Source organism: Macrotis lagotis, chromosome X (assembly GCF_037893015.1).
Source record: "Macrotis lagotis isolate mMagLag1 chromosome X, bilby.v1.9.chrom.fasta, whole genome shotgun sequence".
NCBI lineage: Eukaryota > Metazoa > Chordata > Mammalia > Peramelemorphia > Peramelidae > Macrotis > Macrotis lagotis.
The window spans coordinates 25,111,183-25,255,024 of NC_133666.1; the positions used below are offsets into that span (position 1 = coordinate 25,111,183).

General features: G+C 44.7%; 3 protein-coding genes across 3 annotated transcripts; 2 read left to right on the forward strand and 1 right to left on the reverse strand.

The window, feature by feature from the left end:
• Window positions 1–5,475: 5,475 nt before the first annotated feature.
• XPNPEP2 (X-prolyl aminopeptidase 2) lies at window positions 5,476–47,372 on the forward strand. The gene is made up of 21 exons (XM_074199422.1): window positions 5,476–5,717; window positions 7,689–7,762; window positions 9,324–9,434; window positions 10,961–11,024; window positions 12,272–12,376; window positions 12,903–12,989; window positions 18,112–18,258; window positions 21,549–21,650; window positions 23,586–23,667; window positions 25,180–25,375; window positions 26,538–26,627; window positions 27,264–27,373; window positions 29,287–29,364; window positions 33,811–33,882; window positions 38,440–38,500; window positions 41,552–41,621; window positions 42,464–42,568; window positions 43,217–43,276; window positions 44,312–44,388; window positions 45,002–45,091; window positions 46,181–47,372. The coding sequence occupies exons 1-21, from the start codon at window positions 5,678–5,680 to the stop codon at window positions 46,382–46,384; spliced, it is 2,025 nt and encodes a 674-aa protein (XP_074055523.1). The 5' UTR covers window positions 5,476–5,677; the 3' UTR covers window positions 46,385–47,372.
• Window positions 47,373–56,825: 9,453 nt separating this feature from the next.
• SASH3 (SAM and SH3 domain containing 3) lies at window positions 56,826–73,622 on the forward strand. The gene is made up of 8 exons (XM_074208624.1): window positions 56,826–57,062; window positions 66,796–66,891; window positions 68,943–69,092; window positions 70,735–70,879; window positions 71,312–71,478; window positions 71,979–72,191; window positions 72,993–73,143; window positions 73,435–73,622. The coding sequence occupies exons 1-8, from the start codon at window positions 57,006–57,008 to the stop codon at window positions 73,620–73,622; spliced, it is 1,167 nt and encodes a 388-aa protein (XP_074064725.1). The 5' UTR covers window positions 56,826–57,005.
• An 8,840-nt stretch (window positions 73,623–82,462) lies between these two features.
• On the reverse strand, window positions 82,463–120,003 carry ZDHHC9 (zDHHC palmitoyltransferase 9). The gene is made up of 10 exons (XM_074208616.1): window positions 119,771–120,003; window positions 117,500–117,811; window positions 95,376–95,536; window positions 93,188–93,346; window positions 90,900–91,037; window positions 89,988–90,036; window positions 89,024–89,126; window positions 87,675–87,778; window positions 86,102–86,198; window positions 82,463–85,384 (listed from the first exon to the last, which is right to left on the reverse strand). Exons 2-10 carry the CDS (start codon window positions 117,664–117,666, stop codon window positions 85,244–85,246), a joined length of 1,119 nt encoding a protein of 372 aa, XP_074064717.1. The 5' UTR covers window positions 117,667–117,811; window positions 119,771–120,003; the 3' UTR covers window positions 82,463–85,243.
• Window positions 120,004–143,842: the final 23,839 nt, after the last annotated feature.

Consider the following 143,842-nt stretch of genomic DNA (forward strand, 5'->3'; position numbering starts at 1 on the left):
GGACCTGGTTCAAATGGTGAGTCTGTCATTTCCTACCTGTGTGACCTTGGGCTAGTCACTCAACAGGCTCCAGATCTAGGGGCCTAATGCTTCTCTGGCCTCAGTTTCCTCCTCTGGAAAAGGAGAGGTTTGGATTATATGACTTCTGAGATCCCTTTAGGTCATTTTCAGTCATATCTGATTCTTCATGACCCTATTTGGGGTTTTCTTGGCAGAGGTACTGGAGTGGTTCGCCATTTCCTTCTCCAGCTCATTTTACAAATGAGAAAACTGAGGCAAACAAGGTGAAGTGACATGACTAATATCTGAGATCAGATTTAAACTCAGTAAGATGAGTCTCCTTGACTCCAGGCCTTGAGCTTTATCCACTGTGCCACCCAGCTGCCCTTGAGGTACCTTTGGGCTTCTTATGGACTTTTCTGAGACTCAGCATCCTTCTCTGTAAATAGAAGGGTAGAATTAAATGGTCTCAGTTTCCTCCTCTATAAAATGAGGAAGTTGAACTAGATGACCTTTGAGGTCTCTCTCAGGTCTGTGTTTATGACTCTCTGATCTACCATCTTGATTACAATTTCCTGATTGCTCTGGAATGGGTATTATTTCCTATAGTATCCTGCAGGACCCCGTGGGACCCTGGGGCCAACAAGGCAGGGCTTTGTGTACCTTTGCTGGGTACCTGACCTTACCTCAGACCCTGAAAGAAAGGAAAAGGGGGGGGGGATTGGGGGAGTGAACAGAGTTGTAGGAGTCATGACCCTTGCCCTCTAGGAGCTGACTGAGCAGGGCAGGGGCTATTGACCCCATCAGAGCAGAGAATTAGACAATCATGGAATGGCTGAGCCAGAAGGGAGAGGGCCCTTAACGAGGATCAACTCTGGTTCCCTCATTTTGCAGAAGGAAAAAAATGAGATTTAGAGAGGGGAAGGGCCTGAGTTGGTGTTAAGGGACAGAGTGCATCCTCCAGCCCAGATCCCCTAGCTCAAATGTGCCCACCCCGACCCTAGTCACTGAGGCAGAGCATGTTCCCTTGGCCCCAATCCCTTTCTCCTCTGATCCGTCACTACCTACCATGAGGGTTAGGACTTCAGGTGCTTTTGTGTCAGGGTTCTGCTCCTTGCTACCTTATCCCAGGTGTGCATTCCAACCCCACGACAGGCTCTTTGACATACCAGGATCTCTGGGCAGCCTGTGGATATCACCTTGATCTCCAGTTGCCTGATTATATCACCTGATAAATAGACCGACAGGGCGCTGCGGTATCTGTCCTCAGACTGACTGAGTGATCCTGGACAAGTCATTTTACCCTGTGTGCCTTAATTTTCTCATCTGTAAAATGAGTTGGAAAAGGAAATGGCAAACCCCTCCAGGCTCTTTGCCATGAAAACCCAAATGGGGTTATCAAGTCAGACATGTCTGAACAACAACTGAACAACCAAAAGACCATCACTAAGGGCAACAATTCCAACAGAGAGGAAGAATACAAGTAGTCCAAGGAGACCCGTGTGGCTTGTTAAGGAACGGTTACAGGGTATGGGCACACAAGGGTGCCATAGTACTGTAAGAATAGTGCCAGAAGTATGATGAACTCAGGATGAACTGAGTTTGGCAAGGACAGCAAAGGGCAACAAAAATGGGGAGGGATGGTCCAAAGCTCTAGGAAAAGGCACTGGGCCTGTCTTCCTGGCTTGGAGGCTAGTTAACTAAGACAGGGTCAAAAGGAGGGAAGGAGGGAATCTAGTGCAAGCTGCTCACTTTACAGAAGAGGAAACTGAGGCCCAAAGGGAGGAAGTGACTTGGTGAAGGCCACCCAGGTAGTAAGTAGCAGAAATAGGGGATGAATTCAGATTCCTTGCTGTCTCGCCAGTATACCTCCCAGAGGTAGCACACTACCTCTTTCAAAGCACCGCTAGAGGTAGATGGGTCATTGCTAATGGAGACCAGAGAGAAAACAGAAGGGCCCAGGCCTTATTTGGCTTGTTTTCACTGACCTTTGCACTGGAAAGGCCAGAGAAAAAGTGGTTGATGGAGGATTGATGCCCAAGATAAGGAAGGAGAAAAAAGATTAACTAGCTGCCTTTGATGAGGTCAAGTCACTGGCCCCAGATGACCTCCATCCTTGGATACTGAGAAAACCTGGGGCTCAGGGGCAGGCGTGGCAGTAGGAGGTGACACATGAATGCTACCTTCAAGGAGCAGAAGGACTTTCCTGTGGAGGAAGACCTCAGCCAGTTCTGTTTGGCCCCATGGGGCACAATCAGACCTAGTGAGGAAGCTGCAAAGAGGCCAAAGGCTCCGTGTCTCAACAATTTGAGCTGTTCACTAGAAAATGGGCCACCTCAGAGGTAATGGCTTTCCCAGGAGTGGAAGTCTTTAAGCAAAGACTCAAGGTGGGTACACTGTAGAAGGGACTAGAGCAGATGGCTCCTGAAATCCCTTTTCATTCTGAGCACTGGTGATGCTGTGAGTGAGACCTTCGTGACCTCTAACCTCTAACCCCTAACCCCTGGGACTTTTACAGAGACAGATGTCTGGCCCGTGGCACAGAGGACTGGCCTTAGGAAAGTGTGGGGGGAATCCCCTGAATCCTCATTTGACCAATGACACCTGGCAGAGAAGAACTGGGGGGGGTTACATTTGAAGGGGAGATGATTCACCCTCCTCCCCTGGCAAACAGTACAGGTTTGAAAATTCCGTCTATCATGTCTAGGTTGAGGATTAGGGTTCAGACATTGAGAGGAGGATGGAAACTGGGGACCAGGGCATCTAGAAAAAGCTCCACACGAGGGCCTACCCAGCTAGCCAGGGGTCCACTTTTAGACACAACTGTGGGGAGTCTGGAGGAGCAGGGAGAGCTGTTGAAAGATCTCACCTAACTTGGCCCCAGCCCAAAGGCTGAAGTCAGCAGACTGTAACCCTGGAGAAGTCCCAGCAAGCCATGGACCTTCGCCCTTAGCTGCATCCACTCCCCAGGTTATTTCCCTGACATAAACCAGGTCTCAGCCAGGGCTCCATTCCGGAAACCAATGAGCTAAAAAGGAGATGGAGGAGATAAGAAGGAGATAGGGAAGGGGAGGAGGAGAGGCAGGCCTCTCGGGCCTCATCGGCCTGGGGGCGTTGCCAGGATACCAGAGAGCCTTGGTTTGGATGGTGCCTTACAGAATGAATAGCAAATCCATAGTGCAGAGTCCAGATCCTAAAGGCCCGGTGGCGACAGAGAAGGCCTACTGCTTTGTCCAGGTCAGCCTGCTAGCATGTAAACTCTTTTAATCCCAGGGTTCTTTGCTAGGTCCCAGCCTGCCAGTTCAACAGTTCCAGGAAGATAAGGGTAATAAGATGGAAGCTAAGTGGCATGGGTCTCATAAGGGGGGAGAGCAGATCTGCCCCCCTTCCCAGTTCATCATCTCAGACTCCAGTTCAGGTTGCCTCCAGTCTGAGCCTTCCTTTCCAGCCCACCCTTCCCTGAAGACAACAGATTGTGCTCTGGCCCTTCCCCCAAGGCTTCTCCAAACTTAGCCCTCCCAGGCCCCTATATCCTCTGTGCCCCCCCCCCCATCTCAGGTGACCTGGGAAACTTCACCTTGGTAAGGCATTAATGAGTATGAACATGCTAATTTAGCTGGGCAGGGGTCATTACCCCTGAAATGTGGCTGATTGTATGCTGGGGAGGAGGAGGGGCCCACTTTCAAGGACCTTCATAGGATCATGAACGCAATGCCAGAAGGGACTTCAAGGGTCATTTGGGCCAACCCCTTCATTTTACAGAGAAGGAAACTGAGACCTATAGAGAGCAAGTGATTTACCCAAGGTCACACATGTTACCAAGGCAGAATGAAAATTGAACCCAGAACCTTCAGGCCAGCATTTTATTGTTATTTAGTCTTTTTTTTAAGTCATATCTGACTCTTCATGATCCCATCTTGGGGTTTTCTTAGCAGAGAGGCTAGAATGGTTGGTCATTTTCTTCTTCAGTTCATTTTACAGATGAGGAAACTGAGGCAAACAGAGTTAAGAGACTTGCTGAGAGTCACACAGCTAATGAACTAAGATCTTCCTGACTCCAAACCCAGTACTCCATTTACTGCAGTACCATCTAGCCACCCTTTCCCCCAAAAGACCATGGTGTCATGGAAAGAACACTGGATTTGGAGCCATAGGGCTTGTTCTGCTGCTTGTTACTCATGGAACTTGGAAAACTGCTTAAAAATTTTCTAGAGGGGCAGCTAGGTGGCACAGTAGATAAAGCACGGCCCTGGAGTCAGGAGTACCTGGGTTCAAATCCGATCTCAGACACTAATTACCTAGCTGTGTGGCCTTGGGCAAGCCACTGAACCCCATTTGCCTTGCAAAAAAAAAAAACCCTAAAAAAAAGAATTTTCTAGACCTCAGCTTCTTCACAAAGACAAAATGCAAACCAACCCCCTTACTGAGAAGAGTCTGCATTCTCTTTGGAGTATAGAACATGGAAAGACATGAATCACCAGGGGGATCAGGAAAGGCTTCCTACAGGAGGTACTACTTGATTGGAGCCTTGAACATTGCGAAGGATTTGAGGTGCATCCCAGAGGGGCAAAGGCTCAGCGGTAGGAGGTGAAGTGTCAAACAGCAGATGCCAAGGACATAGTGAAAAACATTCACTGCTCACAGAGCATAGCTTCTACTGTATGAACAGGTCCTCCTATGATAGCATTGACCTTCCTAGGTAGTTCAAAGGATCTCAAACTTTAATTAAGTTCTAATAGTGGAGGGGACAGTGAGGTGACACAGTGGATGGAGCACTGACCCTGGAGTCAGGAGAACCTGAGTTCAAATGTGGCCTTAGACACTTAATAATGGCCTAGCTGTGTGACCTTGGGCAAGTCACTTAACCCCATTGTCTTAAAAAAAATAAAAAGTTCAAATGATGGGGTCAACCACCTGAAAAGTAAGTGGCTTGGGGTGTGGTGTGGGAGAAGCCTGATCATAGAATTTAAAGTCTGAAGGGACCTTAATCACCATTTATTTCAAATCTCTCATTTTATAGAGGAAGAAACTGAGTCCCAGAAAGGGGAAAAACTGATCTAAGGCTTTAAAGGCAGGTCCTTTGATTCCAATGAAGTGTGTGTCGTGTTCCTAAACAGAAACTACCCACTTCCAAGTGATGGGGTCTAATGTGGTTTCCCAGGCCCCCAGGAAGGAGGGAGGCCAGACTTTGTTAGTCAGAAAGAAGCCAAGCGGGACAATGGGAAGAGAAAACAAGTCCATCCGGAGGTTAATGTGAAGCTACAGCCAGCTCTGGGGTGAGGGCTACATGATAGGAAACAGCTTGTTGAAGAGGGAAGGCCCTGCCTCATTGGAAGCTGGAACAGAAAGGGGTAGGAGTGGGGGGGGGGGCGGAGGGAGGGTGTGCTGATTCAAGACAGCTGTGTCTTCTCCACCCTGGGGGACCTTTGCACTTTGCCCCTGGACCCAGGATACCTTGTCCTGTTTTCCTGAAGCCAGCAAAGCCAGCTTTAGGCTCCTGGCAATCTACGAGGGCCCTTGGAGCCATTCAGAAGCTCCAGTGGGGGCCGGACGTCCATAGGCCCCACTGTCTTCGGGAGACCCAGCTCAGCCCTGCTGTCCTGGGGAGGCCCAGACGAAGTTCTCCAGGGAGGGAGAAGGGTCCTGCCCAGCTTAGACTGGCCACAGCCCCGGAGGCATGATGGTCCTGACCGGCCTCTGGGCCTTCCTTCTGTGGGGTATGTGGATAACTTCCTCTCTTCCATTCAGATTGTGGGGCAGGATCTTAGACTTGGGTGGCTGATGATTCTTTCCGGAGAAAACTGCTCTTCAGAGTAGGGACTCAGGGAAAAAATGAACAAAGTAGTCTTACAGTTGGAAGGATCCTTTTGAAGCATCTTGCCCAACACTTTCATTTAACAAATGGGGAGACTGAGGTCCAGAAAGTAGAATGATGAAGAAAACTTTTCTCCTTTCTGTGACAGCCATAATGATGGGCAGTTAGTACCCAAAATAGGAAACCTGGTATAAGAAAAAGAGTATTAGACTTGTAGTCAAGGGATCCGAATTCGAATTCTGATCCCGTTACTTATTTGTTGTGTGTGACCTTGGCTAAGCCCCTAAATCTCTCTGAGATTAATGAGAGAGTAGGGCTAAATGGTGTCAAAGGTCCTGTTCAGCTTGAAATCTCTGATGCTAGCATATTTGACTTCTCTATGCCTGAATTTCCTCATCTGTAAAATGAAAATAATAAAATAGTCATTTCTTTATGAGGTTTTGCAGAGAAAGGACTTTCTAAATGAAAGGTATTAGAGGAATGTGAGTTTTTATGACTGTTCCTTTTATTATTGCTGTTATCATGATCACCTTTGCCCTGACTGTTCCCCATGCCCAGAGGTCTTGTATTAAACACCAGCCCAGACAGCACCCCAGTACCTGGGGCCTATCTGGGAACTTCACTGACACTTGCCAAAGGGTGACTATCAACAAAACATTTGGGGGTGGCTAGGTGGCGCAGTGATAGAGCAGCGGCCCTGAAGTAACTGAGTTCAAATCCGGCCTCAGACAATTAATAATGACCTAGCTGTGTGGCCTTGGGTAAGCTGCTTAAACCCATCTGCCTTGCAAAAACCTAACAAAATACTTAACCTGTGGAGTACTTTAAATGACTTTGTAAATTCCCACCTGAGCTTTAGAATGGTCATTCACAGAAAAAGTCCCAGCATGATAGTTTCCATTGGAGAGCTCATCACCAGGAGAAGGGTCTTCCCACTGCCTACCACCCAGAGCAACTGTGAGCCTCAAAGCTCTAGAGAAAGTTATGGTGACCTCTGCTCCCCATTCAAACTTATACAGACTGGCCCCTATTCAGAAGGCCCCTCCTTTGTGCTGGGTGACAGGCCACACGTTCTCATATAAATGAATCTGTCTGCAAGTGTTCATGACTGAGACCCTTGTGGGGGGAGGTAGTTCAGGTTAACTGGGTAACTCTCACTAGTTGAGGGAAATCTGGGGCAGCTAGGGGAGTCAGGAAGACCTGAGTTCAAATTTGATCAGACACTTACTAGCTGTGTGATCCTGGGCAAGTCACTTCACCCTGTTTGCCTCGGTTTCCTCATCTAGAAAAGGGGCTGGAGAAGGAAATGACAGAGCACTCCAGGATCTCTGTCAAGAAAACTCCCAAAGGAGCCATGAAGACTCGGACACCACTAAACAGCAAAGAGAGAAATCCACTTTAACCTGCCCCACCCAGGCATTGTCTCAGTCTCATCTGGGTGACTTTTCCTTTGATCAAAGTGGGGACACTCTGTTCCTGCCCTCCCCCAAAGCAGCCAGCCAGGTTGTCCAGCCCCATCTCCAGAGTCCGGGAATTCTAGGTTCCCCCCATTACCTTTTGGGTAAACCGTACTAGGTGAGAGTGAAAGAGCCAAAGAGATCGGGGTGGGAGGAAGAGAATCCTAGGATGTTAGGGCTGGAAGAAATCAAATAATTGGAGATTCTCCGAAGCTGAGACCTTCTAAGCAGGCCCAGAGAGAGAAAGCACTTTGCCTAGGGTCACACAGCGAATGTGTCAGAAGCAGAATTTGAATTCTGGCCTTCTCACTAGAGTTCTACAATGCCCTCCATTGGACAGACAAGATTCCCAGATTAATGAGAATCAAAACCAGACTGAGGTGTTGCAAGTGACTTTTTCTCTTGCTGTTTTCTAGCCTGTGTCCTAGGCCACCCAAAGCAAACAACATCTGGAGGGGAGGATATGAGAAACTGTTCTGTGACCCCACCGGTGAGGCTGACCCCCTTCCCCAAGCAGGGCCCCTCTCACCACGTGGCTCCTGCTGGCCCCCGTCCTCAATGCCTCCCTTTCCAAGACAATTCTCTCAGTTCCCAGACTCTTTGCTTTCCACCAGACTTGCTCCTGGTTTCCTGGCTCAGAGGCTCTGTTTCTGATTAACTGCTTGGAGAATCAGTCCTCTATGACTTCATCAATATCCCACCTCCAAAGGCACCACTGGGGCTGGGGGATGCCACAGGGACCACTGACAAACCTCAAGTTGAGGCTAGGCCATTGGGGGGCCAAATAAAGAGAAACAAAGGCATTGGGGAGTGGATGGAGGTGGGGGAGTGAGTGGGAAGGAGAGATGGGGAAAGGGAGAGAAGAAGAGAGAAAAAGAGGGAAAGGAGAGGGAGAGACAGAGAAGGGAGAAGGAACAAATGGGGAAGAGGAAGGAGAAGGGAGAAATAAAGAAGAGAAGGGGGGAGAGAAGGGAGGAGAGATGGCAAAAAGCGAGGAAGAGACAAAGGCCAGGAGGAAAGGCCAAAAAGAGGGAAGGAGAGACAAAAGAAAGGCGGGAGATTGGGAGAGGAAAAGATGGAAGGAGAGAGAAAGATGGAGGCAAAAATGGGTGGAGGAAAAATAGGGAAGTCGTCAGTGCCAGAGTTCTGGGGGGGGGGGGTGCAGACCAGGTTGGACTTGTAGAAGGGATTGAGACTTGAGATGTCTGCCCTCTCCCCATCTTACTCCCCCATCGCCTCTCATATTTCTGAGGACCTGGCAGCAACCTGGATAGAGAAGGCCCTTGATAAACACTCATTTATTTGAATATCATCAGCTGCCTAGGGAATTTGGACTAGTAAGGGAGGAGAGGGGAGGGATGTCGAGCATTCTAGTTATGAAAATTGGAAAATTAATGGCATCTTTCCCAAGCTAACCCCAGGCATCCAGGCCATGGGGCAGCGTCCAGATGTTCAGACTGCTCTCTCCTCCTACCTCCTCCACCCCCAAAAGCATCTGTATGGGCTCTTTTCCCTCTTTGGATAACCAGACTAGAGTCTAACTATAATGAGGGAGCATAATATGGATGATAAACCAGTGAAGGAGACTGAGAGGGAGTGATCAGGCAGGTAGGTAGAGAGGCAAATATCACAAACCCGGTGAGGAGGGAGGATCCAGGAAGAGAGGGTACTCAACATCATTGAGGGCTACACAGAGGTCAGGGAGGATGAGGACATATTTACAGCTTCTCCAGGCCTTTTTCTGTAGCCAAGTCCATCAGAGCCTGAAGTCAGAGGCTCATAGATCCATCCTAGGGCAGGGAGGGCCAGGGGTCAGGGAACAGCTAGGTGGTGCAGTGGATAGAGCAGCAATCCTGAAGTCAGGAGGACCTGAGTTCAAATTCAGCCTCAGATACTTGATACTTACTAGCTGTGTGACCTTGGGCAAGTCACAACTCCATTACCCCAGGAAAAAAAAAAAAAGAAAGAAGGTCCAAGGGTTCAAACCCTACCTCATCCAAACCATTGTGTTTCTGTCTATGTCCCTGGAACCCTGGGGGGGGCCATGCCAGTATCTTCCAGTCACAGCTGTCAACACCACTGCCCGGCTCAAGGATCTTCGACAACAAATGGAGGTCCACAGTCTTGATGCCTACATCATTCCTGACACTGACGCCCACATGGTGAGTAGTCACTCCTTCCCCCCAGTCCAATATAAGAAATTGAGAAAAGACTCAAGCTGGAAATGAAATCTCACATCATGAAAGGCAGGTGGAGGAGATATAGCAGGACATGGAGACACAGATCTATTCTCCAAACCCCAAGGAGGAGTAATGAGCTGGAAATAAGAAGAATTTCATGAATGAATGAATGAGTAAATGAATAAATGAATGAATTCGGCATTCATTAAGTACTTACTAGGAACAAAGTACTGTGCTAAGTTCTAGAAGAATAATGGTTCAAATAGAAAAGTCAGAAGGTCTCTGTCCTCAAGGAGAGAGACAACTCTAATGAGAGAGACAATCAGTGTACTGTTGATAATGGGATTTGTGGTCACCAATTAAAGATAGAAATTGAGGGTTACTGAAAGGTGTAGGGATTCCTATGCTCCCTGGGATTTTAAAACTGCTCAGGATTTTATTACAAATTATTACAAAGTAAACAGGTTAAAACTTTTCCACCTCCCTTAGAGTCAACAAACATGTTAGGTCAAGGTGAGTAACAAAAGACTAGGCAAGGTTGCCTGGGAGACAGAGGGAGATAAAGAAAGACAAAGACAGTCCCGGAGAACTGACTGGGCCAGAGAGCTCACCAGCCCCAGAGGAGGTCCAGTCCAGGTTTTATAGCCTGGAAGCTGTGGGTTGGGGATGAGGAGACAGGATACAAATTTTACCTTTCACAATGAGACAATAGAGGTCAATTTACATCTCAAGAGCAAAGAGTCTTCCACCCTTTAACAAGATTTAACAGCATTAAAGGTTATTTTCTGCATTCATAATTCTCTGCATCAGAAGGTTTCAGTAGCAAGAGAGAAGGAAAGGCCCTCTGGTCTTTAGGGTGCAGCAACAGAGTAGATGGCAAAGCCTTTGCTTTAATGACATTTCCATCAACAAAATCTTAGCAATTTCTGACACTGAACCATTTGACATGGCCAAGACCTTTGGTCACAAAAAATATTCTTTTTTGGATCTTCAAGTTATCTTCCTAAAGCTCAGGTCTGAACCTATCACCTCCCTCATTACTAAGCTTCAGTGGAGCAAAAGAGGAGATTATCATGGATAACTAAAGCAATGTAAGAGCTAAGGAAAGAAGCACCTAATGAAGGCGACAAGAGTAACAACAGCTCTCATTTCTAGAGTCCTTTAAGTCTTACAAAGGGCTTATCTCCTGGCCACCCTTGAAAGAAGGTAGTGCAAGGATTATTAGACCAATTTTATGGTGTGGAAACTGAGACTCAGAAATGAACTATCCTCCCCCAGGACCACCTAACTAAAAAGTATCAGAGCCAAGACTTGAACCCAGATCTTCTGGTTCCTAGTCCAACAATCTTTGCACAGTACCACACCAAGGAAGTCTTCATGGAGGAGGCCAGACTGGAATTGGGCTATAATGGAAGACTAGATTTGGGGAGAGAACAAGGGAGGACATCACAGTGCAGGGATAAACCAGGAAGCATAAAGTTCATGAAGGTGTCTGGTTGATTTTTCAGAGTGAGTACATTGCCAAACACGATGAGAGACGCTGGTGGATGTCTGGCTTCAGCGGCTCTGCAGGTGATGACCTTCATCCTCGCCTCTCCCATCATCCTCCTGACCAGGGGGTCCACCTTCTCTTGGCCAGTGTCCAGGACCTCCCTTAAGCCCCTGATGCCCTGACTTGGTGTTGTCCAGGGTCATACAGATAGCTTCAGGGATGGGATTCAGATCCAGTTTTTCTGCTGTTAGAGCTCAGATGCTTACCGCTGTATACTCTGCCTCCCATAAATAATGCAACTTTGAATATTTTGTATTTTAAACATGCATTATAATTCCATATACTTCATTCACTCAACACATACCCAATTGAGGAAATCCTAGCTTCTTGAGGACTAACATAGACCACCAGATCCATAAGTACAACAGGATAACCAGAGAGTTTCCCATAACTTAGACATGGGAATGGGGGGGGGGGGAATTACAGTTCCTCCCTATAGCTCATGGTTTTCTTTGGGCTTGCTCTGTGTGACATGACCCCCAAGTCCCTTACCAGGCTCTGGGCTACCCATCCCTCTCCTAGGCCCTGCCTCTTCTGATCCATGACTAAACTATCACCTAGTCTGCCAAGTCCTCACTTCCCTCCCCAACTCTTTTGGTCCCTGGTGAAAGATTTCTAATATGATCTACGCTGATCACAGACCCTTATGCACAGTAAGCAATGAATTGATATGTTTAGTGGACTGAAATGTAATATATGTTGAGTGTTGTGTAGTCCATGGAGATGAGCAAGGTCTATCACCTGCCCTCATGGTCCTCACAGACCAGGAAGAGGGGAAAGACATAGAGAGGCCATTAAAACCAGGTAGGGCAATGTGTACTGAGAGAGAGACCACCATGGCCTGGGAAGAGGATTGGCATTCGCAGATGATTGTCCACAAAATGAAAAGAGGCCTTCCATCAAGACCCTAAGTTTTCATTTGGTGAAAACCTGGTACAGCGGAAAGAACACAAAATTTGGAGTCAGAGGTCCTGGCTCCGCTACTTACTGACTGTGTGACCTCAGACAAGTCACTCTATCACCTTGAGCCTTAGTTTCTTCATTCGAAAAATCAAGGGGTCAGAGCAGATGGTCTCTTAAGTCCCTTTTAGCTTTAGATCTAGGGTCCTATTTGTGTGACCTTAGATCACTTTCTTCTCAGTTTCTCCATCTGTAAAAGAAATGGATTGAAAATTTTTTTTAAAAAAGAAATAGATTAAAGTTGATGGTTTTTTAAAGAACTCTTTCAGTTCTAAAGCTCTGATTTTTTTCCTTCCCTCCCTTCCAGGAAATGCTGTGGTGACTAAGGTGAAGGCAGCTCTGTGGACTGATAGCCGCTACTGGATTCAGGCTGAGCGGCAAATGGACTGCAACTGGGAGCTACATAAGCAAGGTATGGAGAGGGGGCAGTAGGACTTAGGTTCCCTAATAAATGGGTACAGCAAAGCTCTGGGTCCCCCTGGGGTCCCAAAGGGAGGATATTTTCATAACAAACCCAGGCTGGCCTAGTATATCCAGGGAAATGCATCCATATGATCCTTCTTATAGGTGTCCCAGAATGGGTATATAGAGATTCGGGAGAACTTTAAACCTTTAGGTGCCAGCTATAGAGGGTTATTTACAAGAAGCTCAGGCTGTTTGGGATAGGCCTTAACCTTTAGGATCAACCTCAAGAAAACTGAAACTCCTCCCTCTCCCATAATGCCACTAAAGTCCTTTGAGGACATGCATAGAATGTCTCATTTTGTCTTTATAGAACCAACACCAGCTAAGAGTTTGAAACAGAGTAGGCATTTAAGGTATGCTTGTTGAATAACAGAATCTTGGGCTAGAAAGTGCTCAGGGCCTAGGAGAAATGGGGGTAGGTGACCTGCGGTGATCACACTTACCTAAGGTATGTTTCCTATTGGGTTTGGCAGTTGGTACTTCACCCATTGCAACATGGATCCTAGCAGAGGTTCCAGCTGGAGGTCAAATTGGCTTTGACCCCTTCCTGTTCTCCATTGGTATGTACTTAGCTTTGATCTGGGAAGTGATGGAGGCAGGGGGCATTCCAAGATAACAACACTGTGATAAGCAATGACAAGGAACACATAGAGTCATCTGGGCTACCACACAGAAAGTAAGTAGGTATGACGCTAAGGTTTCTAAGTTGTCAAATCCTTGCGTAATTCATTTACCATCACCCACTTGCCTGAAAAAATATGGAGAATGCTATGTCCTCCAGTGCTTGTGTGTTAACTTTTGGAAAAAACCCAAACAATAAAACCAAACCGACTTGTTCCAATAGGACAAAATGGTGCCTTACAGGCTTCTACTAAGCTATCCCCTCCACATATTCACATATTTCAAAGTCATACAAGGGAACCATCTTCTAATCCTTAGCAGCAAGTAAAGTAAAAAACGGGAAGACACATACTCCCCAGGGTTCTTTGGCACTGTTACAGGCCATCAAAATTACCATTCCCCAGATGTGAGTATGAACTAGCTCCCTCCTTCTGCATAACTATCTTGTCTATACTTCTTTATATAATTAGACTAGAAACTCCTTGAGGCCTTTTGTCTTTGCATTCCCACATAGTTGGTGCTTTATAAATGTGTACACTTGCTTGTTTGTACCGTGTTGCTTGCATCAAGTCCCAGGAAACCAAATAATTTCTATTATCTCGTTTGATCCTCATAACATCCCTGTGAGGTTAGTGCTATTATCATTATTTTTTAGGTTTTTGCAAGGCAATGGGGTTAAGTGACTTGTCCAAGGTCGCACAGTTAGGTACTTCTTAAGTGTCTGAGGCCAAATTTGAACTCAGGTCCTCCGGACTCTAGGACCTGTGCTCTATCCACTGTGCCACCTAGCTGCCTCGGTTGGTGCTATTATTATTTCTTTTACAGATGAATAGTCATTGTAAAGCACAGCACATCGTAAGCACTACATAAATGTAAGTGATGATGGTGATGATGGTGATGATGATAATGATGATAATGATGAAACTGAACCTCACAGAGGTTAACCAGCAGGCCCTTGGTTGCACAGTTAATAAGTGTCACAGGTGGAATTCAAACCTAGTCCTTTCACACAACTACTAAGTATTCAAAGAGAGATTGGAACTCAGTTCTTCCTGACTCCAGGCTCTGTCTCCTACATCACACTATCTTTCAAGTAGGTGACAGTCAGCAGCTGGAGCTAAAGAAGCTACTCAGAGACCTGGGGATGGGCTAGCCCAGAGTTCTGGACCAGCCAAGGGGAGGATCATCCCCTGGTTGAAGCACTGGACCCAGATCCCTGAAGTGGATCCCAATTCTGTGTTACCTTCCCAAGTTAGAATCCTCACCTTCCAGCATTGGTGGGTTTAGAGACTCTATCAGGTGCAGAGCTCGCTCAAATGGGAGAGTTTACCAGGTGATCTGTTCTTAGAAAGTCGTTTGAGGGCGGTTAGGTGGCGTAGTGGATAAAGCACCAGCCTTGGAGTCAGGAGTACCTGGGTTCAAATCCGGTCTCAGACACTTAATAATGACCTAGCTTTGTGGCCTTGGGCAAGCCACCTAACCCCATTGCCTTGCAAAAAAAAAGAAAGAAAGAAAGAAAGAAAGAAAGAAAGAAAGAAAGAAAGAAAGAAAGAAAGAAAGAAAGTCATTTGAATCAACTGGAGACCCAATGTAGGTATTACCCTTTATCTCTTTATAGGCAGATAAACTGGAAAGGACTACTTAATTAGCTCCATGAATCCACCTAAATTCTCCCCGCAGCTATTCTCAGATAGAGGACAGCAAAGGAGGGGGTGAAGTTTTCTTCCTATCTTTTTAAAAAGAGATGGGTTTGGTGGGTTGAACGTATGGCCCCTTTCCAAAACTCATCAGTCCTCTTGACCAATGTGCTTGGGATAAAGTTAGATCCTGTTTTGGGGACGGAATCTCACTTGAATAGCATCAAGTCTTCGCTACGAATACCACTGGATAGGGAGTATAGTTAGTTTTAGTTTGAGCAAGAAATGGGGGATAGCCCAAGCACGTCTAGACAAATAGGCGCTCTGTGGATGATGTGAGGAGGCACTATGGCCATTGCCATCTTGTAGGGGCAGAAAGTAATAAGACGTTCCTATAAGGAACTTTGGGTGTGACTTTTAAAGGCAGGATGGTAAAAGTAACTGATGGCCAGCCTCTGCTGACCATCAGTCTTTGTTGAAAAACCTAAAGTTTTAAGCTACAAAATACTAAGGGTATTTCCACGCTGCCAAATTGGAGAACGTCCTAAAATCTTCTGAATTCTTGAATCTGGTTGGTCCCTCACCCCATCTGGTAGTTCAGAGCCACCCAAGTCATTGGATCCAAATTTGAGGGACTGTTGGAATTACTGCCCCTATGAGGAGGGCTGAGATTCCTTCCTAATTCAGGTTGTTTTAACTGCAGGATCACAGAGGATTCTGGATGGCCATGAACTAGGGCTTCTTAACATTTTTGTGCCCTGGATCCCTTTATTTTTCTTTTTAAAATCTATTTTTTACATTAATTTTTTGTTATATTTTAAGTTTCAAGCTGTCCCCATCCCCCATACTGCTCTAGAAAAGGCCACAATTTGACACAGATGGAGATAAATGTATATATGAAAACCCATACTATGAATACCTCTATTTATCTGGGGTTTTGTTTCCCTCTGGAGGTAGAGAGCAGTTTCCTTCTTAGATCCTTTGCAGTTGGTTTTAGTATTTAATAAATTCAGTATAACTTGGCCATTCACAATTACTATTTGAACCATATTGCTGTTATTGTTTAGAAATTCTTTTGGTTCTGCTCATTTCATTTTCATTATTTCCATGTTTTTTCCTAAAACCAACCAGTTTATCATTTCTTACAGCACAGTATTCTATCACAACCATCTTTCACGACCTATTAAGCCATTCTCCAATTGATGGACACGCCTCAATTTCCAGTTCTTTTGAGATAAATGATTATTTCTCTCTTGGATTAAACACTAACTATTGAATCAAAAGTAAGGTTATTCCCCCTTTTCTACTTCCTCATCTAGAAATCACCCAGTGTTGGAAATAGTTTTCAAAGATTTACCCCAGACCAAGATCTAATCAGACAGTAAAACAAATTCTAAGTTTGCACTAATGGGTGCATTACTGCTCATTACTTAGACAAGTCTGGGAAAGTGTTGATTCTTCCTTCTGTCAGACAGGTGATGTGGAAATTGATAAATCCCTTTGACCAAGACTTGGTGACCCAACTCATGTACCACCAAGACCCTCACTGAAACATAGCCCAACCCCAATTTGTAAAATTCATTTTCGCAATGATTGCTAACCATTCAGATTTGATTGCCATCCTTAGAAACTTCTGCTCTTACAAGGGCATTAGAAACTATGAACCCATCTCTACGAGGAATTACTCAGAAACCCTGTCTCTCAAACTTTATAAGCATCACACTTTGCCATTACAAAGAGAGCTACTATAAATAGAGCTTTTCCCCTGATCTCCTTGAAAAACAGACCTAATAGTGGTATTGCTGGATCAAAGGTATACAGTTTTGTAACTCTTTGCTCATAATTCCAGATTGCTCTCAAACATGGTTGGATCGGGGCGGCTAGGTGGCACAGTGGATAGAGCACCGGTCCTGGAGTCAGGAGGACCTGAGTTCAACTCCAGCCTCAGATACTTAATAATTACCTAGCTGTGTGGCCTTGGGCAAGCCACTTAACCCCATTTGCCTTGCAAAAAAAAACAAAAACAAAAACATGGTTGGGTCCAACCATTCTGGAGAGCAATGTCCAAAGAACAATAAAACTGTGCATACCCTTTGATCCAGCAATACCACTACTAGGCCAGTATGCCAATGAGATCATAAAAAGGGGGAAAGACCCATGTACAAATATATATATATATATATATATATATATATATATATATATATGTATATATGCATATGTATATACAGATTTATAGTATAACAACTCCTTTTGTAATGGCAAAGAATTGGAAATTGAAGGGATGCCCATCAATTGGGGAATGACCGAACAAGTTGTGGTATATGAATATGATGGAATATTATTGCTCTATAAGAAATGATGAGTAGATAGATTTCAGAAAAACCTAGAAAGTTTTACACGAACTGGTGCAAAGTGAAGTGAGCAGAACCAGGAGAACATTGTACACAATAATAGCAACATTGTACGATGATCAGCGCTGATAGACTTAACTCTTCTCAGCAATATAGGAATCAAAGACAATTTTAAAAGACCTGTGATGGAAAATGCCATCCTAATCCAGAGGAAAAACTATGGAGTCTGAATGTAGATCAAAGCATACTGTTTTCATCTTTGTAAATTTGTGTTTTGCTTTTTCCTTCTCCTGCTTTAACCAAAAGACATCTGAGGCCCAGGGAGATTAATGGGTTTGACCAAAATCACAGGGTTGAGATTTGAACCCAGATTCTGACTTCAAATGCAGTATTCTTTCCACTGCAATACCCTGTATTCTCTAGGCAGGAAATGAACAGATCATAAGGTCTATGATTTAGAGCTGGAAAAGAACCATGGAAGTTGATACATTCTCCTCAGTATTAACAAAGAATACAAGGAAGCTCCAGAGAAAAATTACTTCTTCAAGGTCACAAAAGAGAATTAGTCAAAGATGGAATTTGGATCCTGGTCCCAACTCCAAATCTAGAATTCTTTCTATTATGCCCATCTCCTGGTCCCTCTTCTGTCATTCACCATGGGTAGTCTGTTTCTTCCCATTAGCCCCTTGTTTCCTATGGAGATTTACATGATAGATAAATTGGAGGGGAAAGGAGAAAGGTAAAATGTCATTCCTCTGAGAACCCCTAAATCTGAATGCTGGTACTGTCTTTGGTCTTTCACATTGGATCAGTTCTATTCCCTCTATACGCCTGTTTCCTCATTTGTAAAGTGGGCATACTATACTAATGATTCTTGGAATTACTAAAGGATCTCCCTGGATAGTGGATGTCAACATGTTTTCTACCCTATAAAAGGTGAGTTTCTATTATTCTTCACTAGCCTCGTGCCTTTCCTTGAGAATAGCCGTAGGTATAAGGGAGCCTGGGCAGGGAAAGGAGTAGAAGGAAGGACATTAGACAAGACATAACTTCCTCCTTTCTCTCCTTAGACACGTGGAAGAGTTTTGAACGTCTTCTTCAAGGTACCAACAGAAACCTAGTGCCCATCACAGACAACCTTGTGGATGAGGTTTGGGGGACAGAAAGGCCTTCCCTTCCCAGTCAGCCAATTTACTACCTCCAGGAGGAATTCATAGGTAACTTAGTCCCTCATACAATGCAGAATATATTTGCTTGGTCCTTTAGCTGGGAGTTTTCCTATCAAAGGAATTAAATCATGGTGAGATAGGAGAGGAAAAAATTCCAGACAGAGTGTGGCCATTGCAGTAAGGGCAACCCTGCTACCAAAATCATCCTTGTTAAGAGAGCAAAGGTTTGTAGCATAATTATCTCACATTATACACAGAGATATAAAGAGCAATGCTAGTGTTTGCCCAACATGAGCACTTACCTGGAGGTCTTTCCTAACCCCAGAGACAGACCTGCACTGAATCATTCAAATTCCCCTACTTTTTCAGTGACTGGACTTGGGGTGACCAGGGTCAGGGCTCCATTTAGAGTCTAGCCTCGTGGGAGTAATCTTAACAAGTCATACCTTTTAACTCCCCCAAGTGATGACACTAAGCAGGGAGAGGGTCAGGCTCCCAGTTATAAATGACTGTGTCCCAGCCTGCACTAGGGCTCGAACTGACTCACTCAGGGAGTATCATCCCAGCAGGCTCCTTGGCTAATCCAGGACCTGCTTGGATGTGAGGAATATCACAAGTCTCCTGAGTGGGTGAGAGTCAAAGAAGTGGGTGGGGGACAGATTTCAAAACACCAGGTGTGATATAACAAGTTCACACCTTCCAGCTTTTGATCTGTTATAAATTGGATTCTGCAACTTGAAAAATTCTTCTTTCTCTGTCTTAAAATAGTTTTCTACAAAAAACCTGCCAGGCAGGAGCTGATAAAATGGAAGTTAACCCCAATCTCGATAGAATCTGAAGCTAGCAGGGTAGGGGTTTCCTCCATCTCTCAGAGAGAATCAGGGCTTACGTGACCGCTGCAGGGAGAACGAAGCCTGGGCTAGGGAGGCCTGCTTAGAGCACCGTGGTGGAGCTAACTTTGGGATGAACTAAAGTTAGGAAGAGGAGAATCGCTGTCAGGGTCATCACATAGGGAAGATGATTACCTGAGATAGAGAATTGGATATAGAGTTAGCTAACTAGACAGACAGACAGACAGAACAGAACAGAAAGATAGATAAATAGACTGGCATAATAGGAAGATAGAACAGATAGAATAAAAAAACAGACCACAGATGGACTTGAAGGATAGATAGAACAGATGGACAGAATAGATAGAAAGACAGGCAGAATAATAAAATAGACAATAGAGTGGCTAGAAAGATAGAATAGAAAAATAATGAGACAGAATAGAAAACAGATGGAATAACTAAATAGAATAAGAAGCTAGAATAAATAGAAGAGAAAAATGGACAAAATGGAAAGAGAAAAAATAGAAAATAGATGGAATAAGTAGAACAAAAAATAGACTAAATAAATAGAAATAGAAACATAGACAAGAGAGAGGAAAAGAATAGAAAAGAGATGGAATAGGTAAATTGAATAAAAAGAGACATAATAAATAAATACAATAGAAAAATAGACAGAATAGAAAATAAATGGAATAAGTAGTTAGAATAAAAGGATAGAATATATAGAATAGAAAAATTGATAAATGACAAAAGTAGACAGACAAAATGAAAAGAGACAGATTGGAAAGTAGATGCAATAGGTAGATCGACAGAATAAAAAGATAGCATAAATAGAATAGATAAAATAGAAAATAGACAAAATGAAAGACGAGCAGAATAGAAAATATATGGAATAGGTAGACAGAATAAAAATATAGTTAGGATAGATAAATAATAATAGAATGAATAAATGGACAGACAGGAAAAATGAGTATTTATTAAACGTTTATAAGGTGCCAAGCTTTTGGTTAAATTCATTTTCTCTAGACATTTCTCTGTTTTCCCTTCAAATGTGTGTCTCACTGAATAGACTTGAATAGTTGAATAATATGGAATACACATCCCACAGGTAGAGGGGTGTTTGTGTGTGTGTGTGTGTGTGTGTCTGTGTGTCTGTGTGGTCTTAGAATTGTATATGTGTAATCTTAGAATTGACCTGGGACCCTGAGAGGGTGAGTGACTTACCCAAGATCCCGCAGCCAGGATCTGAACCCAGGCCAGCTCCCTCTCTCCTGCAAGGTACTGCTGTGCCTTGGGTAGAGCTCTCTCACTAGGGAGCCCCTTGCTTGCTGAGCTCCCAGGTGCAGACTAAATATAGACCCACACAGGAATCCATGAGTAGAACTGTGATTTATTTCACCAGTGAGGAGAATTCCCAGGATGAGAATTCCTTCCATCAACATAAACCCCAAGTACATGTATGTAAATAACTGGACCACAGCCCCAGGCTAGCCTGGGAGTCAGGGAGACCTGCCCCTGGATCCATCCTGGCTGTGTGATCCTGGGTAAGTCCTTCAACCTCTCTGGGCCCCCTGGCAAGTCTGATCCGCATAAGTGGAGGGAGATTCCCCACACTATTTAAAATTACAAATTATATTGGATGTATGAGTATGTGCTTATTCCTGCATATAGAAATCCCTGTTTATCTCGAACTCCCAGAGGCTGTGGACTTTTTTCTTTTTGAGACTATGCGACTCTCCACTACCACCCAGTGACACATGCATGTATAGCAGGGACAGTTACCCAAGGCGGAAAGTCTGGCCTCCAAATTGACAGCATAAAACTGCCCCAGACAACCCAATGAATATAGAGCTTTACAAAGCTGTTATTGGGTCATCCATTTATTCAGTAAATATTGGGGGGGGGTTAAGTCCTATAGTTGACACTAGCTAGAGGCTAGCTAGGCAGGGAGGGCTTCAAAGAGAATATGCTATTTGGATTGGGCTTTAAGAGATAGGTAAGTATTCACCAGATGAGGAAGGTAAGAGGGGAAGAGAGGAAATTCCAGGAATAGGGGATAATTTCACCAGAGTCAGGGAGTCAGGAAATCGCAGTATGTATTTTGAGAACAGAGAACAGTCCAGTTTGACTGGTAAGTAGATTGTATATTAGAAGCCAGAATCTGGAAAGGTAGGCTGATGTCAGATTCTGAAAGACCTTGGAGGCTGGGCAAAGGAATATGAACTTCGCTTAGAAGACAATAGTGAGCCACTGAAGATTGTGGAGTAGAGGAATGGCATTACCAGCTCCAGACTTTTACTTCAATATTTCAATGGATCAGTGATCTCATCAATGAGCGTCCTCCCTCCATTGGTACAGATCACCACTTATCTATGCCTCCTGCTCCTAGAGGACTCTCATCCACAATTCTTCCATAGAGGATCTCTCTAGGGTACTGACGACTTAATTAGGCGATCTGGGTGCAGGTCAGTGGGCCCTTAGACATTCTTTGATCTTCTCCGATTCCAGGGAGCACATGGCAGGATAAAGTCAAAGGAATCCGAAACCAGATGCAAAAGCATGCTAAAGCTCCCACAGCCGTCCTTCTATCTGCACTGGATGAGACAGCTTGTAAGTACAGTTGCTACCGTGGCCAGGGGTGGGGAGCTGGGGGGGGGGGCATTGTACCTAGGACAAATGGTTTGAAAAGGATCCTTAGTTGAAGAAAGGGCACAGGACACCATATTGTAGCAGAAAGAGATAAAAACACAGTCAAGAGGATTCTACTGGGGCAACTGCTTTTAGGGTGGTGAGTGGTGAGGCAGGGGCCAGAGGGGAAGTTCCAGGAAAGGAGAAATTCACCCTCAGCACACCAAAAGATTACAAGTGAAGTCAGTGCCCTCCAAAGCCCATACACAGGAACAAAGTCCCAGTTGCCCTGCCCTAGTTGAATCTGCCTCATCCCCTTCTCCAAAATCCAGTGGACTCCCAGGCCACTCCCACTTCTCGCTAAAATATCCTACCCTCCCATTCACACAGACCTACAGTTTCTTTCGAAATGCCCAAGGCTTCTAGCTATGTCATCTTCGATGGAATGAATAGGAAAGGGAAGAGAACTAGGGCACCACGAAGCCATTCTCTCAGGAAGTACCCCAGCACAGAAGAGCTAAAAAAACCTGAAAGGAAGGAAGCCAGGGAGGACTTCATAGGCCATGGCTATGACCACCCCCCAGATCTGCGGCCGAACACCTTTCCTGTCTTAGTCACAGGACAATTGGAGACAAAAATCTCTCCACTGGTTATGGGGATCAAACTCTGGCAGCTTGTAAAATGAAGCTCTTGTCTATAAAACTAGCTAGCATTCTTTAAAACACATTGGCCCCCCTCTCTGGCACCCTTCTTCGTCTCTGAGAGTCTAGTCCTTTCTCTGACTCCTCATCAAGGGGGTCTACATGAACAAACAGTTGAGTCTCACTGTAATATACCAAGTCAACCCCAATCCCCTCCCCATGACCAGTCACCCAGTCCTGGCACTTATCACACTGGAGTCATAGGATCATAGATTCTGAGATCGAAGAGTATTTTTAAGATGTTAATTCCTCTCATTTCACAGAGGATGAAACTGAGCCCACAAAGAATCCTGGGTCTAAAGCTATGAGAGAGACCCTTGGCCTCTAAGGTCCCCTTTCATTTTACATATGAGGAAACTGAGTTCCAAAATGGTTTAATGACTTGCTCAAGGTCAGAGGAGGAGACTGAACTGGAAGGGACTTTAGAGGTCATTAAGCCCAAGAAACGTATCTTACAGATAAAGAAACTGAGGCACAGAGAGGTTATCCATGCTATGACTTCTCGTCTATGCTCACTCTCTAAGATTCAGTCCAACAGCTCTGTGACATCCAATCCAAGCCCTCTCTCCATTACCCAAACTTTATAAGGCAAATACCACCCCCACCTATGATACTAGCTCCTCTACATCCTCTGATCCCATTCTTTGGCACCTAGTCAAGCCAATCTGGTCGGATTTGAACTCAGGTCTTTCTGACTCCAGACCCAGCATTCTATTCACTGAACCACCTTGAAGTGCTTTAACATACCAACTATCAAAAATATTCATCATCATCATCATCATCATGATTGTTGTTCGGTCATTTTTCAGTCATGTCAGACTCTTGGTGACACACTAGGGTTTTCTTGGCAAAGATTTGGCTTCTTTGGCCATTTCCTTCTCTGACTTATTTTATAGATGAAAAAACTGAGGCAAACAGAGTTAAGTGACTTCTCAGGGTCACACATCTAATAGATGTTTGAGACCAGATATGAATGTAGGAAGATGTCTTTCTGACTCCAGGCCTGGCATTCTATCCATTAATTTCACCATCATCATCATAAATATAATAATAATTTACTTTATTGATAAAGAGAAATAATATAGGCATTTGGGTAAGGAGGGATGGAGGAATTAGAGCTAAATCTTTAGGGAGCAAAGTCAGCAGTAAGGTTCAGAAATGGCCATTGCCAGCACCTTTACCTCGTAATAAGACCACTCTCGATTTTTCCTCCCAGGGCTCTTCAATCTTCGAAGCAATGATATTCCTTACAACCCCTTCTTCTATTCCTACACCCTGTTGACCAACTCCTCCATCAGGTATCATTTTCCTCCTGCTCGTTGTGAAGGTCTGCCCTGAATGATGACTACTGATTCTATACATGTTTTAACCTTTAGCATCGGTGTGCCTTGGAACAAGACACCTCTTTGTTTAACCTTGAACTGGTTCTGCTATCTCACTGGCCCACCCTCTCTCCATATTTCTCTATCACTTAGAGCCCACAATGTTCTGTTTCTTTCATTAGTCCAGGGTCATGTTCACAAGAACGTGTCTCCTCAAGTAATTCCTCCAAGGTAGAACTAAAAGGGTCCTTAGAGGTCATCTGGCCCAATACCCTTATTTATAGGGAAGAAACTAAGTTCTAAAGAAGGGAAATGTTTTGCCAAAGGTTGCATAGTATTGTGTCCAAGGAAGCATTCAAACTCAGATCTTCAAACTGGTCTCCAGAGTCAATGGTTTTTGTATTCAGTAGAACCACGGGACCATAAACTCACAGATCTAAAGACAGAAGGGACCTCCAGGGCCATCTAGCACAACCTCTTTATTGCTCAGAAAAGAAAACCAAGACTCAATTTGATCCCCAGTGGGCAGCTCCTACAATCCTCACAGAGGAAGGATCAGGAAGGTATATCATGGCTTGCAAGTGTATTGGATTTGAGTGAAAGGGTACAGTGCAAAGTCACCAGATTCACTTTCTCCTCCAGGGTCATCTGGGTCCCTCGGCTAGATATGGATCAGGACAACTAGAGATGGCCTTGGATGTGTCTAGGGTCTTTAATAGGTCTAGGTTTGACTGAGACAATGCCCTTTAAGCATCTGGTGCAGTTCCTCTGACTCCAAAGTCAGTGGACATTCCCCTGTACTACACCTCCAACCTAAGATAGTAGAAAAGCACTCTAGAGTCAAAGGTCAGACTCTTGGCTCTATCATTTACTCCCTATATAACCTTGGGTCCTCCCTAAGCCTGTTTCTTCTACTATAAAGTAAGAGGTTGCACTAGATGACCTCTGAAGTCCCTACCAGCTCTAGGTCAATGATCCTAAGTCCTTGTTCCCTTTTCCCTATGACCTTGTGTTTGCTGTTCCCTGACCCCATTTCATGCCTGATAGTGGAGGTTGATGGGGATGGTGGTGGGGATTTAGGTTTGATGTCAGGAAAATTTTCCTACCAAAGTGGAATGGTTGCTTCTAGAGGCAGAGGGTTGCCCCTCTCCTTGACAGTATGTTATGACATGGATATTTTCACATGGAATTCGATTCTGAGGCATTTCTGGAAGAACCACAGCCCCATCATCAGACTTTTCTTTCTGCCTCTACCTCCTCAGGAAGCCTGGCTTGGAAACCTAGTGCCATCTACCAGGGTATTCCATTCTTAGGGGTTGAGAATCTGGGTGAGGCTCAGATGCCACCAGTCAGAAGGCAGGACTAGATCTCCCTTTGCCAGAAGTAGTCACTTAGCCTGACCCTACAGGCATTTTTTCCTAGACTCAATTAGGGAAAAGCAGCTCTTTAGTTCTTGGGCCCTCCTGATTTTTCCTCCATCATTGGCAGGCTATTTGTGAATGCAAGTCGGCTGAGCAATAATGTCCGACAGTACCTGAGCTCAGACTGCACAAGTCTGATGTGTGTGCAAATTGAAGATTATGGCCAAATCCGAGACCGCGTCCAGGAGTATGTGAGAGGAGATGTACGGGTCTGGCTTGGAACTGAATATACCACCTATGGGCTTTATGGGGTCATTCCCAAGGTGAGAATGCCAAAGGTGTTTCAAATGCTTTCATACTATGATGAATCTCAGGGTTCCAGTCCTCCAAAGGCAGTTAGGAAGTACCGGCACCTGGTTGGGAAGAGGCCGGCTAGGCTCTCCCCTCACCCTCTTCATCTTCTCCACTCAGTTCATACCCAGATCTGCCTCCTCCCAAACACCATCTCCAAGAAATAGTCCCTAATTAACTCCACAAACTGGAATCACTTCTTTCCTTCCAAATTTGGAACTCAGCCTCCTTGGTAATCTGTTCACCTCTGTACTTTGCCTCTGTCCCTGGTACTGAAGTCATCCCACCTTGATCAGGTTCCTTGATTAAGAAAGCTACTGAAAAAAAAAAAATCACTGGGCTTGGAATTGGAGAAAGTGGAGTTGAGTTCTGTCTTTGCCACTTTCTAGCTATGTAACATGGATGAGCTCCTTCATAAGGCCATTCTACAGTTCCTATTTTATAAATGAATTGAGAAAAAGATTATGTGACTTGCCTAGGGTCACAAACCTGGAACCCGAGACAGGATTCAAACTCAGATCTTCCAAATTTAAGGCTCAGTGCTCTATCCATTGTGCTACCTTGATTCTATTAATTACGAGCAGGGGGGAGGAGAAGGCAAAAAAGGGGAAGAGAAAATCCCTACCATTGGGAGTTCACAGAGCTAGAGAGAAAATGCACACGTACATGAAACAGTTTGAGAATATTTACAGAAGTAGCAACTAGGTGTCACAGTGGATAAAGCAGCAGCCCTGAAGTCAGTAGGACCTGAGTTCAAATGTGACCTCAGACACTTAATAATTACCTAGCTGTGTGACCTTGGCCAAGTCACTTAACCCTATTTCCTTGCCAAAAAAAAGAGAACATATACAGAGATGAATGGGTACCAAGTAGACTGAGTTCCAAAGTTTAGAGGAAGGAAGTGGTCCCAGTTTTGTGGAGTTAATCAGGGGCCATCTTTTGGAGATGGTGCTTTTAATATGGGTTTGGGAGGAGGAGGACCTGGAATAAACATTGAACTGAGGAGAAGGTACAGAGGGTGAGGGGAGTACCTAGCCTACCCTCTCCTCAGTCATACTCTGGTACTTCCTACCTGCCTTTGGAGGTGCCAGCAGGACCATTTTTCCTCTGTTTACCACTCTGTTCCCTGGACAGGAGAAACTTGTGGAGGACTCGTACTCTCCAGTGATGGTGGCCAAATCAGTGAAGAATGAAAAGGAGCAAGAGATGCTCAGAGCTGCACATGTAAGTCATTAGTACCAAGGGGCAGTGTGCGATCTGCTCTGAAGGAAGGCCCTGGTCTGACACCTCAGAAAGATCCATAAGAATAGCCCCAAAGGAAAAGTCTTTGTTATCAGGGATGCATCTTGGGGAAGTGGAAGAAATATGGAAAGAAATACAGGAGACTGGGGTGGCTAGGTGGCGTAGTGGATAAAGCACCAGCCCTGGAGTCAGGAGTACCTGGGTTCAAATCCGGTCTCAGACACTCAATAATTAACTAGCTGTGTGGCCTTAAGCAAGCCACTTAACCCCATTTGCTTTGCAAAAACCTAAAAAAAAAAAAAGAAAGAAATACAGGAGATGTAACAAACCAAAGATCACTATGAATTTGGTTTTTGAAAAGAAAAGCACAAAAACTCCTTAGCCTCATGACCCTGACCCCAAACCTGAATCTGAACCTGCTAGGCCCTCTGGGTCACTCCATTGGCTCCTGGCCATTGATGATAGAGAGGTAACTTTCAGGTTTTAGTGATGCCACCCAGATGGTTTGGAACTCTGGTTTTCAGGGTCCACCTCTGGGTTTCCCAAGCCTTTCCTTCCTCAGGGGGTCCATGACCTGGGTTCCAGCCCTGCAGTGGGTTAGCCTCTTCTCTTTCCCAGGTTCGTGATGCTGTGGCTGTGATCAGGTACCTGGTGTGGTTGGAGAAGAATGTGCCCCAGGGTACCGTGAATGAATTCTCAGGAGCAGAAAAGGTAGACAACTTCCGGAGGTAATTCTGTGCCTTTTCCTCCTGCCCTACTCTTACCCACTCCCCCCCCCCCCACCATGCCTTACACCTGACCCCATGTGGTCAAGCCCTGACCTGACCCCTGATCCCTTGGATGTCCCCAGTGCCACAGTGCCACCTGGTGGTTGCTTGGGGAATGAGCATGAAGTGGGACTCAGGACAGAGTAGCTCGGGAAGCCTCACCCCCTACCTGGGGAGGGAGCCCCCTGCAGTAGAGATACATCTGCCTAAGGCTAAATGCAGGTGGGGGAGGGATAGGAAGGGAGGGAGAGAAACCCCTGCATTTGGAGTCAGGGGGCTGGCATCTGAGCTCTAGCTTGGCTAAAGAACAAACCTTGGGTGGCTCCCCTCTCTCTAGGGCTGTTTCCCCTTCTGTAAAATGAAGGAGGCGGGTCTAGAGCTCTAAAGATTCTTGGTTGATTTGGAAGAAGAGAGAAATTTGGAGTCAGACAACTTGAGATTGAATCCTAGTTCTGCCGCCTGCCACTTGTAGGACTTTAGACTAGTCCCTTTCCCTCTCTGGGCCTCAGTTTCCTCATCTAGAAAATGAGGAAATTAGATCTTCGGGTCTCTGAGGCCCCTCTAGGCCTAGATCTAGAAGTCTGTGACCTATTTGGTCTGAAATGGTAGGGATGGATTTCTTCTAAACTTTAAGCGGCTCAGTAAAAAAAAAAAAAAATATCCTTTTCCTCCCACCCAGAATACTCAGAAAGGAGGATTGGGGGACCAGGAACAGTTGGGGTCAAATGAACCAGTTTGGTTCAATTGAATGAGTATTCGTTCTAAAGCCACAGCTCTATGCAGAGCCTAGGAATGGGGGGGCCTACTCTAAGGCATAAACCAAGCCCCCTGATCTCCTAGCCCAGGAGGGGATGCCACATTTAGGGCACATCAATTCTACTAGCTGAGATACACTGCATAGTTGAGGTATTAGTGAGAAGCCAACTGAGTGTTTTATGAAGCCCCAGGGTAGGGAGGCTGGCCCAAAGCAGGGACCTGGGCTGGAACTGGACTGAGAGACATTATAAATAAGTAAGGAGACAGAGGTGCAAAGGCTCCAGGTGTGTTGGGAAAGAAGGTAGATGAAGGAGAGAGCTGAGAGTAATGCAGTTTGACTGAAGGGGCCAGTGTGAGAAAAGGTTCTGGAAAGACTGGGTACTGGGCAGTCAGATTATGAAGGTCCACAACTGAATTCAAAATTGAATCAGCAGACAATAGGGAGACCTTAAAGACTTTTGAGTAGAGTGCCAAGATCCCCATCTTTGTAAAAGACAAACCAAAATGGCAGCCATATGCAGGAAGGGTGGGAGTGCAGAGACAGTGGAGGCAGAAAGACCTCTTAGGAAGTTGTTTTGATCATTTGGGTGTTGGCAGTGTGGATAGTGATGAAAAGATTGGTTCAGCAGGGTGAAGAGGGAATGGAATGGAGGAAGGATGGTTGAATCATGGTCCATCTAAGCTAGAAAGATCCATAGAATCAACTAATCAATCCCCCTCAAGGAGAGAAAAAAAGCCTCCTGAGGGCAAGAATTGTTTTATTTTTGTCTCTGATATCCTCAGGGTCTGGCACGAGACCTGGAAAAAAGTAGGTACTTACTCAATGCTTGGTTTTGATTATTGCTTTTCTAAGTAGGAAAACTGAGTGCCAAGAGTGGTTCAATGCACAAAATCATGTAGGGGGGCAGCAGTCAGGTTGGGGTTTGGACCCTGGACTTTCTGATTTCAAATCCGAGGCTTTCCCCCATCAGGGTTAATACTGGTGAGGGTCTTTGAAATCCAGTTCTGCCCTAGAAAGCAATTCATTTGAGATCCGTGACCCTGGCCCTACACCCCCACACACACACCCTACCACTTCCAGTCAGGGCCCAGACCCACTCTCTTCTTATTCAATGCAGAGAAGAAGAATTCTCAGCAGGGCCCAGTTTTGAAACCATCTCAGCCAGCGGCCTGAATGCAGCCTTGGCCCACTACAGGTATGAGTGTGAAATGACCTCAGAGCCCAGCACCCTTGAGGCTGGGTTGTCCATTAGAATTCAGGGGCCCTTAGAATTGTGGGCCAGGCATACATTTAGGACCATCTCAGTGGGGAGAAGCCTTGATTCTGGGCAGCTTGGATTGAAGTTGTGTGAGAGTCCCAGTGCTGAGGGATTGGGGGAGTGGGGGATGGTGCAGAAGTGGGGAATGAATCTTTTCTTTCCTCTTGTTTATTTCTGTTGGATAACCTGTGGGAGAGTTGGTGTGGAAAGAGACCACAAAAGCTTCCCGTTAGTCCGCTCTGAGCTGAACAAGATTAGGCAAGCCAGATGTTTGGCACTTTTCTAGACCAAACATCTGGAGGCTTGGCTGAATTCTTTGGCCAGGCTGACCAGATGGCTCACAACATCACATAAACACATCCAGGGAATCCCAGCAACCAAGAATGTTAAAACTGGAAGAGACCTCACACACGATCCAGTCTGGTTCTTCCATTTCACAGATGGGGAAATTGTGACTCAAAGTGGGTCAGTACCTTGCCTAAGGTCACGTAGCCAGTCATCTGGAAGCAAAGAACCTAGTTCAGTTGCTCACTACCGGTGTGACCTTGGACTAGCCACCCCCCCATCTCCCTCACCCCTGTCTGGGTTTCCTGTAAAATGAGAGGTTGATGACATGATCTTTAAGGTCCCTTCTGGCCTCAACATTTTCTGTACTCTGATCTCTGTTCTATGCTCCAAGCTTAGAACAAGTTCTCTCTCAGCTCTAAAAATTCCTTCCAGTACTGGCATTGTATGTTTTACATTCTAGGAATCCTCCCCATTTCTGAGATTCCCTGTTCTAAAGGCCCTCTCAGTTTTGATTTTGTTCTAAGAGCCCTGCCAGTTGTGAATTTCAGTTCTAAGGGCCCCACCAGCTCTAAACCCTCTGACCCCAAGCTAAGTGGTTGAAGTGGTCCTGACTCCCAGTGCATTGCTGTCATCACTGCTCTTCTGTTCTCCATTGTACCCATGACCTATTTAGGGCAGGAGAAGGAGGAGGAAGAATTCTCCCTCTTTATAGAAACATTCTAGCTCATGCTTAGGGATAGACTATATGAAATATTAGGAAAGAAAAAAAGCACACACACACATACACACACACACACACACACACACACACACACACACACACACACACACACACACACACACACACACACACTGCTTCAGCCAATCAGGGGATAAGTCACTTTGCCCTTAGTAAGACTAATCCAGGGATACTGACACCCACAGTCTGCAACCAAGCCCCAGGATTCCAACTTGGAAGGACTTATGATGGGCCATAGGAAGATCCTAATTGGAGTCTCTCACTTACCCTCCAAGGCTTGACCTAGGGCAGAGTCAAAGAAGTCCCTCCTTTGCTACCAGATAAGCTTCCTCTACCCATGTTGCCATTCTGGAGGAGGTTTTTAGATGCTTCCTGACCTTGGACCCCAGGAAGGTCAGCCCTGAATCAAGTGATGACATGGATCAAATTTGTCTCTGGAGATCCCCAAGCAGCCACGGCCCCTCACTCCCCTTCAACTTTTGCTCTGGGGTGGGGGGTGGGGGGGCAGCAGTATTAGGATTCCTAAGTCCTGAGTTCTAGCCCCAGCTCTGCTACTGACTCTGCCTACCCATGGCTAAGTCACATTCCTGCTGGAAAAAATGAGGAGGTTGGACTAGATGACCTGTAAGTTCTCTTCTGGACCTCACATTTTATGTTCTCTGCTCTATCTGTGTGACTTTAGACAAGTTATTTCCTCCAAATCTCTCTTCTCAATCTGTAGACTGAGGAGATGGGGTTAGAGAAGTTCTAAGGCCCTTCCCCTTATCTCTTTCTATGGTTCTATCTCCATTCCTGTTCCTTTCCCTCGTCGAGACTGATGGTTATGTCTTCTGTCTTATCCTTTCAGGGCCCTGCTGTATTGATTGACGAGCTAATACATGCTAGCTTATTGATAAAAGATTAGCCCTTCCTCCTTACTTCCTCTCTTCAACTAATATACATGGATTTTAAAGGGACAATGCTTTTACCCCAAAGGCGGGGAATTGCTGGTACAATTGGAAGGTGGAGGAGGGCAGGGGAAAGAGAAGGGAGTCTTTTTTTTTTTAACATTTCAATTTATTATTTATTTATTTTGAACATTTTTTAATGTGATTTTTATTTTTTCAATTATATGTAAAAATAGTTTTCAGTACTCAATTTTTGAATTCCACATTTTGATTCTGAATTCCAATATGCTCTGATCACCTGATCCACATTTTTCTCTCTCCCACATTTCCCTCCCCTTCCCTTGACAGTGAGTAATCTGATATAGGTTATATATGTGCAACTATGTTTTAATTTTCTTTAAATTTTGAGTTGCTATTTCTCTTCCTCCCTCTATCCCCTCCCCCACCCACTGAAAAGGCAAGCAATGTGATATCAATTATACATATGAAATCATGCAAAACATTTCCATGTTAGCCATATTTTTTTTAAAAAGCAAAAAAAAATAAAGTGAGAAAATTATATTTCAATTTGCACTCAGAGTTCATCAGTTTGCTCTCTGTAGATGAATAGCATTTTTTCATAATGAGTCCTTTGGAATTGCCTTAGATCATTGTATTGATCAGAGTAGCCAAGTCTTTCACAATTAATCATCATTACAACATTGTTGTTCCCATGCACAATGATTTCCTGGTTTTCTTCTCATTTTACTTTGTGTCATTTCATATAGGGTCTTGCCATGTTTTCCTGAAACCACTCTCCTCATCATTTTTATAGCACAATATTATTCCATCACAATCATGTACTACAACTTGTTCAATCATCCCCCAATTGATGGGCATCCCCTTGATTTCCAATTCTTTGCCACTACAAAAAGAACTGCTGTAAAAATTTGAATACAAATAGGTCCTTTTCCTTTTTCTTTGAAAAATTTGGGATACAGACATAGTTGTTGTATTTCTAGGTCAAAGGATATGCAGTTTTCTAGCCCTTTAGGAATAATTCCAAATCCTTCTCCACAATGATGGGGCCAGTTCATTACTCCACCAACAGCTCATTAGTGTCCCTATTTTTTCTCATTTCCTCAGCATTTGTCATTTTTGATAGATATAAGGTGATATCTCAGAGTTGTTTTAATTTATATTTCTCTAATCATTAGTGATTTTAGACTATAGATATCTTTGATTTCTTCTTCTGAAAATTGCCCAAACCTCCTTTTCCATTTGGCTTATTCTGCTTTTTAAGGGGTTGTTTTCTTCAGTATTTTTGTGCCTTTCTTCATAATCTTCTTGCATCACTCTCATCCCCCCCCCCATTTTTTTCCTCTACCACCCTTATCTCTTTCTTTAACTCTTCCAGAAATTCTTGTTGGGTTTGGGTCCAATTCACATTTTTCTTTAAGCTGTTTTCACATTGTTGTCTTCTGAGTTGGCATCTTGTCTTCCCTGGTACTATAGTAGCTTTTTATGGTCGAGTTCTTTTTTGTGTGTGCTTTGCTCATTTTTCCAGCATATTTCTTGATTTTGAATTTGATGTTAAAGATATGCTCTGATCACCTGGATATGGGGAAGCATTATCCCAAGCTTCTGGCTTTTTCATCTGCTATTTTCAGAGTTAGTTCTGGAAGTCTGGAAGTTTTGGTGCTTCCAAAGTGATATGATCCTGGGAAAGACGTGGTCACTGCTCTCCTGGTGAGGTGCTAGTACTCCTCTTTGCTTTGCTTGCTTTTTTTTTTTTTTAGTTTTTGCAAGGCATTGGTGTTAAGTGGCTTGCCCAAGGCCACACAGCTAGGTAATTATTAAGGGTCTGAGGTCAGATTTGAACTCAGGTACTACTGACTCCAAGGCCAGTGCTCTATCCACTGTACCACCTAGCCACACCCACCTCTTTGCTTTGAAACTGCAATGAAGCCTCCTGTTCTCTTGTGACTGACCCCCCAGTGCTCATCTCTGCTCTGGAACTTCAATTCAGAATTGCAGAAGAGCAAAAGAGTTGCTAATTGGCAACTCTTTTTGACCAGTTGTCCAATCCCCTTATCATCTCTGGGCTCCCAAAGTTGCTGCTACTGCTGTTGTGGCACCACCACATGTATGGGACTCTGGAACCCCAGAGTCACAGACTTGTGTGAATTTCTTAAGTTTTCTTAGGCCCGAAAAATGACTCACCCTGACCTTTTGTTGGCGTTGGCACCCAAAATTTTATTTGAGGCTTTATTTTAAAGTTGTTTGGAGATGAATGTTAGGAGAGTTCAGCTCCATGGCTACCACTAATCTTGCATCTTGGCTCCAACCAAGGGATTAATTTCTGTAATTTCAATATAACATAAGTGACTATGTGGTATTTCTGTGCATAAGTCTGGCCCTAGATAGGTAGTGAAGTCCTGGGGCTACCTGAAGAACTGCCCTTTCACCAGGTCTCTTTTTCATTTTCAGTCCAACCAAAGAGATCCACCGCAATCTGTCCCGAGATGAGATGTACCTGTTGGATTCTGGAGGGCAATACTGGTAAGTCATTCCCCCCTCCTCAGGTCTATCCAGCTCATTTGGCCTCTCTCTTCCCTTTTCACCTGCCCCTCAGACCTATGAAGGTACTCCAGAGAATTCTATCACTCCACACCCTGCCCTCAGAGAGTATCCAGTACAAAAAGATATACCAAGATGCAACTAGGTATAATGCAGAACATCTGACTGCTTTTGTTGGCAGTCTGAGGGCACCCTGCTCAGATAAAATGATTCAATGATAAAATAAAATACACAGAAGCACGAAGGAAACAAATTATATTAAAATAAAGGTGTAGTCTTTTCTTTATCCAAGTCCCCTAGACCCCTGAAATCTATCCTTGAACAAGATTAAGAATGCCTCTAATAGCGAAAAGAACCCTGATCTAGGCTCTGGGTCCTGGATTCTAGTCCTGACTTTGTCACTGATTTTACTATACGATTTGGAGCAAATTTATGTAAGTTGCAGAGTACTTATCAATATGCAACAGTAGACAGAGTTTGCCCAATGAAATTTTCCTACAAAGTTCCCTACAATGAAATCTTGGATTTTGTCCAAAAGAAAGATGACCTGGAGCAAGTCACTTACCTTCTTTGGACCTCAGTGTAAAATGAGTGGGTTCAATTAAATGGTCTCTATTTTAAAGTTTAACATTCCCTGTTTTCAGACCCCTCTTAGCTCTAAGGTTCTGTGACTCTATGTTCTAATGTAGCACCTGAGACCTTTCAGGAGCTTGCCCCATCAATGATTTCCCCCTCTCTCCATCATCTCCCAATCTTGTCCTCTGTACTTGGTTTCCTCTCTGATGTCTACAAATGTAGTGATATCTCCCTCTGCCTTAAAAAAAATAAAAATAAAAACAAAAACCTTTCAACTGATCCAGTTACTCCCTCGAACCATTATCCTATAGCTCTTCTCTCTGTCACTGCCAAATACTTAGAAAGAATCATCTATCCTTACTTCCTCTACTTCTCAACCTGGTTCCCAGATAGTCTGTAAAGCCTTCTCTGGTCCCCTTTGTCGTCAGCGGTCTCTCCTTGTTCAAATTACCTGGTATTTATGGACAAGTGCATACTCTATGCCACCCCCCCCCCCGTAGATCTTAAGCTCCTTGAGGGTAGGGATTGTTTTGGTTTTGTATTTGTACCCTTCAAATGACTGCCATTTTGCCTGGCTCAAAGATAATAAATGCTGGTTGAAGTCAATTGAATCCTAGATGATAGCTTGAAAATTGGTAGATAGATAGATGATAGATAGATTAGTAGATAGAGAAGTTAGTAAGTACTTATCATGTGTTAAGCTTTAGGGAAACAAAAGCAAATCCCTGTGTTCAAGGAGCTTACATTTTAATGGGAAAAAGTCAACCCATAAAAGGGAGCTGGAAATCTAAAGCAGGATCCTGTATAAGAATGAGGCAGCATGAAGTAGAGATGATAGGGAAATGCAGGGAACTCTGGGTCCAGACAAAATAAGGCAAAAGCTCACCTTTCAGAGACCCAAGGTTTCAGCTCAGATGTTTTATGGTTCTCTGACTATAGCTAAAAAACCATTCAAGCAATCACATTTCCTTGGTTAATTGTGAGGAATGATTCTGATGAGAGATGAGTTCTTGCTTCCCTTTGTACTGCTCTTAGAAATAGATTTACTGGGGGCATGTTATGAACCCTCCTCTCCCTGGGGAACAACCAGCTAACTTCCCAGCATCTTAATAGTGCCCATTCCCATGTAAACAATGACTGATCTCATACAGGAGACTCTTCATCTGGGAATTCATTTGCTGGGCCAACTCTTCTGCTAAGGTCCACTTTGTTGACTTTTAAATAATTGAAAGTAATCATCATAATCAAAAATAGATTCTACTTGCCATTTAATTATTTTATAAACTACCTTTCAACAGAAATGGGTTTTCTTTCTCAATCTTATTTTGTGCTTTTAAAAACATGAAATTGAGAAGGGGGTCCAAAGGCTTCCCCAGGCTGCTGAAGGGGTTCAGAACCCTAAAAGGATTAGCCCTGCCTAGCTCCTTAAGGTGCCTTTTCTCACATCAGTTCAATAAGGGGGGTAATTATTACCTTCACTCTAATTTCTAAATGAAGAAGTGGGAGTCTGCAAAGATTCAATTACTTGCCTCAAAGTCACAGTAAGTAGTAAGGAGCCAAGTAAGGATCTGAACCCAGGTTACCTATCTCCAAGTCTAGAATGCTTTTCAACCTGGATTCTTTGAGAGTCTTCAAAAGCAAGCTTGGCTCAGATTTGTTCCAAATCCAAATCATCTACTTCAGCTTATGGTTGGCCAACATGGACAAATTCAACACTTAAAAAGCACCTGCTAGTGCTCAGGGAAACAGTACAAAGAACAAAATAATCCCTGTCCTCGAGGAGAAATTGTACAAAGAACAAAATAGCCCCTGTCCTCAAGGAGCTTAAATTCTATGGGGAGCAGGGTGGTGAGACAACATAGATCAATTTGGAAGCACCATGATAATTACAGTGGAAAAGACCTAGCTGTAGAGTCAAAGGTTGTTATTCAGTTGCTTTTCATTTGTATCTGACTTTTTCTTGGCAGAAATACTGAAGTGGCTTGCCACTTCCTTTACCTGCTCATTTTACAGATGAGGAAACTGAGGCAAATAGGGTTACACAGCTAGTATGTATCTAAAGTCAGATTTAAATTCAAGTCCTCCTGATTTCGGAGTCAGCACTGCGACTTACTACTTGTGTGACCTTGGGCAAGTCTCTTCTCCTCCCTGGGCCTCAGTTTCCTGATATGTAAAAGGAGGTCAGACTACATGGCCTCTGAACTCCATTATACCTCTAGGTGTAGGCACCTACAAACTTTATGGTCATGGCAGAGAATTGTAGTGATGCCAAAGAAAGAAAAGATTGTCAGTGAAACATTCTTAGAACATGCAGAAGAGAGCAGAAGGAAGTCAGAGGGGGACACAGACAAGTAGAACAGTGTTGGCCCTGTTGTGTTAAAGTGAATATAGATTTTTAAAAACCCAAAGTGTGTGCAACAAATTCCTGGTGTCACACATTAATCCTTTTTTCTCTTCTTCCTATGTGGAAATGTTCACCTCTGCTGATGTTTGTTAAGCACATAATGAAAAAGAATAAAAATAAAGATTGAGACTAGAGATAAATACATAGCAATAGCTAGCCATTTAGTAGGAGGGATTACAGCAATTACCCAAATAAGTATGAAGCAAAGAGGGCAGAGGGGAGATAGCATGACCAAAGCCAGGTCACTGGGTTGCCTGGACGTGAGCTCTTGATGGCCCCTAAGCAGAGCCTACAAACAGCATAATTTGACTCCAGAGAGCTGAATCGACCACGTCCATCCATTAATGAGTGTTGTAATCTTGCAAGGTATCCTAGTCAAAGGGAAGAGAAGCTGTGGGAGTAATGAGTGAGCCAGGCTGGTTGGAGTTTCAGGCTTACTCAATTCAGGGAGAGGACGGATTGGTTCATAGTTATCTTTCTTCCTCGTCTTGCCTTCGTCAGAATGAGAGTCCCCCACAGTGACCTAATTCCTGGGAAACCAGGGATCCTAAACTCCTCCAAGGGAGGAATGGGGCAGGGAGAGCTTCCAGAACTGAAAAAATTTGTCTTGATGACCTTTGTACATAAGGATAAATCAAGTCAGAGTTAGTACAGCCCAGTGGATTGGAGATCAAGAAACCTAGCTCTTCTAACTTAACAGCTGTGTGACTTAGGACAAGTCACTTGACTTCCAGACCTCAGTTTGTTCCTCTAAAAATAACAAAGGTATCAGATTAAATGATCTCTAAGGTCCCTTCCAACTCAGAAATTCAATGACTTGATTGAGTTTCAAACAAGACTCAACTTACAATTCATCTTACACCCAGTTATTCTGAAGAATGTCCTGGCTATCTGACCCTGAATGAGTCACTGCACTTCTCAGTACAATTCTTTAAGAGTATAAATTACAGAGGTGCTGACCTGCTTTGAGAGGGAATTTTCCCTGTTTTTGTAAAATCACAAGGCTAGTCCTTGTACCCTCTTTCTATCAATTTCGATCACTCCTCTGCTCCTATGATGGTGATGGTGATGTTTGTCCTTCATTCTTGAAAAAGACCATGACTTCAGGGAGGTGATCCCATGACATGAAAGTGAATTGGATTTGAGTGAGGGGATGCTGTGCTAAGTCACCAGCCTCACTTTCTCCTATGGAGTCCTCTGGGTCCAGTGTCTAGATATGCCTCAAGGCAGTTGGAGATGGCCCTGAGTCAGGGCTAAATGACTTGCCCAAGATCACATAGCTAGTGTCAAATGTCTGAGGTAAAATTTGAAGTCAGGTCCTTCTCACTTCAGGGCTGGTGTTCTATCCACTGGACTACCTAGCTGCCCCATGTACCAATGCAAGGTCATATATTATACTTTCTCCTCACCTGGTTCCCCATTTTCAGCCAAGGGAGGTGGGCTGAGCCCCTCCAGGCAATGGAAGTCTGTGACTAGATCATGTTCTTTCACCTGCATGGGCTCCCATTGCCACCAACCTTAGGTTGGAATGTGACCAAAGGGTTTTCCTTTTTCTGCAGGGATGGAACAACAGACATCACCAGGACTGTCCACTGGGGGATCCCTTCTTCTTTCCAAAAGGTACAAAGCAGATTGGAGTATTTCAACTCCTTCTCCCCAAGATATACTTTCTGCTCTCAGCTTTGGAACCTGATATTACTTAAGTGGGGAAACATGAAAACCCCATTTGTATCTTTTATCTCATTTCTTCCCAGCTCTTCTGGGACCTTATCCTTTTTATCTTAGTCTCATTCTCTCTCTCTTCTCTCTCCCACCTTCCCTCTCCTTTTCTTTGTTTTTTTTAATATTTTTCAACTTAACATTAATTTTCTCTCCTTCCTACTTTCCCTCCACTGGGGAAAAAGAGGGGGAAAACCTTGTGACAAATATATATAATGTAAACAAACTTTTGGCCAGAACCAAAAATGTTAGTTGTTGTACGTAATGAAGCCATCACTTTGTCTCTCAGGAAGTGTGTAGCATTCTTCATCTCTTCTTCCTTGCTCACACTTCTGTCGCTGTTCCTTCAGTCATTCTATTATCCATCTCCTATCTATTAAGGACTTCTCAAAAGCTATTCTTTGGGTCCCCTTTGACCCTTCTATTTCCATATCACCAACTGCCTACTGAACATCTCTGCTTGTGCAATGTGTCCAAAGGAAATCTCTTCATTACCTTCTTCCCTAATCCTATCTTTCCTCCAAACTTCTCATTTTCTAGCAAAAGAACCACCATCCCCTCCAATCACCAAAAACCAAAGTCATGCTTTTCCATCCCTTTCCAACCATTTTCTAGGTCTGATTCTCCCTCCACGTGTCTCTTTCATCTATCCCCTTCTCAATGTTCACACAGTCAGCCACTCTGGCCCAATCCCTCATCACCACACCTGTGGACTAAAATAATGTGCAAACTCAGGTTTGCTGCTCTCTATCCCATCCTCCACACAGCTGCCAAAGTAATCTCCCTAGATCACCGTCAGTAGGTGCCCATTACCCCTAGGTAAAATGGCAGTTCCTCAGCGTCCCATTTAAAACCCTCCACAGTCTGGCTATAGTCAATGTAGCTACTTAAATGGTTATTATTTACTCTTTTTTGAAAATGATAGGGTGGTCATCACCCACGTTCCTCCTGTCTGGCACTCCTCTTTATGGAATGTACGAGCTTGAGGAAACCCTATCAATCACATGATCCAACATAGTCAAGCTTTTAATCTCCAGTCACTCAACCTTAGCCCCCCACGCCCTATGGCCTGAGCTCTTCCTCCTCCTAGTCAAGTGTGGCCATATGGCAGGAGTTCATTGGCTGGTCAAAGATCAGAGGTTGAGTAAAGCTTCAAGTCATCTACACACACATGTATGCACACTGATCATCATGTATGTAGACACATGTGCATATGAACACATCAAACATGTGCATGTGTGTGCATATAGTGCATGTGTGTAGGCACATTGACCCCATTACTTGCCATATTTTGGGTATTAATTCCACCTCATCCTCCACAAGAAGGAATCACTGTGGTAGAGGAGAGGGAACACTGGTTCTAGAATCAGAGGAGCTGGGTTCCAATCATACATCTGAGTTTGCCTAGCTGTACAACCTTGAGTGAGTCACTTCCCCTCTCTGGGCTCCAGTTTCCTCCTTTGTAAAATGAGGAGGTTATACTAAATGTCTCTAAGGTCCCTTCCAACTCTAAGATCCTATGTGTGATCCCGGGTAAGTCCTTTCCCATCCCTGGGTCTGTTTCCTTCTCTTGTCAAAGGAAGAGATTGTCTCTAACGCTTCTTACATCTACCTCTAAATGAAGAAGGCTATGATAATCACTCACTGAACCAAGACAAACTGAGTTCAGCCACATGGCTATAAGGTCCAGATTCTTAGTTTCTATAAGAATACAGAGAAAGGTGACAGTAGTACACTAGTAATCCTGAAAAGCTTCCTGAAGGCAGGGGAATTTTATCAGGACTTTGGAGACTAGGTAAGTTTTGAATGGAAGGTTGAGAGGACTGAGAGATCTAGGGGCTAGCAATGATACACGTCAAACATGCAGAAGAGTAAGGAGATCACCTGGAGAGAGGAGAGAGATCATATAGGCGAACCAAGGGAAGTCATATTGGATCAGTGTGGTGAAGTCAGATCTTGAATGACAGAGTGAGGGGCTGGGATTTGGTCTGTTGAGCTCTACAGAACCTTAGAAGATAAGAAATGTAAGGTGATAGAAGAGGCACCTGCTATGAATGCCACAAGAATGAACAATACTGACCATCTGGTCTACATCAAGGTCTGACTGAGGACAGCAGCAGCTCAGTGGCAGAGGCAAGTCCCAGCCATTACCACCATCATCATCTAAAATCATCTCTCACAAAGCACTTTCTGGTACATGGTCCTCTTCTCTGAGGAGGTGACCTCTGAGTCACCACCCTACAAACTTACAGACATATAGAAATCACGACCTGTCAGATTACATCCCAACTTCTCCATCTGGCATTCAAGGCCCCTTTCTATTCAGAGAAGTGATGACTTGGAATATAGGTATGGATCTGGAGCTAGAAGAGACCTTAGGGCCATTTAGACCAACCTCCTAATTTTACAGATGAGGAAAATTATCTAATTCAACTTCCACCTTTTACAGTTAAGGAAACTGAGACTCGGCGAGGGAAAAGGTTACAGAACAAGTTACCAGGCTCCCAGGGCAGAGTTCTTACTGCAGTCATGAGCAAATGCTGTCTTCCATCTAAGTTAATTAGAATGTTAATAGATAAGGAAACTGGGTAAGAGAGCCTAAGTCACCCATCCACCTTCTTATGGTTAACTAATGGCAGATCTGGGAGGCTCCGTCCAGTACTGTGGAGAAAGCATTTGTCTGGGATTCATGACACTTGGATTCAAATGCTACTTAGTAGCCATATGACCTTTTGTAAGTGCTTTTCCCTCTCTGGGACTCAGTTTCCTCTTCTGTTAAATGAGGAAGTTGGGCTCAATGATGCCAAAGGGCCCCTCCACTTCTGGTAGTCTCCTCTGTCCCAGTGAGGGTGTGCTAACAGGTTGTTGCTGTCATGGGCCCCAACTCCAAGATCCCACTGCCCTGCTTCTGCCACTGATCTCCTGTATGCTGACCTGCCCTATCCCTTCTAGGAAGCCTACACCAGGGTGCTGATGGGAAACATCGACCTGTCTAGACTTGTTTTCCCCTCGTCCACATCAGGTGGGTCTCAGACACAGCTTCGGGATTCCATCTCAGGACAGTTGAGAGGTTGGCCAGATGGGTCCATGGTCTCCCTTTCCCCCCAGCCTTGGGCCTATGCTTCCTGCTGGCCTATCACTCAGTCTTGAAAGATATCACAGCACAAAACTGCGACCTCATATTCAAGGAGCAACAATTTCAGCCAGGTTCAAACCTGACTTGTCCCCTGTCACTTGTCCCCTGTATGACCTTCCTCTCCCTGGGCCTCCCTCTCTGTGAAATGAGGGCAATGGCCTAGTTGGCCTCAGCAGCCCTGATCTAGGAGCCTAAAAATAATGAGAGAATGATAGAAAATAACACTTTCCAATAGGTGCTAGATTGTGTCAAAGGTCTGAGAAAGGAAAGATGTTCTTGGAGTAATAACAATCAGAAAAGACTTCCTAGAGGGAGCTGGGATGTCAGGTTAGTTCTGGAAGGCCAGGAAGAAGGCCTGAGAGAGAAAGAAGGACCTGAGCCAAGCCTTGGGTAACAGAAGGGTAGTGGCAGGTGGAGAGGCAAGTGAGGAGGCCAGGCTGGCTGGAGCAAGGCAAAGAAAGGGGAAGAGGCCCAGAAAGATCTAAATGGGACAGATCTCGCATGCCCTGCAATTAGCTTAGGTTCTACGGCTCACCCTCCCCATGCTCATCTCCCATGGTATCGCCATCCTAGGTGCTTAGCTTGCTTAGTTGCTTCTCCAGTAAGTACAAACTAGTTTGAAGGTTGACCTTGGAATAAGGAAGCAAATTGGGGGGGGGGGGGGGCAGAGGGCACCTTGCCAGTAACCACTTCCGGGCATTCCTAACTGAGTATCATGTCTCTTCCAGGGCGAGTAGTAGAGGCCTTTGCTCGAAGAGCTTTGTGGGAAACTGGTCTCAACTATGGACATGGTACAGGACATGGTGTTGGCAACTTTCTCTCTGTACATGAATGTAGGTAACCTAGCAGGGTGGGAAGCTCCCTGAGCTGGGAGGATGAAACTCTGAGTGCTAGACCTGTCATTCCCTAACTGTGTGACCTTGGACAGGTCACTTACCTTCAGTGTCCTCATCTGCAAAATGAAGAGGTCCAACTAGATGGTTTGGAAGCCTCTTACCTGCTCTAGAACTAAGAATATAGGGTTTACTGTTCCTGATTAATCCCCCAGCAACCGGGCTTTACTCCAGTGCCCTCTACAATCACTCCTAGTCCCATTTGTCCTAGGAATCCTTGGGTCTGGGGCAGCATGGGAGAGAATGCCCTCCCAGCTCCAAAAGGCTAAGACTTCCCGAGAAAGCATCCCAGGCTCCAAGTCACCAGACGTTCTCCTCTTCTCACTAGAACCCTAATCCTTTCACTGAGACTCCATTCCTGACCCTGACGCCTCGGCCTAGGCAAGCATGTCACGTTGAACCGCCACCCCCTTCAACTAGCCTGGTGTTTCTGGAGCTCCTCTCCTTCCTTCCCTGAGCCTGTCATCTCTTTCCTAGACACCTCCTCCTCTACCTTCCATCACTGAACAGCCATTCCCAGCACAGTCCCCCAAGCTGTTCGGGACCCACAAGGATACCCCAATGACCGTCTCTCTCTTCCTCTTGCAGGGCCAGTGGGATTCCAGTCCAATAACATTGCTATGACCAAAGGCATGTTCACATCCATAGGTATGTCCCCCAGTTCCCCTAACTATGGCCTAGGGGACAACTCTCCTGAGCTGAGTAGAGAGTGTAGAGGATTGTCCTTCCCCAAGTGTGGTAGGCAGAATTCTAATGAGCAATGTGGGCCCTGGAGCCAGTAGCAAGAAACATCCTTCTAATCAAGTTGGTAATTCATTATGCGACACTAATACCAGTAATTAAGACAAAATCAGTTGAGTAGGAGGGGAATTGGTTCCTGTAAGGCCTTCATACTGCTTGAAGTGGTGGTGGGTGTAGTTCAGTCATGTCCGCACACCAGGCTGCAGCTTCAAAATTTGACCTTCCAATGAACAGTCTTGAATTCATTTCTTTAAGTACTGACTGATTTCACCTCCTTGTTGTCCAAGGAATGCTGGGAAGTCTTCCCTGGCACCATAGTTCCCAAGTGTTGACGCTGTGGGGCTCAGCTTTCTTTATAATTCAGCTCTCAGGCATACATTGCTACTGAAAATAAATCAAAGCTTGGACTCTACAGACCCACAACACCAACAGGGTAATTGGTTACCAGGACTTCTAGCTGCTGAGGAGGTGCTTGGCCCCTTCTACATTCTGTGGCCTTGGGACAAAATTCAAGTGGTAATTCAAGAGTCCTGGACTTTGAAAGAGAACAGTCATGCTCTGGGCCTTGGTTTCATTCTCTTTAAAATAATGGAAGCCAGGGTGGCTAGGTGGTGTAGTGGATAGAGCACTGGCCCTGGAGTCAGGAGGACCTGAGTTCAAATGTGACCTCAGACACTTTGTAATTGCCTACTTGTGTGGCCTTGGGCAAGCTACTTAACCCCATTGCCTTGCAAAAACCCTAAAAAAATAAATAAAAATAAAAATAAAATAATGGAGGCCAGAGCAGGAAAATCTGTAATGATACGATCCTGTCATGATCTAGTGTTCATTCCTAGGGCCTGAGGGCCAGTCTAAGCCTGATAGGACCTCAGGCCTCTCCCTCCCTCTCTCTCCTAAACCCTACCACCCTACACCACCCCACTGGCTCATCTCTGCCCCCAGAACCTGGTTACTACCAAGATGGAGAATTTGGGATCCGTCTTGAGGATGTTGCTCTGGTGGTAGAAGCTCAGACCAAGGTAATGTACCATTGGGGCTATATCAAGGATACAACCAAGTGTGGGATGGCCATGGGCCAAGTGGGTGGAGAGGGAGAGACAGTGGACAAGCACTTCTTATGAATCTTCCTTGGCTAACTAGAAAAAATGGAATTCCTCAGCTTTTGGGGAGATGGGGGGAGGGGTAGGCATTAAAATATGGAGAACTATGAATGATAGCTTTCCTGAAAATATATTAGAGTTCTAAAATATATGTATATATATTAGAGTGAGAGTCAGGGGATCCTCCTCTGATACTTAATTGATTTGGATCCTGGGTAAGTCACTTCCCTTCTCTAAGACCATTTTTTCTTCTGTGAAATAAACATGAGTGTTTGTACTTATAACCTTATAGAGGAAACCTGTTATACTGTACTATAGAAATAGGAGCTGTTGTTTTCATTTTTGCCATGACTATAAGCTGGTGGCAGGGAATTAAATGCCCAGAAGACCCTACTCACACACACACACACACACACACACACACACACACACACACACACACGTCCTGGGGTTGATTTCAACAGAGGCCTTGTTTACCCTCACCTAACTTCAACTTTCACCTCCTTACTCTCCTCTCCCTTCTGCCCTCAAGTATGGTGGATCCTATGTGACCTTCGAGGTGGTGTCCCTGGTACCCTACAGCCGTAACCTCATCGATACTACTCTGATGCTTCCAGAGCAGGTAAAAGCCCCATCCCAGGAGGTCTCAAACCCCTTGTCCAGGACCAGGTCTCCTCATAGGCAGTGAGGGCCTAATGAAGTGGTCTGGACCTGGGTTTGAGGACTTCTGCTATTTCCCTACCTAGGTGAGCTTAGTAGGGCCTCATCCCCTCTTTAGGCCTCTGTTTCCTCCTCTGGATTATGACTAGATTGAAATAGATGATCTATAAATATGGTTCTAGGTCTGACATTTAACATTCTCTGGCCCAGGGTCCCTCCTAGTTCTGACAGTATAGGAATCATTAAGTAGCTGCATGGACATAACCACCTTGCCAGCCTGTCTCAACATTGTTCTCCTTTCTGGCATCAGAAAGACCACTAGTTTGGGAGTAAGGAATAGCTTCAAATCCCACTTCTGAGATATACATACATATATGTGTGTGTGTGTGTGTGTGTGTGTGTGCGCACGCGCGCACGCACGCACACACACACACACACACACACACACAATCTGTGCAACATTGGACAAGTCCCTTAACCTCCTCAGGCCTTAGTTTCCTGTTTTGCAAAAAAAGGAGGTTGGATTAGATGGCCTCCAAGATCCCCTTTAATTCAAAATCTAGGATCCTGTGATACCATGGTCAAAGAAAGTTACTCATGGGGGCAGCTAGGTGGCACAGTGAATAGAGCACTGGCTCTGGAGTCAGGAGTACCTGAGTTCAAATCCAGTCTCAGACACTTAATAATTACCTAGCTGTGTGGTCTTGGGCAAGCCACTTAACCCCATTGCCTTGCAAAAAAAAAACTAAAAAAGAGAAAGTCACTCATGGTTTACATATTTGTCAGGAGGGAAATGTTATCTCAAAGAGGCCTTTGTTAAAATGCCCATGTTGATTGTAAATGAGTGGGAAAATGGTTCTGGTCCTTATTCAGTAACTCAGATAGCCTGGCCTGAGTGGGATGACGCATGAGCCGTGAGGACAGCAGAAGGGATTATAGGGGAGGCTCTGGGGAAGAGGACCCACGGGGTCCTCCCTTCCTCCCTTGAACAATATTTGACTTTGAACCCATTTGACTCTCATCACTCTGTCTTTTTCTTGGCAATCTCTAGCTGGAGTACTTGAACCAATACTATCAGACAATCCAAAAGAAAATTGGTCCCGAGCTGCAGCGGCGGAAGATGGAGGAAGAGTATGAGTGGCTCCTGAAGAATACAGAGCCCCTAGCCTACAACAGCACTTGGGTCCATCTTCCTGCCTCACTGACCATCCTGGTAGCAGCTGCTCTTGCCTCTGCCCTGGGCCAGAGCTTATAGTGAGATAACCTTAGAGTCCATGACTTGAGACCAGCACTGAAAGTTCGAGTCCCCTGCTTCAAAACCTTAAATTTGTAACCTTCAGTGAAGAAACTTCCAGACTGAAACTGGTTTCCCTCTCCTTCCCCCACTAAGTCTGAGGCCTTTCCATCCTGAACTTCCTGACCCTGGCCCCAGGTCAGGATGTTCTGCCCAAAAGAGTCCAGGCAGTTCCCAGGATTCTCAGCCTCTGGGTTAGGAGGCTAAAGGCAAAAAATGAATTTTCAAAATATTTGATCTCACTTTTCGATGAAAGAGTCAGATCTCCCCTCCATAGAACCCTCCCTCAAAACAAGCTAAGCAAAGCAAATCAACATGTTAACTGTGTGTGACAAAGTATACCCCATTCATTTCACACTAGTAGTCTGCCAGTTAGCTGCCAAGAGATGGGGAGTATATGGTATAGTCCTCAGAGGTTCTGGTCCCTGAGTGGGCAGAATTCCAAAGTTGACCATTGTTATTTTCCTTTACATTATTGCAGGCAGCATGACGATTGTTTTCTGAATTCTGCCCACTTGCTTCCTCAACATCAGTTCATAAAAGTCTTCCCAAGCTTCTCAGGATTCTGGATCCTTGTCATTTCTTACAATGCAATCACTTTTCCTTACGTTTGTATACCACAGTTTCCTCAGCCAGTCCCCAGTCGATGGTACCTACTTCCCTTCCAGTTCCTTGCTGTTATAAATACTGGAGTACAATGGAATGCCCACTGGTTCTGGAGTCAGATGACCCGTGTCCAAATTCTACCACTGAGACTTACTAACCTGTGTGACTTTGGATAAGTCAGTTCCCCTCCTTGGGTCTTAGTTTTATCATCTCTACAATGAGAGTATTGTAGACAATGCTTTCTGGACACCCAAGTCTAGATTTAAGTTCTAAATAGAAGATGCTAGAATTCTAATCTTGGGCACTGAAGTGATCCTCAGGCTGGGGCAGAAGAGAGTTGACCTAGAGGCCAGCCTAAGAGTCTAATATAGTCCTGAGGCTCTAGATCTCTGGCCTAAGGACCTAGAGTAGGACTAGACCAGGGCTCCAGAATTCCTACTTCTAGAACTCCAGGATCCTTCCCCAGGCCAAGCCATGGAAAGGAGTGTACAGAGTTCAGATCACTGTTTTCTCTTGGGGCCAAGGTCAACTAAGCAGGTCTCTGTCAGGTTTCTTCCGGGTACCTTTTCTGCTACCTGTTCTCTTTGACCTGAGTTGGTTTTTCCTTAGCTCATTTCTAAGCCTTTCGGCTTCCCAGCAAAGGTTTCCTCAGCTTCAGGGACTTCTTGATGTCGCTTGTCTTTGGTCTCTGGAGGGCTCCTCCCCATTTCCAGCCATGCTGGGGGAGGAGAGGGGAGAATTCCTTTTGTCCAGCTCAGAGTGAAGCTCATCCCCCCGATGGGGTTTCCCTGGTCCTGAGCTCCCAGGCCCTCTTCAGCTAGCTCTGTCTTCAGCTGGTGCCAAGTGTTACCCCCACCTTCCTGTCTCCCCACTAGCACCCTCTCCAACCTTAGGCCTTTATCTCTGCTTGGAATTACTTGCAATAAAGGAAAATTTTAAGGGGAAAGGAGACTGGGAGGAGGAGGTTGGAGGGGAAATGAGTCTGGGATGGGGGAAGGAAACTGAGGAGGAGGAAGAGAAAGAAGGTGATGGAACAGAGAGGAGTCTGGGGAGTTCTGAAATGTGTGGAAGGATATGAACACAGAACAGCCAGAGAATAACAGAGATGGGAAAGACCTTAGAACTGGGAATGGTGGAACATGGAAGGAATTTAGAAAGGAGGATGTTAGAGCTGGGAGGGACCTCAGGACGTGGAATGTCTAAGCTAAAGCTTAGAACACTGAATGTCAGAACAAGACGGAACCTGAGAAATGGTCCAGCCCCACCTAAGGAAGACAGAATTGCCCAAAGTCCTATGGCAAGTTAGTAGCAGGGCTAAGATTCAAACACAGGTCATGTCCAGTCTCCTAGTCCAGTGATCTCTCCACTAGATAAAGCTCCTCCATGGAAACCAAGTCAAAGATATCCAGTTAGGACCATATGCCATTCTGCTTCTTAGAAGTTAATGACAGGCCTAACATCCTCCCTTCCCCAGCACCCCTTATGACAAAGATGTAAAAAAAAAACATTTCAGTGAAACTAACCAACATTCTTGCAACTTTTTTTCCTGTTTCAAACATGCATAATCAAGCAAAACAAATTCCCACATGGGCCATACCCCCACCCCCCTGCCCAATTATATTCCAATCTGAAGTCTGAGTTGTTCTCCTCTCTCTCTCTGGAGGTAGGTAGAATATTTGACCCTAAGACCTCTGGAACTGTGGATGGTCATTACATTGATCAGAGCTCTTTAATTCTGTCAAAGTTGCCTTTGCCAAACTTGCTATTGTATCATTTGTTCTCCTAACTCTGCTCACTTCACTTTGCATCAGTTCATGTAAGTTTTCAGTTTTTTCTGAAACCATCCTGCTCATCATTGCTTATAACACAATAGTATTCCAACACAATCATTAGCCATTCCCCAGTGGATGGGCATCCCCTCAGTTTCCAATTCTTTGCCACCACAAAAGAGCTGCTAAAAATATCGAAACTTTTCAAAGGATGTTCATAGCCATCCTCTCCTTTGGTTCATTGGTTGGGAACAGTGGGAATCATTGGCCTCATGAGTAGAAGGAACCCTCAGGTTCAAAGAAGTGATCAGGACCTCTCTAGACACCCACTAAACTGAAGTGGAATGGAAACTCCTTGCCCACAAAGTCTTGTGCAGTACTCCTTCCCTCTTCCATTCTCCCAGTCTCCAGCCTTCCTTCTCCCCCCCCTCAAATCCTCCCTTCTCAGAGGGTTTACTCTCCCCCATTTTACACCTGTGCTCATATCCTGTACTGCTCAGTGATGAAAACTGACAAGAAGAGGGCTGAGCCCTTAATACTCTGCTTATTTGGACCTGTGGTTTTTGTGGTAGGCACCCAAGTAAGGGTATCAGCACCCATGGGTGCTGAGCCAGAATTAGGAGCTCATTCTGGTTCTGAGGGTCAAAACTGAGCTCACTAGACTGGATAAAACTTGTGGCCCTGATCTTATAAGCATTGAACCCCTCCCCCAATCCTAGAGCTAGTGCTTCTACTACCCTTCTCTGAAGGGCACCAACAGGCCAGAAGGCATCCCGAGGAAGAGTCAGGATATGGAAGTGCCTTGAAATCATGCCATGTGAGGATCTGGAAGACACTGTAAGAGGGGTATTTAGCCTGGTGAAGGAAGAGAAGACCTGAGGAAAATGCGATAGGTGTCTTCAAGTAACTGAGAGGCTGTCATGTGGAAGAGGGTCAGAGACCTAGAGCTGAAAGGCACCTCAGAGGTCATCAAATCCACGTCTCATTTTACAGATGAAAGACTGAATTGTCCAATTACCTGGTGAGTGAGAGGTGAGAACTAGTCTAAAACCAGTGTTCTTCCCATAGTATCATACTTGCTCTGCTGGACCCCAGGAGACAGAACTTCCTAGAATTTACCCTACAAGGGGCAGGTTTCATTTTGAGATTTGGAAAAGCCTTCTACCAATGAGAACCCAAAGTGGTATGCCTCTTGGGGAAAGTGGGTTCCCCTGAACTGGAGGTCTCTAAGTGAAGGCTGGATAGGCCAAGCAGAAGTATGGGACTATGAGATTTAGATGAGGGGGAGCTGAGTTCAGATCTCACCTCTGTCACTTCCCAGCTGGGTGACCTTGGTTGGATCTGGGATGTGACAGAAGAATCCTAAAAGGTTTAATCTTTGTCCACTGTGCACCTGGTTCCCTATTCTGTACTGCTTACTGACATGAGCCCCAAGAACAAGAACTGAGAAGACTAGTTGGCCTCAGGGATAGCTTCCAACACTGACATTCTGGAATCCATCAACAATGCCACATGGGGGAAAGCCAGAGAAACCATCAAAGTTGTCCAATGTCACGCGGCAATGAAGGTTGCTGGTTCAGGGCCTCAGAATGAGCTCAGAAAACCCAGCCCAGAGAGGCCGAAAGAGGGGAAGCGGGCCTCTACAAAAGGTCTAGGCAAAGGACCTCTGGGGTTTCAGAAGTTTGTAAGCTCTCTCTATGAGTCAATAGTGTGAGCCAGCAGCCCCAAACCAAAAAAAAAAAAAAAAAAAAGCTGAGATCTCAGGCTACATTTAGAGAAGTGGAATGATCACAAGGAGGGTTGTAATTGTCCCACCATCCTCTGCCCAGGTCTGGAGGCCACATTTCAGGAAAGACAACCACAAGTTGGCACATACTCAGAAGAGAAGCTTCAAGCTTCTGACTGAGCTTGAAGAAGACAATTGAAAATGGATGGGTGAGCTATGATGTGAAAACTGCCTTTACCTATACAAAGGCCTATGTTTTCACTTATTCATTCATTTGAGAGGCAATTATTAAGCACCTACTATGTATCAGGCTCTATGATAGGCACCAGTAACACAGACAAGTCCAAGCAATCCCTGACCTCAGAAAACTGTGAGGGCAATGGCAGATACAACACAGATGAGTAAATGCAAACTGGAGAACAGAGGAGCCCTTCTCTCCTTGCTTCTGCCTCTTCGATGAGGAAGGAGTCCTGCCCCAGCCTTGTCATTACCAAGTAGTAGTGGCAGGGATCTGGAGAAGTCAGATGGCCCTGAGGCGGTACAGAAGGCATCTTTGCCAGATTTTCAAATATAGCATCTGCACAGATCCTGAATGTGTTTTTGCTGGGATGTCTCCTTTTGGCATCCAGTAGGCCCAAGGAGGAGCCTAGACATGGTGTCATGAAGACTGAACTAGGTTGACATCCCTTCTCCATGTTTCTCAGTTCTGTCCCCATGGGCTTGAGCATCTCTAGGGCTGGAAGTTATCATTGGATCATCTCCTGCCTTAGTAGAGGGAAGTCTCAAACCAATGAAATCACAGGTTCTAGCCTCAATATTGATGTGGGAGGGAGGATTGAGATTTGTCCTGCTTGGCCCCAGAGGACAAAATGAGGAGCAATGGATGGAAGGAGCAGAGAGGCAGGGTTAGATTTTATCTGAGAAATAATTCCCCTATAGTATGGAAACAACGTAAAGACCATCAAACTGCCTTCTGTTGGGGGGGTGGAAGTGAGATTGGGGGGAAAATTGTAAAATTCAAAAAACAGTAAAAAAAAAAAAAGGAAATAATTCCCTGAAAAATGGCATAGACTACCTCTAAAGCTTGTCAGTGCCCCCTCATAACAATCTTCAATTCGATTCCAGGTCTGAAGCTGGAAGGGACCTTGGAGGCCGTCTCCTTCATTTGACAGAAAGGGCACAGAAGTGAAATGACCTAAGTCACATAGTAACAAGTGGCAGAGGCAGACTGTGAACCCAAATCCAGTGCCTCTTTCCATGATGCCAAGACTCCAAATAACTGTAGATGCAAGATGGACCAGATGACCTGAGCTATCCCTTCCAACTCCAAGCTCCTGGGATTCTGGACTTTAATTCCCACAATTGTAAAATTAAGGAGTTTGGATTCTAACTGACTTGGAAGGTACCTCCCAGTTCTGTCATTATTGGGTGCCAGGACTGAGACGGAGGGCAGAGAGGGGGCATAAGGAGGGACTGAGCAAATCCCAAAGTTGTGGGCTGCTCCTCCCCCAATAACCAGGGCCCCAGGAATTTCATCAACTCATCAGGCACTTCCTCAAATCACAAGCTGGGCACTCAGTGCCAAAAACCAAGTTAGAACTGGAGACGATGTAACGGCAACCGTTTCCTCCGCTAGTACGGGCTGACCTAGTGCAGCTGGGAGAGGGAGGGGTTCCTCTGGTGCTGGGGCCAGGTCTCCTCACTTCCCTGTTTCTCTGTGAAACAGGAACCCTGAGTTGGCTGGGGTGGGGTGACTGAGACCCAAGGAAGTACCAGCCACGAGGGTAGACTCAGCTGCTGCCCTTCACTTGGGGCAGGGGAAGCAAACCCAGGTGAAAAGAAGCAGAAAAAAAGGGGTGATGCCTCCATGAAAGTGGCCCAGAATCACTTAAGGACTGGAAGAAAGACCAGGAAGACAACATAGCCCCGTGTGGTTAGGCCTCCAGCCTCTGCTGCAGAACCTGCAGAGGATGAGGAAGCTGCTACCTCACCAGGCCACCAGCCCTTCTCCTCCAGGCCAGCTTCCATCATGAACATTTGTTATAGTGCCAACCATGGGCCGGGAAGCATGCTAAGCATTAGGAAGGTTTTCCTCAAATCAGGCCTACCTCTGCCTTTTGGCAAGCCTCATTCACCTTGCCTCGCTCCACCCTCTGGGCCCAAGTAGAAAGGAGTGGAAGCTTTCCCATCTCTCCTGGGTCTTCTCTCCTTTAAGCTAACCGTCCCTGCTTCCTTCAAACGATCTCTCAGCATGAACTCAGGCCCCTTCAGCACCCTGTTTTCCCTTCTCTGGACACCCTACACTGGATAGAAAGCCTTCCTAAACCATGGGACACAGAAAAGAGGACACGAGTCCAGATGGGTTGTGATAGAGCAGAGGGCTCCTGCTTACTCCCAGAAGCTATGACCCTCTTTCTGAAGTCAACTGTTATATTCGTTCTCTTGAAGGCCATAATGGACTATTGACTCCCACTGTGACCCCCTTTCTCCCCTCCCCCCAAACTTCTTCAGAGAAACTACTATCTTGCTAATACTCTCTGTATCTGGGATGAAAGGACCTGAGTTCAAATCCTGCCTGATGCCTCTACTTCCCATGGGACCCTGGAAAAGTCTGTCATTCTCAAGGGGCCTCGGTTTCCTCATCTGTCAAATGGGGAATGATGATCACAAATTAGAATTTATATTCCATTAGATTCCATTAGATTCCATTAGATTCCAAAGCCCTTGAAGGCAGGGACTATTTTTGCTGTATCTTTATATCTTTAGTATATGTACCAAGAAGGTGCTTAGCCCACACAGTAAGCATTTAATATGTGCTTATGTGTGACTCAGAGCTGGAAAGAACCTGAGAAGTCATTTAGTTGAAGTCTCTCATTTTACAGAAGAAGAAACTGAGACCCTCAGGAGGGCAATGAGATGCCTGAGGTTCCACAGCTGGCAAGGAGCAGAGGCAAGATTCAAATCCAGTTTGTCTGATTCCAGTCTTTCCACTGGGGTGCCCAGTCTCTAAGTATCTCAAAGAGGTGTGGAGGGCCAAATAAGGCCACATCTTGGTAAACACTATACCCCTCTCTGATGTCCACAGCCCTTATACTGTTGCTCCCCTGACGTGAAATTGGTAAGAACATCTGTAGTCAGAGGAGCTTGGGTTTCCTAAGGTAGCCTCACCAGATTTTTATCTGTGGCCTAGACTCCATCCTTTCTCTTCTGAGTTACTTTCCGTAACTGCTTCACCTTTGCATTTATTTTTCCTTTGCAGAGGAGGGACTGGGATAGGGCGGGGAAGGAATCATCAGAGATCATTTTGTTTCCATCAGCACCTGTACCCACTGTCCCAGTCATTTTTTTCCCTAAGACTCCTCTACCTGGAACAGAGTCCTAAGTCATAATGTTAGTGCAGCATAAAACAGGCCCCTAAAATTAACTTTGTAATTCCTGAAGAGGGGGCATCTAGGTGCCACTGTAGTGGATAAAGCACCAGGCTTGGATCCAGGAAAACTCATCTAACTCCCTGAGTTCAAATCTGACCTCAGGTAATTATTAGTTGTATGACGCTGGGCAAGTCACTGTTGCCCTCAGTTTCCTCATCTGTAAAATGAACTGGAGAAGGAAATGGTAAACCACGCCAGTATCTTTTACCAGAAAACCCCAAATGGGGTCACAAAAAGTCAGACACAATTGAAATAGCTCGACAACAACAATTCATGATGTGAAAAATAAGAGGAAAAAAATTAACCAGATGGCTGATTTAATCTGTGTGGGGATCTCTAGATGAGAAACTCCCTCATTAATGCAGTTGAGCAACCACTTTGCAATGGATAATCTTAGAAAATTGGCTGGAGGTATGATGATTTGCCAATGTCACAGGGCCACCTAAGTCTTCCTGACTCTGAGGCTGGCTCTCGATCCATTACGCCATGCCATCTCTCAGTGAAGAATACAGGAAGTATATACAGTAACACAAGAAATAATTAAGACTAGAGTATTTTGTATGGGTCTGAAAGAGGGCATATGGTAAACTATATGATCTCTAAAGGGAAGTATCCTGGGGCCAAATTACACTCACCCTGCCTGGTGGGGTAAGTGGATCAAAGCCTGGGTTCTGTCTAAAGCATTGGTAGTTCTTGGGCAGCAAAGCTATGGAGGGTGTCTATAGATGTACCAGTGGTGCCCAGCTTATGGTTTAAGGAACAAGGGAACTCCATAAGCCAAAGATCCCTTCCCCCGAGAATCCCCTGGTGAAACCACTAAGGGTTTGAATAGCAAAGGTGGGGATGCTGTCCAGAAGACCTCTGTGACAATGACTGGTGAGGCTCCTGACCAAGAGAGAGCTGATGAATTCAAGATACAGAATACAATATACATTTCTGGACATGGCCAATGCAGATATTTGTTTTGTCTGACTATACTTATTTGTTATGAAGGGGGTTTGCCCTATCTGTTTTTAATGGGAGGAGAAGAGTTGGAGGGAGAGGGAGGTAAGGATCTCTACCCCACCTCCCTCAAAAAAATTAGAAGAGAACAGAAGGAAAGTCAGAAGAAATCACAGACCAGCAGGACAGCTTTGTAACTTACATATTGAATTTTTTATATACCTAAAAAGAAAAGCCAGTTTAACACAAATAAAGATTTGCAGTTTCACGTAGTCATAACTGCTCAGTTTATTTGGTGTTTGCTTTATTCAAAATAAAGAGTAAAGAAGACAGAAAAGAAGTAAAGAAAATGACTAGAAAGGGAGAAGACGTGGCAGGGGAGAGGACCTTGGTTGGGGGAATAAGAGGGAAGGAGATAGCAAAAGAGCCCAGAAAGTCCAGGAAGGTCCAGAAAGGGTTGGAGTTGGGGGGCCAAATAAGACCAGTATCCCACCAGGGAGGGAGGCCTGGATTTCCACCAATGGGGGATGGATGACAAGCATGGGCCAAGCTTCTCTGTAAGCTCCTCTTTGGGGGCCTGGCCTGTACTTTGTTTCCCAGAGTGGTTTGGGCCTCAGCCCTGTAACCTCCCTCTCTGGCCCCTTTGAAGCTGCTGTGGTTTCCCTGCGAGCTTTGCTGCTGCTGCCTGGGCTGAGCAAACAGGAAGCCATACAATTTGCAGTGTACCAAACTGGGGCCAAGCAAGATGGCAGAGTCAGGGTGCCATTCTTTGGGTCAGGACCCTCACCCCCCCTTAAGCTCCCCACATTTTCATCCCCTCCAACAACACCTATTCCTTTCTGCCCCAGTCAACCAAATGTACAAGTCTCCATGAGTCCCAAAGAAAGTCATTCTGAAAAAAAAAGAAAGTCATTCTGGTGGAGAGGAGGTAGGCCAGCAGATTTCTGGGAACATCTTTCTGCAAATTGACCTTTATTCCCCTTCCCCTAACACCAAGTGATCACCCATTCTCTGTATATCCAGAGCTAACTCTAAAACATCTACTATGTACAGAGCCTTATGCTGGGCAATGGGGGAGAACCAATGAAGTGAAGACATAGTCCTTGCCTTCAAGGAGTTTATGGTCTAACAGACAATAAGAGGTCTCATCTTGGTAGATCCTTAAGGTTTATAAGGTCCTTACCACACCACAAGCCTGTGGGGTAGACAATACAAGTATTATTCTTATTTCACAAGTGAGGTATGGTTCAGAGAGGGGAAATATTTGGCCCAAGGTCACACAGCAAGAAAGTGGCAGAACCAAAAGCCAGGTCCTGTTCTCCAGGGCTCTTTGCCCCATGCCTCTCTGCTTGTGCTAGCATTAATGCTGCTTCCTTTTCCCTGCGCCTGCATGCCCATGTTGAAGGAACCTGTCATCATGGTGGGTAAAGAGAATCTTAGAATTTTATAGATGGAAAGGACCTTAGAGATCATCTATTTCAATCCTTCTTTTATTCAAGATGCCCAGGGAAGGGAAAGGACTTGCACAATATCTCATAACTAGGAAATGGCAGGTTTGGGATTCAGACAATCTAGGATTTAGTACAAAGAACATCACCCAGACTTGCAAATAACTAAGAGTTGACAATGTTTTGTAAGTGAGGCAAGAGAACTAATGATGGTAACCAAGAGCACTGACACCTTCCTAGTTTTTGGCCCTTGGATGGTAAGCCATGAAGGATGGTGGGCCATGCAGGATGGTAGGCCATGAAAGAAGGTCCCAGGATGCTGAAGGAGTTGCCCACTTCCTAGGAGGCAAAGGGAAAAGGCTTGGGGGGTGGAGTCTGGAGGCCCAAGCAGGACTGGGACTTTGCTCTGCTCATTCAACCCCAAAACTAACTTCAGTCGGGTCTCTGGAGACTGAAGCGGGACTTCCTTCCTCCCCAGGGGCTGCGATTGCTGTAAGAGCGGGTCACGTGATTGAGTTTCCTGCCCGCCTGCCACCCGCCCGCTGGGTGTCTGAGACTCAGAGCCCATAGTAGCCGGAGGGCTTACTCCATGCTGTGCCCACTGGGCAGAACTGTGGAGGTTGAGCACCTGGACAAGACTTCGGGTCAGGGAAAGGAATCATGCTGCGTCGTAAACCCTCCAATGCCAGTGAGAAGGAGCCCACTCAGAAGAAGAAGGTGAGGAACACTATTGCTGATTATTCCCTGGGCTCCCAATGGCCCAGAAGAGTAGAAAGGGTCAGAGGGCATTTAGTGCTTGGGGTCAAGAATCCTACTAGAATCCTAACAGAAAATCTTACAATTCTGATATGGTCACTCAGAACCCTAGAAGAAAGGTCTAGAATTCTGGAACCAATTCTTAAAACCCTAGAAGAGAACCTTTAAATCTTCAGATGGACTCCTAGAACATAGAAAAGAAACTTGGAATTCTGGGTTTTATTCATAGAATCCTTGATGAAAATGCTGGCATTCTAGGCTAAATACGAAGAACCCTAGAAAAGAATCCAGAATTCTGAAATTGATGATTGGAACCTTAGAATAGAACTCCAGAGTTCTAGACTTCTGAACCCTTAAAGAAAAATATTTGAATTCCAGAATGGATTTGGAGAGCTCTAAAGGAAACACCTTGCCTTCTAGTCATGAAGGCTGGGACTTTGTCTAGAACATGGTCTTTACCACTTGGGTACTTCCAAAGCCCCTTCTTCAGCTGGGCCTCTCCTAGACTAGATTCCTTTCCTAACAATGCCCACTCCCCTTCATCTACTTGGAGCCCATTCTGTTGAGAGATGCCATGATGCTCCAAGGGCACCCACTCACCAGCCCCTGCCTCCAGTACACACACACACACACACACACACACACACACACACACACACACACACAAACAAGCTTCCAGTAAATTTAGTTCAGTTCTATCTCAACTCCCAGGTTCCTTCAAGATAGGACAAGCCTTCTGGGAGTAAAGAGATATAGAAATTGGGTATCAAAGGTGTTAGAACATTCCATGGGAGACTGAGTGCCAGGAAGCTTAAGCTCTACATCAAAAGAGGAGAGCTTTGAAGGCAGGTACTGGGTTTGGGGAAGGGTCCCCTTTCTTTGTATCCCCAAACCTTAGCATAGTGTCTGGAAAACAGTTGGTATATAATAAATGCTTTTTGATTGGTTGCTGATATGAATTTGAGAGCAATGGAAAATAAGATTTGGAGGGATTTGGGAGAGATGTTTGGGAGTGTGTGTGTGTGTGTGTGTGTGTGTGTGTGTGTGTGTGTGAGTGTGTGTATACGTGTGTGCGTGTATGCGTGTACATGCACACATGTAGGCATATGCTATACAGTGAGAGGAGGAGGGGGAATTTTGAAGGTCAGGAAAATGAGCTTCAGTCTTAACTTAGACATTCATGTTCCTCAAGACAGAAGCCTAGACCAGATGATCTATTTGTGGAACCACAGAAGTTTCAGAGTAAAAAGAGTCTGCAGAGATCATTTAACCCAATCCCCGCCTTTTACAGAGAAGGAATCCGAGATCCAAAGGGTGGAAGAGACTTTAGGTCACAAAATGGGCAGAGCAGGAAAGGATCATCACTCTCATTTTCCAAAAAGAAACTGAGGCCTGGAGAGGGGAAGGAGCTTCACATCATAGAAGGTCAACATTAGAAGTCCAATTTAATAGAGTCTAAAACTAAGGTCCAGAGAGGAAATGGATTGGCCTGAAGTCATCCAGCTCCAGAATTGAAGGTTTAGGATCTGGCTATAGGAATCTGGGATTCCCTGACCTTATTCTCTGATCTTCTCTTAGAAGTCTAGGCTTCCATGCTTGGATTCTTTGCCAGTCTTCTAAGTCCCAGGCTTTCACAGCTAATTCTGACTAAACCAATTCTAGGAGAGAATATAGTCTTCAATTAAAGCTTGTAAGGATTGTGGGGCAGTAAAGAGGTGGTGCTGGTGCCAGGGCCACCTGCTCCTGGTCACCGGTGTGTGAATCCTGTTTGGGTTGTGTGTGTGTGTGTGTGTGTGTGTGTGGGTGGGTGTGTGTCTAGGTAAGTATAAGTGTGAGAGTGTGTTGGGGGTGCCTTCAGGAAGACGGGATGGGGTGGCTGACATTTTCAGGCTTGTACACTTGTTATCGAACAGTTTCTTTCTCTGAGGTTCTACCACACCGGATGGCAAGGGGGTGAGGGGACTACATTCTCATCCCAGGTGCTAGAGCCAGCAGAGTTGCCATTGGCTGCCTCTTTCTCTGAAGCCACCACTTCCCCTAGCTCACTCCCTTGGGGTGAAGAGAAGCTGAGACTGCTTTAGTCGCACCTGGGTCTGGCCCCCAACCAGAAGACAAAGGGTGGGAAAGAGCTAACTGGAGGCAGTCAAGGCCCACCCTGGCACTTGAATGACAGCTCCTACAGTTTGCTTTATACACATTAGAGCTTTGCAAACTCATTCCAGCCCTCTTAGGCAGGCAAGGTAGGGTGTAGTAGTCCTATTTTAAAGATGACAAAACTGAGGGTCAGAGAAATAGAGGGATCATAGAAAGGGAAAAAAATCAAAGAAATAAAATTTCTAAGTTCTTAGAATGTCCACATTACAGGGGGTTGTAGAGATCATCTAGTACAATTCTCTCATTATAAAGATGATGAAAACGAGGCAAGAGAAGGGAAGTGACATGGCCATGGTGACGCAGCTAGGAAGTAGCAGTGCTGAGACCTGAACTCTTTCTGTTGTAGCATCCTACCAGATCGAGGAGTACACTGGCTCCATTCCCTAGCCTCCAGGATTCTGATCCCACATCAGCTAGTCAATCAGAGACTGGGACATGGCTGCTGGGGTCCTCTGCCAGAGGTCCCTTTGCTGCCACCATCCCTCCTCCTTCCTCTACTCCTACCCAGAAAACTCTCCCAAGAAAAAAATGTCATCATAGGCCCAGGAGGCCAGAGGCCCTGCTCCCAGGCCCACTTCTGTCCCAGCTTGCTCTGGGACTTTAGGTGAGTCACTTCCTTTTTTCTGGGCCTCTGTTCCCCTATAAAGACAAGGGGTAGAATGAATGATAGATGAGCATGTGCTTGTTAAAGGGCATGCTGATGTGAAACCATGCAGGGGAAACCTGAACATTCCTGGGACCCTTCAGAAGCTGAGAATGACTCCTGATTCCTACCCTACCCAGCCCACCTCTGGTCCTCTGGGACCCTAGGCTTCCAAAGCTGGTGTTGATCTGAGGCACCATCCTCCCTTCAAGGGTAATGGAAGGTGAGAAGTCACTTGGGAGGATGAGCCTGGTCTGTTCTAGAAAGTTTCGTTTGTGGTGGTTTGTTCTCTCTATCCTCTTTAAATCCAATAAAGATCTGAAGAGATTTCTGTGGATGCATAGAGAACTTAGCAACCAATTTGAAGATGGCATCAGGGGCAGGTAGCATAGGCTTAACAAAAACCACTAGTCAGAGTGGATGGCACAAGGAATACTCTCTCTCCTCACTCCCCATAACCAACCAGGTTCCAAGGCTTGTCATTTCTATGTCCACAGCATCTCTCAGACATTCATCCCCTCTATCAGGATGATCCTAATTACCTCTCACCTCAACTCCCTGGTTCCAACACATCCTCCATAACTGCTAAGGTGATCTTCCTAAAGCGCTGATCTGATCATGACACATCCCTACTCAATACTCTCAAATGGCTGCCTATTACCTCTAGGATCAAATATTAACTCTCTTGATTATCATTTAAAACTCCTTACATCTCATCCCCTTCCTTTCTAGTCTTCTTACACCTTCCTCCTCACTGTATACTCCAACCATACCACGTTCTATCTCCCATAGTTACTCTGGCTGTCCCCATATCTAGAATGCTCTCCCTCCTCATTTCCATCTTCCAGAATTCCTGGTTTCCTTAAGGATGAAGCTCAAAAACTACCTTCTTCAGAAGCCCCATGCTGGTCCCCTCTAGCTTCCCTTTGAGGTTACCCTTCATCTACTCTCCATGTATCTTAGATGGCCCTAGTTTATGAATGTATGTATATATGGTATGTGGATGTGTTTGTATATGTATTATAGGTGCATATATGCATGTACAATATATACTTATATTTATTCACACATGTGTATATATCTATAGCTCTCTATCTCCATGCTGTCTCCTCCATCAGAATGCTAAGTGTGTTGGGAAAGGAAAATATTCCCTCTTCCTTCATATTATCAGAGCTCTGCAAAATTGGAGGTGGGTAGCAAGTTTTTAAGAAAAGCTCATTGAACGATCAATTGAGCCTTTGACCCCATGAGAGCTGGAAATGTTTAAAAGGCAGCAAAAGCACATGGTTCAAAGTGAGTGTGACTGAGCTAAGAAACCAGACAGAAATGGTAGTTAGAGGCAGAGAAATAAAGCCAAGACTTCCTATAGGAGGAGGATTTCAGACCATTTAAAGAAGATGGTATTGAAGAAGTAATAAGACATGGATTGGAAGAGAGGATAGGTGGGTTGAAAATCTATCCAGAGTCAGGACCAAGAGAGGCATGAACTCCCAGAAATCCTTCCCAGGTCTGCTACTTACTAACATTGTGACCTTGGAGAAGTCCCTTCCTCTCCTCAGTTACCAAATAAGGAGGTTGAACTTTGGATTCTTTTCTGACACTGACCATGCTTTAGTGTAAGAGAGGGCTGGAGACAGACACATTTATCCTGTCTCTCCACTCACACCACAACCACCCTAGTTCAGGTCTTCATCACCTTTTGCCTGGACTATTCCCAGGGGTGGGGGGGTGAAGAAGACTGGTTGGCAGGCTTAGCCCATAGATAATGCTCATAGGCTCAAACTGGCAACAGGGAAGAGAAGGAAAGCCCCTTTCATTCTTCATTCCCATCTCACCAATTGACTAATACTATTATCAATGGTTTTTTAATAGCTAGATCTAGAGTTAAGAAGACCTGAGTTCAAATTCTGACATAGGTACTTAATGAGTTGTATGATGCCTAGACAAATCACTTAAACCTCTTTCTGCCTCAGTATCTTCATCCAAAAAATGGGAACAATAATAAGAGACCAGAGTTGTTGTGAGGCTGAAACAAGATCATATTTGCAAAGTATTTTACAGAACTAAAAGTACCACATAAATTCTGGCTATTTTTAAATTATTTGTTTTATGATTTTATGTTATTATGTTTATATATTAAATATATTATATGTTTATATATTATATATATATATTATGTTTTATTATTATTCTATATTTGCTTTATTGTTAACCTTATGGAGGGTTTCCCTGGCTTCATCCAAATTGGCTGAGCTAAAGTCGTAGGTCAGACAAACCACAGGCCCAAGGGCATACTAGTGCCTTTGTCTCCCTGACTTGAAAAGAGTTAAGGGCAAGACACTAAGCCCTTTATTTGAAGATGCCCAATCTTGGAGAATAAAATCTCCTATAGAAGCAGGGTGGGGTGCCCATCTGCTGCCCTCACCCTGGTGTCTGGTGTATCTCATGGGTGCCTCAGTCTGGGAAGCAGTCTCTTTCTGTTCCCCCCCTCCCCTGAATCCTGCCATGGACCCCAAAGTCCCAAGAGAGAACAGATTAATGACAGGAAGAGGTGGAGGGAAAAGGAAAATGGTTAGAGGCCTAAGTTGGAAGGTAAGGTTACCAGTCACCCAACAAAGGCCACGCCTGGCTCCCTGCCATCTCTCTAGCCTGCTTGGCCTGTTCTCAGCACTGTTATTGGATGGGACTCACAGAGGAGAGAGTGAGCCTGGTGAGACCACAATAGGCCCCATCTATCTATAAATAGCAACTCTTCCATTCAGGCAGCTCAAGCCCTCCTCATGGAGCTCCCCTCCCTGGACTCCAGCCATCCAGACCCCCTCCCTTCTTTCCCTGGCCTATTTTCAGTCTCCCTCCTTCTTGACCTTTCTGCGATCTTTGCCATTGTTGGTCATTCCTTAGGCCTCAATGCTCTCTCCTCTTGGTTCTCACCTGGTTTCTGTCCTACTTATCTGACTGCTCCATCTCTAACCCCAATGCCAGATCATCATCCACACCAGATATTTCAAACTCAACATAGCCCCCAAATAGAAGTCATTATTCTTCCCTTTAAACTCTCCCCTCACTCCCCTATTTCTAGTAGCAGCACTAGCCTTCCAGTCAGCTTGGTTTGAAACCTAAACCTCATTCCCAACTCCTTAGTCTCTGTACCCTACCCCCATGTACTCAATTGCCAAGTCTTAATTGCACCTCCACATTTATCCTGTCTCTGCACTCACACCACAACCACCCTAATTTAGGTCTTCATCACTTTTTGCCTGGACTCTTACAACTTACCAATTGGTCACTCTGAATCCCGTCCTCCCTTCTGTAATCCTGCTATTGGCAAAGTGCTATTCCCAAGCAAAGATCTGATCATATCCTGATGGAGGAGCTTCAGTGGCTTCCTTTGGTCCTAGGACAGAATACAAACTCCTCCTCTCAGGTTTTAAGCCTTTCAGGAACTGGCTGAGAAGGTTGATCTCACACACACACACACACACACACACACACATCATCATCATCATCATCATCATCATCATCATCATCACCATCCCCCTCTCTACACACCTGTCTCTCTGTCCAGGTTGTCCCCTACGCTTTAAATATTCTCCCTCTTCACCACTCCCTTGTAAATGCCTTAAGACATTAATGCTCCCTCCTGAAGACTTTGGGGTTTTTTTTCTACATACTTTGTATTGATTTCTCAGTGTCTATGTTGTTTCCCACCAGAAAAACAGAAGCTCCTTCAGGGCAGAACTGGTTTCATTTTGGTCTTTGTCTCCCCAGCACCTAGGACAGCAGCATCCACATTGTTGTCATTCAGTCATGTCCAATTCCTGAGACCCCGTGGACCACAGCACACCAATACTAGCATGGGGGGGGGTGTCTTGGCAAAGATATAAGAGTGGTTTGCCATTTCCTTCTCCAGTGGATTAAGACAAACATAGTTAGTGTCTGAGGATGGATTTGAACTCAGGTCTTCCTGATTCCAGGACTAGCATTGTATCCACTGCACCACCTAGTTACCTGCGCTGAGTCTTTCATTTGAACTGATTTGAACTGAAAAGAGCAGAGAAGAAAGACTTGGCTTCAATTTCTAACATTGTTACCAACTAGCTGTGTAACCTTAGGCAAGTCCCTTCCTCTGCTCTGAGGAATGAGTTCCTTCCATTGCTGATATTCTGGGATTCTAAAATCTGATGAAGCCATCGACCATCAAAGCAGCTAATGAATCCTAATAATTCATAGATGCCCTACTAATAAGAGAAGGGCATCAAAGTGGAAGGGAGCTAGGGAAAAGAAAAGGAATAGAGTAAGTTGTTTCATTTGTTTGCAGTAATAATTATCATTGTTGTTCCACAACTCTTTAAGGTTTGCAATGTACGGCCCCCCATCAACCCACAGGGTCAGAGGGCAGGCAAGCAGCTTGCCAGTTTCCTTGGCAATAGAACCTTGGCTTTGCTAGTTCAAGCTACTGGTTGTTGAGTTTTTTTACCCTGACCTCTAACATGTCTAAAGGAATCCTCTGCTTCTTGACTGTCCAAAAGACCTTCTTGTGGAATGCTCAGTCAGAAGTTGCAAAAGCTCTGATTGTAGGGCCCATTAGGCCAAGATGAGTGATCTTCATCCTCAGCCCTGCTGGTTGCAGCTGAATGAGGATATGAAGCTACCTGCCCTGCTTAGAGGCAGGAACCTCAGCCTTTCACTGTCCCCCTCTGGAATCAAGACCACTTTAGTGATCTTGGCATCCCCAGATCCTGGTTTCACATCTTAACTATTTGTGATAAACATGCAACCCAGTATAGTACAAAGAGAGCTAAATCTGGATTTGAATCCTGGCTCTTAACAGTTTGTGACTTTGGATGAGTTCTGATCTGAGTACAGATTGGCACCTCAGTTTCCCCATTTATCAAATGGAAACAATAATATTTTTCCTTCCTGCCTCCCAAGGTTATTGAGTAGGAAGGGCTTTGGCCATCCTAAATCGTCAAAGAAATGAGAGCTTCCACTATAGGAAGAGGCCTCTTTGCATCAAGTGTCTATTCCTGATTTGCCTTCCCTTAAACTTTCCCTCGTTCTGGGATGTTCTCCCCAACTTAGTTCAGTTTTTTGTTACCCTACCATTGATTAGGGGCAGCTAGGTGGTACAACAGATGGAGCACCAGGACTTGAGATAAGAGACATTTACTAGCTATGTGATCCTAAGCAATCACTCAACCCCTAAAATGGGAACACACTGGAAAAGGAAGTGGAAAACCACTCTAGGACCTTTGCCAAGGAAACCCCATGAAAAAAGTCCATGGGATCACAGAGAGTCATGACTGAACGACAACAACAAAGCATTGACTCCATCTATCCTGATGGGTCCTGAGACTCCATCAACTTCCAGTTGATGAAAGTAGCCCTGCTGAGGACCAGAGAGGAAATAGGAGGCAATGGAAAAAATAATGGCCTTAAACTTAAGAGAACATCCCAGCACTGCTGCTTAGTGTCCTTGGGCAAGTCTCCTTTCTTTGGGTCTCTTACCCTCTGCTCCTGATGGTCTAGGATTCTATGACTGGCATTTCAAACCTGTGATAAACAATTTCAAATCTATGAATCTTCAGTTCTTTCAGAAATAAAACATGAACAAATTTTCCTGAATTGACTTAGCTGGCCAAAGCTAATACTGATGTTAGCCAGAGTTACCATTTTAATGGTAACAAAATTGATGTTCTTTGGTTAATTCAATTCAGTCCAAAAAACATTTTTTAAAAATCAGTTTATGAGCTGCGGATGTAAATTCAAAAATGAAACAAGTCCTGCTTTCTCTTGGGAGGAAAGAATAGGTAAGCAGCTGTTTAAGTATAAAATGTGTAAAAATACAAAGTACATGGGAAGGAGGAGAGGTTCCATAGAGGCTTCTTGTAGGGGTCAGCACTTGAGTTGAGTCTTAAAATATAAGGATCCCAAGAAGCAGAGGTTAGGAGGAAGAACATTCTAGGCCTGAGCAACAATTGGGAAAAGGGAAATGGAAGGAGTAACATATATAGGGAACAGAAAATGGGCCATTTTGATTGGACATATAGGGGCAGGGGGGAGAGAAGCGTATTCAGTCAACAAATATTAAGTACTCCTGCATGCTGGGTCCTGTGCTAGGAAAGGCAAAACAACAGTCCCTGCCTGCAAGAAGCTTACATTCTTTTTCTTTTTATTAGGTTTTTGCAAGGCAAATGGGGTTAAGTGGCTTGCCCAAGGCCACACAGCTAGGTCATTATTAAGTGTCTGAGACAACCCAGGTACTCCTGACTCCAAGGCTGGTGCTTTATCCACTACACCACCTAGCCGCCCCAAGAAGCTTACATTCTAATGAGGAAAACCAATTAGGAAAGAATTTAAGGAATTAGAAAAAATCTTTCAGTAAAATCCCTGGGATTTTACTGATATAGGGGGAGGAAACTCCTTCCACCAATGTTCCTTTCTCTGTTAGTGGAAGAGTTGCTTAGCCCTCTGAAAGGTTAAGTGATTTGCCCAAGGACACACAGCCAACAGGTAGCAGAGGCAAGACCCTATCTTCCAGGGGATCCAATGGGATCATATATGTCAAACATTTCACAACCTTTTAAAATTGATCCATATTCATGGCTTCCCAAGTGTTGAGATCAGCTAAGTTTCCACCTTAAGCTATGGCCAAGACAGTGCTCAGTCTGTGCCTGGGTGAGGGGTCTCAAGTCTGAGCCTAAGTGACACATTGAAGCCCTCTAGCCTGCAGGAGAATTAGGCCCAGGACTTCATTAGGACTTAGCTCTTCATCTTGAACTGCCTAGTTCCAAAGATGCCCTGGTGACCTTCTTACTGCCCCGTGGAAGCTTGCGTGGGCCGATCACCTATGGAAGCTCACGTGGACTCATCACCAATCTCTCTTGTTTCTTCCAGCTCTCCCTCCAACGGTCCAGCAGCTTTAAGGACTTTGCCAAATCAAAGCCCAGCTCACCCGTAGTGAGCGAGAAGGAATTTAATCTAGAAGACAATGTAAGTACGGAGCTGAGGGGAGAAGGGAACAAGAGCCCAGGATTGCTCTCCACATCCAACATGTGCAAGCTGTCTTCTACTAACATTTTTATGGCATTTATTAAACATGTGTCCTGTGTCTAGAGAACTGACCTGACAACCAAGAGGACACGGGTTCAAATTCTGCCTTAGACACTTGACTAGGTGACTGAGCAAGCCACTTAACTTCTAAGTGCTTTCTGCAATTCTCCAAGACTAGAAATGGCAAAGAAAGTGCCAACCTATACTGGAAGAGGGAATTTTGTCATCTGGAAATTCCCCATCACAGGGCAATCCCCCCTTATGTGCCAGTCACCAGAATACAAAGACACAAATGAAACAATCCCTGCCTTACATTCTATTTTTTAATAACCTTTGCCTTACTCCTCACACTACTCCTAAACAAGCCACAGAAGTTTTAATCCGGGAAGCCTACCACTCTTTTGTGTCTACAAAATCAACCAAATGCCTTCCAGAGAGAGGACATGGACCTAGCATGTCGTCATGTCTAGATGGTCTCTGAGATTCTACCCAGCTCTATATCTCTGCTCCCATAATCCTATGTGCTACTTCCTACCAAGCTTGCTCATCTGACTCTTTTTTGATATTTCCCCAAGTCCTTCCCATCAGGCTCTTCTCTTCTTCCTTCCTGTCCAGACTTGTGAATATTTCAACATTTACCAGGCACCTGATGTATGCCAAACCTAGTAGCACTGGTTCTAGAAGAGACATGAAGCTTAGATAAGACAGGGTTCCAGCCTTCATGGAACCCACAGTCCAATAAGGGATGAGACACCGAGGTAGCCAGCTGTCAAACACATCATTGAAGAGTAAGACCATTACAGGAGATCAACCAAATGCTGTAGGAACCTGGGGAGTTTGTCATTGACAAGGGGTCCTGGAAGATATGACATTGGAGCTAGACTTTAAAAGGTTAGCTAGGAATTCACCAGAAGAAAAGGGAAAGGAAGAACATTACAGGTGTAAGGAGCAGTTGGACCAAACAAGACCATCTCAGAGCACAGGATGATGGAGGTTGGGGGTAGGAAGGGATGGGAGTGGGGAAAAGCAAGTCATCTAGTCTGGCCAGATTGTAGAGTACAAAGGAACATAATATTATAGGTCTGGAAGATCTTGGGTAATAATAGGAGGTCACTAAAGATTTCTGAACAGAAGACTGCAGGATTAATATGACAAAGGAGGTTGTCTGGCAGGGATATGAAGTACTGACCTGAGGGGGAGAAAGGAAAGTTATGAAGGCTTGTTAGAAAACTGGCTCAGGGGGCGGCTAGGTGGTACAGTGGATAGAGCAGCGGCCCTGGAGTCAGGAGGACCTGAGTTCAAATCCGACCTCAGACACTTAATAATTACCTAGCTTTGTGGCCTTGGGCAAGCCACTTAACCCCATTGCCTTGCAAAAAAAAAAAAAAAAAAACCAAAAACCTAAAAAAAGAAAAGAAAACTGGCTCAGGTGGATGAGCCTGTGTGACAGAAGTAGTCTTGGAATAGTCAAGGGGGAGTAGATTGGAAAGACATTGGAGACAGTATATGGTACTGATGGGAAATTCTGAGAGAGGGATGGAAGGCTCTGAGACAGCTCCAAGGTTGGGAATATGAGAGGCAGGGTAAGTGGTATTACCACCAATGGTGATGCCAGAATGAGGAGCAGGTTCGGGGGAATAGACAATGACCTTAGTGAGCCTCATACACACACACACACACACACACACCACATAGAGTCTAGTAAGAGACAAGGCCCATGTCACTGGAGCACATGCATTATAGGAAATTGAGATGGGAAACAAAGACCAAGGGTTGTGGGTGTTCTGAGAAGGGAGAATATTTCTTCTGGTCAAGGGACTCACCTTCCCAAGGTAGAATTTGAACTCAGCTTTGAAGGAGGAATAGAATGTCACTGGCAGAGATGGGGGCAAACAAAGGGCACATTTGCAACCCAATGCCAGTCATGGAAGACAGGATGAGAAAGGACTCTAGAGACCGTGGACCTCAAAGCTCTATCTTTCTCCTCCTAGATCCCAGAGGATGACACAGGAGTCCCCACCCCAGAGGATGCTGGGGGGAAAAACACAAAGAAGCTGGGAAAGAAGTGGAGGGCAGTGATTTCTCGCACCATGAACCGGAAAATGGGCAAGACAATGGTGAAGGCCCTGTCAGAGGGGATGGTAAGACCCCAGGTCAAAAGAGAATGGTGGAAGACAAGTGGTTTAGAGCTAGAAGGAAGAGTAGAGCCAGCTTATGGCGTGAGCGGAGTAAATAGACCAGTGCCTACACCAAAGGCAAATGAAAGGTCATCCTGCCCAAAAACATATGAGAAAAAATCCTGCTCTACCTTACAACCCATGTGACCCTGGACAAGTCATTTCCATTATTGGTGACTCAGTTTCCTTCTCTGTAAGATTATGAACTTGGACTAAGTGGACTCTCAGCTCCCTTCCAGCTCTAAATCCTAAGACCCTAGAATCCTTGGGAGGATAAGAAGGGGTCTTGGGGATGGAGGGCCAGTCAAGTCAATGGTAAACTTCTTCCTGGATCTGGGCTTGCCTGGGAACTAAGGCAGGAAGCATACACACAGGGACAAAGGACTGGTGAACGAGGGGAGTCGCTTCAAATTATGTGACTATCTCCCCTCTAATAATTATATAAAGTCTTATGGGAGGGGAGAGCTACAAAGGACTCAAGAGACTAGTTACTAAACTCTCTTTAAACCTTCCTTTTTCACCTCATCTGAAATGAGAATAGTCATTTGTACGACCTGCCTTAAGCAAGGAAAGTGTTTTATTACTCTCGAGGATGTTAGAGAGAGTCTGTTAGAGGAAGGTTTTTTTGGGGGGAGAGGGGAGAAAAGAAAAGCAATCTTGATCTGTGATTTAAAAAGTGGAAGGACCTTCTGGTATGACACCAACAGAACGGTAGCCTGGGCCACTGAGATGTTAAGTGACTTGTCCAGAGTCATATAGCTAGCTTTGTCAGAAGCCAGGCTTGAATCCAGATATTCTGTACCCCCTTTATATCTACTATGTCACCCTGCTTCTAAACTTATAGCTCTATGGAGCAAGTGCAGATGTTGGATTCAGGAAAACCCAAGTTTGAGACTTTTACTAGCTGTGTGACCCTGGGCAAGTCACTTAAACTCCCAAGACCTCAGCTTCTTCATCTGAAAAAAGAGAGTTGGACTGGATGACTTTGGAGGTCCTTTCCTTGTTCTGAATCTATACTCCTATGAACTTGGAAGTAGTGCCATCCAATGGAAAGAGTTCAGAGCTTGAAGGCCAAGGATCTGGGCTCACTTTCTGACTCAACTACTTACTGTGTAGCCCTGGGCAAATCTTTTAGCCTCTTAAGACTTCAGGTTCCTCATCTACAAAATGAGGGGCTGACACTAGATCATTTCTGAGGTCTCTTTCTATGATGATATTATAAATACAGAGCATCAGACTAAGACTACAATGTGGCTCAGTAGCATGTGTCCAGCTGACCTCATAGTTTTGAAAAGGCATTTTAAAAAAATTATTTATTTAAGACAATGGGGTTAAGTAACTTGCCCAAGGTCACACGGCTAGATAATGAAGTCTCTGAGGTCACATTTAAACTCAGGGGCTGGTGCTCTATCCACTGTGCCACTTAGCTGTCTCTGCTGTGTCCATCTTAAAGCATTATAGAAATATCGGCCCTTATTAGCTAGCTTCATCCCATTCTCCCCAGAAAAGGGGAGTGGTTTGTCCAATGTCATACAACTCCTAACCTGCTGAGCTGGGATTGGAATCTCCTCATTCTAAAGCTGGGCCTCCCCTGAATCACCCTCAGGGAGATCCTACTCTGGAAGAAGGTTCAGCTTCCCCGACCTCACCAGACTGCCTCCTAGAAGGTCTGACTTCAGAGAATATGGCCTTGGCTTTCACTGACCAGGATGATGACAGCCACCCAAGCCTCAGTCGGCAAACATCCACTAGTGAGTAACGGTAGATGAAAGGAGTGGACAGGAGTGGAATCTAGGGAAAAGCTGGAGAGGGGAGGGGGGAGGCTTCTTTCTCTGCCATGTCCCTCTTCCCCTGGAGTGGGAGAAGCAGGACAGCCATTCCTCTAAAGGATGGAAGGTTCCAAAAGTGATCTGGGTCACACTTCTATTTCCCACTACCTTCCTCCAGAAGAAAAGGAAATTCCCTACAGTTCCCTGGCATCTCTCAGTCAGAAAGAAGGCATTCAATGAGTGTGGACCTCCCCTTTTTAAAGTGGGTCCTGTCTCCCCCCAAAGGGGGTTTTCTATTTAACTACTCCAGGACCCTTTCTGACCCCGAGTCCTAACAAAAGTCTGTGTTAGGAGTCAGGCTGAGCCAGGGACAAAGGTAAAGCCCTCTCCCCACCATTGTCCATCCCCCTGCAGGCAGCGAGCTGGGCAGCCCAGGCCCTGGCACCGTGGGCTGCGGGCAGACCAGCCTGAGGGTGGAGGAGCTGATGGCCCCGATGTACACAGGCCCCTTCTGTGGCAGGGCCCGGGTCCACACCGACTTCACTCCCAGCCCCTACGACAGGGACTCGCTGAAACTCCAGGTGAGGGTATCCCCACGGACCCTCCTGGGGAGGAGGAGAGAAGGGCCTTGGGAAAAAAGTCTGGGTAGGGGAGGAGGGCAAAAGGAATAACAATAATCCTAGACAGGGCAGTTGAGGAAACAGAAGCACAGAGAAGGGAAGGGGTTTGTCAAAGGTTGTATGCAGTAGAATCAGGACTTGTAGAGTCTCCTAAGGGATAGTAAAGGGGAGCCTAAATGAGCAATGCCCTTCACCCTAAATATAGCTTGGTACACGTACATCTTTTATCAGAGTGTTGGCCGCCATGGGGAGAGGGGAGGGTGATAGAAAAATGTGTAACTCATAAATTTGCAAAAGGATGAATGTTGAAAAACTACCATAGTATGTGATTGGAAAAACAAAATAAAAATTCAATTGAACTAATAGCTTGGGGGAACCTGGGTGGAGAGCTCTTCCCCACCAGGTGGACCCCCCCCCAAGCTCAGGTCCCTTTCCACACACCCCTTCCCTCAACCTCCCAGAAGGGGGATGTGATCCAGATTGTTGAAAAGCCACCTGTGGGCACATGGCTTGGGCTCCTTAATGGCAAACTGGGCTCCTTCAAGTTCATCTACGTGGATGTGCTACCTGAGGAGGCTGCAGGGCCTGCCCGGAGAGGCCGTCAACGCCCAAGCAAGGGCAAGAGGCCTAAACCCAAGACCCTCCACGAGCTGCTGGAGCGCATTGGCCTGGAGGTCAGTGATGAATGGGGGCGGGGGGTGGGGGGCAAAGGGTGCTGACCCCAAAATGCCCCCAAGGAAAGTAGAAGATCTCAAGGGTTACCCATTCCCACCAGTAGCTGACCAATATACCTAACAAGAGGCTTGACTATCTCTGGGGAAGAACAAGTCCCTCCTGCCCACCAGTCTACTTTGGGTCAGAACTAGGGGTCTGGGCATTTTTCCTTGCATCCCTCCTAAACTGGAGTCTTTGCAACTCCTGCCCATTACTCATAGCTCGGTCCTAGTGGCAGCCCTTCACAAACATGAAGACAGCTCTCATGCCCCTCCCTGAGTCTTCTCTTCTCCAGGTTCAACATTCTTAGTTCCTGCATCTGCTCCACCCCATCATGGGATCTCCTGGCCCCTCACCAGCCTGGGCCTCCAGGTCAATTAAGGCTAGATTCTTTACTTACCAAAGGATTCATCACAAAGTCTCTTCACATAACAAATTCTCTCAGTGCATTGCCTTCATATTGGATATTGATACAGTCAATCTAATTTGGTTGAATGAAATTCAGTGCACACATACGTTTTCAGAAACACAATGCCCCATTAGGAAGAAAGGACAACGCTGCTGCCAGGGACGGAGGGGCCTAGATTGAGAAGTAGAAGGGACCTCGGAGATCTTCTCTGGTTCACCCCTTGCATTTTACAGAAAATAGAGGTCAAAAGGAAGGGAAGTGACTTGCCAAAGGTCACACAACTAGTCAGGAGAGGGAGTGGGTTTCAGACTGGGGAAAAGCTGAGAGCAAGTCTGCCATTTCTCCCTGCTAGGAGCATGCCTCTACTTTGCTACTCAATGGCTACCAGACCCTGGAAGACTTTAAAGAGCTTCGGGAAACCCATCTCAATGAGCTGAATATCGTGGACCCCCAGCACCGGGCCAAGCTGCTGACAGCCGCAGAACTCCTGTTGGATTATGACAGTAAGTGGGGGCACGGCCTGCCCGAGATTCAGAGGGTGCAGTTCTCTCCATGGGCCTGCAGCAGGGCCCCCTCAGCCTCCTGCCCAGGGCTACCCCTCTAGGATCAGATCCAAGATCATTTCCGGCTCGGGTATCCTCAGTGTTGAGAGGGAGAGCAGGCCCTCCGAGCCCGGCCTGGGGAGGCGGGCCCTCCGGCGGGCCCTCCACGGCCAGCCCGGGATGGCAGGCCCGGCCAACTTTGGGTTCCTGGGTTCCGGGCTGGGGCCTCACCGAAGCTTCCCCCCCCCGCAGCCGGCAGCGAGGCAGAGGAAGTCCCCCAGACGAGCCTGGCCCCCACGCCGGCCTCCAAGGCCGACATCCCCCGAGATTCGGGCTGCTACGAGGGCTCCGAAAGCGGGCGGGACGAAGGCGAGCTGGCGGCCGCGGAGGAGCAGCTGCGCGCCCTGTCTCTGGAGGCGGGGGCGGGGCCGGCGCCCTGAGGCCCGGCGCCCGGGCCCCGCCCACGCCCGCCGGGGCACGCGCGCGCCCTCTGCGCCTGCGCGGCCCCGAGCACCAGCTCCCGGACCGGCTTCCCGGGGCAGCGCCCGTGCCTTTGTCCAGGGCCCTCGGAAGACCGGTGGAGACCTGGCGCGGCGCCCCCACGGGCCCGGACTGGCCGGCGCCTGACAGCAGAAGGCCGCAGGGTGGGGAGCTGCCCCCCCCCCCCGACCCCAACCCCCCCCCCCCAGCCCGCCAGGTCCCTGGCCCAACTCCAGCGCTGCCCGTGCTGCCAGCACCTGACAGTGAGCCCGGGCCGCGCAGGATGGGCCTAGGGGATCTGTGCTCTCTGAAGCCCAACCGACGTTCTCCTTGCTCCTTGGAAATGCAGTGTCTGGCTCTGCGGCTTGCTTTGAAAAGGCCCAACCAGACTTCTGCCTCCATCCCTTCCCGCTTTCTCGGCCCCCCGCCCCGAGGACTGAGAGACACACCCAAGGGCCCCCAGCCCCCTCGCTCCTTTTTTCCCTTGCCACATAGGATGCTTTCTGCTCCCCATCCACAGGGTTTAGGAATTTGCCAGCCCTTCCTTTCTTTGTCCGAAAATGCGACCAAGTCTCCTCTCTGATGGGAGTTAGGGAGAGAGGAGGTTAGAGATGTTTCCCTGCTTCTGGGGTCTCAGGAACCAGAACAGGCCTAGAGCCGAAGGATTCAAGGACCCAGCAAATGGGACACTGTAGGGTCTGCCGGGGGGTGGAACCGGGCAGAAGGGCCCATTCTAATGCAGATTGGAAAAAGCCTCCCAACCCCCACCACTCCACACAGTGCACACAGCAGCCTCCGGAAGAGCCATTCCCCAGCACCAGACTCTGCCTGGCTTTCCAGCGTCAAGAAAGGCCAAGACTGGCCTAGTTGGACCCACCGCTCAACCTAATCCTGGGGATTGTAGTGAAAGCTGCCTTGGGGAGGAGGGGAGGGCAGGGTAGGTTTAGATTGCAATAAAGCATGTGGCTAGAAATTTCTATTTACTATTCTCAGTGTGCAGTCTCTGGTCTGTGGCTATACACTGTATTCACATAGGCTGCCAGCATAACTAACTAGTCTACTTCCCTTCCCCTCACCTAGAGATGTCCATGCTACCCATCACAATGGTGGTACAGCACACTGACAAGAACACTGATCATGAGCCTGGAACCTACAAAAATCCATGTTTCTTCCCCATCCCAAATGTCAAGGTACACTTTGGATATCTCCAGCATGTGGAACTTCAACATCTGATACATTCCTCTGCTGCCAAAGTTGCCACCCAGCTCTCCTTAAAAGCAGAGGTTACAAGTCTCAGGAAGCAGGGGTGGAGAAGATGCTAGGTCAGTCTGGAGTTAGGAAGACCTCAGCTCAGGTTCACCTTAGATACTTACTAGTGTGCCTCTTGTGTCTCTGCTTCAGTCTCCCTCCTCCTCTGCAAAACAAGGTGAAGACAGTTGTACTCAATGAACTTATGAGAAGGCTACCCAACTATTGCCCCTCTCAGGAGACCTCCCAAGTTGCCATTTTCCTCTACAACTCTCCTTTCAGAATCAATCCTCAGTTCTCAGCAGGTAGTGATGACTCCACTGCTGTCCCTAATAGGTTGATAGCCTTAGAAATGAGGGTACCTAAAAGGTCATCTAGTCCAAGGAAAAGGAAACTGAGGCCCAGAGAGGGTAAATGACTTGCCTAAGGTTGCACAAGTAGTAATTGTCAGAAGTGAGGAATTGAATCCAGATCCTCTGATCTTAGAGCCAGTATTCTTTCCATTGAACTTGGCCTTCCAAAGTCCAGCTTCCTTAATCCTCATTCTCAAAGTCCTCTTTTTCCAGCAGGAGATTCCCGTTTTGTGCCTTCTGAAGTTCTGACATTCTTTTCCTCCTCCAGCAGGTGGCATTTGTTGCCTTCCCAAGGGAGCAGTTCAAATCTTCCCATGCAGTTAGAGTTCTGTGATTCTTAGAACCATCTTTTACACCTGGACATCAGAGCTCCCCACCTCACACAAAAGAGACAAGACATAAACTCTCCTCTTGGATCTCACCATCTCTCTCTGTGATCTCTGTGTAATCCCATGCAGACTCATGGTGACTCAATAGTGTGCTTTTCCTCATACAGGCCATATCTCCCACCTACATCAATACCTCCCACTGGATCCAGGAGATGGTGAGATTGCCCTACTCTTCCTAACTGTCTTCTCCCTATCTTCTCCCAGGGCTGCCAGGCCATATTATTAAAATTATTAGGTCATTAAAACTAAATTAATGAGCTAATTTTACACTCCACAGGTAACAATACATTTTAATGTATTGGCTACTTTAACCAAATCCTCTAGCAAAGCATAGCCTTTATCCAGAGCTTGAGAGCTATGAGTCTGACTCTCATAGATCTTACCAGATCCCCTAAGATGTAAATCCAGGGGATTTCTGAACTGATATAAAACCTCTTTGAAAGCAGCTCCTAATACCATATCTCAGACAGTACTACAAAGAAGTAATCATCAAAACAATCTGGTACGGGGTAAAAAAAGAGTGGTTGGCCAATGGGATAGATTAGGTACACAACATACAGAAGTAATGACCACAGTAGCAACCAAAGTGTTAGATAAACCCAAAGATCCAAGCAACTGGGGCAAGAACTCACTATTCAACAAAAATGTTGCTGGGAAAACTGGAAAGCAGTCTGGTAGAAACTATAAATCAACCCTCACACTTTATCAAGATAAGCTCAAAATGGGTATGTATATTTTAGACTTAGACATAAAGGGTAATATAAGCAAATGAGGGGAACATGAAAGAAATTACCAGGCAAATCTAGGGATAAGGGGAATTTGTGATCAAACAAGGGAAAGAACATCACAGAAAGCAAAATAGATCATTTTGATCACATCAAATTAAAAAGAATTTGCATAAACAAAACCAATACAGTCAAAATTAAAAGGAAGTAGGAAACCAGGAGGGAAATTTTACATCAAGTTTCTCAAAAAACTCAAAAATAGGAATGTGAGCCTATTTTATAAAAAATAAGAGCTATTCCATAATTGATAAATGGTCAAAGGAAGTTTTCAGAAGAAATCAGTTATCAATAGTCATAAAAATGCTCTAAATAACTGATATTGAGGGCAATGTAAATTAAAATAACTTGAGGTGCCACTTCAAACACATCAGATTGGTTAAGATGACAGAAAAGGAAAATGACAAATGTTGGAGGGAACGTGGGAAAATAGATACACTAATGCACTGTTGGTGGAGTTGAGAACTAATCTAACTGTTCTGGGAGAATGATTTAGAACTAGGCTCAAATGGCTATAAAACTGTTTACTGTGATCCAGCAATACTATCTCAAGGAGATCAAAGAGAAAGGAAAAGGACCCATATGTGTAGCAACTCTTTTTGTGCTGACAAAGGACTGGAAACCAAGAGGATGGTGATCACTTGAAGATGGTTTCAGAAAAACCTAGGAAGACTTATAAGCCAATAGAACATTGTACACAGGAATAGCAATATTATAAAAATAACTAATAGTTGACCTTCAAGGCAAATGGGGCTAAGTGGCTTGGCCAAGGCCACACAGCTAGGTAATTATTAAGTGTCTGAGGCCGGATTTGAACCCAGGTACTCCTGACTCCAAGGCTGGTGCTTTATCCACTGTGCCACCGAGCCACCCGACCTTCAATTTTCAAAGAGGACTATACCAACCAAACTAATGTTGGCATATATTACAGAATAGGTTATTTATAGTGAGGGGAATGCTGTGCACGGTATCCTTCTCACTTGCCTTTTCCAGAACCATTCCATGCAATGGCCTGATTTGATAGGAAACAGAACTTTTGGTAATGGTCTGGACGCTACAGGAATCTCTAGGCCTTTGAAGGTTTTTTCTCCTTCCACACCACAGCAATGAGGCACGTTGGCACATCATCAACACTGGGTAAGCATTAGCATGTGAGTTCTGTTGACAGAATGCGACAATCTGGTATATCCAAAACTGTCTCTCAATGGACTAATCATCAGTACAGCCTTTTCTGTCAAATCTTCCACCTTTAACCATACTCTCCGTGGAACCCAAAGACTTTGGTTTCAATCTTAGTTCCTCCAGTTACTACAGGTGGCCTTGGATAGTTCCCTTCCTCTGTCTGTTCTTAATAAAACAACAGACTTGGACTAGGAGGGTGTCTACAGGTCATTTCATCTTTAGGATCTACATTTATCTTCATTCTTCCTCCACTCCAAGATCCACTCAGAACAGGACTTTCAGATACTTTTCAATGTTCTAGCAATGGTCAAAAAAGCAAAACAAAACAAAAACAAGGAAATATTGCCCAACCTTTGTAGTGTTGAGCAATAAAGTCAAAAGCAGTCCTTTCTGAACTGGTGAGTTTAGGGAGATCCTTTGGGGTCTTATGGAGAAGTAGCACCCCATTTTACCACAAACGTCCATTCATCTTCTCTTTAGCCTAATCCTTTTTGGGCTGATGCAGCTTACCCTTATGAGACAAAGATTAAATGGCTACTGCCACTACTATTAGCACCCACACCCAGACCTATCACAGACTGTGAGCTTCACCTCAGCTATGTGACTTTGGCCAAGTCTCCAGGCTCTCTAGGCCTAGAACTAGCATTATAGAGACCCTAGTTCTTTCACAGATGGAGCTGCTGGAGCTATTGTTAGCTTAATATTGATGGAAACATGGTGCAGAGAACATGGGTTTGAATCTTGGCTCTCACCCCTGTGAGCCTGTTTCCTCCTCCTTATAAGAGGGTTGAACTGGATGATATCTAAGGGTCCTTCCATTGCTAACAATCTATGATCCTTTTGGGACTAAGAAAATTCCGGAGTCAGGAAATTCAGAATGAGGTTTCCCAGTTGGGAGGAGATGGAAGCCTCACAATAGGGCACCTTTACTCAGTCACACAACAGTGGGCAATGGTAACTGCTATTCAGGTCACAATACAATCAAATGGGAAGGAACTGTTCCCACCACACACACACACACACACACACACACACACCCCAAATTCAAGTCTTCTCCAGGAAAATCCTAAATACAGAGAATTCTATACCACTTGATATACAGATTTCACCTTTTTCTAAAACAGTAATGGCCTCATTGCCAATATAGCATTTGTGGTCCATTGGGGGTAGCTGATGGGGCACCAGAGATAGCATCAGAACTCCAGGTCAACAGGTCCACACAAAGAGGTCAGCCAACCTTCTGTGGGAACCTGACAGACAACTTCCTGGTTTTCTGTGTGTGCAGTCACACCCATCTCTACTGCCCTGATGAAGGGGAATTTAGAAAGATTTTAAGCAGTAATATAATCAAATTAAGAGGATTTAGAGCCAATACATTTTAAAGAGTAACTGAGACCCCATGAAGTTCCAATCTTGGCTCTCCTTAATACCTGTGTAACCTCCAACAAGTCCTTTTCCCTCTTTAAGCCTCTGCTTCCTGAGGTTCCTGTCAGCTATCATATTCTAGAATCTCATAAGATGGCAAAAGATTTGCTATTAGTGACTTTGTTGCAAAAAACAGTGGTCAGGTCAACATTCTGCCTATTATTTGATTAAAAGCAGAGTCTAGGTACATAATTTACCATATAACCATACTATTATCATCTTAGTGATACTATTCAAAGCTGGAGACAGCTTCTTCTCATGAGCTACAAGCTCTCCTGAGAAGAGGTGGGAAGGGAAGGAAATAAGCATTTATAGAGCTGAATGTGCCAGGATTGCACTAAACATTTACAAAAATTATAACAACTCTGAGGAGTAGTTGCTGTTTTTCTCTCCCATTTTACAGATGAGGAAACCAAGGCAAATATCCTTATTCCAGGTCCAGTGTACGCTATACACTGCATCACCAGTGAACTTCCCCTGATTCAGACATAATTCCTAGTTCATGGCAGACTTTAGTACAGTCACCTTTCAAAATGGTGCACCCAAGCAGGCAAGTCTGAGTCCATAAATTTCTACTTCACTTTGACATCCAGAGTTCAAAAGGTAAATTGCCATCTGCAAAGCCATCAACGAAGGCCTCGGTTTCCCCCTCTGCAAAACGGGGGATCTTCCCTGGTTTCCTCAGCTAAGAGCTCATGGAATGGAGGTGACCCTGGGGTTCTTAAAGGCTCTACTAGCCTTTAAGAGAGATAAACCTTGAGACATTGATGCACTATTGGAGTTGTGAAATGATTCAATTATTCTATAATTTGGAACTATGCCCAAAAGGCCTACATACCCTTTGGCCTTGTGGTGCCACTGCTAGGTCTATGTTCCAGAAGAGATGAAATGTGGAAGAAATGAACCTACACGTATAGGGATGGTTATAGCAGCTCTTTTTGTGGTGAGGAGTTGATTGAGGGGATGCCCAGCAATTGAGAAACGGCTGAACAAATTGTGCTATGTGATTGAGATGAAATGCTGTTGTGTTATGGGAAATGAACAGAATGCTCTCAGTAAGAAACGTGCATGAGCAGACACAATGGGAAATGTACTGGATACAAAGGAATGGCGATATTACACAATGATCAGCTGTGAATGACCTACCTTTTCTCAGCAAAGCTGTGACCCAAGAGAACTCTGAAGAACTTATGATAAAGAATGCTCTCCATATGAAAGATGGCTGACGGTGTCTAACTAAGGAATGAAGCATACTTTTTTTCACTTTATTTTTACTGAGGTTTTTTTTTATGGGGGGAGTTATGTTTACTTTTACAATATGACTATTGTGGTAATGTTTTTCATTTTTCATTTCATATTTTTAATCTATATCAAGTAGCTTGCTTTCTCAATGAGGGGAAGTGGGGTGGGAGGAAGGGAGAGAATTTGGAACTCAAAGGTTTTGGAAGTGAATGTTGAAACTTGTTTTTGCATGTAACTGGGGGGGGGGGGGGAGTGGGAAATAAAATAAAAAAGAAATGGAAAGAAGTGAGATAAAGCAACCTAGCTGGGTAAGTGAAAACTAGCTAAGACTGGCTGAAAGAACTCTGAAAGAGGGGCAGCTAGGTGGCGCAGTGGATAAAGCACCGGCCTTGGAGTCAGGAGTACCTGGGTTCATATCTGGTCTCAGACACTTAATCATTACTTAGCTGTGTGGCCTTGGGCAAGCCACTTAACCCCATTTGCCTTGCAAAGAAAAAACAAACTAAAAAAAAAACCCACCTCTGAAAGACCCCCTGAAAAACTAGAGGGAGCTGGGATATGGGACAGTGGAGGAAGCATGGTCCTCTGATGAAATCAGTGATCCTTGAAGAAAGCAAAAAAGGAAGCACACACACAGCATAGGACTTGTCCAGGATTAAACCCAAGCTCTCTGTGATTCTCAAACCATATTGTGCCTTACTGTGGTAAGTATCCCACTAAGTGGGGGAAGGAGGAGGGGTTGGGGAAAATGTTTACCTCTGGGTCTCAGTTTCCTCCTCCTTATAAGAGGGTTGGGCTAGATGATATCTAAGAGTTCTTTCATTCCTAACAATCTATGGTCCTTTAGGACCAAGAAAATTTTACCAGGAAACTCAAAATGAGGTTTCCCAGTTGGGGAAAAGAAAGTCCTGAATTTGAAGGCAGAGGACTTGAGTTTGAATCCTGGCTCTACCACCTGTGATTTTGGACACATTCTGTCCTCTCTCAGGTTCTCAATTTCCCCTTCTTTACACAGAGTCCCATTCATTCCAACAGCAAGGGCTCTGGGAGACAGGAATTCAAGAAAAGAGCTCCAAATCCCAGAGATTCGCTTCTGCATTCAGGAACCTGCACAAAGGGCTCTTGGTTCCCCACTGACATCCACAATTCTCACCCCTCACCTCTTTTTTTTTTGCAAGGCAAATGGAGTTAAGTGGCTTGCCCAAGGCCACATAGCTAGGTAATTATTAAGTGTCTGAGACCAGATTTGAACCCAGGTACTCCTGACTCCAAGGCCAGTGCTTTATCCACTACGACACCTAGCCACCCCACCTCTCACTTCAAGGTTCCAAAGTCTTACAATTCAAGAAGAGCCCCCTTGTCCTTCCCCTTCCTGTTCAGTCAGGGAATACCCCTACATATCCCATTTTAGAGCGTAACAAAATTTGGATATTCTATTTCTGAGTTCAAATCCCAGCTCTGAGTTACTAGCTTTGAGTCTGGGTAAGTCACTGTGTCTCAATGAATCTCAGCTTCTTCGACTGCCTACCCTGTCTCCTTTACAGAGCTGAGAGGGCTAAATGTGTGTAAGCCCTTGGTACTGTAAAGCAATGTCAATGTAGGATATTATGGCCCAGTTTTTCAAAAGCATCATCCTGAAACAATTTCTCCTAGTCTTAGCAAAGCAAAACCAGTTAAAACTAGAATAAACTGACTCATGAAGGTTTAAGGTCTGGGAAAGTGGGTGAGTTGCTAGGTTACCACATCAGTCAATTCTCATTGTCCTTCATCCCCAAAAGAAGAGGGCTATGCCCAATAGGCAGGGTTCACTCCAAACTACACACAAGGAGAAGAACGAGGCAGAAGCTCTGCACGAACACATTTGTGAAATTCTCAAACCAATTCAGGTCTCATTAATTGATTTCAACAGAAAAAAGAAATCTTCAGTAAGAAATCCCAAGAGGAAGAACAGAAATCAATACACATATCTTGATTCATCCCAAAGTACAGAATACATATTAAATTAGCACATATACTTAAAAGCAAAGGATATTTTTATTTAGCAACAAGTGGAAATTTGGCCAGAATATGACGATCAGGATCAAGAGGCATAGAATTCAACCCAGACACAATCCTGGCTATGGGGGGGGGGGGGGGAGGAGAGAACTTGGACAACTAAAGGAGAAGGTCTTGGATCAAAATCAAGGACCAAGGCCAGTTAGACATGAAGAGAATAGTCAAGAATAGTTACTGCTCTCCACAGGGTGGGATTTGGGGATTGTCGCTGATCAGTCTGGGGATGTGGCGCACTTGAGAGCTGCCTTGCTGGGGGAAGCATGGAACTAGTAGAAGGGAACCAGAGTGAGGGCCCAGCCATTGAAAAGACAAAACGATTATAGGCCTTTCCCATGGGAAAAAAGCAATCTTCCAATCTCCCCTCAAAACAGAGCAAAAACTCCAGGACTGCTCCAACTGGAGGAGCCAGTCTGAATTGTCCAGGTCTCCTGGCTGGTCTCCAAAGACAGATGAAAGAGTCAAGAAATAAGAGAAAGGGTGTCGGGGAGGTTGGAGGCTGGAAATGCAAACAGCTTAATATGGTAGAACAGAAACCAAATGGGGAAGAGAGTCTTCCTTTCACACTAGGCCAAGGAACTCCTCACTCTTCCCCTTCCTGTCATATAGAGACATCTAGCATAGTAGAGGGGTTTGGGAGATGGTCAAACAACCTTTTCACAGTGAGAAAGGAATGAAATGGATGGGATGACCTGGGCCCAGACCAGGGAATAACATGGGCAACGGGGAAGTGGAAAGAATGTCAAGTGGAAAGAGTTCAGGGTTGGGTTTCAGGAAACCTGGAGTCGATCAGTTGTCCTTCTGTATCATACTTACACATAAGATTGATTAAAGTGAGGGGGTACTGTGCAAAGATGCCATTCTCACAATCCCCTGTGAGCCTAGTGGGCTGGCGTTGTCAGATCAGGAGAGTAGGTGATCCATATCTCTTTCATATTACTGAGGTCTTCGGCAGTACAGTATCCTCTGGGGAAGACCCTTCTGAGCTCTGGGACCCTTGGCAAGCCACTTCACCTCTTCAGGCTTTAGTTTCCCTAGCTGTAGATGAGGGAGACTCCAAAGTCTCAATTGCAGACTCTTAAAGGAAGTGCTAACAGTTTCCAAAGGGAGGTCTATTAACAGATGGCTAAGGGAGCTTCTCAGTAGGAACCTCCACTTGCACCCAGGCAAAAGATGTACTTACAGGACCTTTGGGGTCATCTTATTCATCCCATCCCATTGTCCTGAGTCTCCTGGAAATGACCTGATCTCTACTCCTAGAGAGATTAAACATGGGCCCTGCCACCTTGTTCTCACTATAAACTACCCTTTCTTTCTGGATCGCAGGTAAAGAAAACTTGCTCACAGCTAGGGAAGCAGCTGAGTGTCCTGGTGATGAGGGAGCATCAGCCAGTTGTCTTCCCCCATGAGACAACTGAAGGCTTGGGAAAGAGCTTTTCCCCAAGTAGCTCCTGGTCCCCATCCCAATACACATGCACACCACACACAACTCCACAGTAGTTTTTAAATGGAAGGAAGCAGACAGTTTGCATCAACACAGTTTAATCACCTTCAAACAGATAAAAAGCCCTGGTTAACCCTCTCCCCACTAAAGTGATCTCCACAGGACCCCAGTTTATAAAGGGAGGGGAGAACATAGACTCTCTCAGAAACACAGCTGCATTTGATACACAAATCCTTATCCCTGAAGCGCAGCTGAGGGCTGGAGAAAACCGGTCCCCCAAATGCTGGACGGGGGACCCAGCCCACCACTGTGGGGTGGGGGGTAGGGGTGGGGATCATCCTGGGTCTCTGCATTTACAGAAACCAGCAGAAGTGCTATGAGAGTTAGCCCTAAGGGAAGAGGGAGAAGGAAGGAAACACTGGCTAAGGCCTGTGAGTTAACCGGTGGGAGGTTCCCCCTTCTCACCTGGCTCTGAAGCCATTCCTTTGTGCCTCAATTTATTCATTTGTGCACTCGAGACCACTGGAGGCCTCATGGACTGAACTTGAAGTTGGGGGGAGGGGAGGCAAAAGGGGTAGCATTTCTGAACACTTGCAAACCCCTTGCAGAAAAGGAGGCACCAAAGTGCAGACTTTTTAACTGTTGTTATTTCTCCCAAATGGAGCAAGAGTCTGAAAAGGATCTTAGAAAAGGGGGGAGAAAGAGCCAGAGAGAAACAGATAAAGAGAGAGCCAGAGAGAACAGTGGGACTGTAGCTATTGGCATCACACAATTTCTTACTGAGGGTGGCACAGACATTACAAAGTTTTGGGTTGGGCTATGAAAACTGCAAATTGTTAACTCACTAACTATTCCTACTAACTTCTACCTAATTGAAAAAGAAGGGGGTTAGAGAGGTAGAGAATGGGGAGGGAGACTTAAGAAGGAAACTACATGAATAAATACAAGTGTCCAGATAGAAGGATCCCACCCCACAGGCTTGAACTGGCACGGCACCAATGGCACTAAAGCTCTGCCAGTCACAGCTCTACTCCCATCCCCATTCCTCTCCTCCATCTAGGGACGGAAAAAGGGCTCAAATTACTTCCATTTGGGCCCTTTGGGGATTCAATGGACAGAATCCTGTGAGGCTGTCTCTGGTCCAGGGACAAGTAAAGGGATGTCAACAACTCTCCCTACTTCCCTTAGTAGAGCCAGAGAAGTGACCCGGAAGGGAACTGAGGCCAAGGTCCTTGAAACCTAAGTTTCAAGCTACCATATGTAATGGACATCACTGTGCTACTTCCTAGAGTCCAGGAAAAATAGCTTGTATTGAGAATATTCCAATTGGGTGAACAGAGACCAAAGAAAAACGGCAAAAGGGATGGCTCACTTGCCCTCTGTCTCAAGGTTGTCTTCTCCCCCTCAATCACTCTCCGCTCTCATTAATGAAAAACATAGGTCTCTCTCTGCTGTGCAGAGAAGCTACTTCTTAGCTCCAGAGGCCTTCTGGGGAGTCTTTGAGGACTCTGGACCCTGCTGGGCCAGAACACTGGACTGCATCTCCTCAGGAGCACAGGCTTTCAGGGGCAGCTCATTCGAGCTCAATGGTTCTGTGGGGACCACCTGAGGGAGAAAAGATAAACAGACTGAAGTAAGTTTTCTCCAAATTCAGACTCAGGATTGAGCATATACACCACACCACACTTGACTTTCAATTCTGGTCATGGGACCTAAGAGACCATCTAAGTCCAGTGTCTTCATTTTCTTTTTATTACTACAATTGTGACCTTTATAACAAAACCAAAGAAAATGACACTCAAAACAAACCCAAGGTAAACACTTCTCATTTTACAGAGGAGGAAACTGAGGAACAGAAAGGTCCTGATGCTGAGTGTTTGACACATCTGGTCCAGAAGATGAATCCGAGAAGGGAGAGAGTGGGAGCAAGGAGAGCAGACAGGAAGCTATTGCAATAGTCCAGATGAGGACCTAAGTGAAGACAACCATGGTCTTGTTGGAAAGAAAGGAGTTGGGGGATGTGGAAGTAGAATCAACAACTTGGCAAGTGATTGGCTATGAAGGATATGACTCCCAAGTTTGCAAATCCGGGTGCCTGCCCTCAAGAGAAATAAGGAAGTGGGGAAGGGAAGTAGCTTTGGAAGAAAATCTAATGAATTCTATTTTGGACATGTTGAAGATGAGATGCCTGAGGAACAAAATATTCAACAGGAAATTTAACAGGAACTCAGGAGACGACCCAAAGGTAGTTTAGGGATGGTTGTACTGCTTAAGAAATGGGAGTTGTTATTTTATCTGATGGGGAAGACAGAGAACACTTACTGGGCTCGGTGGAAATGGGCTGCTACTGGACTCTTGAGTGCTTGAGGGTCGAGTTCCACTTTCTTCCAGTGGCAATATGCCCCGTCGATCTAACACACTGTGGAGGAGAGGAAAGGATGAATCTATTCTCCTCCCCTCTTCCCTCTCCTCCCCTCTTCCCCCCCCCCCCACCTTTGGCTAACAACAGGTCCTCCCCCTAGCCTTAAGGCCCCTTCTTTCCCTCTAACTGGAAATATTTGTCCCCAAGAAGGGCAGACTTGGGCCCCCAAAGTCCCACTCTCATCAGCAACCTTGTTTGTGTGTAGGAGGGTGGGGAGTGATGAGACATTCACTGGAAAGTGAAGAGGTCATCTATATGATCTGAGGTTATCACTGAAACACAATCCCTTGAAAGAGATGCTAATACATGGTAAGACCAGTACTTCAGATTCTGCAACAAAGTACTCTCTGGAATGAGATTCAGTCAGACCCAGGGTCCTTGTAACTCAGGATTCAGTCTCAGACACAAGCACAAAAAGACAGTTTAAGGGTAGCCAGCGTTCAGAAGATCACAGACTTAAGACTTTCAGACTGACCTCATACTCCAACACTCCCTTGACAAAGGAGGAAAAATAAACTCCAAGATAGGAAAAAAAATCTGCCAAAGGACCCAGGGCTAGGAAGTAACAGAGCCACATCTGGTGTCCACTGGACCATAATGCCTCTCAGCCTCCAAGGAGTCACCATTTGGACATCCTTGTTTCCCCTAATACTCCATCATGGGCCTGCAACTTTAGCTCCACCAGAGCCATGGTTTCAGCCTGTTTCACCATCTGGGAGAGTGAAGCCTTAAGAGTTTACTCACCACTGTGGAAAATAGGACTTACTTTTGTGGATCCTCACATAACCTCTTTGGTGGTTCCTCAAGCTCTTAGGCTGACTACCTTCTGCTTGGGGAACAATTTCACATTCCCCTCTTGCCTCCCTCTGATTTCAGCCTTTATCGCTCTTCATACTTTCCATACCATAGGGACTAATTCACACCAAGTTGGATTTGAAATCAACAGCCAGCCCCCTCCCCAACCACAGCAAGGTCAGCTTTAAAGCCAGGCTTCAGAACCTAGAGTCAGTGAATTTTTCAAAAAATATGCATTTAGATAAGTCAATTTTAATATAACTAGTTTCCTCTTATTTTCTTATGCATTTAAAAACAAAGCTCATCCCCAGGTTTCACAAGACTGTCAGTCTGTCAAAGGGAGCCAGGACACAAGAATGATGGAAGCAGCCCAGACTGAAAGCTTCGCTATGTGATCTGGGACAAGTCATTCATTGGAGTTCCACTTTCTCTAGCTGTACAGTAGGAAAAAATCATATCTGTATTCCCTCCCTCCTAGTCTCATTTCGAGAAAAGTGTTTTGGAAAACCTCAAAGTGCTATAGAAATGGAAGCTTTATATATGGTTCACCTAGGATGACTCTTCACATAGTGAGAATACCAAGGTTTGGCAGAAAAAGGTCTCACCTTGGAAGAAGTCAGCAGAGGATGCAAGAGAAAATTAGGGACCTATCCCACAACCCCCCCCACTCATTCCTACCTGGGAGGCAAGGGGCCACACAGCACCTCACAGCAGTTCTTGAGGATGTTGCCATGACTGTATGGGTTCTGCACTCGGTTCTTCCCTGTCCAAGAACCTTTAATCTGCAAGACAAAGGCCAAAGAGTCTTCTGGTGAATCTAGATGCCCCGGGTCAGCCTCAGAGGACCTTCTTGTCCAGCTGAGTTGCTTCCCAGACTCCCATCTCTTAAGCTTCCTTCACCTTCATTCCCCCCTCGACCATTTGCCCCAACAAGAAAAACCCACTCACCCTGATGTGCACTGGTGTACAATTCAATCAGTGTATGATTTTTGCTTGCACTGTTTTTCCCTCCACATTTAGCAGTGGGGTACATACAGTAAGTGCTTAAGGTTTCCCATAACTGGATAATCAGACATGTTCTGCCCCCTAGCATCTAACAAAGTTTAGAGAATTCAAAAAAATAGTAAGACCTACTGTGCACAGAGTGCTGTGCTCATTGCTTGGGCTATGTCTGGATAAATCACGTAAACATGTGTGTGGGTCTGACCATTAGGAAACAGAGGCTCTCTGCCTTTATGGAGCTCACAGTTTGAGGAGACAAGATACACAGAGAGCTAGAACAGTAATCTCCACAATATCACACACGTCATCTCTGCCAGCTGGAACGCCCTGGCCGCCAATTCACACCCATCCCCCTTCTTCGGAACTAAGCTTTCTCTGTTTAGCCGCAGCCTTCACTTTGCCCTTACGGGAATTCCCTCCAGTTGTGCGGCTTCGTGTTTCTTTGTATAGAGACATGTCATTTTCCTTGGGGCTGCTCTCTTCAAAACTGGATTAGCGGCTCCTTGAAGGAAAGGTCCTTCCCTCCCTCCTGCTTCCTTTTGGCCTGTGCTCCCTACTGCCCAGCACTGCTAAAATTACTCTGACAGCCCTAAGGACTGAATTGTCCCATATACAAATGAGACTTAAGCAAACGTCTGCTGGTCTGGATAAGGTCATGGGAACTGCAAGCCCAGGTCAGTCCCATCCACGATCTTTCAAGCCCAAATCACCACTAATGGGGAATGGCTTCTCTGTCACCAATTCTACAGGTTAAAACTAGATTCTGAATACTCTAGGTTCCCAATTGTTCCTCAGTACATCTTGGCACCCTATCTGAACCTGATTCTGTTTTCCAATCTATTTAACAACTCCAGATAAGACAGGGTAAGAGGCTTCCATGTCTCCCTTTCTCCAAGGCTAGGATTCCTCCAGAGTCCACCTGTGTATGTGGAGGGCCTTGAAGTCCCAATTTTCTGTTGGGTTGAGAGAAAAGAGGCCTTGAGGTAAAGGGAGGGTTACTATGAAGTGGAGAAGCCTTGACTCACATCTTCATTTGTCGTCTGGTTGAGGGCCACGAGGAAAGTATGGAATCCTGTCAGCCCCACAACAGACCAGAGGGTGAAGAAGCAGATGAGCACTTCTAACACAGTGGAGTCCAAGTTAAGGAACACAGAAAATCATTGAATCTAGCTTGAAGAGACATGCAAGACTACCTAGTTCCAAGGTCACAGAGCTAAAAAAGTCATCTCAGAGACATAATCCAACTCCCAAATTTTACAAACATGCAAATGTTAAGAGGGGAGTGACTTGCCAAGGCCACAAAGCAAGTAGCAGAGGCAGGATTGGAATCCAGGTCCTCTGACTCCATACCAGGGGATAGGCTAAATTATGTGAAGCCTTCAAAGGCAATTACAAAAAGATTAGAGACTTGCTCCCCAAAATTTTCCTTACGCTTAATAAATTGTAAGTGAAAGGAGCTAAGAAGCAAACCCAGATTTCTAACTCCAAATACAGGGCTCTTTCCACTATATCTTGCTACCTTTAAAAATGTATTCAGAAAGAAAAAAACAAAAGGTAAAATCAAGTGGCTCCCAAATGGACAGAAGCCAAACAGAAAGACAAATACTCCCCCTTCAGCTTCCTGTTCCTTTCCTGTGGTTTGTGTTCCATACAATTATTACAGATTTGAACTGCTCCTTACCATGGGTCCCCATCTGAATCCAGTTTTAGACACAGTCAGCAGTGCAGTGAAAAGGGACGTTAAATTTGGAGTCAGAAGAAGCTGAGGCGTGACTCTGACATTTCTTAACTATGGGACCTTGACCTAATGACTCCCCTTCTCCAAGGTTCTCCCCACTTTTGTTTTGGTCAGTTCTATACTTGTCAGGGTATTTGGCCTTGGGAACTCCCCAAAGGGACCAAGACTGAGGAATTCAGTAATAAATAAGGAGTTAGAGGGAACCAAATGGGAAGGGAATCAAAGAGAAAGCTTATCCAATAAAAGGATATGTTCCAGGAGTTTCTTTCAAGGTCTCCAGGAAGCCAATTTTCAAGGACTCTGTGGGAAAGAAGCACAGAAAAGTTAGTGACCTCGTTAAGAAAAGCAACCAACACTCACCTTCTGGGGACCCTTCTTTTTCTTTGTTCACACAGGTCTGACAGGTAGAGACGCATTTATTTGGTCAATGTTTCTCATCTCTTCCTGTAGCTTTTTTTTGGCTTTTCCCTGAACCCAGTCATGGAACCATCCACTCCTTTTTCCTTTCTCTATCCAAGTTGGGCCCCACAGCTGTATATGCGTGTGTAAAGGATGAGGCATGGGATGTATGGAGACTGAACAGCTTTACCCCTCTGTAAAAGCCTTCGAAATGTCCCCTGAAGACAGCCTAATTGCCAAAGGCAAGTAAAAGGATAGGAAGTAAAAAGGAGTGGCCAGGGGCAGCCAGGTAGGACTGAGGATAGAGCACCAGCCCTGGAGTCAGGAGGACCTGAGTTCCAATCTGGCCTCAGACACTTAATACTTACTTAGCTGTGGAACCTTGGGCAAGTCATTTAACCCCTTTGCCTTTCAAAAATCAAAAAAGGATAGTCTCAACGTGATCTGAGAGGTCATCCAACCCTGCCCTCTCATTTTACTGATGAAGAAGCTAAAGCCAAGGGAGGTTAAGTGACTTGTCCAAGGTCACTTCCAGCAAAACTGGAATTTGAACCCAAATTCTCACTCTGAGTCCAGTGTTCCTTTTAATACACTAAGCTACTAAGGTAATTTTACCACCCTGAACTGACCAGATAGTTGGTTGAAGAGGCCCCTCCCATTCCCAGTAATTCCCCTTTCCACCAAATTCAGAGAACCAGCTACAGTGGCATATGGTTCAGATGCTCCCCTGAAAATTCCAAATGTTGCTCCCATCCTTTACTCACTGAGAGCCACGTAGACTATGTTGAAGGTGAAGACATAGATGGTGAGGAGGGAGAGAGAAAGGATGAAGAGGTAGAAGTAGCGGTAGTTCCTCTTGCCGACACAATTTCCAACCCAGGGACAATGATGGTCAAAGCGCTCTGGGAAAAGCAGAAAGGGAGCTTAGGACAAAAGATTCTACAGACACTATCCCCATCATATCCCTTCCCGACATATATCTCATTATTTTAGCTCAGTCTTCATAGATTAAGCTATACAGTCTAATAATTTCATTTGTCACTTAATGAGGACCAACATCAAGACTTCAGTCAAGCATGCTTTAACATTTTATAAAACCTTGTATAAAAACTTTCATGTCAACTGATCCTCACCAACAGCTCTAAGGTGAATACTCTCATCCCTATTTACAAAGGAAGAAACTGAGGTGAGGAGAGGGGAAATAGCATCTGCAAGTTATGGGCTGATCTACAAATGATTCTCTTAAAAATGCAAACATGAGAATGATTACTTATCCAGATCAAAAGGCCACAATATAGCTCTGTGTGTGGGTATGTGCTTTGTGTATATTTGTGTGTTTATGATGGTAAATGAGGATTTTTCAGAATCAACAAGACTTCTTTAAGGCTGCAGGGATTTGGAGCTATTATGGGCTTTATAGAGTACCTAATTCAACACTCTCATTTCACAGAGAAAGAAACTGAGGCTTGCCCAAGTTTACACTGCTGTTGGGGGCCCAGGAGAAATCACATTAAGCTACTTGGAAAGCAGTTTAGTGAAGTGGAAGGAAGGTGGGTCATAGACCAAGATTACCTGGGCTCTGTGCCTGCCTCTGCGACTTAAGAACTTTGTAAACACAAGCAAATCTTTTCCCCTTGTCTGAGTCCCAAGTTTCCTCCTCTAAGAAATGGAATACTTGTACTCCCTATTGCATAAGGTTGTTGTATTAGAGCAAGGGAGGGTGTGTATCACCAGCACAGGGAACAGGATTAGTCCTGCAATATTATCCAAGTTCACATTTCCAGCCCTTTACCAAGCACTTTATTTGACCCCCCCACCCCGGCCCCCTCACCAGAAAGTAGACAGTGCAAATGTTATCTCTATTTTAGAATAAGGCTCAGAACAGAAGGGACTCAGGCAACCAGGTTACAGAGCCGGAAGTGTCAGAGCTAGCTGCAACTCCACTGGCCTTTGCACTCTGCTATCCTGTCCAAGAATCACAGGTTTGGGCTAAAAGTGTACTCTGAACTTGAAGGAAACCCACTGTAGAAAAATAGCAAATCTGACAAATTAAAATTTGGGTTGATACAAGAAATAACCTGAGGAAGGAAGGAAGGCCCTTTCTTTTACCAAAAAGGATTCATTGGAGGATTCCATTAAATGATGTCATTCGTGGAACATTTCCCACCTATCAAAGGAAGTGTTCTCTGGCCCACCCAATTTTGGTGTAGGCATCTGGGGAGTAAGAAGAAAACAATGTGCCCAGGAATGCCACGTGGGCTTTTAGCAATAAAAGGAATTTAACAAATGTGGCTCTAGACAGTGACCCAACTAGGAGGACCAGAATTGCAGGCTTTACCTGCTGAAGAGTGAGCTGTGACTCCATGCACAGATGCTGCCAGTCCAGGATAGCCTGGCATGACTGCCCTCGACTAGACAAAGGCTCTCAAACCCTCTTGCTTCTTTAAACAAATTCAGTTCAAGGAAAGTATAGATTTTCACAACTTGTAAATCAGGGAAAGATTCGTCACTCTCCATAAAAATTCACACAATCAGATGTCTCTCCACAGTCCCAGCTGGAAAAGCCAGAAACCTCACAGAAGCATCATTCATCAGGGTATCTGTGGCATGCAAAATGCCCTGACTTTGGAGTCCAGAGCCCTGCTAGCTGTGGAACCTTGGCCATGTCCCTTACCCAATCTGGGCTTTCTCAGTTTCTTGCAAAATGAGGAAGTTAGATTAGATCAAGGATTATTCATTCACCTGACACCCACCAATTCTCAAGGACTCTGATGCTGGATGAGGAAAAATTGACTTCCTTATTCAATTTACCATCGTTTCCTTCAATTATGAATTCTAAAAAACATTTGGAGGAATCCCAAAGCTTCACCAGAATGCCAAACACAGAGAGGTTAAGAATTCCCAGTCTAGATGGAGTCAAAAATCATCACCTTATTACAGAAAGTGAGGCTGATGGATCCTCCTAAGAAGAGCTGTCTCTCAGCACCCAAACACTCCCACCCAAACAGAGGATCAAGCTGGCCAGGGTAACCCCCCAAAGTGTGATGCTCACCCACACAATTGTCACAGATGCTGCAGTGGGAGGCCCGGGGGGGCCTGAAGATCTTGCAGGTGTAACAATACTTTAGCTTCACGATCTGGTTGTTGATCTGGAAATTCTTGATGCGAGGGGGTGGGCGCTGACCCTGCGGCACGGCACCATTGGTCGCCTCTGGAAAACAAGATGCAAACTGGACTGTGAGTGGCTGACACAAACCCGGCGGGTCCTTCACACCTTGCCGACAATAATTGTCACATTAAATCAAAAGAGAGCTGAATTGCTCTGGACAGCCCTCCAACCCATAAATCAGTATTTCTCAACCTGGGTTTTCAACACCTCAGATGCTCACAGAGGATTTCATCAAATAATTCTCAAAACAGTTCATTCAAATTCACTATGGTTTAAAAAAAATTATTGCCATCCTTTGCCCCAGTGATGCCACTCCTAGGTTATGTATCCCAGAGATCAAAGAAAAAGGAAAAGTTCCTCCGTGTACACAAATATCTATAGTAGTTCTTTTTTGTGGTGGCAAAAAAACTAGAACCTAAGTCAGTATCCATCAACTGAGGAATGACTGAATTAGTTATATTGGTGTGATAGACTGCTACACAAAATGATAAAGGAGATGGTTTCAGAGAAACCTGGGAAGACTTCAGGGTATACTTCAAGTCTACAGCCTTTTGCAGAGCTCCTCATAGCCCTGCCCCATTTGCAGCTCTGGGGCCTCTCCACACCCCAACTAGGAGGACTTTAGTGATTGAAGTGGAGGACCCTGGGTAAGGACTGTCTACTGTTGGTACCACTGCCCAGGTCCAACTGGGTCAGAGTCAACTTCAGAGTTGAATTTGTATAATACAAGCTTACATCAAGTAAGAAATGCCAGTACTTTGACTTTCTTATCAAAGCAGAGAGAAGTGAACAGAGAATGAGAACAATGTATACCTTCCCTTCAACTTTGTAAAAACAATTTTGAAAAGCTTGAGAACTCTGAATAAGGCAATTCTCAAATAAGATCCCAGGGGCCCAGTGGCAAAGCTGACAGAGGGGGATGGGAACCATCTGGGAGCATTGTTTTGTGTGGGAAATCTGATTTTCTTTCTCATTTTCTGATGGGGAGTGGGTAATCATTATTTCCAACGTCTCCTCCTATTCTAATAGTCTGGAATCCTTTTGGGTTAGTATGTGGCAACTCTCTTTAAAAAACCCATTTTTATTGCTAATTTCTGTTTTAATATCACTTACACTTTCCCCTCTATTGCTCCTCCCTGCTCCCAGGGAGCCATCCCTTAGAACAAAGAATTGTGGCAATTAGATTTCTTCAGGGGCTTGCCCAAGATGATACAGGTAACAAAGAGGAGTGCCCTGAACAGCCCAGATCTGCCCTATCAGCACAGTCTGCAGCCTCCCAGCAACAAATGACTCTGCTGCTTACTACCTGGATGCCCTTGCACAAGTCATTTACCCCATATAAGGCTGATGTCAGAGAGATACAATAAGCTGCATGAGAGTTCATAGGACATGGATAGTGTGGAACAGAGCCATTAGACTTGAGTTCAAGGTCCAGCTTTGCCACTCATTAGCTCTGTAAGTAACATGACCTAAGCCTCAGCTTTCTCCTTTGTAAGAGGCAACATTAACCTTGGCACTCTCTGCCACAAAGGGCTGATGTGAGGAGAGCAGTGGGCTAGCCACTGAGATGTGAGTGACTGTCATCACCAATACTGGCATCACAATCCAGATTCTAGAAAGGGAGAATACAAAAGTTGGGGATCCCCTATCACCTTTGACCCTCCCGGAGCTCACTTGGGAAGCTGGAAGTACTAGCGTTTTTATCTTAGGAAACTGAGACCTAGAAAGGGGAAGTGACTTGCCCAACATTGTTGGAGCTAAGAAGTGACTAGGCCAAGAAGGAAACCCAAGTCTCTTGGCTCTGACTCCAGGCTCTCTTCCTATTCCAAGTTTTACCAAATCTGGGGAAGATGGAGGCTTTACTACAGCCGCCCACATCTACCTTCTGGGAATCACACAAAGACAGGAGGAGTACACAGGCATGAAATGGCTCAAGAGGAAAATGGACTAGAGAGAAGACCAGGAATGATGTCTGCTGTTATGATCCTTGCACAATCATTCAGAGCATGGTGACAAGTGTCCTGCTGGCAGCTTACGCCCCCTCAGGGGCTTCTTGGTCAGCCCAGCTCACCTATCTCCATTTCAATGAAAGCTGCTTCATCTGGCAGGGCCCGGGGAATCACGCCGGGGTCACTGAAGCTCGTCCGCAGCAGCGTCGCCATGGAAAAGAGGAAAAGGACAGCCGCAAAAACAGGGATGGCAGGAGACAGCTGAACAGCCAAGTAGCGGCACCTGGAGAAAAACAAGCCCAGTCTCACTCACATTCACTTCTCTGCTGTTCCTGATCTCGACGTCCCAGCTGAACTGGAGCTTCAAGAGAAGGACCCACTAGCAGGCTGGGGATACCGCCAAGTGATGCCACCTCCAAATGCTTGGAAATGGCCCCACAGCCAGCTATGGGAAGACCAGTCTCCTCTCTACCTCAGGAACCAGGAAGAGGCAAACACAGAACACTTAATCGGCACAATGCCATGAACATCTGTGACTCTGCTATCATTTCCTACCCCACATAAGTTCATTCATTTTGAAGAAAACCTAGGCTCTGACCACACAGCCAACTCTACATTATCTGGGAGTGGCTTATCTGGGACATCATCCCTCCTGACTAATATCAACACCCTTTTTTATAGCACACCAAAGGTTTCCAGAGGATCCAATTTTACAGAGAAGTAAACTGAGGACCAGAGAGAAGGAAGAAGCAATTTGATCCAAGGTCAGACAGACAACTGCTAAGTACAGGCATGAGGATTTGAATCCAGGAATCTCCTGTTTGCTATTCTTTCTACTAAAAACCACTCTCCCTGGGTGGGCCAGGCTTTAGCAGTCTCTGACATTGAAGCTGAACTGGGTGGAGATCAGTAGGAGACCTTGGGCCAGTGTGTGGGAGTATCAGAAAGAGAGCTTGCCTCAAGATTTTCAAAGCCAGTACAAACATTTGGGGTTACCCACTGCTTTTGCATTATCCAGGTCTCGTCTCCCCTGGACTTAGCCCAGCTATTGGAAAATTGATGGTGCGTGTCAAATGCAGCAATCAGTGCAAGCTGTCCTAATACAGAAAGAGCCCCCCCACACACACACACACATACAGACACCCCATACACACAGCACACACCATTCAGTACAAAAGACCAGGAGTATCTCAAGCAACCAGAAGTTAATATAAAGAATAACTGGAAATGGGAGAAGGAAAATGGGTAAAAACTAGTGCCACAGTTGCAAGAAAGCACTCTGAAAGGGAGTCCACAGTATGATAGGAAGACCATCAGATCTAAAGTCAAAAACCCTCAATCAAATCCAGGCTCTGCTGCTTATTTTTATATGACTTTGAACAACTTATTTGGTTCAGTGACTTTAGCCTTCCTAACCAGAGTCCAAGCTCAAGGCCTCCCTCCTAGATCTTCATCACCCATCATCACCATCACCATCATCAATATCTTTATGCCATAGAATTTCATTTCATTGAGAGGACTTTCAGGACACTGAGAGTTGAAAGAATGTGTCCACATGGGTCCACAGTAGGGTGTGATCCCTAACCTTGCTGACTTGAAGTGCCCTCAACATTGGCATCACTGCTACTAACAACAGCAGTATGGATTTTCCAGAAGCTCTCCCACCCCCACCCAAGATGAGCTAGGTGCTTTGAAGATTGTCTTCATTTTCATAAAGGTACTGATGTCCAAAGAAGGTGAATGACTGATCCAGGATCCCACTGCTATAAAATGCTGGCTCCTATGAAAGATGGACCTAAACCACTAAATAGGCTCCTCTAAAACCACCCCAAAGGTGCTGCTAATCTTATCCCTAATGTCCCTGAGCTCCTCAAGTCTTCACCAGGGTTACTGGAGCTCTGCTCTTTTCCCTAATGCCTAGCACCCTATACACATGAGCTGCTTAGTAAATGTTGCTTTAAAAAAATCAATGTGGGAGGTGGCTAGGTGGCACAGTGGATAGAGCACCAGCCCTGGAGTCAGGAGTACTTGAGTTCAAATCCAGCCTCAGATACTTAATAATTTAATTACCTAGCTGTGTGGCCTTGGGCGAGCCACTTAATCCCAATGCCTTGCAAAAAAACAAAAAAAAAAAACCTAAAAAGAAAAAAATCATTGTGAAGGTTGATTTTATCCAATTGTTTTATTTCCTCTTTCTTTTTATTAAGTCTTTGTTATAAGGGACAGTGGGGAGGAAGAGAAGTATTTATAAATCAAGGTGATATAAAATATATTTTATATGTGTGTTTCACTATAAAATACAATTCTAAAATAAAAACTGTTGTTGACTGAAAAGCAAAACAGAGGCCCTTTTGGATTTAGAGGCCCAGGACTTGGGTTTAAAATCCCATCTCTGCTAGTTACTACTAGCCTTCTATCGTCCTTAAGGCAAAATGTGTAGAAAGATCGAAAGGAAGGACAGAAAAGGCAAGGAACAACAAAGTGAAAGGTATATGGAGGGAAAAAAAAATCACATTACTGTCTCCATAATCCTCATGGTGACCAAATGTCCACAATAACCTGGAGCCTGAATCTGAATCCCCCACTACTACTCCTCATGTTTCTCTGGTTTGCTGCTGGCCTGATTTTCAGGACAGTAGCTCTTCTCACTCCATGAGCTATCTCCTGTACACCCCTTCTCCACGTGGGGCACCCCCCCTCTCTCTACAGGCGGCACCTCCCTCTATACATGGGGTACTCCCCTATACACACGGGACACCCAAGCCCAAAATGGCCTAAGCAGGTTACTAAGATGTTACCTTGAGCTTTCTCTGGCCATCGTCTTCCAGCTCCAAAAGCAGCTGTGCCCTATTCATTGTACCTCTGCAGCCTCTCTCTTCACCCTGCCATTAGAGAATCTCAGAACTGGGAGGCTATCCAGTTGAAGTGAGACATGTACAAGAATCCCCCCCAACAAGAGATAACGAAATAACTGTCCCTCTTCTCTGGATTCAGAGCCTTGCCCACACTGTCAGACTTGGTTGTTGTGTGCATATGCCGTCAGATATGGTTGGTTGGATTTGTTTGAACTGCTTTTCTTTGTTACAAGGAGAGATTCTACGGTGGGGAGGTATTTTCTCAAAAGTCAGAACATCAGGGAACAGAGATTGCCCTGACAAAGCAGAGAAAAATGCCAGTTCTGGCTCAGTAGGCTGAGATCCAGTGCAAGCCAAGGCCAAGTTAACCCCTCCATACCACAAGAGCCTCCCAGGCAACAGCGTGCTCTGAGCAGGTATGACAATTGCTGATGCTCAGGATGGTGACCTGAAGTCATCAACAAAATATCTTGTTATGTTACATATTCTCTACCTAAAAAAGCAAGAGAGTGGAGGTGGGCAGGTTCTAGGTCTGCTTAAAAATCTTCAGGGATTCCATTTTTGTCTGTGGAGTAACTTTCCCAGCCTGGCATTAGGGTCCTTCCCAACCACAACTCATATTACTCTGGTCCACTGGCTTTATGCTCTGGCCAAGCTGAGTCAGCCTCTGTTCACCCTACCAAAGCACACTGAACTCTCCTTTGACCACCTGCTCAGGCTCTTTACTACTGATTTGTCACCCATCCCTTAGAAAGTCTGATTCAAATACTACTTCTCTGGGAAGTCTTCCATGACTCCCCACTAATGATGATAGTATTTGTCCTTCATTTTTGAAGAAGACCACAACAACAGAAAGGTGATTCCATGACAAACATGTGAGTTGGACTGGAGTGGTGGTGGTGGTGGTGGGGGGAACGCTGTGCTAAGTCCCCAGCCTCACTTTCTCCTCTAGAGTTATCTGGGTCCAGTGACCAGATATGAATCAGGAAGACTAGAAATGGCCCTGGATGCAAAGCAATCATAGTTAAGTGACTTGGCCAGATTCAAACTCCCATCCTCCTGACTCCAAGGCCAGTGCTCTCTCCATTGGTAACAATACAAGTCTTTTGCTACCATATCCAGAGCTCTTTCCACTAAACCAGGCTGATTTCAGATTAGCATTATCATCATTTCTCTTTTTCCTAAAAGATGAAAACAAAAAATGAAAACAAGAATAAACTGAAGAGGACAGCTAAGTGGCACAGTGGATAAAGCACTAGCCCAAGTCAGGAGGACTTGGTTCAGAAACTTGAATCTTGCCTTAGAAACTAGTTGTATGACCTTGGGCAAGTCACACTTAATCCCAATGGCCTCAGAATACAAACAAAAAAAGAGTAAATTGAAGGTTTGGGTTTATAGCCTGGTTAACAACAAAAATTTTCCTTCATCCTTTCCTACTTTTGGTTTCCTGCAAAAATAATCCTTGCTGACCCTCATATGGCAACTATCTCCACTGAGACAGAAAAGTTCCAGCTCTGCCCCACCTATGATCCTTTCCTTTGAGCCTTAGTTTCCTGTTCTGTAAAATCCAGACAATACCAGAACTCTCTTCATCTCCCCAGGCCTGTTGGGAGACAATGTATTTAAAACCGCTTTAGAACTATACAGTGCTCTGTCTGAGTTACTATAGCTGATCTGAAGATTATACACTGTTCCCCTCACTGGTGTTACCTCCCACAAGGGCAGACAACTAGAAGCTGATTTTTCTTCTGTGACCACCTCTTGATTATCAGAAACTCAAAGGAATGAGGAAATGTGTTAACCAGTTTCACAAATGAGCTTTGCAATCACATCATCTATCAAAAGAAAAATTATCAACAGCTATCTGAAAAATTGTTCAAGATCACTAATAAGTGAAATACACATTAAAACACTGAGGTGTAGCATTATACCCATCAAATTAGCAATGTTGAAGGGACTTTGGGAAGACAGATATGCTAACTGACTTCTGATTAAGCTGTTAATTAGTCCAACTGTTTTTAGACAACAATTTGGAATTACAGGAGAAAACTTAGAAAAGATGCATAAAATTGGACACATTCTTTGACCCAATGATCTCACTATTGGGTGTATACCCCAAGGAAGTCATTAACAAAAGAACTAAATAAAAACATTCATAACAGCACTATTTGTCACAGTAAAAAAAAAAACTTAGAAACAAGCTATGTGCCAATCAATGAGTAGGTGGTTGAACCAAGTAGTACAAGGGGTGTCATGCAATGATGACAAAGAATGATGACTATGAAGAAATGCCCGAGAGGGAAGAAAGCAAAGCCAAAAGCATATGCAATGACTATAACTGTATAAATGAAGACAATATGAAAGACAAACAAAGCCCAGAATAATGTCACTAGACAATATCGGTATAGACGAGCTAAGAGCACAGAGCTTTCCTTCCTTTTGACAAATGGTCAATGACAATAACATCATTTTAAAACACTCTTGTGTTTTGCTTGATTGTTTTTCAGGAACATAGTTTGCCAGCTTTTAAGTTCCGCCGTCATGTTAAAACAAAATTTATCAATTAAAAAAAGCTAGAGTGCTCCCTTAGTCACAAAAGCACAGGAGCTCGAAGGGTCCTCCGAGATCAATTAGTTCAATGACCTCATTTTAGAGAGAAGTAAACTGGGGCTCAGAGAGGGTAATTTACCCCAAGTCACACAGGTAAATGGTTAAATTGAGATTCAAACCCAGGTCTCCTGACTCTGGCACTCTAGGCATCAGACAAGGCAGGGAGGAGGAGAGATAGAAAGAGCAGCAGGGGGGAAATGGGTCCCAGGGAATACTAGTAGACAAGATTGGCAGGAACCCCCCCACCGCCAAATTTTATCCTCCTCTTCCCAGATTTCTCACCTTGCCCCTGCCACCCATGCTGCCCCAGATCCTCCCAGTCTGCTTCACAGCCCCACTTTCGTCAGATCTTCCTCCAGGCCATAGTTATAAGATACAGACAGAGTCTACCCAATAAACACACCTGTGGGGCAAGCAAGTTCCTTAGTGCCAGAGAAGGGGGAAGCACCTCTTCCAGCCAAAGGATAAATGAAAACAAAAATATTTTGGCATAACTTCCTTCTCCTTTGGAAAAGTTAGAAGTGGGGGTGGCTAGATTTGCACAATGGATAGAGCGCTGGCCCTGAAGTCAGGAAGACCTGAGTTCAAATCCAGCCTCAAGACACTTAATACTTACTTAGCTGTATAATCTTGGCAAGTCACCTAAACCCACTGCCTTGTAAAAAAAGTCAGAAGGGCTACAGATGTAAGCAAGAAGGGCAACACCCAAGAAATACCCAGTCTCTTCAGGATGCCGACCTCTGGGCTCAAGGTCTGCTCCATAAAGTGGCCCTTGAGAATTAAGAGCTATGTGATTAGACACTTATACTTCAATTAAAAAGAAAAATAGAAAGCAGAACAGGCAGATGAAACAGAAACAGATGCTACCCCTATGTCTAGGAGGACTGGAGCTCAAATAAACCCCATTCCAACACCTGCCTACAGACCAGTCAAAAGGCTAGCTTAGATTTGGCTTGTGCTGAGGCAGCAAGAATGTGTGGGGCAGCCCACTTTCAACTCAAACCATTGCCTGCACCTGCTACAACAAACCATTCCATGTAACAACAGTCACAAGCAGCCCACTGTCTTGGTCTGAGTTCAAGGATGAGCTACTGGCTGGGCAGCTGTTAGGGAGGAGTGGGCGTGGTGGAGGAGGACAGATGTGCCCCACCCCCAGGCTTTTCTGTCAGGGAATCACAGAACCTCTTGAGCTAGAAGGGAGCCTCAGAGGATATTTGGCCAATTCATATCTGCACAGAAATCCAGAGACTACCACATTCCTGACAACTAGCCAAAGGAAATTGGTTGTGACTTCCTGAAATGCCTAAGGCCTCTGATTATTTTTTAAATGAGAAAGAGTTTAACAGTATATAAAAGGGGAAGAGTATAAAATCTGAAACTAGATGATCCGATCCAAATTCAAATCTTAGCTCTAGTCCCTAGTTCTGTGTCATCCTAAACAAGTCATTTCCCTGCTCTGATATAAAGTTTCATCCTCTGTAAAAAAGCAGCAGTTGGACAATGCTGGACTCTAGTTAAGCTAACCCTTCCTCCCCGAACCATCCGGCCTACATCTTGTCCAGAGAGCTGCTCACACCTGCTCCAATTCATGCCATGGCAGTGTTCTGAGCAGGTGCTTGGCATTCAGAGTCCTCCATAATTGGATGCCATTTGGAGCTCAGACTGTTCCCTTCTGGGCATGCCACCTAGATCACTAGATGACTCACAGTCCTCACAAAATTTTGCCCATACTGTTCACTGAGGGGAATGATTCTCCACCACCATCACACACACACACACACACACACACACACACACACACACACACACACACACATACACACACACACTCACACCCCTAATGAATATCTTCCAAGATAGAAAAACTATCTCCAGTGCCACTTCCTCCAGGGAGGTTTCCCTGCTCTTCCCTTACCCACCCACCAGCAACAATGACGTTCTCTCTCAGAATTCACTGTGGCACTTCATCTGTATCATTTTACAAGCATGGTCCTTATCTTATTACTTTTTGAACCATAAAATACTTCATAAATGTAAGTTACCCCCCCCCATTAAACTGCAAACTCCTTGAAGGGTGGAGAGGAGGGTTTGAGCTCAACTTTGTAACTCTCTCAATCTTGCACATTGCTTTGAAAACACTAGGTATTTAACATTTTGTTAAACTGAACTGAAAAATGTATTTTTAGTAAGTCATTCACAACTTAATCATAACAGTTCCCCTTTTTCTATGCTTAAAGCATTTTTCTTAATACCTCTGGTTGATTCAAGTATTATTAGTTCTGTAAGAGGAAACTAAGGTCCACAGAAGGGAAGGAACAATGGGACTGGGCTCACTGGGCAGGTGGGGGCAATGTGCCCCTGTCACCCTTTTAAGTTGACTATATATTATTATTATTATTATCATTTTCTGCATCACTTTCTTAAGCCTGGACAATCAACAAAACAAAAACTCAAGGTAGGTCTGATTTGTGGCCACCCTGACAAAGGCTGTCCAACACTCCCTGGAAGGGACTCATTCAAGGTCACCTAACTCAGAAGCAGTAGAGCTGGGGTGCGACTCCTCACTTCAGTTCCATCCAAATTTTAAAGTCCTAATGTGTACGAGACACTCCCCCAGGCAATGGGGGCACAGACAAAATGGCAGACGAGCTTGCCTCAAGGACAGCACTTACGTGTTATCGAGGAGCTCATTTACAGAGATAAGGTAATAAGAGTTCTTTTGGAGAGAGAGAGGCTAAACTATGCTATCATCGGGATGGACAACTCTCAGATGAAGAAACTCCCTGAACCAGTGCAGGTCAGCACCTTCTTTTCAATTGATAGTCTTAGAGAATTGCCCAGAGCAGAAGTGTCAAACATGAGTGCTTGGAACCAGATTAAAATGTAATTGGAAAGTATTTAACAAAATAAATAAAAATACAATCAAACAGAAACAACATTACATTTGAAAATGAAGTCAATCTGTGGCCTGCAGGTATCCGTCTGTAAGCGTTAATGGCTTCCATTTCTACTTGAATTTGACATCCCTGGTCAAGAGCACTGGGAGGTCACATGACCCGCAGAGGTCAGAAGCCAAGGCCAGCTCTCTATCCACTATAGCTTCCAGCTTCATTCAACCAAGGCAGCTCTCTCCAGAGTTACTAATAACCTCAATTGCCCAACTTAATGGCCTTGCCATCCTTCTCTGCAGTCTCTGACACTGTCAGTCACATGATACTGCTCTTCTGCCTAGCTGAGCTCTCCTCAAGTCTCCTTTGCTGGATCTTTATCCAGGTCATGTCCAATAGACTCAGGGGGTTGCGCCAGGGCTCCATCCCAAGTTCTCGTCTTCTCCCTTAAGTGTTTCCCTTGGTGACCCATCGGCAAACATAGATTCAACTTATCTTCTATCTTCATGCTTCTCAAATGCACTTCACCAGCTCTAATCTCTCCCTTAATCTCCAGATCTTTTGCCTACTGGACATCCAAAACTAGAATCTCCATCCCCGTCTTAACTCAACTAATCTTATCTTTCCCCTCAAACTCTACCCCCTTCTTAACTCCCTCATTACCTTCAAAAGTACAACCATCTTCTTAGTCAACAATGCGGGGTCATCTCAGTACTCAATAGCCAATCTTTTGCCACAGGATTGCCTTTGTAACATCTCCTTTATAGGCCCTTTTCTCTCTGCTTGGACTATTGCAACAGCTCTTGGTTACAAGTGATCCCCCTCCAATCCATCCTCTACCCAACTCTCAACTATCAAAGTTATAATCTTCCTAATGATTATGTCACCCCTATTCAAATACATTCCACTGGGTCCCTATCACTTCAAGGATCAATGACAAAATGCTCCATTGGCCATCCTTCCTAACCTGGTTCCCTCCTACCTTTCCAGGCTTCTTACACCTCCCCCCCACCCAAGTACTCTAAGAGTCAGTGACACTGACATCATCGCCTGATTTCTTCTATTTTCACTGCCTGCCCCTCATGTCTGGAATTCACTTTTTCCCCATCTCTACCTTCTAACACCACTGGCTCCCTTCAAGCCCTAGCTAAAACCCTAATTTCTGCACCAAATCCTTTAAAGCTAGTGTCTTCCTTCTGGTGATTATCGACAAGCTTTTCTACTTCTTGTTTGCACATGGTTGTTTACATATTGTTACATACCTCCCATTAAACTGAACTCCATGACAGCAGGGAATACCTTCTGCCGTTCTTTATATCCCCAATGTTTAGCGGAGTCACTAGGCCATGCTATCTTAGCTGAAGGGACAAAGTTCCAAAAACCAGGGGGATAAGAAAAGTTTTCTGGAGGAGGGAAGTAGCTCCTAAATTAAACCTTAAAGGAAAGCTAGAAATCCTCAAAGTCAAGGCGGGAAGAGAACCAGATCTAGGAGCTAGACAAGCCAAAGACCAGGTGCCAAATGGATGGCCAAGGTCAGGGAATAGTCAGCAGGTCAGTGTGTTCACAATGGAAAATACAGGAGAAATAATGGCCAAGTTGAGGGCTCCTTCCAATTCCCCCACCCAAGCTGGCTACAATTTCCAGTCTGTCCCATCCTGAAGGGTGATGGACCATATGAACTCCAACTGCCTTTTGGAGTTTCAAGTACTAAGAAGCCACCTCTATTCCCCATTCTAGCAGGTTCAGGTTCCTCCCACAGAATGACATCTGTTCCTCAAGGGCTTTGTGACCCCAGCTGACATGGGCTGCTCCCATGTGGGCCTATGGCTCCCTCTGCCTGAAGTCAATCTCCTCTTTTGCCATAATATGCCTGCCTCAGTACACTGCTTTTGTAAATCCTCCATGGTATGACAACACTGGAAATCAACATTTCTCAGCTTGTGCCCTCCAGCTATAATACTAACTCTCTCATTTCTGTGACTCTGAAGGTTTAACCACAAAGTTGTTCTCCCAAAACATCAGTAGTACAAATACTTTTAGTTCCATTTTTACTGATTAGTGTAGGAGCTAGTACCAGAGCTTAGACTCAAAACGGACCTCCTAATCCCTAGTCCAGTATTTCTTCCCACTGTGCCACCATCCCTTTGGGAAATCTGGAAATGATGTGTCCTCAGCACTAAAAGATTAACAAGGACTATGAGAGGGATGTAAGTGTTGAGAAACCTGTAACAATAGCACAGTGGATAGAACATCAGCCCTGGAGTCAGGAGGACCTGAGTTCAAATCCAGTCTCAGACACTTAATATGTACTTAGCTGTGTGACCTCTGGCAAGCCACTTAACCCCATTGCCTGCAAAAACAAAACAAAAACAAAACAACAAAAAAAAGAATTCTCTTTTCCAACATGTTCCTCTCTCCCCATGGCTTTGTCAGGTTTATATAGGCAGTTTTTCCCCCTCACCAAAGGGGACATCACAAACTCCCCTATCACTGTCAAAACCTTCAATGTAGATTGGATACCCACTTACTGAAGGGACAGTATAGAAATGATTACTGTTCAGTTAGGAGCTCAGAGATTCTATATTCTCTGACCCACCATTACTTCTCCCTTCGAGTTTTAAAGAAAATCTCTTAAAAGTTTTTAAGAGTTTTTCTCTATGGTATATATCAGATCTTTTGACAGTTAATATCAAAAGTGTTTTAAGTTCCAGAATCTGACAGTTGATTCTATACGATTTTAGATTGTTTCCAGTACTTACTGAGCAGTCTTTTCAAAGGCCCACAAAACAGTGCATATGGAGGTTTTTAAGTCACTTCCTGCACATCTGGATTTACCAAAAAGCTGAGTTCATACTTGGCCTTCCAAACTGTAGCCTAAAGCCACGTTCTAGATTCCGGGAACACTCTATTGACTAAGTCAAACAGCCCTCTGCCCCAAATGCTTTGACTGGGTCCTTGCCAAGGACAGAGAGGCAGGAGAGGCTTCCTTTGTTCCTGAAGAATTATGAACATCGGCATCTTTGAAATCCCTGGGCTATTATCTCAATATCTCACATGAGAAATGCAAGTAGCCTAGAGCTTCCATTTGTTAAACATCTTAGCAGATTGGGGGGGGGGGGTAGCAATTCTCTGTTCTTTGTGACAGGCTTAGACAAAAATGCAGTGTCTCTGCCTTAGAAGTCAATTGATCCTCCTATCCAATCCAGGAATGTCTTTCGAAATATATGGCTTGGATACTTCCAATCCAAATAAACAAGCATCTATTATAACCCTAACTAACACTATAACTACCTACTATATGCAAAGTAATAAAGCTAGTCACTGGAAGTATGTCAGGTGGAGGAGACAGAATTCAAGACCTTCACAAGGCAGTCCACTCAGCTGTTGTACAGTTGTTAGAAAGCTCTTCCTTTTTTGGAGGTGAGAGGCAACATCTTACTCATTACTCAGTTTCAAAATGATATAAAATACATTTTACACAGGGCAGGATAGGAATTAGGGGTTGATGAATCCCCAAGTTAAAAATATTTTTAAAATCCAGATGACAGTTCCATAACAGGTTAACAAATGAATTGGGGAGAGGGAGGAGCAGCTAGGTGATACAGTGGATAGAGGGCACTGGCCCTGGAGTCAGGAATACCTTATTTCAAAACTGATCTCAGACAGATGATACTTACTAGCTGTGTGACCTTAGGCAAATCACTTAACCCCATTGCCCCACTAAAAAAAAAAAAATTAGTTCCAACTGTGAATTTTGCATACAGCTTCAGACTATCCTTCAGTCTATCTTTATCAGGCAGAATCCTAGGCTGACTGACCCTACATTTGAACAGATCGCAGCTCTGAGATATTGCAGTAACTTCTTTGATCACTGCCTTTATTCATGATGAGGCTGAAGTCATTTAGCCCTGTTCCATGTCACCACTTACGTTCAGTGAAGTCAAGTAGTCTTCAGGGACTCAGACTGTCCTTATTGTTAGTTTAGCTGTGTCAAGATCCCCTCTGTTCCCTCATTGTGAGCTCTTCAAGATGGTGCCAAGAAAAAAGTGCAAGCTCTGAGGGTTCCAAGCTAGAGAATCTTTAGGTCCACACTGGCAAAGTGTGGGCTAGTTGGATGTCTGCTGCCCAAGGGCAGGCCTAGCCAGGTACAGAGAGGCTCATCCCCAAAGGGTCAGGGAGACTGCCACTGATGGATCCAGTATATCCTGAAGGACTGGACCCCAGTAAGTCCTGGAGATCAACTACTCAGATGGAAAAGAGTTCTGATCTGAAATAGGGGAAGGAATTCTCATACAAGAAAGCACAAATCCATGAAATATGTCAGAGCTCAGCTTTATCAGTCTGACCTTGTGTTTCCTCAGACTCAGCAACCTAAGTTAGGTCGAATAAGCATCTGTCCATCTGTTGTGACAGACAGCCACTCATTCCTCAGGTTTAGCCTGGAGTGATGAGGTGTGGCCATTTGCTGTTTGGTTACTCCAAGCCATTCTTATCAAGCCGGTCCTGTGGAGGAGCATACAAGAGGATGACTGCTGCCTGTGGATAGAGCACTGGCCCTGGAGTCAGGAATACCTGAGTTCAAATATGGCATCAGAAAGATGATACTTAGTAGCAGTGTGATCTTAGGAAAGTCATTTAACCCCTTTTTATTACCAAAAAAATCAAAACAAAAAACTATTGAAGGGGAAGGTAACTGGTTCAATTGTGAGTTTTGTATAATGCTTCAGGCTTATGCAAAGGGCTATATATCAGATAGGTTTCCTTCATCTGAGGGAGGGCATCTAGGATGTTAGGATAGCCTTTGTGCAAAGATGATTTGGACTCCTATAGCTGTATGTAGCATCAATAAATACTGACCTGACAGTGAACTGATAAGGACAGAACCTGAGATTTTCCAGACAAAAGCAATCAGGAAACCTCCTCTATGAATGCAAAGTGACACCTCCTCTGCAACTGGTTGTCTTACAGAGCTGTCTAGAGCATTGAGAAATTAAAAGACTTGTCCTAGATCATGCAACCCGCATTTATCAGTGGCAAGATTTGAACCCAGGCCTTCAAGGCTTCAAAGGCTAGTTCTCTCTCTACTAGGCCACAACTGCTTAGATCAGGAGTAGGGAACCTGTGGGCTGTGGGCCATTTCGGTCTGGTGCAAGGCAGCCACAGGCAGGACTAGAAATTCAATAAATCTAGGAGCTTTTTAGGGGTGAATTAATTAAATTGTTTGATCAAACATAGCCCTGGAATATTATAAATATTCAAATGGCAAAAAAAAGGTTCCCCGTCCCTGGCCTAGATGAATAGATAAGGGAGTAGCTTGATCACAGATTAGTAGTTACCCAATGAACTCTCAACATTTCCCTCCAAACAATTTTAAAATAATGCCTCAAGTCAAATTGTGGAGTGGCAGAGGCATCAAAAGGTCAAGGTGACATATTTTTCCAGGTTGAGAAAAACTTAGGAGATTGGTAGAAGTTTGCTTGTGATACCAGGTAGATGCCTGACCAGAGCCCAAAAGGGCCACAGCAGCAGCTTCAGGAGCTCTCAGACCAGATAGGGCAACTGAGCAGAGAGAGAGTGCAAGGGACCTTCTGGGTACAGCTGGCACTGATGGCAACTCGTTTTTCCATACACGGTGCCGGGAGTCATCACAAGGGGGACACAAGATCAGTGGCCCTAGTTGTAGGTCCAAGGCAAAGAGGAGCACTGGCACTTGTGGCTAGAGGGGACCAGGGGATCTTCCTGAGTAAAAATCAGAGCTCACACCAGGAGAGCAATGACCATACATCTCCCAGAATCACAACATATTAAAAGACCCACCAAAAAACTTGCAGACTCCCAGAACTAGCTCTGAAATTAGCAGGATGAAAAGAACCTGCAGTTTGGCACAGTGCTTCCCCACCACCAGGAGAGCAGAGCCCAACTTAAGAAATCAACTGGGAAAATGAGCAAACAAAAAAAAAATTCACCATAAAAAAGCTACTACAGTGGCAGAGAAGACCAAAACAAACCCAGAAGACAACAATGCGGAAAAAAATCCTACAAATAAGGCCTCAAAAATGCTGAATAGACCCAAACCCAACAAGAATTCCTGGAAGACTTAAAGAAAACTGGCTGATATCTTAGATCCAGAAGGTAGAACAGAAATTGAAAGAATCCATTCAGTCTCAGACACTTAATTATCTAGCTGTGTGGCCTTGGGCAAGCCACTTAACCTCATTTGCCTTGCAAAAACCTTAAAAAAAAAAAAAAGGATCCATCGATCACTTCCTGATAGAAATCACAAAATGAGAAGCAGCTAAGTGGTACAGTAGATAGAGCACCAACCCTGGAGTCAGAAGGACCTGAGTTCACATTTAATTCCATTGCCTTGCAAAAAAAAAAAAAAAAAAAAAAAAAGGAAATCACAAAATGAAAACTACCAGGAATATTATAGTCAAATTCCAGAACTTCCAGGTCAAAGAGAAAATACCTCAAGTAATCAGAAGGATTCTCACAAAATTTAGCAGCTTTCATGTTAAAGGAGCAGATGACTTGGTAGATGATATTCCTGGAAGGCAAAGGAGCTAGGATTACAACCAAGAATAACCTACCGGGGCAGCTAGGTGGTAGAGTAAATAGAGGACCAGCTCTGGAGTCAGAAGGGTCTGAGTTCAAATTCGGCCACAGACAGTTAATAATTACCTAGCTGTGTGGCCTTGGGCAAGTCATTTAACCCCATTGCCTTGCAAAAACCTTAAAAAAAATAACCCACCTAGCAAAATTGAGTATGATCCTTCTGAGGGAAAAAGGATATTTAATGAAATACAGGATTTTCAAACTTTCTTGATGAAAAGACCTGAATAGAAAACTCTGACAATCAAACAGAAGACTCAAAAGAAGCATCAAAAGATAAACATGAAAGAATGTCATAAGGGTCTCAATAAAGTTAAATTCTTTACATTCTTATATGGGAAGATGATACATGTCACTCTTAAGAACACGATTAATATGCATTTCTGTTGAGGTTATACATATATATATAGCCTATATTAGATTGCTTTCTGTCAGGGGCAGGGAGAAGAGAAGGGAGGGGAGGAAGGGAGAAAAATGTGAAACTCAAAACCTTGCAAAAAAATGATTGCATACAATTAGAAAAATAATTATTTTTTAAAAACACTAACACTAAAAAAAGAACTTTCCTTATTAGAACAGTTAGAAAGTCTACATAGAGAGAAGGAATAGATGTGGGTTGATTATGTTGGAACAATCTCCAAAAAATATGAAAGGGTAAGAAAGAGAAGGATCTTATGGAAAAAGTGGGAATAAGAGGTAGAATGGGGAAACTTTTCTCACATAAAAGAGGTGTGCAAGGAAGAATTTTTACAGTGAAGGGTGGAAGTGGGGTGTTAAGCAATGCTTGAACCTCAACTCTCATTGGAATTGGTTCAAAGAGGGAAGAATTTATATACACACTCAGTTGTATTTAAAAATATAATGGAAATTGGAGGGAAAGGGGGATAAAGAGAAAAGGCAGGGTGGAGGTGGGGAAGTACTAAAAGGTAGTACAGATTAAGGGAGGTAGTAGTTAGAAGCAAAAGACTTTTGAGGAGAAAAAGGTTAAAAAATTTTGAGAAAGAAGCAGAAGCAAATGGACTAGAGGGAAAAACACAATTAGTAATCAAAACTGTTGATGTGAATGAGATGGGCTAACACATAAAACAGAAGCAAGGGATGGCAGAATGGACTAGAAACAAGAATCCCAAGTTGTTTACAGGAGATAAACTTGAAACAGAAGGACACCCAGGGTTAAAATAAAAGGGCTAAATCAGAATCTAATATGTTTCAGCTAAACTAAAAAAAGACAGGAGTAGTCATCATGATCTCAAACAAAGCAAGAGCAAAAAAAAGATCTAATCAAAAGGGATAACCAAGGAAACTACATTATGCTAAAAGATTTCATAGACAATGAAGTAATTTAAAAACATTTAACAGCAAATTTCTGAAGATCTCATTTCTCAAATAAATAATGAGTATAAAACTGAGTCAAATTTCTAAAAATAAAAGTCATTCCCTAACTGATATTGTCAAAGGATAAAAATAGACAGTTTTTAGAAAAAAAAACATAGTCATAAAAAAAATGCTCTAAACCACTATTGTCTAGAGAAAGGTAAATGAAAATTCACTCATACCCATAAGAAATGGAAAATGTTGAAGGGGACGGGAGAAAAATAAGGACATTACTGAACTGGTGGTGGAGTAGTAAACTGATCTAACCATTCTGGAGAATAATTTGGAACTTGTGTGTGTGCTCTTCGACCGACAATACCACTATTAGGTCTGTATCCCATAGAGATCAAAGGGAAAGGACCTATGTCTACCAAAATATAGCCACTCTTTTTGTGGTGGCAAAGAATTGAAAATCAAGTGGGGAATGGGTGAACAAGCTGTGGCCTAAGAGTACTATTGTGCTGTAATAAATGATGAGGAGGGGGCGGCTAGGTGGCATAGTGGATAAAGCACTGGCCCTGGAGTCAGGAGCACCTGGGTTCAAATCCCGTCTCAGACACTTAATAATGACCTAGCTGTGTGGCCTTGGGCAAGCCACTCAACCCCGTTTGCCTTGCCAAAACCTAAATAAATAAATAAACAAACAAACAAACAAACAAACAAATAAATGATGAGAAGGATTGTTTCAGAAAAACATGGCAAGACTTATATGAACTGATGCTCCAAACTGTTCTAATCTTGGTAGGGCCCACCAGAGCTTGTACTCCATTGGCAGAACCTGTAAGAACTTAGGGTTTCCTCAAGACCATGGAAAATGGCTTGAATAGAAAAACAACAATGCAGCTGATAATGAAAGTATCATGAAGTCTATTTTAACAGGTAGGAGAACTAGAAGTTGGAAAAGTAAAGTGGCTCATCCAAGGCAACCCAGCGTCGGGGTGAAGCCGGGGCTCGCACACAGGTCCTCTGTTCCAAATGCAACTTTTCCCGCTAAAGCCCACTACAATATATCAATCAACAAAGTCTAGAATCTCTACCCTGTGCTGAGCCATGCATCTGGGCCTGGAAGATTATAGTGTAGGAGCAGAAATGAGATCTGAAAATTTTAACAAAACAGGTTCCAGAAGAAGTATGAGTGGTCCAGATAGTTAAGTTATATGAGCTCAGAGGAAGGTTGTCATCATAGACTGGACTGATCCTGAACTGGCTGGGTGAGGCAGTGGGGATGGGTCCTGGACAAGGATTTGGAAAAAGGAAGGTGTGTCTCACTCCATCTCAGTCATGGGGCACAAGCCAAAACTGAGTGGAGCACTGGCAGCTTTTTAAGATTACAATTCACCAACTTCCTCAGCATCATTGTTTGTGGTGTTCAAAGATCACACCATAACATTTATGTTCAGGGTGCTTCATGCAAGCTATACAGAATATCAGCTGTTGTGTGGATCTGCCGCCACGTGGGCAGAGGCATGGTTAATAGCAGAGAAATGTTTCTCTTTCAGGGAGAAATGCACATGCTCATTAATGCCTCTTAATGAGTTTGTAGAGTCTTCAAGTCCCCAAGTGTCCAATCTCTTTCTTCGCCCCCCAATACTGTCTAATCTAAAAGCCAACAGAAAAACTGTCACAGATGACAGCTCTTTTTCCAGGGACTTGATCTTCTTGTAGTAGAAATGGCACAGTATAGGCATGAGGAGACTTGGATTCTATTCTGTTATTTCAGTAGTGTGATCTTGGCCAAGGCACTTCCCGCCTCTCTAGGCCTCAGGTTCCCTCTTCTGTAAAATAAGGAGGATCTATAAAATAAAAGGGGACCTCTTAGGCCCTTCCAGTCCTAAGAGAAGAATATTATATTATAGAGTATCATATTATACTAAATTTGGAGTTAGAAGACCTGGGTTCAAAACTCAAATTTTGTCTACTGACTCATTAGGTGATCTTAAATGAGCCCCTTCCCCTCTATGAACCCATTTCTACCTCTCTGAAAGAAGGGACCTGGACCAGACAATCTTTAAGGCCAGTTCTAAATCCTCTAAGGCTGAACATCCCTAAGTTGATGATTCACTAACTGAACAGTTCACAGGTAACCAGTGACTATTGATAGACTCCTCCTGATCTGAACCCTGAAAGGGGTAACCTTGTTCCATTTGGCCCAAAGCACAAGAACTAGGAGCAATGCAATGTTGCATGAGTGGCAGATTTTGGATCCACCTAAAGAAAACCTCCCTACTGATTAGTGTTATTGAAAAATGACAGGGCTGCCTCAGGAGGCAGTGGATTCCCTCTTATTGGGATATTTCAGAGAAAACTGAATTACTTATTAAGGATGTTATAGAGGAGTATATTGTTCAACTATGGGTTAGCAAAGTCCTTCCCAATTCAGAGATTCTGTGATCTGGGCAGGCAGTGTATGGTCTTCATAGCACAGTAACACCAAACCTAGTCTAGACAGAAACAAGAAAGGTTCTTTTGTATTCCGAGCTAGAATTTGTACACATGGATATAGTTTTCATAAACAGCTCATCCCCAAAATAGATTTGGGAATCCCCTTTTTTTAAAACAGCACTAAGCTTTTTGCCTTTACATTTAAAAGCCTGTTTGGAGACTTTCTTCCACACCCCCTAAAAAACTCTTGAAGCAGAGAGAGAACAGAGAGCATATTAAGGCCATCCCCCAGAAATTTCAGAATCTGTTCCCAGAAAAATCCAACAGAAACAAGGTGGTCACTTATGAAACTGCCCTAATCATGACAGGGAAGGGTAAAGCCAAGCAGTTGTGTGGAGTGGTCTCGTCCATATGGATTGACACACAGCAGGGAGAGTCTCACTCAAGTCATTTGCAATCTCCCTTCAATAGCCACTAGGGCAGTGAGCCTATATTGTTAAACTTGGATTCCATAAACTTAAGATTCCATTTCCTGGACAAAATGAAGATGAGAATTGGCAACTGATGAAGATAGTTTCGATAGGATCACTTGCCTGAAGGCAGGAAATGAGGCTGCAGTAGTAGTGTCCCATCCAGCTCTAGAATTCTACAATGCTAAGGAAGCAACAAAAGATTGTTCTCTAAACCCCAATGCCACCAAAATTCGAAGGGGAAGGGGGAAAGGTGTAGAAATTTATAGAAATCACAAAAAATGAGTGATTATGGATTAAAAAGTACTACAGAAAGAGGTCAGAGTCAGATGGAGTGAGAGGTCTTGGGTTCAAGACCTGACTCTGTCCCTTTTATCACTGTGACAGGAGATCTCATAGAGCTGGAAGGCATCACTGATTACCTATGCCCTCACTTTATAAGGAAAGAAACTAATGTCCAGAATGTTACTGTGCCCAAGGTCCAAAGTCACACAGCTAGTCACACAGAGGAAAGATGTAAACTCAGATCCAATATTTTACTTCTGAGACTCAGTTTCCCAATACATAAAATACATCCTACATTGTCCCTGGTTCACAGGACTGTTGTGAAGAAAGAGTTCTGTAAATTCCTAAGTGCTCTAGGAAATGGGCGCTAGTACTGTCATCACCCAAGGAAGCTGTCCTGCTCTTAGCTAGGCAGAAGATGCGGATGATTGTGTGAGATTTCCTTTTCCTCCCTACTCCCCCTCAGAGCCCTCAGAAAAACCCGAGTGACCTCTCTAGACTTGGCTTCTGCCTGCTACAAACCCAATATCCCCATTCTCCTTCTCAGCTGCTATGTTTACTTCCTTTGCCCTCAGGTACCAATCTCCTCTCAAAAAAAAAGTATATATATTGACATAGCCAGCTGAAACTCAAAAGGGTTTATACACAAGCTAATCTTCATACCTGGGCCCTAATCACAAGAGATAAGGAGTGGGGGAGAAAGAATGTCATCTCAATGGACTAAAGGACTACATACTCAATCTGCTCCAGTCAAAGAATAACTTTGCTAATTATATGCTTTAGCCCTGCCCAAAGGCCTTTGGGAACCAAAGTAGGGAGGTGCTCTGCAACACCTAAGCTGAAGTCTGTGAAACTGTGATCCAAGAGCTGGAGTTCAGGATTATTAGTTTCCTAACCAATCAAATCAGAGGCTTACTAGACCTAGGACTATCAGCTTACTCAGGGGCTGAAAACAGTCTCCAATAAATGGATCTAGCCATAAAATTTAATACAGGAAATACACTCACACCACACACACACACACACACACACACACACAGAGAGAGAGAGAGAGAGAGAGAGAGAGAGAGAGAGAGAGAGAGAGAGAGAGAGAGAGAACAGCTGGTAATTCAGCAGGAGCCAGATGAGTTCAGCTCTACTGTTAACAAGGAGAGGCGAGGTAGAGATACAAAGTAAAAGAGAATCAGTAACAGAAAGACTAATAAAATGGTGAGGGAAGTGAGAAAATGTTGGGGGGGGGGGGGTGTATATCTGCATACACACAATTACCAAACTCAGTTGGTGCTGGCTGCAATCTTGTTACCTGAGAAGCTACTTTCTCAAGCACTTTATACAGTGTGAGCAGCAGCAAAGGAACTTTTAAGAAAGGGTTCAAAGATTTCACCCTTCAAAAGTTCCATTAGGAATGTGCCTCAATTCATCCAATACCATTTGTCACTGCCTCAGACTCTGAATTAGTATTGAGAAGCAAAGGGTGTCCCTACAAATGTTGGGGGGGAAAGGGTACTGGGGGAGTACAGAAGTCTTGGAAGATAAAGACCCAGAGAATGAACACAAGAGAATTGTACCAGTTCTAATTACCTGTAGAGATGAGCTCAACATACCATTATGACTATAACTGGCTTCCATCTTGGGGTTAGGGTACAATACCTACAGTCAAAGGTTTTTGTACATCTATGAATGCCTCAGCAAGTCATATCAAAGAGCAAGTCAAATTCTTAATTATCAAAGAGCAAGGCAGATCCATAATCCCCTAGTTGTATCATATCAGCTACCACTACCCTGAATGAGTCTAGTACCCACTATTGCCTAAATGAGAAAAAATAAAATAAAACCTACTCAGTATGGTCCCAGGTATAGAAAGAATAGGTGGGTGCTTTTAGAGAAAGGAGCTAGTAAAGGATCCAAAAACCATATTCCCCACCTGACTGCCACAGTGCCCAATATACTACCAGTATGGATTATTTCTTTTGCTAAGAATTCTTTCAAAGTTCAAATGAAAGTAACAACCAAAATTACTATAAGGATCAAATGAAGATAAAATCTGTAATATCTGTTAATTATCTGAACAGATAATATCTGTAAAGTGCTTAGCACAGTGATTGGTTCTTAATAATTGTGCTTAATAAATGCTTATTCCATCCCATTGCAAATATCCTGATACATATTAAGTCACTGTCACCCATTAATCACTTAGTGCCTTTTAGTTTACCAGCTTTTCTAATCTGACAGCAAGCTGGGACCTCAGGGTATGGGACAGAGGATAGGGAAAGGTTTTTGGTTTTTGGTGTTTTGTTTTGTTCTTTTGGGGGTTGTCTTTTTGTGGAGAAGGGAGGGGAAGAGAGAAAGGACCAAGCAAAAAAAGATCTTGTGGTAGGGAGGCAGAAATTTAGCTTGAGGACAAGAGAAATCTGGGTAAGGAACCAAAGGACAAGGAATGAGCAGGTGAACAAAGAAGTTGAGTCAAATGATATATTTTCCCCTACATGTTAGGGTGAACCCAGATGGAGTACTATGGGGAAGTTGGCATCAGAAGTTCTTAATAATTTTCTTTTTTCACAACAAAAAAGGCAGTGGAAAACAAGATCTTTTGCCCATTCCCTCCCCTCACTGCCATGGCTCCAAGATCTATTCCAAGGGTCAAAGAAGAAGGATGCCATCCATCCAAGTTCCCTACAATGAAGAGTCTAGGCAACAGTGCTTTCCCCTGCCCCAATATTGCACTGGTACAAGTTAGAACTGGGCAGGTCTGCCCTGAAGGGGAACTCACTCAAATGCAAAGAAGAGTGTGCAGGTCCCCAGGATGAGGAATAGAGTCAAGTAAAAGATTCCCTTCTGCCTTGCCATCATGACACGTCCATCGCAGCAGAAGGTGTTTCTGCCCGGGAGCTTCTCCCATTTTCGAGTCACCTTTTTCCTCACCACCATCACAGACATGGCTGCAATACACCTCCTAAGCTTGCCTTCAGTCACAGGAGAAATGTGATTTGGGTCAAGTCCAGGCTCAGAACCACAGCTCTGGTGGCACTGGTGGCTGCTGCTTCTGTCAAGCCAGACATCATCAAAAATCTGACTTTCAATCCTAAGAAAAAGTGAGAAATGAAAACAAAAATGAGATAACAGCAATGCCTTTTCCCCAGAGGCAGCACTTATAAGTGAAAGGGAGGAGGAGTGGTTTGTTTTCCATCTTTATTTGCCAAAAGATAGCAGGAGGTTTCAGTTCATTTGAAGAGTATCTTACAGGTCAGAATTAGTAGAAAGAGCTTTGGAGTGAAAGGGTCTGATTGGAACTTTAATATCAACTTCTCTTGAGTATCCATGAGGATGATACTTCTGCTATTTATCCCCCCCAGGTTATTGCTAGGCTTAATTGAGAATACAGGTGAAAGGCCTTTATAAATTATTTTTTAAAATGAGTTGGTATTTTTCTACCTTCTGTCTCTGTCCCCAATTACAGATGATCATAGGATGAATCATAGCTTCATTTTATAGATGACAAAACTGAGTCCTCAAGGTTAAATAAGTTGGTCTGATCACGTAAGAAACGAGTCGTCAAGTGAGGGCTAGTCACCGGGTTTGCAGGTTCTGAGGTGCCTGGTCTTTCCACTCCACCAGTCTTTTTATTAATGTTTTATAATCATCTTATACCAAGCCTGGGGAGGGGGGGGGCACACAAATCCTAGAGAGTTTGCCCTTCAAGGGACCAATGAGCAGTTCTTTCACCTTTCTATTTACAGTTAAACAAGACTGACTTGAGGGGCTAAGTCACTCTGGGGTGTGGAGGGGAATATCTGGCCAGGGCTACATGATGTATCCGGATACAACGTATTTGCACAACCCAGATTTGCCCTAAGCAAACACAGTCTAAGCTCCCCGTGGGGCCTGGAAACTCCGAGAGTCTGGCTCCCAGGTGCAGGGTTTCTGGGATCTGAGGGAAAGCACATTCCTGAAGAAGAGAGACCTCCAGGTGGAGGGCACTGACTCACTAAGGTGGGAGAGAGGGTGGGGGAAGGCTTGGAGGTAGAAGGAGCAAAGATGGCAGCAGCAGCAGCAGCAGCAGCAGCAGCAGCAGTAGCGGCAGCTGCGAAATGGGCAAGGTGTTATGTGGGACAGTCGGGAGTGGCCCCTGTCGATTCCCCCGGGCCTAAGCGCGCTGCCGATGGCTGCCTCCCCCCACCCCCCCACTCCACCATCCGCACCCCACCCTCTCCCCCCCCCCCAGCCTGCCTCTCCGAGGTACGGAGCATCACAGCAGCCACCACCCCCGCCACATGCTGGGAAGGGGAGGCGGAGGGAGGCAGGGAGCGAGGGCGGGGGCCGGTGGGCTGCTGGGGAGAAACAACCCACAGGCGGGCGGCCCCCCGCTCCGCGGCCCCCTCCTCCGGCAGGCGCTCGCAGCTCGGAGCCACGATCCAAGGGGCGCTGTCCGCGGGGCCGGGCTCTGGGGTCCCGGGCCCCGCGGCGGGGGGGTGGGGGGTGACGGGAAGGGAAGGGTCGGGGGCCGGGGCCGCCGCGGAGGGGCGAGCGGCTGCCCCGTGGCGTCGAGCACAACAAAGCTCCGAAGTCGATGGGGGACCGGAGCGATCGCGGCGGCCGCCAGCGCCGAGGCCCAATCGACCCCGGGGCCAGCGCCCCCCGCCCGCGCCCGCACCCCCACCCGCCCGAGCGCCCCTTCGAGGGAGAGGACGGGCGAGGAGGGGACGCCCCCCCGAACTGCGCGCGCGCACACCACGGAGCCCGCGCAGCCCTTCCCCGGTCCCCCCCCTCCGCCGCCCCCCCACTGGCGCGGGGACACACACACATACACACACACACGCACACACACCCCACACAGCCGCGCGACCCGGCCCGCCCCGCCACGTGCCGCCCCTGCCCCGGCCCCGGCCCCGGCCCCAGCCCCGGCCCCCCGCGGGGGCAGCTCCCGGGCTCCGCGGAGCCGGAGCCCAGCATCCGGGCCAGACTGTCCCCGAGCCGGCCGGCCGGGGCGGGGGCGCCGGGAGGCGGCCGGGGCCAGCGCGCGCCCCCCCCCCCCCTTGCTCACCTGGCGACCGGGACTGCGGTGGGCGAGGTGGCGTTCTCCTCCGGGAGGGAGCGCACGATCTGGGCGGCTGGCAGGGGGATCGGTGGCGGCTCCTCGGCCCCGCCCCGAGCCCCGGGCTGCCGCCGCCTCCGCCTCCGCCTCCTCCTCCTCCGGGAGGGGGCCGGGGGGGAGGGGGGGGATGGACCTTTGCCGTCGGGAGCCACGGCCAGCTGCGGCAGCAGGCCACCGCTGGAGGAATGGAAAGCTCCGCACGTCAGCCGGCAGCTCCAGCGGCTGCCCGCCTGCCATTGGCCGGCCCCCTCCGGGCGCCTCCGCCCCCGCCCCCCTGCCCCGGATTCCGATTCGTTGGGAGGCCTGCCACTCGACGGCGCCTCCTCCTCCCCTGCTCGCTCCCCCCGCCCCTTCCCCCTCCCAGTGCCAATTTGCCCTTCGGGTCCTAGTGCCAATGGGCGTGAAGTGCCACTTTGCCACCGAACCCACGTGGTGGCGGGGGGGGGCAGGGAGCGACAGGCAGGGTGGGTCCGGGGCCACCCACGAGGCGGAAGCCCCGCTCCCCCCACCCGCCAGGCCTCTACCCCTCCCCATTCCCGACTCCTAGGCCTCCTCCTGGTTTTGAAAATGATCCCCAGGAATTTCACTTTGCAAAACCCAATCGTCTCGATCCTTCCTCCAGCTGAGCTCGCTCAGCCTTGCACAGCACCAGAGTACCGCAGTTGGAGGAAGCAGACGATTCGGTGGGGGGCACCCAGCTCCCAGGGCCAGCCTCCTTACCTGCCAGCTTTAGGACAGTACACACAAGTCACTCCCCACCCTGCAGCTTCATCTACCAAACGGAGGGAATTGGCAGCATCCTGGTGCGGCGGAAAGAACAGACCTAGGAGCAGAGGACTTCCACCAATCCTGGGGCTGCCCGGGACTACCGGTGTGACCTTGACCAAGTCATTTGCCTGCTTTCCTCAGCTGGGACTGGATGACCTCAGAAGTCCCTCCCAGTTCCGCCCCTGTGATCCTAGGACTACATAACCCTTCGGGGGCCCTTTCAGGGCTAAATTCCCTGGCTTTCCATGCCCCTCTTCAAAAGAGCCAATGCTCTGCTTGTCATCCTCCACCCTGCCCAGCCCCCTCTCCATAAACCTCTGAAGCTTTCCCAAAGGAGCAAAGTAAGCCACTGGAGGAAAGAGTTCATAGCACACTATGTGCATGATCACCATCCCCAAAACTCAGACTCCCAGCAAAGTTCTTCTGAGGGCGTGAGCTTAAGGGCAGGCAAGCAAAAGCAAAGTTAGCCCGGAAAGATTGGCAACCCACACTTAAAGGGACTGTGCCTTCTCGACTTGTATAGCTCATTTTACATCAAGGGAAGTCAGGCAAGGGAGAGTGCACAGAGCAGTCTGAAAACAGGCTCTTTTGCTTCCCATACTATGAAGACAGGAGAATATCTGTGCTACTAACCCATGGGGGAAGGGGGCAGAATTGTGAAAAGAGTTCCCCATAGTTGAGAGGGTTTACAATGAGTCTACAAACTACCATTTAAAACAAGCTGGCAGATGTCTAACATACTGACCATGGGATGCTGTGTATCCTGCTTCCTTCTGTTCTCCTCCCTCCATGACACTGTCACCCCCACGGGCTGGTGCTCTAGCCTCCTTTCCATCCAGTTGCCCTGGAGTCAGGGGGAATCTGACTTCAAATCCAGACTCAGACACATGAAACTTACTGTGCGATCTTGGGCAACTCCACGCTGATGGCCTCACTTCCAGGGCCAGCTCCAATCATCCTGACCCATTGTGATTCTAGAGGACAAAGTGAGGCTGGTGACTCTGCACAGCACACTCTCAATCAAATCCAATTCATATGCTTCTCCTGGCATCACCTCCCTAATGTCAGTCTTCTTTGAGAATAAAGGACAAACAACAATTCCCATGGGGGGGGGGGGGGTCAGGAGACTTCAAAAATGGTTCTGTTGAGGAAGGCCATAATGATGCTTTGGAGACTAAATGCAAGGTCAAGAATTATTTCACTGATACAATTTTAAGAAAACTTAGAAATCATCTACTCCAATTTTCCAGTTTTACTTTAAAGGAAACTGAGGCTGAAAGAGAGAAGTGTCTCATCTATGATCAGTCAAACCAACAGCAAATGGCAGTGCCATTACTTGGATCCACTCTCTGCTTTCTTCTGACTCCCAAATTCAAGGCTATTAGCACTGAACCACTATTTCCATTCTTTATTGTATTTTCATTCCAGTTAGGATGACAAAGAGCCATATAAGAATCATTATATCTGTGAACTGATGCTGAGTGAGATGAGCAGAACCAGAAAAAGACTGTCTACCCTAACAGCAACATCAGGGTGAGGATCAACCTTGATGGACTCACTCATTCCATCAATGCATCAATCGGGAACAATTTTGGGCTGTCTACAAAGGAGAGTGCCATCTGTATCCAGATAAAGAGCCATGGAGTTTGAACAAAGACCAAGGACTATTCCCTTTAATTTAGGAAAAAAACCAGATATCTTATTGCCAGATCTTGTTATTTCTTATACTTTTTGTCTCTTCTTTAAGGATATGATTTCTCTCTCATCACACTCAATTTGTATCAATGTACAAACATGGAAACAAAGTAAAGACTCACAGATTGCTTTCTGAAGGAAGGGGGGGGAGTAAGATGGAGGGAAAATTGTAAAACTCAATATCTTTAATAAAAATAAATTTAAAAAAAAGAAGAATCATTATATCTGGTTCCTTCATGAAAGTTTTCATATAGGAATTTCCAAAAGACAAAGAACTTACTGGATACTTCTGTCTTCCAAGAGAGGACGGTCAGAGCTGTTTTACAGCTGGCAAAGCTGGGCATTTATGAAGCAGTTCCCTGGGCTGTCCCCCAAGCTTGGAAAGCACTCAGTTCTCACCCCTGCTTCCTGGTCTCCCTAGCTTCCTTCAGGTGGCAGCCAAAGTCCCCCCATTCTTTCAGAAAATCCCAGTTCTGCTAAAATGTCATGCCTTCTCAGACTTAGCTAGCTGTGTGACTTTGGGCAAGTCACTTAATCCCATTACCTTGCAAAAACAGAACAAAACAAGAACAACAAAAAAAAACCACAATGCCTTCCCTCATAGATGAAGCTCAATTTCTCCCATCTATATTCTCTTTGTATATGTTGTTTCCCCCTTAGACTATGAGCTCCTTGAGACCAGGGACTGGTTTCTGCCTTTATTATCTACGGTACTTAGCCCAGGGTTTGCCACATAGTAGGGGTCTGATAATCAATGCTATGACTGATGGATTGACAGATATCCTATGCCTTCAGATTATATAATCCTACAGATTATAATCATTTGTTTATTCTTTACCACAGTCTGTATATTTAACAACATCTGTATTATTTAAGGGTACAATTCTCACTTTCTAGTGGAAGTTACTAATACAGTCTCCTAAGACTTTCCTCAGATCCCACCCCAATATTCTCCAAGGTAATTTTACCCTGAAACCTCAGCTAAAGGCCCCAGTTTCCCATAGTCCAAGCCTAAATACAGATCCTTCCCAACATTTGGAATACCTCCCCCACCTCCATGAATTCCCTCCAAATTTCTTAGAGTCCAATTTAAAAGCCACTTCTTTATGAAGGCTTCCTTAATCCCTCTATTTTACTGACCTCCCCCTCAGACCTCCCATAATACTTTGTGACTTTCCTTCTGCTTAACAATTATTTTTGTGAATTATAGCTATTTATGTTGCCAAAATTGAACAGGAAGAGATAAAGCTGCCTTTGCTAGGCAACACTTTTAAAATCCCAATCTGCTCCTTAATTCTAAAGCCAGTGGTTTTTAGCACAAACATCTCCAGTGATGCTATAATGACTGTCACTCATGAAATACCCTAATCCCAGAAGAATCAAAATTGCAGGTGACCACAGAAGACAATGGAAAGAAACATGGTCCAAAGGATGGTTTCCACTTGAGAAGTTGCATAAAAGAAATAAGGAAGGTTAGACAAACAAACCTAGTAAGCTTGTGTTCCATAGAACCCCAAATAAAAACCATCAGTGAAATGACTATCTAATCAGGAATGCTGGGTAAACAAGGTGGTACAGTGGCTAGAACAATGGGCCTGGAGTCAAGACAAACCTCAGTTCAAATCTGGTCTCCATCATTTACTAGGGCAAGTCATTTAGGTTATGATTGTTCCAGTTTTGTCACTGTACAATGGGCATCAGTAGAGTACTTACCTCATAAGGTTGTGAGGAGCAAATGGGGTCTTATTTGTAAAGTACTTAGTATAGTGTCTGCCAGATAAGCAGGACATAAATACTAGTTGTCATCATCATCATCATCATCAGTACACTGGAAAACAATTTGACAAAAATTAAGTTTGGACCAAGATATTACATTGCATAAAGGTAATATCATTTTAAAATTCGAGGAGAACAGAAAGAGATACCTTTTACAACTCTGGCTAAGAGGAAAAAAAATTTTAGGTTTTTGTAAGGCAATGGGGTTAAGTAGCTTCCCCAAGACCACACAGCTAGGTAATTATTAAGTGTCTGAAGTCGGATTTGAACTCAGGTCCTCCTGGCCGATGCTCTATCCACTGTACCACCTAGCTGCCCCCTAAGGGGAAAATTTTTAACTGGGATAGAAGTGTTCATAAAAAATAAAGTAGACAATTTCAAGTACATCAAAGTAAAAAGCTTTCATCTGAACAAAATCAATGCAGTTGGAATAATAGAAATTATCAAGTGGAAAAAAGTTTTTCATAATCTTTAACAGTATGCTATACAAAATACATAAATAAACTTACAGAAATATATGAAACCAAGAATCATTCCCCAATAAATGAGATATAAAAAATATGAAAAAATGTCAAAGGAAGGAAGTCAACCCTATTATGTTTCAAAATCATTGTTTCTAATCACTGTGTTCCAACTCAAAATCAAAATGTTTCAGATAACTAATAATAAGAGATAAACAAAATAAAATGATTTTGAGGTTTCACCTCATGGAAATCAAATTGGCAAAATGACAAAAGTAGTCAATATTGGAAGGACTATAGGAAGACAAAAGCTTTAATCCACTATTGATGGAGCTATATAATTGCTCAACTCGGGAAAAATTTTGGACTTGAGAAAAGTTGATGCCCTTTGAGCTTTTGGTTTCACTACTGGCCATAAATCCCCTAAGGGGGCTAAAGAATCCTTTTAGCATATAAATCTCCTATATACCAAAATATTCCTGGCAGAATTTGTTTGTCATGGCAAAAACTCTGAACACAAAACAGCTACCCACAAACTGGGAGAAAATTAAACAAATATTAGTTGGTGAATGTAATTGTATGGTGAAAAAAAACACTCACCTGGGAATCAGAGGATCTGGATTCAAATTTTAGCTCTGCTATTCCTTACCTGAGTGATCTTGGACACTTCATAACTTCCCTAGACCTCAGTTTCCATGTCTGTGAAATGAAGACGTTACATCAGATGGTCCCTATAATCCCAGGACATGGATCTATGTTTATGTGTGACTAAACTGCTGGAGCCATTGCCAGTCGCCTGAATTTATGTCTTGCCATTGGACTCTGATGACCCTGGAGGAGAGAGTGAAGCTAATGATTTTGCACAGTTCTGTCTCACTCAAATCTAATTCACTGAATGAAGGAAAAACAGCAATCTGTAAGTAGTAATAACTGCCCCCACTTTGAGTTGGGCAATGCTGCTATATCTTTCTCCTCCTCCTCCTCCTCCTCCTCCTCCTCCTCCTCCTCCTCCTCCTCCTCCTCCTCCTCCTCCTCCTCCTCCTCCTCCTCCTCCTCCTCCTCCTCCTCCTCCTCCTCCTTCTCCTCTTTCTTTTGTTCCTCTGTCCACTAGTGGAACCATACCCTTACATGTGGGTGCTCTATCCAAGGAATATAATTTTTGATTGCTTACACTTTGCATCTTGGGATTTGGGGACTAGATTATTTTTTTTTCAAAAACATGGGACAATTAACTCTTTTGTCTCTTGTGATTTCATTTATTATTTCTTGAAATATAGCTCTGAAAAAAAACATGCTTTAAAAAAGCCCACTGTGATTAAAATGGAGTTACTTGATTATGCCTTTAAATTGAACACACTCTCAATAATAGGTCCCAGCCCAAGCCTCTGTTGCTCATTCTTGGGGTTTTGATTGCTCAGAGTGCAAAATAGCAGTTGTTTTCTGTTCTGACCAGAAATTCTGAGGGTCTTCCCCTTCCAGATTAGTTCAAGGCAAACTAAAGCCATCTTTTCTCTCAGTTCTAACCTAGCTTTTAATTACTCTGAGCAAACTGAGAGCTGGGAAAGACCTTCATTTAAAATGATCTCCCCCTGCATCCTGAGTCATTGCCAGTCATCTTTGTTTGTTTTTTTAGGTTTTTGCAAGGCAAATGGAGTTAAGTAGCTTGCCCAAGGCCACACGGCTAGGTCTGAGAGCGGATTTGAACCAAGATCCTCCCGACTCCAGGGCCAGTGCTTTATCCACTACTCCACCTAGCCACCCTGACTCTGATGACTTTGGGGGAGAGAGTGAGACTGATGACTTTGCACAGCCCTGCCTCACTGAAATCCAAAGTCACTTGCCAATCAAGACATCACCCTCCTGATATCCTCCTCTTTAAGAATGAAGGGCCACCACCTACAACCACAACTACCACAAGGACAATTAAACTGCACTCCCTCATCCCACTCCACCCCAGGAAATTGAATATATACTCATCATCAATGATTGGTTTCTCTGCTCAGTAAGCCCTTAACAAATGTTGATTGAATTGAGTTGCTGTGACCTTAGAGAAGCAAGGAAAAATGCAAAATGCATGCTCCCTTCCCTCTTCTTCAGGAAGAAAGTTCCCCATCCCCACACACAACTCTTCCATGTTGTTAAAGAGGAGATCTGCTCCATGACAAGACCTAGGGGGTACCAGAGCAGAAGTGGCACAATAACCCACAGGGAGGCTCCACTCCCTACCATACCTGTTGTCTCTGAGCCACATTACCCTCAAAAATTCTCTAAGGGACTACTTGAACAATAAGGCTTGTTATATTACCATCATTCAGTATTTGTGGCCAATACTCAACTCAAATGGCATAAAATTTCAATTGGCAAGCATGTAGCAGCACTTTCTTCTCTATAATCACATCCTTTGACACAAACATAAAATGATTTTTATATTAGATATGTGCCCACATACATATATTTCAGGGCCTTTGGCACACCTTCATGCCCTCCAGAAACATCCTTAGGGAGTTGATTTGAGTTTTGGAAAGAACCCAGAGTCTGGTGACTAAGGTGGGGGAACAAGTTAGGGAAGCTCCAACTCAGCTGAAAAATGAGTTGTGACTCTAACATCACTCTAACTTTGTGGGCTTTTAACGGGGCTCAGGCTGAGTGCCCAAGAGAAGGCCTTGCAGAGAGATGGAGAGCTATCAGAGCCAAGTATTGCCTGAACACTGACATAACGTGGCCCATTCTTCTGGCTTCAACTGTATCCAATGTTTTCGTTGAAAATTCCTCCTTAAAAAAAAAATATAACAAAGGATACACAAAAAAAGCTTGAGGCCAAGGCAAGAGAGAAGGGAAATGACAAAGTTCTACCAGAGATTATCCTGTGATGTCAAATGAAGAACATCATTTTTTTTAAAGGAGTCTACTTCAGTTTGACCACTGGCAACATCCAAGGAATCCAAGTAATAAAGAAGGAATTTGGATTCCGGTTCTCTGGTTGTCCTCTTAAGCTCTACTCCTCACTCCTATGTGGCTCATCCATCAGCTCTGCTGATCTCACTTCTGGTATCATTTGAGGACTCTCTTGAGCTTCTTGCTACTGCTGGGGATCTACTGGCAGGCTGCCAAGGGTCGAAGAGACTGACCACAAGGAGAGGTCCCCACCCCCAGGACTAATATGCAGATCATAGCTGGGCTCCCTTCATTCTCATATTTTCCCCCATGCATACTTTTGGCTTGCCATATCTCACCCAACACACAAGCCCTAAGGTAGGCAGTAGGCCACAGTAAGGGAAACAAAGAACCTTGCTAGATTCCTAGTGAGCACCCCCCTCACTTAAATCCAATTCACATGTCATGGCATCATCTCCCTGTAGATAATGTTAAAACAAGATAAAAATAAAATTTATGTTTGCGAAAAGAAACAATATATAAAATTCTACACAAGAACAAAGGGTTAACATTACTTCCTCTTCCTTCTTTTCTCTCTTCTCTCTCCTTTCTTTTCAGTCTCTCTCTCTCTCTCTCTCTCTCTCTCTCTCTCTCTCTCTCTCTCTCTCACCCCCTTCTCACAGATAACCAACGGACATTCTCAAGCACATCTGCTTTTCTTATCCTCTCCACCAATTATCTGGTTTGCTTCCTAACACTGCCTCTGGAGTTATTCTCTCCCATCCTCTGTCCTTTGACAATTCAGTTCAAATCAAAGAAATGTTTCTTAACTCGTGGCAAGTTCTGGGAGCAAAACTATTATGGAGACAAAGTGCTAGAAGTGGAAGTGAGAAACAAACATGGGCCCACTCCTTACTTTTGTCCTGGGTTGTCACAGGAAATAGGAAGAGTAGCCTTCAGTGTCCTGAGAGATGTGGTGCCCTTGTTGTTTTGTCTTTCATTCTTTTTTTTTTAAAGGCAATGGGTTAAGTGACTTGCCCAAGGCCACACAGCTAGGTAATTATGAAGTGTCTGAGGCTGGATTTGAACTCAGGTCCTCCTGACTCCAGGGCCGGTGCTCTATCCACTGTGCAACCTAGCTGCCCCTTGTCTTTCATTCTTGAAGATCACATTAGGGATCATGCCCTTAGTAGAATTCCGGGGGGGGGGAGGCATAGGGGAATTTGGTGGGCACACTAGGCCCTGGGCAGATAAGGTTGAAGAGGGACAGAACTGGCTTAGATAGAGATGAGGGTTAAGAAAGGAATGACAGGACTGACCCTCAAGTCAGGAGGACCTGAGTTCAAATCCAGCCTCAGACACTTACTGGTTATGTAAGCCTGGAGAACTAGAAGTGGCAGGAAGGGGGGAGGAGGAGGAGAAAAGGCAGAACGGGGAAGAAAAAGGGCAGAAGGGGTAGGAGAAAGGGCAAGAGGAGAAGGGAAGGAGAGGAGAAGGAGGAGGAGGAGAAGAAAAAGAAAAGAATGACAGGGGGTCATACAGCTTGCACCCAAGGTGGTAAGAGCCAAGGCAGAAGTGATCCTTGGGGCTATAGGATTGCTCAGTCAGCAGAACTTGCAGAGTATCACAGAATCACAGAATTTGAGAGTTAGAAGTCATCTTTGTGACCACATACTTCTTCCATATAGAAAAAACAATCCCCACTCCACTATGACCCACAAATGGTCATTCTGCCTCTGACTGGAAACCTCCGGTGACAGACCACTGTCCAGTGTCCAGTGATACTACCTCTTAAGGCAGTATCATTTCTCTTACAAAGACTTTGTTCCTGGTTCTGCTCTGCTAAATGGAAAACACAAACTACTTCTTCCACATGATGGTATTTCAGATATTTGAATAAAGCTATCTCGTCTAGCCCAAGTCTTCTCTTTCCCCAAGTTAGAATGTCCAGTTCTTTTAACTGTTTCTCATGGAACCATCGTGGTCACCCTTCTCATATCCTTCCTAATCTTGTGATACCTAGAACTAAGCATAGCTGAAGTTTAATCAGAGACACTGCAATATCACCTCCTTATTCTTGGAAGCTGTGCCGCTAATTAAGGCAGCCCAAGATCACAGGAGCGTTTTTGACCTGCACTTCATCCTATTGATCCGTTTTGAGCTTACTGTCCATTAGCATCTCCAGATCTGTTTTGGATGAAGTGCTGTCTTGTCCTGTCTCCACTCTATGCCTTTTGTTTGGGGACTTTGAGTTTTTCGAACCCCTGTTTATCCCTGTGGAATTTCCCCCTACTTCATTCTGACCAACACTTTAGTGGGTCAGAATCGTTGGGGATCCTTTTTCTATAGTCAGGTATATGAGCTCTCCCTCCCAGCTTTGTATCAACCAGCATGCCACCTATACCTATAGCCTAGGAATGGATAAAAATGTGAAACAGCTCAGTGCATGAACAGATCCCTGGGGCACTCCACAGGAGACCTCCTGCCAAGCTGACCATGACGCATTAAAACTTTGAAGATGGCCATTTGAGCAGGGCCAAGTCTATCTCACAGTGTCATCCTTCAGCCCACATCTCTCTATCTCCTCCACTAGTATATCCACATTCCTGTACCAGTTCATTCAAAAAGGACTGGGGATGCAGAGATTTTCACAAAAGATGCAGACAATACAGGGATGTTTAAAGCAGCAGGCCTTTATTAAGCATGTTCCAACTCCCACAAAGGAAGATTGAACCTAACAGGAGACATCTGGGGGTGGGAAGGCAGGTGCAACAAGGGAAAACTATGGGCAGGGCCATCACCAGACCTCAAACACAATGGCCTTTAAGCCACAGCGATAGAAAGAAGGGGTCAACTGATAATGGCCCCTGCCTTCAGATAATAGATCAGTGTGGACAGTTCTCCATCAGTCCTTCCTGTCAAAACAGAGTCCAACTGGGGTCAAGATAGCTCCAAAACAGAACAGCTCAATAGCATGGCCAGGGGCTCACAGAGGGGTGGTAGGGCAGATTGGTTTCCCAGCTCTGTTTTCATGATCAGAAAGATTGGTCAGTATAATTCCCAGCTCCACAAACACAAGGAACTGCAGTCCAGGTATGCCAGATTCCAATGGTCTCGGAAGAAGGGTAGAATGGGATTAGGGGGGATGGCTAGGTGGCGCAGTAGATAAAGCACCAGCCCTGAAGTCAGGAATACCTGGGTTCAAATCCGGTCTCAGACACTTACTAATGACCTAGCTGTGTGGCCTTGGGCAAGCCACTTAACCCTGTTTGCCTTGCAAAAACCTAAAAAAAAAAAAAAGAATGGGAGTAGGAAGTAGGAAGAAGGGGACATCTGAGGGGAGAGGGAGGAGGGAGGGAAAGAAAGGAATAGTACGTTATATATTTAATAGATTTGCAGTTTCATGTGCAATCATCTTTTTTTTCTATTCTACTATGTTACAGAAATGCTTGTTTTTACTTCTTAAGTTCAGAATAAAATAAACAACAACAAAACAAAAAACAAACATTAAAAAGGGAGCCAGGTCTAGAGCAAGGTCTGCCAGTAACAAAAAAACTAAGTCCTCAAACAGGAGGGGCGGGGAATTGCCACCACTCCACAGATACAAGTGAGGACAAAGAAAGGCACAGGCTGGTTTCCTACTCTGGAAGAATAAGGTTTGTGGGGCAGATAGATGGCTGAGTGGATGGAGCACAAGCCCTGGAGTCAGGAGGAACTGAATTTAAATTTGACCTCACTTACTAGCTGTGTGACCTTGAACAAGTCACTTAACCCCAATGGGGATATCAGGTTTGTGGTCACCTCCCTCCCCACCATATCTCCACCTCCAAAGTCAACACAGAACTGATTATTATAAGATAGACCTTAGCTTCATGTAGCAGATTAGGATTTACAAAACACTTTTACTTTACAAAGCCCTTTAAAATTTGTTAAGCTCTTTACATTTATCATCTCATTTTGCCTTTCAAGGAGGGAAGTACTACAGGTACTTATCTCCATTCCTTAGCTTAGAAAAGTGAAATGGGGAGCAGCTAGGTGGCACAGTGGATAGAGCACCGGTTCTGGAGTCAGGAGGACCTGAGTTCAAGTACGACCTCAGACACTTAATAATTACCTAGCTGTTCAGCCTTGGGCAAGCCACTTAACTTCATTTGCTTTGCAAAAACCTAAAAAAAAATAATAGTGAAATGACAACTTAAATCAATGCATACCAGGGAAACATAAAGACTAATAAACTGTCCTCTGTGGGGTGTGGGGGGAGGAAAACAAGATTAGGGGAAAAATTGCAAAATTCAAAATAAATAAAATCTTTCAAAAATAAATAAATACTATATAAAAAATAAAATAAATAAGTGACCACTGGGGAAAAAAGGAAAGTGAAATGACTTGCCCAGGGTCATTCAGTTTGTAAGTGACTGAGTCAAGTTTGGCACCTGTGTCTTCCTGTCTCCAGATTGAGGGCTCTCTCCACATGATGAATCTATAACAGAGGTTACTGATACTTAGAAGATGCTAATCACATCTAAGGGACAATATAATGTAGGAAATTGACCACACTTTCCCACAAGATGCTCCTTGGTGACTGGATCAGAGACAAAATACTGGTCTAGGCTGACCGTGCCTCTGACTCAGTATGGCAGTTCTTCCCATAATGCTGAGTATTAGTAGGTTCTCAATACATTTTTACATGTTGATTACAATGACAAATTCTCAAGAAATATCTTCACATCCCACAGAAGGATCTTGCTTCAAAAATCATTTAGTGAGTTGTCTCATAATAAAGCCAGGTGAAAAGAGAATTGGGGGCAGGGGGCAAAGTATTTATATAGCACTTACTATTTTTCAGGAATTATGTCAAGGACTTTTTTTTATAAATGTTGTCTCATTTGATCTTCACAACTCTCCAAGACAGATTCTATTATGATCCCCATTTGATAGTTGAGAAAACTGAGGCAAAGAGAGTAATTGCCCTGTGTCACACAACTAGCAAGTATTTGAGGCCACTTTTGAAACTCAGGTCCACTGAGCCACCAGCTGCCTTCACAAGGACTTGATTAACCTGCCCACTCCAGGCTCCTCCGACCCGTGGACCTCTTAGGGATGGTATGTTCCATTGGTTACAAGAATGGGGCCAAATGACAGTCCTTATCAGGGTGTAGTATTTTTTTAATAATTCATTTCCCAATGAATGACTCCCTTAAATCAACTAAAGCTATGTTTCCAACAAGAATTTACTGTCCCAATATTGACAATGATGGCAGCATTTGTCTTGATACTCTACAGTTAAAGTGATCTCTAGCACTAAGGATTTCAGATGTACTTCTGTGGTAGGATCCCAATTGAATAGATCTTGCAGATCACACAGCTCTACAAAACAGAGTATGTACACTAGTCTAGCTCAGGAATGGGCCAAGAAGTTTGCCGTGGGATTAGGGAAATTATGGAATAACCTACAACTAGGGACTGGGAACTTTGAAAGAGAAATGCTTGGGATTTCCATTTAATCTTCCACACCTCACCTTCTCCTCTACTCATTTCCTGATAGCAGTGCTGTGGTATTGCACATGTTTGGAACAAAATAGAAATACTGTATTTTCCAGACCAACCTTGACTCCTAGCAAAGAATCATTCATCTATGCCCAAAGAGCAATAAAACAGATCATACCCTTTGACCTAGCAGTACCAATACTAGGCCTATATCCAGAAGAAATCATAAAAAATGGGAAAAGTCCCACTTGTTCCAAAATATTAATAGCAGCTCTTTTTTGTAGTGGCAAAGAATTAGAAATTGAGGGGATGCCCATCCATTGAGGAATGGCTGAACAAGTATATGAATGCTATGGAGTACTATTGTTCTATAAGAATGGTCGAACTCTAGAGAAGCATGGATAGAATTACAGGAACTGATGCTAAGTGAGGGGAACAGAACCATGACAAAATTATGTACATTAACAACAACATCGTGAATAGACCAGCTTTGATGAATGTGGCTCCTTTCAGCAGTTTGGCGAGCACAACAACCCTGGGAGACCTATTGTGGACAATGCTATCCATATCCAGACAAAGAAAAACAAGACAAAACAAAAACTACAGAATCTGAATGAACACTATGTTCACTTTTTAAAAATTTCTCTTATGTTTTTCCTTACTCTCCCATGGTTTTCTTTCTTTCTTTTCCCTTAGTCCAAATTCCTCATTCAGAAAATGACTAATTTGTAAACATGTTAAACACAAATGTACATGTACAATATTTACTAGATAGGGTGGAAGAAAATTATGTAACATAAATATGCATGTGGATGATTGTTGAAAAACTTTCATAACATATAATTGGAAAAATAAAATAAAATATCAATTAAAAAAAGAATTGTGTGTGTGTGTGTGTGTGTGTGTGTGTGTGTGTGTGTCTGTGAATGAGTGAGAAAAGATAATTCTTCTGCCATTTGTACATCATTCACCAGAATTATAGCCTTCAGTTGATTTTGACTCAAACACTGGTAAACAAAAGGATTTGAAGTCAGGTGTTCTGTTTGTTCCTCCAGTGGAAAAACCCCAAGCATTTTCCCCGGCTCTTGCCCAAGTCTGGAATGCTCTCCCTCCTCACTTCCATCTTCTGATTTACTTCAGGTCTCTGCTAAAATCCCAACTTCTCTAATCCCTATTAATTCTCCTGCCTTCTGAGAGATTATTTACAATTTATCCTATATATAGCTTGTTCTTTCCTAGTTGTTTGCTTGGCTGTTTTTGCCTTTCTTTGTACCCCTAGTGTGTGGTTCAATACCTGGCTCATATTAGGCATTTAAATATTTGTTGATTTAATTTGAGAAGACCCAGGTTTGAAGTCTGAGCTCTGCTAATTACCCCCTGGGTGATCTTGGACAAGTAATTTCCCTGGGCCTATTACTTAAAATGAGGGGTTGTTTACAAAGGAGTAAAAAAATCAGGGATTGCTTACAGGGAGTAAAACCAGGGATTCTTTATGAAGGAGTAAAAATCAGGAGTTGTTTAAGGGGATAAAATGCAGTTCTTTACATTTTTGTGTGCCATGAACCTCCTTGGCCATCTGAAGGCTACAGATCCCTTTTCAGGACAATGTTCTTAAATATATTAAAACAAACAAACAAAAACAGAGAATTATAATTGTTTTGAAATACAATTATCCAATTATTTTTTCAAATTTCCATGAATTCTAGTCTCTAAGGACCCTCTCTCCTCCCATCTTCTGGATGGGCTCTTCATCTCTCTCCAGGCAGACCTATTCAACACCCCTTTTTCTTTTCATTCCACTTCAGATTCCAATGCTTCTTGAAAATAACACTTCATTTTAGCAAGCCTTCATGGGATTAGGGAACCAGTGTCTCCCTTCCATCAATCACACAGCGAAAAGCCTTGGGAAGCTCTAGCCTCCTCGAAGAGTTTCCTAAATTGGGAGAGTGAACAAATGCCCAGTGATCCCACCCTATGTAAACATGCCAAGGTCTTCACCAAACTGCACCTCCCTCTTTTCTTGGCAGCAGAGTAAATACTTACTTATTCAATCACTGTGCCTGTTCACTGTTTACTTAGTTCTCTGTATGGCCTTTCTCACCCTGCCTGGGTGACTGCTGTCTTTTCTTGGGTTATAAATGGATTAGTCTACCCTTCAGGCTCTGGACATTTAAATACCTGGTGTCCTGCCTACTGGAGTAATGGAGTTTGGGGAAAAGCAAAGATAGCCCTAGCAATCATTTTCCTATGGCAATGCCCAAAAATCGGTAATCCAAATTGTAAAAGGCCAATTAAATGAATGAATTAATGAAGTCAACAGCAACTACCTAAGGTCAATTTGCTTGGGAGTGGGGTAAATCTGCTTGAACATCATGCACTGTATGAAATTACAGCATCTGTCTCTCAAGGCAACCCTCTACTTAGCTAGCTCTAAATAGGCACGGCTTCAATGTAGCTCTTATGTTTCAAAAATTAAGTGTGAATGATACAGTGACAATTTGCTTGACTCCAAATATGAACCCCAATAGATTCCAAACATGAGCCAAATATTCAAGGAAAAGGAAACCCATTTCTCTAGTGATGCTACTCTTGGCTGATGTGATTTATTCTAAATTGCATTGAAATAAAGGAGGAAAAATTGTTTTAACCTCCAATACCTACATGTCTCATGAAAGTATCCATTTTCAGGAGAACATCAAACACAGAGAATGCTAGATATGGAAGGCACCTTAGAACTCGTCTAATTCAACCTTCAATTTACAACAGAGAAAATTGAAATACGGAGGGGAACTTGCTCTTTTTAATGTCTGAGGGGAGATGGGCTTAGGTTGCACAGTGAATAGTCACTTAATCCCTATTGCCTCAAAAAAAAAAAAGATACCATGGGGCAGATAGGTAGGCAGTGAAAAGAGCACTGGCCCTGGAGTCAGGGGAACATGGGTTCAAATCCAGCCTCAGACATTTAATAATTACCTAACTGTGTGACCTTGGGAAAGTCACTTAACCACATTGTCTTAAATAAATAATAAAAGTTAATTTGAAAAAAGATACCATAAACCATAACTGTATCACAAGAGGCTAGTCTGGCATGAGACTTAGGAGGACCTGGGTTCCAGTCCAGTCTCTTACCCAGGGGCTATGTAACCCTGAGAAGATAAATCACTTAAATGTCTTAGTGTCATATCTTAGTGACTCTACAAGTTGCAGAATAGTTGCTTGTCTGCATTGGAAGCAACAGTTTTCTTACTAGAGGTCACAACACCAATGAAATATGTAATTATAACTAGCTTTGTTTTAGGATGGAATAGATTATCACAGCTGACTCAAAAAATACAAAGAGGGAAGGGAGGCATTTAATTTAAGTGTTCTCTACACACACACACACACACACACACACACACACACACACAAACACAAATAAATGGAGTCAATCAAGAAGCATTTATTAAGTGATTTCTTTGTGTCAGGGTCAGGGTCCATTTCAATGAGGAAGGAGAAATAGGTGCTGGTGTGTAGTCATTTTTCAATCCTGACTATTGTTAGTTGGGAAGCCCATGGTATAAGGAGGATGACAATAAAATGCAAATGGAATGGGGTGTAAAGCAGCATATTGAAAGAAGGAATGGCAGGCTAAACAGAGCAGACTCTAGCAGCCAGTAGTTTGGAGAGCACACTTTTTACAGGGTGAATGTTATAGGAAAGGGTGTTGTGGTTTCCATGGAGAGGTAGAGTCGTTTAGAGTTTCCATGGAGGCTAAGAGTTGTTTAGGGTTTCTATAGGAGGTTGAGATTCATTGGGTTTCTATTGAGATTAAGATTTGTTTTCTCATTTAAGTTTCATTTCTTCTGGAAATGATTCTCAACTGGTCTCAACTGGGCAAGAAGGAAAACCCAGGCCTGGAGCCAACATTCCAACCTTTTTGTTTAATTTTTATGAAAGGGGATTGGGGTCGAAGGTTGGTTCTTCTGGAGCTGCTTCTAGCTGAGTGGGAGCAGTGAAGGGTAAAGGTGGAACTGTTAGTATCCTTGGGCTCAAAGCAGCATCGCAAATTTGGCTATTTAAGACATTGCAGCGTTCAAGAGCATCAAGAACAAAGGAGGACCTAAGAGGAGTGCCAAAAACAGCATGATTAGCGGGGTTAATATGGGAAGAAGACAAGGGAGTATGTGGGAAGACTGGAACCAACTGGACATCAGGTGTCAGCTGATATTTCCCTGATGTGTAAGGCTCTGCCAGACAAATTTTTAGCAGCATTCCAGATCAGTCCAGATTGGTTAACATAGAAATAGCATTCCTTGTCCAGGAGGACAAGGGCTCTCCTTTCTCAGTGATCAGCAGGTCCAGACTACTTCAGTTCTATAAGATGACAGTGGTCTAATTGATCTTGAATTTGTAGGAGACTTTTAGTTATATCATCAAGACTTTCCTGGAGGTCCTGTGATAGCTGTTGGAAGTAATACAGAGAAGTTGAGATGTTTCCTACTCCTGTGCCCACTCTGGAAAGGATCCCTATAGCCACTGGGAAAGGGATGAGAGCAAGATCCTTTGTATCTTATGTGTGTCTTGAGAGTCACAGGAAGGGTCTGGTTGTTTGGGGTCACCTCAATGTGAGGCAGACCAGGGAACAAATACCTATACAGTAGATGGGAAGTCATAAGTATGCAATGTTCCCACAGAGGAAAAAATATCCTGTCTCCTCTCAAGCATATGCCAAGGTAGGGAGAGAAGAGCTGAGCAAATTCATTCCTCTCCCAAGCCAGAATAAGAGAGAGTCTGCAAGGGTCAGGCCTTCCATGGACTGCAAAGGAAGCCATTCTTCTGGTTTGGTCAAAAAAGTTTAGTTTCGGTGTCTTACTGGTATGCTATCATTGTTGGGTAGCCTAGAGCAACTGAACCCATGGGTTAAGGCTAGTCTGGGAGACACATGCTGGTCAGCCACTCCAGGATTGAGTAGCAAAATCAGAGCCAGGAGCTGTCAGGGACCAGGAAGCTGAGAACTAAAGTGGTTGGGTGAACAGGTCATTTGTAGCAAGGGAGATGGGATGGTCAACCCAGGCATTTTGGTGATCAGAGGATGGGGAAACTGACAGTGTATAATTGCAAGATGGTGTCGGTAAGGAGCCCACCAGAATACTGAATTGTGACCAGGAGACACAAAGTGGGGCTTGACCAAGCAAAAGAATATTCATGGAAAAGGGACCAGTGATGGGGGTGTCAACCAGGGAGAGGCAGAGAGCAAAGAGTAATAATCGGTTGTAAAGCTTAGAAGCCAAGGTGGCAAGGGAAGTAATGTATGTGCTCAGGAGAGTATCATTATGATTTAGGAAGGTGTTACCCAATTCCTTGCAAAGCAAAAGAAAGGCAGGGGTATAGAGCCACATGGATAAAGGGAAAGGAAGGGTTTGATATGTAGTGACAGAAAGGAAGAGATAAATCCAACAATTTTTTGCAAGGTCAGGATTGGTGTGGCTCAGCGAAGAATTAGATCAAGGGTACATACCAGGTGCTGGGGGGGGGTCAGAGACAGTGGAGGGAGGTTTCAAAGAAGTGAAGAACAGAAAGTTATATTTATGATCCCATTTGGGGTTTTCTTGGCAAAGCTAATGAAGTAATTTTGCCACTTCCTTCTCTAGATCATTTTAAAGATGAGGAAACTGAGGTACAAGGTTAAGTGATTTGCCCAGGGTCCACAGCTACTCTTTGAGGCCAAATTTGAACTTAAAAGATGAGTTTTCCTCACACCAGACACTCAATCCACTGCACCACCTAGCTGCCTTTGTAAAAAAAAAAAAAATAGGCACATACAAGACACATACAGAATAGATGGAAGGTAATCTTAGAGGGAAGACACTTACAGTAGAGGGGAATGTCAAAGTCTCGGATTTGAACTGAGTCTTGAAGGAAGCCAAGAGGCAGAGGTAGGAAGGAGAGCATTCCAGGTACAGGGACAGCTAGGGAGAAATGTCAGAGTGGGGAAATAGAATGTCCTGGGTAAGGAACAATCAAGAAGTCATTGGCATTGAACTGAAGAGTATACATGTTATTGTTATTGTAGTTTGGTCTTTATTTTCCAAGAAGATTGGATTTAAGTGAGCCAGAACTGTGCAAAGTCATCGGCCTCAATCTCTCCTCCAGAGTCATTGGAGTCCAGTGATAAGTCAAAGGTCAAGATGACTGGTGATGGCCCAGGATACAATGAGAGACCTTGACCCTTTTAAATTAGGTCTTTCCCAGGTCTCAGTTTGTCTGAGACAACACCCATTCAATGACTTAGGGCTAGGCAAGAAATGAAACAAAAGATGGCATAGTGGGGCAGCTAGGTGGCACAGTGGATAGAACTCCAGCCCTGGAGTCAAGAGGACCTGAGTTCAAATCCAACCTCAGACACTTAATAATTGTCTAGCTGTGTGACCTTGAGCAAGCCACTTAACCCCATTGCCTTGCAAAAACCCCCCAAAAAACCCAAAAAAAACCAAAAATCAAGAATTTCATATTTGATCCTGGAGGTACTAGGTAGCCTCTGAAATGTATTAAATTGGGGGAGGGGGTTAGGATAAGATTTGTCCAGACCTGAACTTTCAGAGTTCTGCCTCAGGGCAGCCAATCAGAAGGTTATTGCAATGGTCTAGGCATGAGTCATGAAGACCTGTACCCAGGCGGTGGCTTCTCCTCAAGAGGGGAGAAAGGAGTATATAGGAGAGATGTTTTCAGATAGAAAAGACACGATTTGGTGACAGCTTAGATATGGAGGATGAAAAGCGTGAGGACTCGAAGCCGATCCCTAAATTGTGAGCCTGGGGAACAGGGTGGAAGATCATAATGTGTTCTACTGTGTTATTGACTGAACAGGAGATTTAAAGACAGGGGAGGAGGGTGGGAAGTGATACAGAACACTTCTCCAAGCCAGAAGAGTTTTCTGCCTTTTTTATGTGTAAGGTTCGATAGACTCAATTCCCTTGAGCTAGTGTGAGGTCAAAAAATGTTTGATGGAGGAAAACTGCCCCATAAATCTTACCTCCCCCCCGCCAGGGTGCCATAGGAATAGTTCCCATTTCTTAGCTCTTTAAAGTTTACAAAGCACTTTCCTCTCAAAGACCCTGTAATACAAGGAGGAATACTATCCCTATTTTACAGATTAGGAAGTCAAGACTCAGCAAAGTTGAGTGACTTACCCAAAGTCACAGGGCTAATAATTGTCAGAGCCAGATATTCACCCCAGGGATTATCTGATTCAAAGTCCACTGCTCTGTCCACACTAAATACCACGTTTATGAGGAAAAATGCAATACCTTTTTCCAAATAGATCTTTGATTAAAACTCACACTTTTTACAACTGTTCTTGAAGTTAATCTTGATTTTGGGGGACTCCTGCAGCTAGAACCCCTCTTATTGCTCTTGATTTGTCCTTTCTCCTTGAAGAAGACCATGACATCAGGGAGGTGATGCCATGACAAGCGCATGAATTGGATCTGAGTGAGGGGGAGTTTGCTAAATCACCAGCCTCATTTTCTCCTCCAGAGCCATCTGGGTCTAGTGGCCAGATATGAATCAGGATGACTGGTGATGGTCCTGAAAGCAAGGCAATCAGAGTTAAGGGACTTACCCAAGGTCACACAGCTAGTAAGGGTCAAGTGTCTGAGGCCAAATTTTAACTCCCTTCCTCCTGATTCCAAGACCAGTCCTCTAAGCATCAGGAAGATGTTCCTCTATCTGTATGATCTAGGTATACTTCTCTCTAGGAAATCTTACATTTCCATCACTGAATCTCAAACACCAGGAGAATCAGTCAGTCTCTGCCTCTTCTCTCCTGTTTTTCTCTCTCTTCCTCCCTTCTTTCCCCTCTCTTTTTTCTCTCTTTCTCTCTCTCCCTTTCTCCCCCCCTCCTCTCTCTCTCTCTCTTTCTACTTACTTCTCTTTCTGTCTCTCTGTTTCTGTCTCTGCCTCTCTAACTCTCTATCTCTGCCTCTCTCCCTTTCTCTCCACATCTTGCTGCTGTTTTCTCAGTTCATTAGAACTGAAGTTAAGCTCAAGGTAAATTTCCCAAAGATGATGTGGCCACATGTAAATAAGAAATATGACTTCCCTCTCTGCCTGGTGAAGCAATCGAACCAGACTGGATCCTGGCCAATGTTACCTGAAGTTATTCATGTCCCTTTTATTCAATTTCACACACAATCCCTCCCCCCACTTAATTTCTGCTTCTGGGATGACAAGATACCTGCTTTTTACTCCACACATTTGTTGAGATGGCAGTAACTTAATTCTCAAGAAAAATGTCAACTCTTCTAGACTCAAAAGTAACCACCATAAAATCTATTCATCTTTGGCAGCAGATTAGCTAGTTGGGTGAATATGTGTTGGCGTAATACTAAAAATAGCCCTTTTCATATTTTAATAAATTAGCATGTATGCCTACATCTATCTCTGTATACACAGTGGGTGTATACACACACACACACACACACACACACACACACACACTCAAGTACACTTTATCAGACTGGACCAGGATTGATGAACAAGTTTTGGAAACCACAATAGGCTAGGAAGAAGTGAGAAATCCTATACTGTAGTCCAAATGGCTTCCATAATCCTGAGCTCTTTGCAGTGTTTCTGGCTCCTGTCCATTTCCTCTCTTGCATATTCTCTCCTTTCTGGGCTTTCTTGACACTGCTCTCTCTTAATTCTACTCCTCCTGGACTTCCTTTGCAGGATCCTCATCGAAGTCCAATCCCTCATGTGGGGGATCACCACAGAGTTCCTCTTACCTGCTCTTTCTCCTCTTGTCTCTCTACAGATGAAGTCAATATCTCTAGAGGATTAACTATCATCCTTTGCAGATGACTCTTCCCTCAGTGCTCTCTAAAGCTTCAGTCCTACATCTCCAATTGACTTTTAGACCTCTCCAACTGGATGTTAAGTCAAACACATTTATTATATACCTACTATTTTCCCAGTACTGCATTAAGTGCTAGAGATATGACAGCAAAAGATAGTCCTGGCTCTCAAGGAGCTCACAGTTTAATGGGCCAGGATAACATTCAAACACCTATGTACAAACAAGACACATATAGGATGAATTGGAGAAAATTTCAAAGGAAAGACAGTAATATTAAGGAGGACTGAGAAAGGCTTCTTGCAGAAGACAGGACTTTAGCTAAGAGTTGATATAAGCCAGGGGACAACAAAGAGAAAGAATTCTATAAATGAAAGACAGTTGGTGAAAATGAATGGAGTGTAAAGACTGTCAAATTGCCTTCTGTGGGGGGTGGGGGAAAAGAAGTAAGATTGGGGAGAAAATTGTAAGACTCAAAATAAATAAAATCTTTAGGTACCAAAGAAAAGAGATGTAACACATCCAAAAAAAAAAGAAAATGGAGTAAGGGACCACTATTATTATAGTAGATAAATCACGAGCCCTGGACTCAGCAGGACCTGAGTTCAAATTTAGTTTCAGATACTTACTAACTATATGACCCTGGGCTCTGATAGCCAAATAGAGAATATTTTGTTCAATCCTAGAGACAACAAGGAGTCATTGGACTTTATTGAATAGACGAATGACATGGTCAGACCTGCCATCTAAGATCGACTGGAATAAAAGAGAGACTTGAGGCAGGGAGACCAACCAACAAACTATTGCAATAGTACAATTATGAGGTGATGATGGCTTGTACCTGGTAGTGTCAGAATGAAGTAGGAAGATTGAGTAGGGAGAGAAGGGGTTATTAGGAGAGATATTATAAAGGTAGAAAATACAATACTTGGCAATTGATTGGATGGGGTAGTGAGAAAGAACAAAGAGTCAAAGTTGACATCTAACCTGGGCAATTGGAAGTATGATGGTACACTGCATATTAATAAGGAAGTGAGGAAGAGGGGAAGGTAAAAGATTTCAAACTCAACAAGTTGAAAAAAACCCATTAACTTACCCACCTCTCCTAAATGCCCCTTTATTTTATTTTTGAGACAATATGGGTTAAGTGTTATCCAGGGTCAGACAACTACTAAGTGTCTATTGGTACATTTGAACGCAGGTTCTCCTGCCTCCAGGGCTGGCGTTTTACTCACTGCAGCGCCACCTAGCTGCCCCATACTCCATTATTCTTCTGTCACTCTTCCACTCTCAGGATCCAATTACTAAATTTTGTCCATTACATGTTCACACCATCATCCATTCCCTTCTCTGCAATCACACAACTACTCCCCTAATTCAGACTTGTACCTCCCTCTGTCTAGTGACTATGACAGTAGGGGCTTTAATGGTCTCTTCCCTGTTCCAATTCATCCTCTATGTAGCTGCCAACTGATAGTCCTAAAACACAGCTCTGACTATGTCACTCCTCTGCTCAAGAAGCTGCAGTGGTTCCCTGCTGACTCCAGTCTACAATACAAAGTCTTCTGTTTGGCCCTTTAAGCCCTGCACAGTTTGGCTCCAGGTTAGCTTTCCAGGCTTATTACACATTACTCTCTGTCCCAGGAGGGGGGCTTTTTTATGTGACACAATGGATAACTTGGAGCCTGAAGGTTCAGGTAAACAATTATTTTGTTAAGCAGAGGTACAAGTGAGCAGTTTCCCTCTGTCTTATCCATTTATTCAGTCATAGACAGTTAAAAGCAATCCAGTTATATGAAGTCTAAGAAACCCAATAGACAAGTTAAATTGGCCCACATGATGCCCCCTGATTGTACCATTCTATTGCTCACTTCCACTCATGCCCTTTCACAAACTGTCCCCTTTTTCCAGAATATTCTCTCTCCTCACTCACCTCTGCCTCTTGGAACCCCAGGTCTCTTCAAGGTTCAGTTCAAAAGAGGCCTTTTCTGACATGTGACATTCTCCTTCCATTTAGTACCCCCTTCATTCTTGTGCATTTATCTTGTACATAGTTTCTGTATTTCCTCATCTGTGAACATGATCTATCTCACCACTAGAGAATGTCAGCTTCCTGAAGGCAGT

What these genes read in the sequence shown, in the direction of transcription:
- XPNPEP2 (XM_074199422.1), top strand. Translation starts at nt 5,678, where the DNA reads ATGATGGTCCTGACCGGCCTCTGGGCCTTCCTTCTGTGGG. An exon ending in TTGACCAACTCCTCCATCAG is followed by an intron (nt 23,668 to 25,179) that starts GTATCATTTTCC and finishes CATCATTGGCAG; the next exon opens with GCTATTTGTGAATGCAAGTC. An exon ending in AAGGTAGACAACTTCCGGAG is followed by an intron (nt 27,374 to 29,286) that starts GTAATTCTGTGC and finishes TATTCAATGCAG; the next exon opens with AGAAGAAGAATTCTCAGCAG.
- SASH3 (XM_074208624.1), top strand. Translation starts at nt 57,006, where the DNA reads ATGCTGCGTCGTAAACCCTCCAATGCCAGTGAGAAGGAGCCCACTCAG. An exon ending in AGCCCACTCAGAAGAAGAAG is followed by an intron (nt 57,063 to 66,795) that starts GTGAGGAACACT and finishes TGTTTCTTCCAG; the next exon opens with CTCTCCCTCCAACGGTCCAG. An exon ending in AATTTAATCTAGAAGACAAT is followed by an intron (nt 66,892 to 68,942) that starts GTAAGTACGGAG and finishes TTCTCCTCCTAG; the next exon opens with ATCCCAGAGGATGACACAGG.
- ZDHHC9 (XM_074208616.1), bottom strand. Translation starts at nt 117,666, where the DNA reads ATGTCTGTGATGGTGGTGAGGAAAAAGGTGACTCGAAAATGGGAGAAG. An exon ending in ACCAGACGACAAATGAAGAT is followed by an intron (nt 87,779 to 89,023) that starts GTGAGTCAAGGC and finishes TTTGTCTTGCAG; the next exon opens with ATTAAAGGTTCTTGGACAGG. An exon ending in TGTGGCCCCTTGCCTCCCAG is followed by an intron (nt 86,199 to 87,674) that starts GTAGGAATGAGT and finishes TCTCCTCCACAG; the next exon opens with TGTGTTAGATCGACGGGGCA.